At 39.8% G+C, this 111440-nt stretch overlaps 2 protein-coding genes across 27 annotated transcripts; both read left to right on the top strand.

Moving 5' to 3' along the window:
* Window positions 1-3375: 3375 nt before the first annotated feature.
* Window positions 3376-42573, top strand: LOC117498622. 23 transcript variants are annotated; one of them, XM_034150818.1, is made up of 24 exons: window positions 10441-10623; window positions 11388-11659; window positions 11762-11817; window positions 12902-12931; window positions 13019-13219; window positions 17126-17397; window positions 17500-17554; window positions 32127-32177; window positions 32921-32953; window positions 33118-33318; window positions 33610-33824; window positions 35697-35786; window positions 35888-35942; window positions 37025-37057; window positions 37222-37422; window positions 37712-38016; window positions 38119-38173; window positions 39256-39288; window positions 39453-39653; window positions 39944-40248; window positions 40351-40405; window positions 41489-41521; window positions 41686-41886; window positions 42187-42572. In XM_034150818.1, the coding sequence occupies exons 2-24, from the start codon at window positions 11586-11588 to the stop codon at window positions 42465-42467; spliced, it is 3036 nt and encodes a 1011-aa protein (XP_034006709.1). In that variant the 5' UTR covers window positions 10441-10623; window positions 11388-11585; the 3' UTR covers window positions 42468-42572. The 23 variants fall into 23 exon arrangements, with proteins under 23 accessions (XP_034006724.1, XP_034006723.1, XP_034006720.1 ...); XM_034150822.1 differs by having other exon boundaries at window positions 12899-12931; window positions 32924-32953; XM_034150827.1 differs by having other exon boundaries at window positions 12899-12931; window positions 37028-37057; window positions 37721-38016.
* A 6209-nt stretch (window positions 42574-48782) lies between these two features.
* LOC117498433 (A-kinase anchor protein 7) lies at window positions 48783-99770 on the top strand. Of its 4 annotated transcripts, none has more exons than XM_034150531.1 (11): window positions 48783-49375; window positions 49504-49624; window positions 50937-51104; window positions 51185-51339; window positions 52247-52383; window positions 54918-55078; window positions 58458-58570; window positions 59655-59701; window positions 60633-60733; window positions 89505-89534; window positions 97044-99770. In XM_034150531.1, exons 1-11 carry the CDS (start codon window positions 49196-49198, stop codon window positions 97256-97258), a joined length of 1428 nt encoding a protein of 475 aa, XP_034006422.1. In that variant the 5' UTR covers window positions 48783-49195; the 3' UTR covers window positions 97259-99770. The 4 variants fall into 4 exon arrangements, with proteins under 4 accessions (XP_034006422.1, XP_034006421.1, XP_034006420.1 ...); XM_034150530.1 differs by having other exon boundaries at window positions 49483-49624; window positions 50940-51104; XM_034150529.1 differs by having other exon boundaries at window positions 49483-49624.
* Window positions 99771-111440: the final 11670 nt, after the last annotated feature.

Raw genomic sequence — 111440 nt, 5'->3', positions numbered from 1 at the left:
TCCAAAGCGACTTACTATTTAATAAATGATAAATGATTATTCATAACAAATATGAGTGATGTGTGATTATTATTCATGCTATATACTGATATAGGGCTAAGTAAGCAATCAATCCTGCAAATTAACCCTTAGTTGTTCAATATATTTATTCAGACAATGTGAGTAGAAATACAGAAATTCTGCTCCCACCTAAGGCCAACGTTGCAATATTACAACATTTCCCTAAAACTTACCAAAACGTAAACATTTTTAAAACTCTTTCATTTCTGCTCCAGAGGGCCAGGGGTTAAATTGGATTTGATATGTGGGGGGGCTCTGTTAGAAGGTGCGACGGGGGATGGGGGAGAGAGTTAGACGCTCGTGAATTGTCAACGCGGGGGGGGGGGTGTTGTCGGCCGTCAGCGAACCGGGCCGTTGGCGTCCGGCCGTTCTGTGATTCTCCAGAACTCACAGCTGGCCAGGGATAAGTCCCGACTCTCCCGACGGCCAATCCGTGCCTCCCCTGACTGCACGTTGCTGACACATGCCGCTGCAAACTCTCTGCACGGAGGAGCCGCGGAGGAAGAGACACACGTTCACTAAGCCGAAAAAACTATATCCGGTCACAGTGATCTGCTATTTTAAAGTAAATTCAACACATATCGACCCTAAATATAGCATATATTAAGAACGAGAAAGTGTTATACATCGTTTTTTTGTAAACATATGACAAATGTGCGAGGGTGATGACATCAGAGCATCGTCCTAATGGGCTTAGCCCCGGACAGGTACAACAGGTATTCACTCAGAGGGGGGTAGGTACTAAATGCCACCCATTTCCATGTAGGCAAACAAAGTCAAAAATCAACATACAGTAGTGGGGGTGGGGGATGGTGAACGGTATGGTCAATGTTTGTAACACAATCCCCAGGATGTGTCCTTATCAAACCAAAATAGAAAATGCAGATATTACACTCAGACATTGGAAAAGTCTATGTTAAAAAGCCTCAGTCACCTTAAGTCATGTAATAAAACATCTCAGGTCAGTAACACTGAAAGCTAAATGTGCAATACCATGTTCAGCTATGTTCTATTTATATGTTATTGTTGTTACAACAGAAGATGTTTTTCTTTATATTGAAGTTAAATGCATCAATCTGGTGCACTTTGAGGTCAAATTAAGAGATTTATGGATACCGCTGGAAAAAGCTGCATATGCCGAGCCGGTACGTAGCGCTGTAACTTCCTCCACAAAAAGCAGCCTTCTGTTTATTCAACGTGGTGGGGGCCGAGGGAACCGGGCAGAGTTTTCGCCGGTCAACGTGTGTGAAAGTTTAAATCTTCCTTATTGAGCTTTAAAACAAATTAATAACGACTATATATAATAATAAAATAAACCACCGGCTGTTGTTATGCCTGCTGTAACGTTAAATACTACTCCGTTCTCCGCTTAAGTAATTATGCCGTTACAAGCTTCATAGTTGTATTTATCATCTAAATTTGCCGAAACAAGTTTAATATTCTGAAAGCCAAGACTTTGTTTATTTGAAATCAGATGAAAACAAACTGTAACGGACCCTGCCGTGTTATCTATGATTACTATGCCTTACTGTACATTCATAATTTCAGCCGGAGGGAGGTGGGCGGCGCTGCGGAGGAGCAGATTGCGAGTGAGGTGCCTGTCATCTTCCCTTTGCAAGCTTCACAAATGTATTTATCGTGTGATTTTGGAAATAAAAGTTTCATATTCTGAAAGCCAAGACTTTGTTTATATATTATACGTGGGTAGCTATGACGTCAGAAGGAGTTACCGTAAATGAGAGCTGCCGTAAAAGTGTTTCTAGGATTTCTAAACGAACTATTACAGCTGTTATAAAGCATTAAATAAAAAGTCATGAAAGAGATAAGGAGGAGAAAAGGTTTAAGGAAGTAAGCAAGGAATACAGAATGTTGAAATCCTCTGTTTCACGCGATGTCGAACATTGAAGACAGAGGACGGCGGTCCCCCAATCTACACAGCGGGAGAATCACGATCTTTCCCACATTAGTGCAATTCACCTATACTTAACCCCAAATAAAAGAACCCAATAAAAACAGTTGTTAAATAATAGTGAAGTCACGTTGTAATAATAACTCATCTCTCGGTTTGAGTGTTCTTTTTCTGCTTTTCTGACTATTTCTCATTGTGGGGAAAAATAACACCCAGGGTCCTGATCGTTTTAATGAAGTTGAATACAGAATATTCATATTTGTCAGTGATTTCATGTCAATTCGGCGAACATAAACATAAATGATCGTGGTGAAGATGATGATTAAATTAGGATTAAAAATCGGGAGAGCCGGCTGCATTTCCTCTCGTTCGTTTTTTTTCGACTAAACAACATTATTTTGTTAAATAACAACATGGTGATGTTTTGTAAATGATTACATGTCTTATTTAGCACAGACTATGATCCTATCCGTGACATATGGATCTTAACAAAGATCCGCTATACATTAGTACCAGACATACTGTACATCCAGTTTACTGTATCGAAGTTGATTTCACATGAGCTCCAGTGTGGAACCCCACTGCACCCCCTGGTGGATCAATGATCCATTGCAGCTGGCTTCACAATAATTAAATTTATTTATCACGGGGGCGGTATCAAGTCAGACTGGGGGCCGGCTCTTCATCACGAACCGATCACGGACCAATCACGACCCAATCACGACCCTCGCGTTTCAAACTGTCTGAAATAAGATGCTCCATCTGTAGTCCGGTTATCAAAATATTGATGTATTTATTAAGGAATATGCAGTATATTGATATTTATGATTAACCCTTAGATGCACGAGTGACTGGACCCTACACTCTTCCATAAGTGGGTCAAAAAGGACCCGTATTAGAATAATATGTGTTTTATGCCATTTTTGTCATTTTGGTTAAGAAAAATCCCTTGTATAATATTTTGGTTCACACTAGTTTATATTTATTTTTTCACTATTTATAATTTTAGACATTCTTTTTACATTTTGAAAAAAAACGAAACTCCATAGAAAATGCATGCGGGTCATTTTTGACCCACTTATGGAAGCTTGGGGTAGTAATACAAAAACTACAATTTCTTAAAATGTATCAAATTTAAATTTAAAATTTGAATGGCATGATATCCAAAACATGTTTTTTGAGGAATAGCTGGAATATGAAATGATAAAAAATGTATTTACAAAGATACTCTAAGAAAACCACCTCACCGGGTCAAAAAAGACCCAATTATGCATCTACAGTAAGGGTTAAACAAATAAGCTACATGTTTTGATTATAATTTATAATTTCTTAGGATTGCTTTCCACACCAAACCTTACATTAGAGCTTTAATCTCTAATCTCTAACTCCCTAATTATGTCATTTATCCTCCTCTTTTTGTGTCCTCAGGCAATAAACCTGTCATTCTGGTTTTGATGCACCACGCATATGAGGCCAAGTTCATTCCAAATGTGCAACAAGGAGCTAACGTTCAGCTGCAAGTCAACGTTTTCTTCCACGAGACGAAACATGGACTGCTCCACTGTGGAGAAAATGGAGCTGTTGTTTGCGAGATAACAAAATTTTTAAAAGAGATCCCCATTCCAAATGCCCAGATTGTGGCTGCTGCAGTGGCGGAGCTGGGGGGTGGCTGGGAGTGGCCATCCTGGCCACCCCGTTGGCCACACCAAACACCCTCACCACCACCCTCAAATCAGGTGAGCTTTCAAACTAAAATGTGAGATTTAATAGAGGCTACATAGAAACTAGGCCTTAATTAAGTCATTCAATATTTCTGTAATATAACATTTTTGTTTCAGAAGCCCGTTAAACAGCCCCCCCCCCACAGGGGTGAATAACGGCATCCCTTCCAAGGGTATGTACAACCTTTTAACATCCCTTTCACTTTCACATTTGGCACATACTTGCTATTTTGGTACGGTGAAAAGCCCTGGAAATGCTTGTCACTGAACTTTGAGTTTAGAGTATGTCATCCCAGACTTTGTCCTACTGGGTAAAGGGTAAACATCTGTCCACCTTAGCAAACATATGTGCTCAGTTAATCAAATCTATGTGGTTTATTTTTTTGCCAGTCATTTAATTATGCTATTTCCTTGACATTGTCTTTGACACACGGAAATACCCTATCCATGGTTGGTCTAATGTATAAGTAGAACACTTTGAGCTTATAACCCAAAATGAATGTCCCTTTTGGAGTTGATTTTGAAATGTTTCTTCTTCAAGAATTTTCTCATGTCAATGTTTGTTCATGTTTACAACAGCAGAGTTTTTTCAAATTCTACATGACTGGTAGAAAGTTTGGAATCATTTGTTTTATTGAAAAATCCCCAAAATTATAATTCAGACACAAATGTATTATTCATATTGAAATAGCAAAAGAAAAACAATTAAATGAGTACATCTTCTACAAAGCTGATGGTCTCAGAGTTTGCCTGACAAGGGAGATAACTGTTTGTTACCACATTTCCCTCCAAAGACCCTTCGATTTGAAATTGTTTATCAGTTCAGAAGAGCGTATGTGACAGTCAAGTCATTTTTAGCCACAACCTGATGTTTGGGGAAATTGTTCCTCTTTGGGTCTACTGTGGTCAAATGAAATAGGGATAAACTGTGATTTGTTTGTCCATAGCATTTTCAGTTCATGTTCACTGATGATGTTATACTGAGAGCTAACCTGTAAGACTAAGCATATATTTCTGTTGTGAGAAACAGTGTTAGTTCTTCATGGAAAACATGACTTTTTTGGAAACACTTAATGAAAAAAAAGGATCTGTGTGTAAAGCATACTCTCTCCAACCTTAGAGTAAAGTAATATAAAGTAGTCCTCTCAGCCATTTCACTGTGTCCAATCAAGCTTTAATGGAAGGAGATCACAAACTTTTGAATGATATTGTGAATGAACCTGACTAATTGATGTTGCTGTTTTTTCTCATCAGAAGAGCCCTCCAAGGTTGTGAATAAACGGAAAGGTGAGTCATAGTTGGATAGTTAGAAACTCAGATGTTCACATTTGTTTTTGCGATTGTTTTGGAACTGCATAGCAAAACACATCATTTCATTCTAGTGTAGGTTCTCTCAAGTTATGTTTGTGTATTAATCTCTTTGATATTTACATCCATTTTCCTCCCTACAGGCAAATTGGTGTACCAGATGGTTGTTACCGGGACAACCTTTGGTGCACATGATCAGCTGACGGAGAAAGTGAAGAATGAAGTAAAGGATCAGTTTGATCTTGTTCAAAGCAACAGCAACGACTACGACGTCACTATTGTCTTCTGCCCCATCGTTTCTCGCATGGGGCCAGATGTTGAGTCAGCCCTGAGAGACGTTAAAGGTAAGGGAACATTTGTTTCAGCCGGTTCATACTGAATGGAAATGGCTTATACATTTGTATTCACATAAAGGTTCTTTCTTACTTATTTAAGCATAGTCAGGTTATCAAAATATTGATGTATTTATTAAGGAATATGCAGTATATTGATATTTATGATTAACCCTTAGATGCACGAGTGACTGGACCCTACACTCTTCCATAAGTGGGTCAAAAAGGACCCGTATTAGAATAATATGTGTTTTATGCCATTTTTGTCATTTTGGTTAAGAAAAATCCCTTGTATAATATTTTGGTTCACACTAGTTTATATTTATTTTTTCACTATTTATAATTTTAGACATTCTTTTTACATTTTGAAAAAAAACGAAATTCCATAGAAAATGCATGCGGGTCATTTTTGACCCACTTATGGAAGCTTGGGGTAGTAATACAAAAACTACAATTTCTTAAAATGTATCAAATTTAAAATTTGAATGGCATGATATCCAAAACATGTTTTTTGAGGAATAGCTGGAATATGAAATGATAAAAAATGTATTTACAAAGATACTCTAAGAAAATCACCTCACCGGGTCAAAAAAGACCCAATTATATATCTACAGTAAGGGTTAAACAAATAAGCTACATGTTTTGATTATAATTTATAATTTATTAGGATTGCTTTCCACACCAAACCTTACATTAGAGCTTTAATCTCTAATCTCTAACTCCCTAATTATGTCATTTATCCTCCTCTTTTTGTGTCCTCAGGCAATAAACCTGTCATTCTGGTTTTGATGCACCACGCATATGAGGCCAAGTTCATTCCAAATGTGCAACAAGGAGCTAACGTTCAGCTGCAAGTCAACGTTTTCTTCCACGAGATGAAACATGGACTGCTCCACTGTGGAGAAAATGGAGCTGTTGTTTGCGAGATAACAACATTTTTAAAAGAGATCCCCATTCCAAATGCCCAGGTTCTGGCTGCTGCAGTGGCGGAGCTGCCGGGTGGCTGGGAGTGGCCATCCTGGACACCCCGTTGGCCACACCAAACACCCTCACCACCACCCTCAAATCAGGTGAGCTTTCAAACTAAAATGTGAGATTTAATAGAGGCTACATAGAAACTAGGCCTTAATTAAGTCATTCAATATTTCTGTAATATAACATTTTTGTTTCAGAAGCCCGTTAAACAGCCCCCCCCCACAGGGGTGAATAACGGCATCCCTTCCAAGGGTATGTACAACCTTTTAACATCCCTTTCACTTTCACATTTGGCACATACTTGCTATTTTGGTACGGTGAAAAGCCCTGGAAATGCTTGTCACTGAACTTTGAGTTTAGAGTATGTCATCCCAGACTTTGTCCTACTGGGTAAAGGGTAAACATCTGTCCACCTTAGCAAACATATGTGCTCAGTTAATCAAATCTATGTGGTTTATTTTTTTGCCAGTCATTTAATTATGCTATTTCCTTGACATTGTCTTTGACACACGGAAATACCCTATCCATGGTTGGTCTAATGTATAAGTAGAACACTTTGAGCTTATAACCCAAAATGAATGTCCCTTTTGGAGTTGATTTTGAAATGTTTCTTCTTCAAGAATTTTCTCATGTCAATGTTTGTTCATGTTTACAACAGCAGAGTTTTTTCAAATTCTACATGACTGGTAGAAAGTTTGGAATCATTTGTTTTATTGAAAAATCCCCAAAATTATAATTCAGACACAAATGTATTATTCATATTGAAATAGCAAAAGAAAAACAATTAAATGAGTACATCTTCTACAAAGCTGATGGTCTCAGAGTTTGCCTGACAAGGGAGATAACTGTTTGTTACCACATTTCCCTCCAAAGACCCTTCGATTTTAAATTGTTTATCAGTTCAGAAGAGCGTATGTGACAGTCAAGTCATTTTTAGCCACAACCGGATGTTTGGGGAAATTGTTCCTCTTTGGGTCTACTGTGGTCAAATGAAATAGGGATAAACTGTGATTTGTTTGTCCATAGCATTTTCAGTTCATGTTCACTGATGATGTTATACTGAGTGCTAACCTGTAAGACTAAGCATCTATTTCTGTTGTGAGAAACAGTGTTAGGTCTTCATGGAAAACATGACTTTTTTGGAAACACTTAATAAAAAAAAGGATCTGTGTGTAAAGCATACTCTCTCCAACCTTAGAGTAAAGTAATATAAAGTAGTTCTCTCAGCCATTTCACTGTGTCCAATCAAGCTTTAATGGAAGGAGATCACAAACTTTTGAATGATATTGTGAATGAACCTGACTAATTGATGTTGCTGTTTTTTCTCATCAGAAGAGCCCTCCAAGGTTGTGAATAAACGGAAAGGTGAGTCATAGTTGGATAGTTAGAAACTCAGATGTTCACATTTGTTTTTGCGATTGTTTTGGAACTGCATAGCAAAACACATCATTTCATTCTAGTGTAGGTTCTCTCAAGTTATGTTTGTGTATTAATCTCTTTGATATTTACATCCATTTTCCTCCCTACAGGCAAATTGGTGTACCAGATGGTTGTTACCGGGACAACCTTTGGTGCACATGATCAGCTGACGGAGAAAGTGAAGAATGAAGTAAAGGATCAGTTTGATCTTGTTCAAAGCAACAGCAACGACTACGACGTCACTATTGTCTTCTGCCCCATCGTTTCTCGCATGGGGCCAGATGTTGAGTCAGCCCTGAGAGACGTTAAAGGTAAGGGAACATTTGTTTCAGCCGGTTCATACTGAATGGAAATGGCTTATACATTTGTATTCACATAAAGGTTCTTTCTTACTTATTTAAGCATAGTCAGGTTATCAAAATATTGATGTATTTATTAAGGAATATGCAGTATATTGATATTTATGATTAACCCTTAGATGCACGAGTGACTGGACCCTACACTCTTCCATAAGTGGGTCAAAAAGGACCCGTATTAGAATAATATGTGTTTTTATGCCATTTTTGTCATTTTGGTTAAGAAAAATCCCTTGTATAATATTTTGTATTATATTTTGGTTCACACTAGTTTATATTTATTTTTTCACTATTTATAATTTTAGACATTCTTTTTACATTTTGAAAAAAAAACGAAATTCCATAGAAAATGCATGCGGGTCATTTTTGACCCACTTATGGAAGCTTGGGGTAGTAATACAAAAACTACTATTTCTTAAAATGTAAATTTAAAATTTGAATGGCATGATATCCAAAACATGTTTTTTGAGGAATAGCTGGAATATGAAATGATAAAAAATGTATTTACAAAGATACTCTAAGAAAACCACCTCACCGGGTCAAAAAAGACCCAATTATGCATCTAAGGGTTAAACAAATAAGCTACATGTTTTGATTATAATTTATAATTTCTTAGGATTGCTTTCCACACCAAACCTTACATTAGAGCTTTAATCTCTAATCTCTAACTCCCTAATTATGTCATTTATCCTCCTCTTTTTGTGTCCTCAGGCAATAAACCTGTCATTCTGGTTTTGATGCACCACGCATATGAGGCCAAGTTCATTCCAAATGTGCAACAAGGAGCTAACGTTCAGCTGCAAGTCAACGTTTTCTTCCACGAGACGAAACATGGACTGCTCCACTGTGGAGAAAATGGAGCTGTTGTTTGCGAGATAACAAAATATTTAAAAGAGATCCCCATTCCAAATGCCCAGGTTGTGGCCACATCCTGGCCACACCCTTGGCCACACCAAACACCCTCACCACCACCCTCAAATCAGGTGAGCTTTCAAACTAAAATGTGAGATTTAATAGAGGCTACATAGAAACTAGGCCTTAATTAAGTCATTCAATATTTCTGTAATATAACATTTTTGTTTCAGAAGCCCGTTAAACAGCCCCCCCCCACAGGGGTGAATAACGGCATCCCTTCCAAGGGTATGTACAACCTTTTAACATCCCTTTCACTTTCACATTTGGCACATACTTGCTATTTTGGTACGGTGAAAAGCCCTGGAAATGCTTGTCACTGAACTTTGAGTTTAGAGTATGTCATCCCAGACTTTGTCCTACTGGGTAAAGGGTAAACATCTGTCCACCTTAGCAAACATATGTGCTCAGTTAATCAAATCTATGTGGTTTATTTTGATGTCAGTAATTTAATTATGCTATTTCCATGACATTGTCTTTGACACACGGAAATACCCTATCCATGGTTGGTCTAATGTATAAGTAGAACACTTTGAGCTTATAACCCAAAATGAATGTCCCTTTTGGAGTTGATTTTGAAATGTTTCTTCTTCAAGAATTTTCTCATGTCAATGTTTGTTCATGTTTACAACAGCAGAGTTTTTTCAAATTCTACATGAATGGTAGAAAGTTTGGAATCATTTGTTTTAATGAAAAATCCCCAAAATTATAATTCAGACACAAATGTATTATTTATATTGAAATAGCAAAAGAAAAACAATTAAATGAGTACATCTTCTACAAAGCTGATGGTCTCAGAGTTTGCCTGACAAGGGAGATAACTGTTTGTTACCACATTTCCCTCCAAAGACCCTTTGATTTTAAATTGTTTATCAGTTCAGAAGAGCGTATGTGACAGTCAAGTCATTTTTAGCCACAACCGGATGTTTGGGGAAATTGTTCCTCTTTGGGTCTACTGTGGTCAAATGAAATAGGGATAAACTGTCATTTGTTTGTCCATAGCATTTTCAGTTCATGTTCACTGATGATGTTATACTGAGTGCTAACCTGTAAGACTAAGCATCTATTTCTGTTGTGAGAAACAGTGTTAGTTCTTCATGGAAAACATGACTTTTTTGGAAACACTTAATAAAAAAAAGGATCTGTGTGTAAAGCATACTCTCTCCAACCTTAGAGTAAAGTAATATAAAGTAGTCCTCTCAGCCATTTCACTGTGTCCAATCAAGCTTTCATGGAAGGAGATCACAAACTTTTGAATGATATTGTGAATGAACCTGACTAATATTGATGTTGCTGTTTTTTCTCATCAGAAGAGCCCTCCAAGGTTGTGAATAAACGGAAAGGTGAGTCATAGTTGGATAGTTAGAAACTCGGATGTTCAAATTTGTTTTTACGATTGTTTTGGAACTGCATAGTTTTCCTCCCTACAGGCAAATTGGTGTACCAGATGGTTGTTACCGGGACAACCTTTGGTGCACATGATCAGCTGACGGAGAAAGTGAAGAATGAAGTAAAGGATCAGTTTGATCTTGTTCAAAGCAACAGCAACGACTACGACGTCACTATTGTCTTCTGCCCCATCGTTTCTCGCATGGGGCCAGATGTTGAGTCAGCCCTGAGAGACGTTAAAGGTAAGGGAACATTTGTTTCAGCCGGTTCATACTGAATGGAAATGGCTTATACATTTGTATTCACATAAAGGTTCTTTCTTACTTATTTAAGCATAGTCAGGTTATCAAAATATTGATGTATTTATTAAGGAATATGCAGTATATTGATATTTATGATTAACCCTTAGATGCACGAGTGACTGGACCCTACACTCTTCCATAAGTGGGTCAAAAAGGACCCGTATTAGAATAATATGTGTTTTTATGCCATTTTTGTCATTTTGGTTAAGAAAAATCCCTTGTATAATATTTTGTATTATATTTTGGTTCACACTAGTTTATATTTATTTTTTCACTATTTATAATTTTAGACATTCTTTTTACATTTTGAAAAAAAACGAAATTCCATAGAAAATGCATGCGGGTCATTTTTGACCCACTTATGGAAGCTTGGGGTAGTAATACAAAAACTACTATTTCTTAAAATGTATAAAATGTAAATTTAAAATTTGAATGGCATGATATCCAAAACATGTTTTTTGAGGAATAGCTGGAATATGAAATGATAAAAAATGTATTTACAAAGATACTCTAAGAAAACCACCTCACCGGGTCAAAAAAGACCCAATTATGCATCTAAGGGTTAAACAAATAAGCTACATGTTTTGATTATAATTTATAATTTCTTAGGATTGCTTTCCACACCAAACCTTACATTAGAGCTTTAATCTCTAATCTCTAACTCCCTAATTATGTCATTTATCCTCCTCTTTTTGTGTCCTCAGGCAATAAACCTGTCATTCTGGTTTTGATGCACCACGCATATGAGGCCAAGTTCATTCCAAATGTGCAACAAGGAGCTAACGTTCAGCTGCAAGTCAACGTTTTCTTCCACGAGACGAAACATGGACTGCTCCACTGTGGAGAAAATGGAGCTGTTGTTTGCGAGATAACAAAATATTTAAAAGAGATCCCCATTCCAAATGCCCAGGTTGTGGCCACATCCTGGCCACACCCTTGGCCACACCAAACACCCTCACCACCACCCTCAAATCAGGTGAGCTTTCAAACTAAAATGTGAGATTTAATAGAGGCTACATAGAAACTAGGCCTTAATTAAGTCATTCAATATTTCTGTAATATAACATTTTTGTTTCAGAAGCCCGTTAAACAGCCCCCCCCCCACAGGGGTGAATAACGGCATCCCTTCCAAGGGTATGTACAACCTTTTAACATCCCTTTCACTTTCACATTTGGCACATACTTGCTATTTTGGTACGGTGAAAAGCCCTGGAAATGCTTGTCACTGAACTTTGAGTTTAGAGTATGTCATCCCAGACTTTGTCCTACTGGGTAAAGGGTAAACATCTGTCCACCTTAGCAAACATATGTGCTCAGTTAATCAAATCTATGTGGTTTATTTTGATGTCAGTAATTTAATTATGCTATTTCCATGACATTGTCTTTGACACACGGAAATACCCTATCCATGGTTGGTCTAATGTATAAGTAGAACACTTTGAGCTTATAACCCAAAATGAATGTCCCTTTTGGAGTTGATTTTGAAATGTTTCTTCTTCAAGAATTTTCTCATGTCAATGTTTGTTCATGTTTACAACAGCAGAGTTTTTTCAAATTCTACATGAATGGTAGAAAGTTTGGAATCATTTGTTTTAATGAAAAATCCCCAAAATTATAATTCAGACACAAATGTATTATTTATATTGAAATAGCAAAAGAAAAACAATTAAATGAGTACATCTTCTACAAAGCTGATGGTCTCAGAGTTTGCCTGACAAGGCAATAACTGTTTGTTACCACATTTCCCTCCAAAGACCCTTTGATTTTAAATTGTTTATCAGTTCAGAAGAGCGTATGTGACAGTCAAGTCATTTTTAGCCACAACCGGATGTTTGGGGAAATTGTTCCTCTTTGGGTCTACTGTGGTCAAATGAAATAGGGATAAACTGTCATTTGTTTGTCCATAGCATTTTCAGTTCATGTTCACTGATGATGTTATACTGAGTGCTAACCTGTAAGACTAAGCATCTATTTCTGTTGTGAGAAACAGTGTTAGTTCTTCATGGAAAACATGACTTTTTTGGAAACACTTAATAAAAAAAAGGATCTGTGTGTAAAGCATACTCTCTCCAACCTTAGAGTAAAGTAATATAAAGTAGTCCTCTCAGCCATTTCACTGTGTCCAATCAAGCTTTCATGGAAGGAGATCACAAACTTTTGAATGATATTGTGAATGAACCTGACTAATATTGATGTTGCTGTTTTTTCTCATCAGAAGAGCCCTCCAAGGTTGTGAATAAACGGAAAGGTGAGTCATAGTTGGATAGTTAGAAACTCGGATGTTCAAATTTGTTTTTACGATTGTTTTGGAACTGCATAGTTTTCCTCCCTACAGGCAAATTGGTGTACCAGATGGTTGTTACCGGGACAACCTTTGGTGCACATGATCAGCTGACGGAGAAAGTGAAGAATGAAGTAAAGGATCAGTTTGATCTTGTTCAAAGCAACAGCAACGACTACGACGTCACTATTGTCTTCTGCCCCATCGTTTCTCGCATGGGGCCAGATGTTGAGTCAGCCCTGAGAGACGTTAAAGGTAAGGGAACATTTGTTTCAGCCGGTTCATACTGAATGGAAATGGCTTATACATTTGTATTCACATAAAGGTTCTTTCTTACTTATTTAAACATACAGATGGAGCATCTTATTTCAGACTCCAGCTTACTGCTTCCTGCCTACTACCTGCCAGTTACCTGCCTAAGACCTGCCAAAGACCAATATCTGGGAATGTTAAGCCCTCCCACTATTTTCCAAGAGGGCGTTGCCAGATTTTCAATTTCAGGATTTAACCAGGAGATGGCGCTTCCTTCACAGAAACAGGAAGACAGCTTTTCATGGACTTTCAGTTTTGTTTAGAAGAGCATTTGAACACATCAATATTTTAGATCAAATAAAGTATATCTAATCTTGTAATTCAATAATATATAGTCTTTATATATTAAATAACTATGGCCAAACTAAAACTTATTTTTTCACAAGAGAAAATGCAGATATTATATAAAAAACTAAAGTTAAAATCTTGTTTTTAATGCCCCAAGAGCAATAAAAACACTTGGTAAAAAAATCCTGAGAGAGGCTTTCATAAATTGCATTTAGCTGACGCTTTTATCCAAAGCGACTTACTATTTAATAAATGATAAATGATTATTCATAACAAATATGAGTGATGTGTGATTATTATTCATGTTATATACTGATATTGGGCTAAGTAAGCATGCAATCCTGCAAATTAACCCTTAGTTGTTCAATATATTTATTCAGACAATGTGAGTAGAAATACAGAAATTCTGCTCCCACCTAAGGCCAACGTTGCAATATTACAACATTTCCCTAAAAACTTACCAAAACGTAAACATTTTTAAAACTCTTTCATTTCTGCTCCAGAGGCCAGGGGTTAAATTGGGATTTGATATGTGGGGGGGCTCTGTTAGAAGGTGCGACGGGGGAGGGGGGAGAGAGTTAGACGTTGGCGTCCGGCCGTTCTGTGATTCTCCAGAACTCACAGCTGGCCAGGGATAAGTCCCGACTCTCCCGACGGCCAATCCGTGCCTCCCCTGACTGCACGTTGCTGACACACGCCGCTGCAAACTCTCTGCACGGAGGAGCCGCGGAGGAAGAGACACACGTTCACTAAGCCGAAAAAACTATATCCGGTCACAGTGATCTGCTATTTTAAAGTAAATTCAACACATATCGACCCTAAATATAGCATATATTAAGAACGAGAAAGTGTTAACATCGTTTTTTGTAAACATATGACAAATGTGCGAGGGTGATGACATCAGAGCATCGTCCTATGGGCTTAGCCCCGGACAGGTACAACAGGTATTCACTCAGAGGGGGGTAGGTACTAAATGCCACCCATTTCCATGTAGGCAAACAAAGTCAAAAATCAACATACAGTAGGGGGGTGGGGGATGGTGAACGGTATGGTCAATGTTTGTAAACACAATCCCCAGGATGTGTCCTTATCAAACCAAAATAGAAAATGCAGATATTACACTCAGACATTGGAAAAGTCTATGTTAAAAAGCCTCAGTCACCTTAAGTCATGTAATAAAAACATCTCAGGTCAGTAACACTGAAAGCTAAATGTGCAATACCATGTTCAGCTATGTTACTATTTATAATGTTATTGTTGTTACAACAGAAGATGTTTTTCTTTATATTGAAGTTAAATGCATCAATCTGGTGCACTTTGAGGTCAAAATTAAGAGATTTATGGATACCGCTGGAAAAAGCTGCATATGCCGAGCCTGTACGTAGCGCTGTAACTTCCTCCACAAAAGCAGCCTTCTGTTTATTCAACGTGGTGGGGGCCGAGGGAACCGGGCAGAGTTTTTCGCCGGTCAACGTGTGTGAAAGTTTAAATCTTCCTTATTGAGCTTTAAAACAAATTAATAACGACTATATATAATAATAAAATAAACACCGGCTGTTGTTATGCCTGCTGTAACGTTAAATTACTCCGTTCTCCGCTTAAGTAATTATGCCGTTACAAGCTTCATAGTTGTATTTATCATCTAAATTTGCCAAAACAAGTTTAATATTCTGAAAGCCAAGACTTTGTTTATTTGAAATCAGATGAAAACAAACTGTAACGGACCCTGCCGTGTTATCTATGATTACTATGCCTTACTGTACATTCATAATTTCAGCCGGAGGGAGGTGGGCGGCGCTGCGGAGGAGCAGATTGCGAGTGAGGTGCCTGTCATCTTCCCTTTACAAGCTTCACAAATGTATTTATCGTGTGATTTTGGAAATAAAAGTTTCATATTCTGAAAGCCAAGACTTTGTTTATATATTATACGTGGGTAGCTATGACATCAGAAGGAGTTACCGTAAATGAGAGCTGCCGTAAAAGTGTTTCTAGGATTTCTAAACGAACTATTACAGCTGTTATAAAGCATTAAATAAAAAGTCATGAAAGAGATAAGGAGGAGAAAAGGTTTAAGGAAGTAAGCAAGGAATACAGAATGTTGAAATCCTCTGTTTCACGCGATGTCGAACATTGAAGACAGAGGACGGCGGTCCCCCAATCTACACAGCGGGAGAATCACGATCTTTCCCACATTAGTGCAATTCACCTATACTTAACCCCAAATAAAAGAACCCAATAAAAACAGTTGTTAAATAATAGTGAAGTCACGTTGTAATAATAACTCATCTCTCGGTTTGAGTGTTCTTTTTCTGCTTTTCTGACTATTTCTCATTGTGGGGAAAAATAACACCCAGGGTCCTGATCGTTTTAATGAAGTTGAATACAGAATATTCATATTTGTCAGTGATTTCATGTCAATTCGGCGAACATAAACATAAATGATCGTGGTGAAGATGATGATTAAATTAGGATTACAAATCGGGAGAGCCGGCTGCATTTCCTCTCGTTCGTTTTTTTCGACTAAACAACATTATTTTGTTAAATAACAACATGGTAATGTTTTGTAAATGATTACATGTCTTATTTAGCACAGACTATGATCCTATCCGTGACATATGGATCTTAACAAAGATCCGCTATACATTAGTACCAGACATACTGTACATCCAGTTTACTGTATCGAAGTTGATTTCACATGAGCTCCAGTGTGGAACCCCACTGCACCCCCTGGTGGATCAATGATCCATTGCAGCTGGCTTCACAATAATTACATTTATTTATCACGGGGGCGGTATCAAGTCAGACTGGGGGCCGGCTCTTCATCACAAACCGATCACGGGCCGATCACGGACCAATCACGACCCAATCACGACCCTCGCGTTTCAAACTGTCTGAAATAAGATGCTCCATCTGTAGTCAGGTTATCAAAAATATTGATGTATTTATTAAGGAATATGCAGTATATTGATATTTATGATTAACCCTTAGATGCACGAGTGACTGGACCCTACACTCTTCCATAAGTGGGTCAAAAAGGACCCGTATTAGAATAATATGTGTTTTATGCCATTTTTGTCATTTTGGTTAAGAAAAATCCCTTGTATAATATTTTGGTTCACACTAGTTTATATTTATTTTTTCACTATTTATAATTTTAGACATTCTTTTTACATTTTGAAAAAAAACGAAATTCCATAGAAAATGCATGCGGGTCATTTTTGACCTACTTATGGAAGCTTGGGGTAGTAATACAAAAACTACAATTTCTTAAAATGTATCAAATTTAAAATTTGAATGATATCCAAAACATGTTTTTTGAGGAATAGCTGGAATATGAAATGATAAAAAATGTATTTACAAAGATACTCTAAGAAAACCACCTCACCGGGTCAAAAAATACCCAATTATGCATCTAAGGGTTAAACAAATAAGCTACATGTTTTGATTATAATTTATAATTTATTAGGATTGCTTTCCACACCAAACCTTACATTAGAGCTTTAATCTCTAATCTCTAACTCCCTAATTATGTCATTTATCCTCCTCTTTTTGTGTCCTCAGGCAATAAACCTGTCATTCTGGTTTTGATGCACCACGCATATGAGGCCAAGTTCATTCCAAATGTGCAACAAGGAGCTAACGTTCAGCTGCAAGTCAACGTTTTCTTCCACGAGACGAAACATGGACTGCTCCACTGTGGAGAAAATGGAGCTGTTGTTTGTGAGATAACAAAATATTTAAAAGAGATCCCCATTCCAAATGCCCAGGTTGTGGCCACATCCTGGCCACACCGTTGGCCACACCAAACACCCTCACCACCACCCTCAAATCAGGTGAGCTTTCAAACTAAAATGTGAGATTTAATAGAGGCTACATAGAAACTAGGCCTTAATTAAGTCATTCAATATTTCTGTAATATAACATTTTTGTTTCAGAAGCCCGTTAAACAGCCCCCCCCCACAGGGGTGAATAACGGCATCCCTTCCAAGGGTATGTACAGCCTTTTAACATCCCTTTCACTTTCATATTTGGCACATACTTGCTATTTTGGTACGGTGAAAAGCCCTGGAAATGCTTGTCACTGAACTTTGAGTTTAGAGTATGTCATCCCAGACTTTGTCCTACTGGGTAAAGGGTAAACATCTGTCCACCTTAGCAAACATACGTGCTCAGTTAATCAAATCTATGTGGTTTATTTTGAGGTCACTAATTTAATTACGCTATTTCCATGACATTGTCTTTGACACACGGAAATACCCTATCCATGGTTGGTCTAATGTATAAGTAGAACACTTTGAGCTTATAACCCAAAATGAATGTCCCTTTTGGAGTTGATTTTGAAATGTTTCTTCTTCAAGAATTTTCTCATGTCAATGTTTGTTCATGTTTACAACAGCAGAGTTTTTTCAAATTCTACATGACTGGTAGAAAGTTTGGAATCATTTGTTTTATTGAAAAATCCCCAAAATTATAATTCAGCCACAAATGTATTATTTATATTGAAATAGCAAAAGAAAAACAATTAAATTAGTACATCTTCTACAAAGCTGATGGTCTCAGAGTTTGCCTGACAAGGGAGATAACTGTTTGTTACCACATTTCCCTCCAAAGACCCTTTGATTTTAAATTGTTTATCAGTTCAGAAGAGCGTATGTGACAGTCAAGTTATTTTTAGCCACAACCGGATGTTTGGGGAAATTGTTCCTCTTTGGGTCTACTGTGGTCAAATGAAATAGGGATAAACTGTGATTTGTTTGTCCATAGCATTTTCAGTTCATGTTCACTGATGATGTTATACTGAGTGCTAACCTGTAAGACTAAGCATCTATTTCTGTTGTGAGAAACAGTGTTAGTTCTTCATGGAAAACATGACTTTTTTTGCAAACATTTCATAATAAAAAGAAGATCTGTGTGTAAAGCATACTCTCTCCAACCTTAGAGTAAAGTCATATAAAGTAGTCCTCTCAGCCATTTCACTGTGTCCAATCAAGCTTTAATGGAAGGAGATCACAAACTTTTGAATGATATTGTGAATGAACCTGACTAATTGATGTTGCTGTTTTTTCTCATCAGAAGAGCCCTCCAAGGTTGTGAATAAATGGAAAGGTGAGTCATAGTTGGATAGTTAGAAACTCAGATGTTCAAATTTGTTATAACAATTTTGTTGGAACTGCATAGCAAAACACATCATTTTATTCTAGTGTAGGTTCTCTCAAGTTATGTTTGTGTATTAATCTCTTTGATATTTACATCCATTTTCCTCCCAACAGGCAAATTGATGTACCAGATGGTTGTTACCGGGACAACCTTTGATGCCCATGTTCAACTGATGGAGAAAGTGAAGAAGGATGTTAAGGATCAGTTTGATCTTGTTCAAAGCAACAGCAACGACGTCACTATTGTCTTCTGCCCCATCGTTTCTCGCATGGGGCCAGATGTTGAGTCAGCCATGAGCGACGTTAAAGGTAAGGGAACATTTGTTTCAGCCTGTTCATACTGAATGGAAATGGCTTCTACATTTGTATTCACATAAAGGTTCTTTCTTACCTGTGTAAGCATAGTCAGGTTATCAAAAATATTGATGTTTTTATTAAGGAATATACCTATATTGGTATTTATAATTAAACAAATAAGCTACATGTTTTGATTATCATTTATCATTTCTTAGGATTGCTTTCCACACCAAACCTTACATTTAGAGCTTTAATATACCATTTTCCTCCCTAATGATCTCATTTGTCCTCCTCTCTTTTTGTGTCCTCAGGCGATAAACCTGTCATTCTGGTTTTGATGCACCACGCATATGAGGCCAAGTTCATTCCAAATGTGCAACAAGGAGCTAACGTTCAGCTGCAAGTCAATGTTTTCTTCCACGAGACGAAACATGGACTGCTCCACTGTGGAGAAAATGGAGCTGCTGCTTGCGAGATAATAAAACATTTACAAGAGATCCCCATTCCAAATGCCCAGGTTGTGGCTGCTGGACATTCTGGAAAATGGAAAATGTTCGGACATTCAATTGGCTAAAGCTTTGTTGTTTATTTTATATCAGACAATGATACTACAGATTGTTCAATTATCAATTAAATGTTTCGTTTTGTTATTGCATTCATTTGTATAGTACTGTATCATGTCTGTATCACCTTTTGTTTCATTTGTATTTTCTTTAGTTTTACACGCTCGGAAAAAAAAAATAAACTAAACTAAAATCTGACAATATCCTGAAGGGGGTATGGGGGCGTTGTACCTCCAAAGATAAATTTACTTAACTTTAGATTTGGCAGTGTTGGTGCGAGCAACGATGATATGTTTTCCTCTCAAGTAAAAGTGTAATGGATCACTAACAACACAAGTCAAGCAGTCAAAATGTGATTTATCAGACAGTTTTGATTTGACTCTTCTACCATAATCTGAAAACTTAATTGTATTCTCCTTTTTCAGAAGAGAGGTTGGCTACTAATTTGTAGTCCAATTATTTATATCTCTGTAATATTTCTCCAGTTGCTACTGTGGTTTCTCTACTGTATTGTGACATGAATGTAAAGGAAGTGATTAAAGAGTGCAACAAAGCTTAGTCATTTGCCAAAAGATTCCCTTTCGAATACATACATCCGCCAGAAATGTAATTATTGCTGCAAATATTAGAATAAAATGAGCAGCACATTATATTTGGTTTTCATGCATGAATGTTAATTTTTGCTGCAATTAATTCTAAAGATTTGTTTCCCAGAGTTTATGTTATGTGTGATGACGATATACTTAATACTTTCTATAAACTGTCGTTACAGCAGGTGCAATCACTTTGTCTGAAGTCCTTTTTAGATATTTATATGACATAACATCCTGAAGCTGGAACATGTATCTTTTTGATGTAAATAGTTCAAGAATAGTGTTGACCCAAATGAATAATACACTGATAATTAAAAAAAACCTATAGGAATCTAACAAACGTTATGATACGGTTTTTGGATTAATTAACATTCTTTGTATCTTAAATGTAACCTCATTGTTGGCAGGGAAAATTCAATCGCTATCAGTTTTAGAGGTAAGTTTTATTTAAACTATCGAAGCTCTAATTGATTCTGGATGGTAGGCACTAGACACTGAATGGGAAACACCCAATGACTGCAAGGTTTGTCTAAAAATCTTGGAAAGGAAGTTAGTTCCCTGATCAGTCTGCACAACCTTCGGCAACCCAAAGGTGGTGAAAAACTTGGTCAGTGCTTTAATGATGGCGGGTGCAGTGATTTTACGCAAAGGGATTGCCTCAGGGAAACGGGTCGATACACACATCACAGTCAGCAAAAACTGATTACCTGCCTTGGTCTTCGGCAACGGACCGACACAGTCAGCAATGATATGGTCGAAAGGCGCACCCATAGCCGGAACAGGACACAACGGCGCTGGGGGAACTACCTGATTTGGTTTACCCACCACCTGGCATGTGCTACAAGTTCTACAGAAACACACTACGTCATCTTTCAATCCTGGCCAAAAGAAATGTTGAAGGATCCGGTCATAAGTCTTAGTCACACCTAAGTGGCCAGACCACAAGTGCTCATGTGCTAACGCCAGAACCTGCTGCTGACAACTCACAGGAACCACTAACTGATAAATGCTGTTCCAATCAACACCTGAACCAACTTCTGCATCACTTGATTGGTCAGCCCACCGGCGCATCAGCACCCCATCATCCACAAAAAACAACTGTTTCTTATTGCATTCATTAGGGTTCTCAGCAGCGTTGAAACACTTGATCAAGGTAGGATCATCTCTCTGTGCCGTGATGAGCGCCTCACGGGTCAAAGGCATAGCCACCTCTGGAGCAATAGCGATAGGTTCCATTTCACCATCACACACTGTTGGAGGACCCTCCACTAATCCATCAACAGAGGTCAACCTGTCATTAGATAGGGCAGAAACAAGCCAAGAATCAGACAAATCCACATCCTGAGCCTGCTTACGGGCCTGAGCTCTGGTCAAAACACTAACTGCAAATACCTCCGGATGAGTCAGCAATAGGTTATCATCTACAGCACCAGGAACTGGAATGTCAACAACCTCTGGAGTAGGATACACTTTACCTCCGGCTATATCGTTTCCCATTATGAAATCCACACCGTCGATTGGAAACCTGGGGAGTACGGCAACTGTGAAGAAACCAGTAGCCAGTTTGGACTGGATATGGACATTGTGGAGAGGTGCGGGCACAAAACCCATTTCGATACCTCTTACCACGGCACTTGCATCACAGGCGGACTCAGTACTCAAGGGCAGAGCACTGGCAAGAATGAATGACTGTGAACCACCACTGTCTCGTAACACCGTAACCTGCCGCTGGTCCTGCACCTTCCCTGATAGAGAGACAAAAGCAGTGGAGATGAACGGCTTAAAACACTCATCATGCCCCGTTTTAACAGTGGTCTGACCACTAGGACACACTGTTTTAATCAAGCCCACCCCTTTTGGTTGCTTGCCACCTGCTGCCCGCACTCGCTTCAAAGCAGCACAGTCTGCTATCACATGACCTGGGTCATGACAAAAAAAACAAGCTCTGTTTAGCCTGGGATCCAACACTGGAACAGGGAACGTAATTGTCAGGAGCTCTACGATAAGTGTCTCGCTGAAAAAAACCGCTCTTGTGTATCAGTGCAAACTCGTCTGCCAGAGTGGCAGCCTGCTGAAGTGTAGTTACTTTCTGCTCGTTCAGGTAGACTACCGTACGCTCAGGTACACCGTTTTTAAACTCCTCTAACATCATCAGCTCATACACTGAAGTAATGTCATCAGCTTTACAAGCTCTACACCACCTGTCAAAGAGGACTTTCTTCTCCCTCGCGAAGTCCACGTAAGTTTGGCCAGAAGTTTTCTTCAGGCCGCGAATACGCTGCCTGTAGGCCTCAGGCACAAGCTCATATGCCCTGAGAATTGCACCTTTAACATTCTCATACACTAAACTATCCTCGACAGAAAGAGAAGAGCAAGCCTCTTGAGCCTTGCCGACTAGCTTACACTGTAAAAGAATAGCCCACACGTCTTCTGGCCAGCGCAGAGCAGCAGCAATGCGCTCAAATGCACCAAAATAGATCTCCACCTCTGATTCACGAAACACAGGGACCAAAGAAATATGCCTACTCACGTCGAAGGAGGCAGCAGGACCAGAAGATGTAACGGCAGAATCACCCCCCCCAGAGCTCTAACTGACGCATCAGGACAGCAGTGTCTGCCTCCAACTTCCTGATCTCCAGCTCCCTCCTGAGCTGAAAATCCCTATCACGCTCCTCCTTCTCCCACGAGCCATACGCACTTTTACCCTGGCATCTAATTTAGACCCCGTAGGTGAGGACCCTGCCGAAAACGAGTCAAACTGAGGCATGTTGAAAAGTTTTGCCTGTTCCGTAGCACTCTGAACACCAGGAGTAACACCAACGCGGCCTCCACCATGAGATACTGCTGCTACAGCCCCGGCCACCGTTCCAGGAGATTCCACTAAAGTAGGCAGACTCAAAAACCCCCTGTTCAACTAGTCCAGTTAGCAAAGTAGCCTTGAGTTCACTTTTAACAAGAGCAGAGGAGACAGAAACGTGAAAATGGTCAGCAACTAACCGCAAATCAACCTTCCTACACCAGTCTAGCTGACCCACAGTAGGACTGGCCACAAACTGCTCCAAAACAAAAGCCATCCTTATCAACAGCTACTTACAATTTTTAAAAAAAAATTTTTTTAACAAACTTCCCCAGATCCTGCCTACCAAACTTACCTAATTATCTTCTGGAGCGTGCCGGGCTCGAGGGACTTTAAAGGCAAACATCCCCACCCAGGATTACCCCGAAAATAAAAAAGGCAAAATAAAAAATGAGTGCCTGAAGGAAAGACTGATTCAGCCCAGCTAGACACTCCCCTATCTAAACTGAGGAAGCTTTTAAACAGCAAGATACTTCACAGCCAATGCTACCAAACACAATATCAACGCTAAACCACAAACAGATACTCACTCTTTGTCTCAAAGATCGGACGAGCCCCCATTTGTTACGTTCCCTCCAAAATCTAGGGGTACGAAGGGGAGTAACAAAACACAGAACGACCAGCACGAGAAAAAAGAGAGGAAACTGATCTCTTTTTTCACAACATGAGATTTAATCCAACAATAATAGTAGTGATGACGAGATGAAGCCGAGGCTTCGGAGCGTGTGTCGAGTAATCGCCGAAGCTTTCTGTGAAGCCTGTGTCGAGGCTTGTATCATTTGGGGGCCAGTGACGTCATCGATGACAAACGAAGCCTCGTTTGTCGATACCACGTGACTGCTTCAGGAAGCGATTCAGATCTTGGCGCGAGCTTCTGACAGATAAAAAGCCATGGGATTCGATTCAAGATGTGTGATCCTTGTGAGAGGAAAACACTTGTCGTTTTGCCAGTTTTGGTTGTACGATATTTTTGCTACTTGCAAAGTTAGAATGGAGCCAGCTAAGAAGAGAAAGACTTCCCCTATGTGGGAATACTTTGATCAGATTTCACACAATAAGGTAAGGTTTGCATACATGGTTTATTACAACAATGTATTATGTTAGATTTTGTATGGTTCATTTTTTTACTTTTTCTATTTCATTCAAAGGTGAAGTGTTTATTGTGCTCCAGGGAACTGGGGTACAGTAACAATACTTCATCCATGCTAAGGCATTATCGTGCCATGCATGAGATGAAGGAGGGACATGCAGGTGATGCAGGTGGACCTGCTCAAGGTTTGTCATTTAATATTTTGGAATAATATACTATAATATACTATAATTTAACCATGTTAACTTCACTTTATCATGCAAATAAAAGAAAGTTACAAGATACTCATTCTTAACACAGCTTACCCCCCCCCCCCCCCAGGTACCAGGCCTACCAGAAAACAGGATCTGGATGAGGCCTTGGTCAACCTGATTGTGAAGGATACACAGCCATTCAGTGTTGTGGAGGATGTGGGATTCAGGGCATTTGTGGCCTTATTGGATCCAAACTATGTCATCCCCAAGCGACAGGTGTGTAAGACTTCATGTATAGAGCAAAATTGTTTATTTTTTCATGGCATTTGACAATTAACCAGTGAATTAACCATCCCCTCTTTTAGGCTGTTAAGGCTATGGTGGAGGCCAAGTATGCTCTAGAAAGGAGCAAGGCCATAGCTGACATGCAGAAGGTGGTTGCAGTGAGCTTGACCTCTGACATGTGGACCTCCATCAATATGGATGCCTATCTGGCTGTAACCTGCCACTTTGTTGACGACAACACACGTCTTAATTCTGTGTTGTTAGGGGTCCAACAATTTCCCCAAACACACACTGCTGAAAACCTGGCCAGAGTGAAAACCTCCCTCATGGAGGAATGGGGAATCACAGACAAGGTCACTTGCCTTGTGACGGATGGTGCAGCCAATATGATCTCCTGTGGCAAACACTTAAAGCTACGTCATGCAATATGCATTGCACATACACTGAATTTGATTGTCAAAAAATCTCTTGACATGACCCCTGTGCTGAGTGATATCCGGGCCAAGTCAAGAAAACTGGTGGGATTTTTCAGGAGCAGCACCCTTGCTAAGGTATGTGCTTTGACCTTTCTTAAATTGGTTAATAATTAATAATAATCATAATGCTATGTTTGTTACTGCTACTTTGACAATTAAATAAATCTTTAATTGTGTGTTAAAGGAGAAGCTTGTATCGGTGCAAAGGCAAATGGGAAGGCCCACACTGAAGCTCCTGCAAGAGGTGGAGACCCGCTGGAACAGCACATATCACATGCTGCAACGTCTGGTGGACCTCAGAGAGCCAGTTGGTGCGGCATTAGCCAGCTTGAACACTGACATCACCACACTGACCTCTGCCGAGTTCACCACCATAAGTGGGTGCCTCTCTCTGCTGTCCGGATTCAATGATGCCACCATTGAGCTGTCTGAGGAGAAAAATGTATCCGGGTCCAAGGTTGTGCCCCTCCTCAAAATGCTGGAGCAAATGCTTCAAGAGGAGATGGCAAAAACTGCAGAAGCAGTGGCAAAAGAAATGGGAGAACACCTATTAAGGCAGCTAAGAGAGAGGCTCCACACACTCCAATCAATGAGCATAATGTCATTGGCAACACTACTGGACCCTAGGTTCAAATTGATCGGGTTTTTTAGCCCTTCAAAAGCTGCAGAAGCCACAAAAAGGCTTGTGGCTGAATGTGGTGCACTGATCCGAACACCTGAAGATGTGCAGCCAGAAGAAAATCCATCCACATCTCAACCTGAACAAGAAATCCCAGGTAATTTTATTAATTTTAAATCAATTTGAAGTAATTACTACAACATCCACTGACACTCTCTGTGTATACTTTTCAGGAAACAAACTCTGGCAAAAATTGGATCGGACTGTAAAGCTGTCCAGAAAGACCAAGAATCCAACAGCTGACGCAACTGTTGAAGTCCAGCGGTACCTGGCTGAACCAAATATCGGACGCTTGGAGGACCCTCTGAACTACTGGCAGACACAAAGACATGTGTATCCAAACTTATATACACTTGCTGTCACTTTCTTGTGCACACCTGCTTCCTCAGTCCCGTGTGAAAGGGTATTTTCAAAGGCAGGAGAAGTTGTGTCCAAGAAAAGAAATCGCCTAAGCCCGAAAAGTGTGGAAAAAATATTGTTTTTAAACAAAAACCAATAAAATTGTTCCATGTATCACAAGCATTTTCACTGGCCTCTGCAAAGTCACACAAGCACATTCACTGGCCTCTGCAAGTTACACAAGCATATTCACTGCCCTCTGGCAAGTTACACAAGCATATTCACTGCCCTCTGGCAAGTTAAACCCTTGTTCTTTTCCAGTTTTCGAACATATATTGCTTCTTTTGTCTTTATAGAAGGCAGCAGACATTTACATTTATTTATGTATAGATGTAACAACAAGATACTATATTGACACATTGTTTTTATTATTATATACAGTCATTTTAAAACACTTACTGGTGTAAAATTCTGTTCATACAGGATGACAAATACATTTGACATCTTTTACCTTTTTGTATCATTATTTCCAGTATTTTTAGTATGTCAAAGATTACAAATAATATGTGGCTGTTTTACACCTGTTCACCAACAGGGGGTCTTGTGAGCACATGAAGCCCATGATGAAGCTTCATGAGATGAACCTTTTAGCGAACCGATTTGCTGGAAAGCTTCAAAGCTTCATGAGGCTTCATCTCGTCATCACTAAATAATAGACAAACAGGTCCCACACAGAGACCCAAGACGCCGTGCTGCACCCGTGCAGCCAGAGGAGAAAGAGAGAGGCCACTGCAGCCTTCCTCAGGTCCTTTAAGGAAGGCCCTGATTGGGGATTGGGAGCACCTGGGAGAGAGGCTGCACCTGGAGACAATCAGGCTGCACCTGGAGAATCAGAGGGAGAGAGAGAAAGACACACACACACACTACGGCACGTAACACCGATACTAACATCTTAGAGTTAAACACATAACTACTGATATTTTGTGAGTAGTATAAGGAAGACTCCAATGAAATCCCAGCTTCTTTAACTTGCAGTTGTTAGGCCATCAACTAATAAAAAAACGTTTTTGTTATTCAAGTATATCTATATACAAGTCAACCAGGAGGAATACATTTGGGGTTTATTGAGCTAAATCAACGCAAAGTGATAACACCTTTATTGTCTTAAAAAAAAGAAAGCTTATTCAATTGTGGTTTTAATATTTACCTTTCAAAGAATCTGATCTATTTTAAGTTTTACAGTAGATACAGAGACCATCAACTGCTTTTATTTCCACTTTTACAATGTTGCTTGTCTCAAACAAAAACCTTTCCATTACCACACCATTGTTTTAGCCTCAAACAAACGTGTTAAAGATGGTGAACTATGCCTGTGCAGTCTTCTTCTGAAGAGGATAATGTAAAGCTAAACTTACCTTAACATGTTGTTTGTGTCTCTACCTCTGAGTTTAGCTGTACCAACCTGCAGGTGAACAGATTAGGCTACTGTAAAACATTGAGTTGAACGAGATATCGACAGCTCAGCAAACAATGTGAACACAAATCACCACAGACTCAAAACTATTATGTTATTATTAGCGGTGGCGGTTCTAGACCAATTTTACAGGGGGAGGGGTGGTAGTTATTCTTTTGAGAGGGGCACAATAAACGCGGGTTAAAAAAGACAAAGACAGTTTAAAGTAATTGTGTAAAATAAATATGAAATTGGTATTTGTTCTGTACAGGTATTTATTACAGTAACTTTAAGTTACAGTTCTTTGTTTCAGTAGTACTTTTTTATATTTACAGTACTTGTTTAAGTTACTAAGTTACAATTAAATGAAATGACATAAACAGTATTTGCTGCAACACTGAATATACTGTAAGGCACTGAATAGTTGAATCTCTACTGTACATCCGGGTCTCTGCATCCCAGGCTGAGGGTTTCTCTTCTTTCAGATTACAGCAACAATATCCTGTGGTTTTGGGATTTTTAGTCTCTCAACGTCTAGGCTTGAATGTTACTTGAATTAAAAAGGGAACAGCCGCTGGTCGGAGATGACAAGTGTTGTTATTTTTCCTGCATGCACTGGCCCCTGTTGCCCCCCAGCAAAACAGCATTTGTAAACTATGCTATTCGTAATCCCATAGCCTAAATTATAGGAGGACACCTTTTTGATACTACATTTCTTGGTTTCTTATTTTTTAAGGTCACACACTATGCTAAATGAAAACACATCTTACCGATATTTCTTTTATCTTGTATTTATTTGTATTACATTTGAATTTGAAGTTATCCAAAAGTAACATAAAGTAATCAGGTTACATTACTTTTATACTGTGATACTCAGATTTCTTTATATATTACTTTTACTATGACTTTTTTTTTTTTTACAGTTAACTAGTAATTGTAACGCATTACATTTTTAAAGTTATCCTTCCAACCCTAGCCACCACATAGCAAACAAAATGATCTCCTCTCTCTGTAGATATAGATGCCAGAACATTATAATACACTGAGGGCCGCATACAGAAAAACGTAGGAAGGGCTGGGCCCCTCAGGTGAGGTATATTGCCTAATAAGTTAAGTTATAAATGTAGGTCAATTATGCTTGATACATGAATATGCTTTAAGAAAACAAACAGCATTCACAGATTTCCATAGGGTTTCATTTAATGTTGTTATAAAAATGGTTGGCAACTCATTTCTTAAAGTTCAACATAAGTCAAGCACAAGTTGGGGCCATATTTCATTATACTTTTAGAATTTGCTGATGACCATTTCAAAATGGACAATGGGCCGCAGTTGGCCCATTGGCCCCATAGTTTGGACAACTCTGCCATAGAGAGTAATGCGTAATAAATGTCAACAATGGGTTTCAGAGGGCGGGACTTCAGATGTGTCAATCACGCTGCTCCAGCGACCAATCACAGTTTGAGGCTCCTTATAAGTAAACATCGTTTAACTTTAACTTTAACTTTCGGCTCAGCGCTGACGGAGGGTATTGTATGCGAACTACGAAGGTAGAGTGGAAATACTTTCTAGAATATTCTATTGTTTTAGTTGATTGATTGACGGATAACGTTATCTACATCTTTTAATAATTTACCAAATAATTGAAATCAAGCACATATCGTGTGCTTCGATCACATCAGAGATTACTTTCGTTTTCCTCTCACAATCTTCGTCTTTCGAATTGAGCTTGTCAGCACTTCAGGTAGGTTTGTATCCAAATATTTCACAAGAAAAATAAGATATGACTTCAGTATTTACATTGGAATCCATGTGTTGAATCTGCCTGTCTGTTTTGTTTCCCTGCAGGTGAAGTCATGTCAGATTCACTGGAGAAAATAAAGGAGGAACACCGGGATGTTGCTAAAGTTCTGCAAGGTAAGTGGCCATTTTATAGAGGGTGACTATTGAAAATAAACCATTAGCATAGTTATAGTACTATGTTTCAGTTTTAAAAGCATAGATAAAACAAACCGTGTTGTTTCAGACGCAGGTTTACGCAGCGACTCTGACATCCGGTCACTGACTGGAGCAGAACTGCATCAGCTGTTTCCTGAAAAAAAGGACATCAAACTGAGGAGGACCATCTTTGATATAATACACAAACAGGTGAGCTGAACATTTAAATTGTTACATTTTATTAAAGATGACAGATTAAAACGAATCACTAAATCATTCTTTATTTTGAATAATATATTTTCTTATGTTTTAGAAGTCTGTTGTTCAGCTTCTAAGAGAAATGAAAGACATCTCAGGTGATTTCAAACAATACTTTCACTTTCACATTGGCACACACTTGCCATTTTGTTTTGTGTACAATGATAGGAAATATAAGTAACTGTTAATATTGCAATCCAAATCCTTACAAGCACAACCCGATTCCTTCTCAGATGCTCTAACAGACAACGGGGTCTTGGTTGATAACCTCCCTATCCTGAAGGAGATGCAGACCCACATGAAGGATGTGCAGAGTTTCCTTGATGGTCGCATTTGTTCTCTGGCAAACATCCAGAGTCAGCCAAACCAGGAATCAGTCACGAATGTGACGAAGCCCCGCAATGATTACTGTCCTGAAGGAGCAGACGGTGAATCTCACACTCTTCCACTTGATATCTTCGTACATGTTTCTATGAATCTTTATCAATAAAGACCAAACCACTTTCCAAAGGAGAGTTACACCCTTTCAAAACCACTGTCACTGTCATGGAATCCATGTGTTGAATCTGCCTGTCTGTTTTGTTTCCCTGCAGGTGAAGTCATGTCAGATTTACTGGAGAAAATAAAGGAGGAACACCAGGATGTTGCTAAAGTTCTGCAAGGTAAGTGGCCATTTTATAGAGGGTGACTATTGACAATAAACCATTAGCATAGTTATAGTACTATTTTTCAGTTTTAAAGGTCCCATGACATGGCCATTTCTACTGATCATAATTTCATTGTTGAGGTCTACTAGAATAGATTTATATTGTGCAATTTTCCAAAATCACATTGGTTTCTCAAACAGCATCTCTGTTGAGCATGTGTATTCACTCTCTGTCCTAAACGCCTTGTTGGAGCTCCTGCCCCCCTCCCCATGAGCCCATTGTGCTCTGATTAGTCAGCTCGCCCATTCTGTTCTGATGAGTCCACCACCGTAACAGCGGAACATCAGTGATTATGTGTTACAATGGCGTTTGTTAGCAACCAGAAAATGACACCAGTAATGACAAACAGATGAGAATGCTGCGTGGGGTCTGGGTGCTGTGTTGGCGGGACGTTGCGAGGAGCGGACAGTGTGAGCTGGGTTCATTTCCTGCTTGCTGTGTGGGATCTGCGAGACATAGCGAATGGACACGGGAAGGGGGGGTTGCTGAGGGGGCTGCAGCACCCCCATCTGCGAGGCTCCACTAGCACCCGCACCCGCACCCCTGTGGGGGGGGGCTGTTTAACGGGCCCCCCCGCACCCCCAAAAGCAGCGTACCTACAGTGTAAGCACGCCACAGTTTCACCGCTGCGAGGCTCCACTAGCACACACCCCCCCAGCGCGTCACAGTTTCGCCGCTGAGAGAGTGTGTGTGTGTGACAAGCTCCACGGATGGGTCCATTTCGGTATGGGCACGTCACTGTACCCAGGAAGAAAAAGAGAAATCTCCAACGAGGCGTTCTGAGGCAGCATAGACAGGTCTTTTCAGAGTTATAGTTTTACTCGCTACAGGGTGTACTTTGAGGGTTTGTGACTCTGCAGACCGTTTACATGCATAAAAACCTTCATAACACACAAGGGGACGGGTAATAACTAGAAAAGCATGACATGGGACCTTTAAAAGCAGGGATACAATAAACCATGTTGTTTCAGAGGCAGATTTATGCAGCGACTCAGACATCTGGTCACTGACTCAAGAAGAACTGAATCAGCTGTTTCCTGGACCAAAGAACTTAAAACTGAGAAGGAGGATCTTTGAAATGATACAAAATCAGGTGAGCTTTCAAACTAAAATGTGAGATTTAATAGAGGCTACATAGAAACTAGGCCTTAATTAAGTAATTCAATATTTCTGTAATATAACATTTTTGTTTCAGAAGCCCGTTTTGTTTCAGAAGCCCGTTCAGAAGCCCGTTGCCGTTATTCACCCCACAGGGGCAACCGTTCCAGGGGTATGTACAGCCTTTTAACATCCCTTTCACTTTCACATTTGGCACATACTTGCTATTTTGGTACGGTGAAAAGCCCTGGAAATGCTTGTCACTGAACTTTGAGTTTAGAGTATGTCATCCCAGACTTTGGCCTACTGAGTAAAGGGTAAACATCTGTCCACCTTAGCAAACATATGTGCTCAGTTAATCAAGTCTATATGGTTTATTTTGTTGTCAGTAATTGAATTATGCTATTTCCTTGACATTGTCTTTGACACACGGAAATACCCTATCCATGGTTGGTCTAATGTATAAGTAGAACACTTTGAGCTTATAACCCAAAATGAATGTCCTTTTTGGAGTTGATGTTGAAATCAAACGCTATAAGATATGTAGTCAGTAAGTACATTTATGCTTTCCAAAAACAGGTTCCTCCGATGATAGGAAGGACACTTCTGATCAACAACCACCACCGAAAAGTAAATCTATTTATTTTTCTTCTTCAAGAATTTTCTCATGTCAATGTTTGTTCATGTTTACAACAGCAGAGTTTTTTCAAATTCTACATGACTGGTAGAAAGTTTGGAATCATGTGTTTTATTGAAAAATCCCCAAAATTATAATTCAGACACAAATGTATTATTTATATTGAAATAGCAAAAGAAAAACAATTAAATTAGTACATCTTCTACAAAGCTGATGGTCTCAGAGTTCGCCTGACAAGGGAGATAACTGTTTGTTACCACATTTCCCTCCAAAGACCCTTCGATTTTAAATTGTTTATCAGTTCAGAAGAGCGTATGTGACAGTCAAGTTATTTTTAGCCACAACCGGATGTTTGGGAAAATTGTTCCTCTTTGGGTCTACTGTGGTCAAATGAAATAGGGATAAACTGTGATTTGTTTGTCCATAGCATTTTCAGTTCATGTTCACTGATGATGTTATACTGAGTGCTAACCTGTAAGACTAAGCATCTATTTCTGTTGTGAGAAACAGTGTTCGTTCTTCATGGAAAACATGACTTTTTTTGCAAACATTTCATAATAAAAAGAAGATCTGTGTGTAAAGCATACTCTCTCCAACCTTAGAGTAAAGTAATATAAAGTAGTCCTCTCAGCCATTTCACTGTGTCCAATCAAGCTTTAATGGAAGGAGATCACAAACTTTTGAATGATATTGTGAATGAACCTGACTAATTGATGTTGCTGTTTTTTCTCATCAGAAGAGCCCTCCAAGGTTGTGAATAAATGGAAAGGTGAGTCATAGTTGGATAGTTAGAAACTCAGATGTTCAAATTTGTTTTAACGATTGTTTTGGAACTGCATAGCAAAACACATCATTTTATTCTAGTGTAGGTTCTCTCAAGTTATGTTTGTGTATTAATCTCTTTGATATTTACATCCATTTTCCTCCCAACAGCCAAATTGGTGTACCAGATGGTTGTTACCGGGACAACCTTTGATGCCCATGTTCAACTGATGGAGAAAGTGAAGAAGGACGTAAAGGATCAGTTTAATCTTGTTCAAAGCAACAGCGACGACTACGACGTCACTATTGTCTTCTGCCCCATCGTTTCTCACATGGGGCCAGATGTTGAGTCAGCCATGAGAGACGTTAAAGGTAAGGGAACATTTGTTTCAGCCTGTTCATACTGAATGGAAATGGCTTCTACATTTGTATTCACATAAAGGTTCTTTCTTACCTGTGTAAGCATAGTCAGGTTACCAAAAATATTGATCTTTTTATTAAGGAATATACAGTATATTGGTATTTATAATTAAACATATAAGCTACATGTTTTGATTATCATTTATCATTTCTTAGGATTGCTTTCCACACCAAACTTTACATTTAGAGCTTTAATCTACCATTTTCCTCCCTAATGATCTCATTTGTCCTCCTCTCTTTTTGTGTCCTCAGGTGATAAACCTGTCATTCTGGTTTTGATGCACCACGCATATGAGACCAAGTTCATTCCAAATGTGCAACAAGGAGCTAACGTTCAGCTGCAAGTCAACGTTTTCTTCCACGAGACGAAACATGGACTGCTCCACTGTAGAGAAAATGGAGCTGCTGTTTGCGAGATAACAAAATATTTAAAAGAGATCCCCATTCCAAATGCCCAGGTTGTGGCTGCTGGACATTCTGGAATATCGGACCAAATCAAGGCGTGGGCATTTGGGCCTTTTACCTCCAAAGATTAATTTACTTGACTTTAGATTTGGCAGTGTTGGTGCGAGCAACGATGATATGTTTTCCTCTCAAGTAAAACAACAAAGTGTAATGGATCACTAACAACACAAGTCAAGCAGTCAAAATGTGATTTATCAGACAGTTTTGATTTTACTCTTCTACCATAATCTGAAAACTTAATTGTATTCTCCTTTTTGAGAAGAGAGGTTGGCTACTAATTTGTAGTGCAATTATTTATATCTCTGTGTAATATTTCTCCAGTTGCTACTGTGGTTTCTCTATAACTGTATTATGACATGAATGTAAAGTAAGTGATTAAAGAGTGCAACAAAGCTTAGTCATTTGCCAAAAGATTACCTTTCGAATACATACATACGCCAGAAATGTAATTATTGCTGCAAATATTAGAATAAAATGAGCAGCACAGTATATTTGGTTTTAATGCATGAATGTTAATTCTTGGTGCATATTAATAGCAGCAATAGCAATTAATTCTAAAGATTTGTTTCCCAGAGTATATGTTATGTGTGATGACGATATACTTAATACTTTCTATAAACTGCCGTTACAGCAGGTGCAATCACTTTGTCTGAAGTCCTTTTTTAGATATAGTTTATATGACATAACATCCTGAAGCTGGAACATGTATCTTATTGACATAAATAGTTCAAGAATAGTGTTGACCCAAATGAATAATACACTGATAATTAAAAAAAACCTATAGGAATCTAACAAACGTTATGATACGGTTTTTGGATTAATTAACATTCTTTGTATCTTAAATGTAACCTCATTGTTGTGGCAGGGAAATTGAATCGCAATCAGTTTTAGAGGTAAGTTTTATTTAAACTATCGAAGCTTATTTAAGCTTTGATATATTTTATATGGATATTCACGTGGTTGGTGGTAAAATGCAGCCATCAAAACTGAGCATCCAATAATGTAAGTCACATGCAGAGGAGCAGTCATGAAATAAAAATGTCAAATAAATTCTTGGATTCTAAGGCTTTTGTTCATGAAATGAGAATTGTTTCATTTCTGTTGATGTAGCCTAATACATGCTCACAACTGAACATCCGATACTATCATCTTAGAGTTAAACACATACTGATATGTTGTGAGTAGTGTAAGGAAGACTCCAATGAAATCCCAGCTTCTTTAACTTGCAGTTGTTAGACCATCAACTAATAAAAAAACGTTTTTGTTATTCAAGTATATTTATATACAAGTCAACCAGGAGGAATACATTAGGGGTTTATTGAGCTAAATCAACGCAAAGTGATAACACCTTTATTGTCTTAAAAAAAAAAAGCTTATTCAATTGTGGTTTTAATATTTACCTTTCAAAGAATCTGATCTATTTTAAGTTTTAGATACAGAGACCATCAACTGCTTTTATTTCCACTTTTACAATGTTGCTTGTCTCAAACAAAAACCTTTCCATTACCACACCATTGTTTTAGCCTCAAACAAACGTGTTAAAGATGGTGAACTATGCCTGTGCAGTCTTCTTCTGAAGAGGATAATGTAAAGCTTTAATCTACCATTTTCCTCCCTAATTTGATTCTCATTTGTCTCCTCTCTTTTTGTGTTCCTCAGGCAATAAACCTGTCATTCTGGTTTTGATGCACCACGCATATGAGGCCAAGTTCATTCCAAATGTGCAACAAGGAGCTAACGTTCAGCTGCAAGTCAACGTTTTCTTCCACGAGACAAAACATGGACTTCTCCACTGTGGAGAAAATGGAGCTGTTGTTTGCGAGATAATAAAACATTTAAAAGAGATCCCCATTACAAATGCCCAGGTTGTGGCTGCTGCAGTGGCGGAGCTGCCGGGTGGCTGGGAGTCGGCATGCTGTCCACCCCGTTGGCCACACCAAACACCCTCAAATCAGGTGAGCTTTCAAACTAAAATGTGAGATTTAATAGAGGCTACATAGAAACTAGGCCTTAATTAAGTCATTCAATATTTCTGTAATATAACATTTTGTTTCAGAAGCCCGTTAAACAGCCCCCCCCCACAGGGGTGAATAACGGCATCCCTTCCAAGGGTATGTACAGCCTTTTAACATCCCTTTCACTTTCACATTTGGCACATACTTGCTATTTTGGTACGGTGAAAAGCCCTGGAAATGCTTGTCACTGAACTTTGAGTTTAGAGTATGTCATCCCAGACTTTGTCCTACTGGGTAAAGGGTAAACATCTGTCCACCTTAGCAGACATATGTGCTCAGTTAATCAAATCTATATGGTTTATTTTTTTGTCAGTAATTTAATTATGCTATTTCCTTGACATTGTCTTTGACACACGGAAATACCCTATCCATGGTTGGTCTAATGTATAAGTAGAACACTTTGAGCTTATAACCCAAAATGAATGTCCCTTTTGGAGTTGATTTTGAAATGTTTCTTCTTCAAGAATTTTCTCATGTCAATGTTTGTTCATGTTTACAACAGCAGAGTTTTTTCAAATTCTACATGACTGGTAGAAAGTTTGGAATCATTTGTTTTATTGAAAAATCCCCAAAATTATAATTCAGACACAAATGTATTATTTATATTGAAATAGCAAAAGAAAAACAATTCAATGAGTACATCTTCTACAAAGCTGATGGTCTCAGAGTTTGCCTGACAAGGGAGATAACTGTTTGTTACCACATTTCCCTCCAAAGACCCTTCGATTTTAAATTGTTTATCAGTTCAGAAGAGCGTATGTGACAGTCAAGTCATTTTTAGCCACAACCGGATGTTTGGGGAAATTGTTCCTCTTTGGGTCTACTGTGGTCAAATGAAATAGGGATACACTGTGATTTGTTTGTCCATAGCATTTTCAGTTCATGTTCACTGATGATGTTATACTGAGTGCTAACCTGTAAGACTAAGCATCTATTTCTGTTGTGAGAAACAGTGTTAGTTCTTCATGGAAAACATGACTTTTTTTGCAAACATTTCATAATAAAAAGAAGATCTGTGTGTAAAGCATACTCTCTCCAACCTTAGAGTAAAGTCATATAAAGTAGTCCTCTCAGCCATTTCACTGTGTCCAATCAAGCTTTAATGGAAGGAGATCACAAACTTTTGAATGATATTGTGAATGAACCTGACTAATTGATGTTGCTGGTTTTCTCATCAGAAGAGCCCTCCAAGGTTGTGAATAAATGGAAAGGTGAGTCATAGTTGGATAGTTAGAAACTCAGATGTTCAAATTTGTTTTAACAATTTTGTTGGAACTGCATAGCAAAACACATCATTTCATTCTAGTGTAGGTTCTCTCAAGTTATGTTTGTGTATTAATCTCTTTGATATTTACATCCATTTTCCTCCCAACAGCCAAATTGATGTACCAGATGGTTGTTACCGGGACAACCTTTGATGCCCATGTTCAACTGATGGAGAAAGTGAAGAAGGACGTAAAGGATCAGTTTGATCTTGTTCAAAGCTACAGCAACGACTACGACGTCACTATTGTCTTCTGCCCCATCGTTTCTCGCATGGGGCCAGATGTTGAGTCAGCCATGAGAGACGTTCAAGGTAAGGGAACATTTGTTTCAGCCTGTTCATACTGAATGGAAATGGCTTCTACATTTGTATTCACATAAAGGTTCTTTCTTACCTGTGTAAGCATAGTCAGGTTACCAAAATATTGATGTTTTTATTAAGGAATATACCTATATTGGTATTTATAATTAAACATGTAAGCTACATGTTTTGATTATCATTTATCATTTCTTAGGATTGCTTTCCACACCAAACCTTACATTTAGAGCTTTAATCTACCATTTTCCTCCCTAATGATCTCATTTGTCCTCCTCTCTTTTTGTGTCCTCAGGCAATAAACCTGTCATTCTGGTTTTGATGCACCACGCATATGAGGCCAAGTTCATTCCAAATGTGCAACAAGGAGCTAACGTTCAGCTGCAAGTCAACGTTTTCTTCCACGAGACAAAACATGGACTTCTCCACTGTGGAGAAAATGGAGCTGTTGTTTGCGAGATAATAAAACATTTAAAAGAGATCCCCATTACAAATGCCCAGGTTGTGGCTGCTGCAGTGGCGGAGCTGCCGGGTGGCTGGGAGTCGGCATGCTGTCCACCCCGTTGGCCACACCAAACACCCTCAAATCAGGTGAGCTTTCAAACTAAAATGTGAGATTTAATAGAGGCTACATAGAAACTAGGCCTTAATTAAGTCATTCAATATTTCTGTAATATAACATTTTTGTTTCAGAAGCCCGTTAAACAGCCCCCCCCCACAGGGGTGAATAACGGCATCCCTTCCAAGGGTATGTACAGCCTTTTAACATCCCTTTCACTTTCACATTTGGCACATACTTGCTATTTTGGTACGGTGAAAAGCCCTGGAAATGCTTGTCACTGAACTTTGAGTTTAGAGTATGTCATCCCAGACTTTGGCCTACTGGGTAAAGGGTAAACATCTGTCCACCTTAGCAGACATATGTGCTCAGTTAATCAAATCTATATGGTTTATTTTTTTGTCAGTAATTTAATTATGCTATTTCCTTGACATTGTCTTTGACACACGGAAATACCCTATCCATGGTTGGTCTAATGTATAAGTAGAACACTTTGAGCTTATAACCCAAAATGAATGTCCCTTTTGGAGTTGATTTTGAAATGTTTCTTCTTCAAGAATTTTCTCATGTCAATGTTTGTTCATGTTTACAACAGCAGAGTTTTTTCAAATTCTACATGACTGGTAGAAAGTTTGGAATCATTTGTTTTATTGAAAAATCCCCAAAATTATAATTCAGACACAAATGTATTATTTATATTGAAATAGCAAAAGAAAAACAATTCAATGAGTACATCTTCTACAAAGCTGATGGTCTCAGAGTTTGCCTGACAAGGGAGATAACTGTTTGTTACCACATTTCCCTCCAAAGACCCTTCGATTTTAAATTGTTTATCAGTTCAGAAGAGCGTATGTGACAGTCAAGTCATTTTTAGCCACAACCGGATGTTTGGGGAAATTGTTCCTCTTTGGGTCTACTGTGGTCAAATGAAATAGGGATACACTGTGATTTGTTTGTCCATAGCATTTTCAGTTCATGTTCACTGATGATGTTATACTGAGTGCTAACCTGTAAGACTAAGCATCTATTTCTGTTGTGAGAAACAGTGTTAGTTCTTCATGGAAAACATGACTTTTTTTGCAAACATTTCATAATAAAAAGAAGATCTGTGTGTAAAGCATACTCTCTCCAACCTTAGAGTAAAGTCATATAAAGTAGTCCTCTCAGCCATTTCACTGTGTCCAATCAAGCTTTAATGGAAGGAGATCACAAACTTTTGAATGATATTGTGAATGAACCTGACTAATTGATGTTGCTGGTTTTCTCATCAGAAGAGCCCTCCAAGGTTGTGAATAAATGGAAAGGTGAGTCATAGTTGGATAGTTAGAAACTCAGATGTTCAAATTTGTTTTAACAATTTTGTTGGAACTGCATAGCAAAACACATCATTTCATTCTAGTGTAGGTTCTCTCAAGTTATGTTTGTGTATTAATCTCTTTGATATTTACATCCATTTTCCTCCCAACAGCCAAATTGATGTACCAGATGGTTGTTACCGGGACAACCTTTGATGCCCATGTTCAACTGATGGAGAAAGTGAAGAAGGACGTAAAGGATCAGTTTGATCTTGTTCAAAGCTACAGCAACGACTACGACGTCACTATTGTCTTCTGCCCCATCGTTTCTCGCATGGGGCCAGATGTTGAGTCAGCCATGAGAGACGTTCAAGGTAAGGGAACATTTGTTTCAGCCTGTTCATACTGAATGGAAATGGCTTCTACATTTGTATTCACATAAAGGTTCTTTCTTACCTGTGTAAGCATAGTCAGGTTACCAAAATATTGATGTTTTTATTAAGGAATATACCTATATTGGTATTTATAATTAAACATGTAAGCTACATGTTTTGATTATCATTTATCATTTCTTAGGATTGCTTTCCACACCAAACCTTACATTTAGAGCTTTAATCTACCATTTTCCTCCCTAATGATCTCATTTGTCCTTCCTCTCTTTTTGTGTCCTCAGGCAATAAACCTGTCATTCTGGTTTTGATGCACCACGCATATGAGGCCAAGTTCATTCCAAATGTGCAACAAGGAGCTAACGTTCAGCTGCAAGTCAACGTTTTCTTCCACGAGACAAAACATGGACTTCTCCACTGTGGAGAAAATGGAGCTGTTGTTTGCGAGATAATAAAACATTTAAAAGAGATCCCCATTACAAATGCCCAGGTTGTGGCTGCTGCAGTGGCGGAGCTGCCGGGTGGCTGGGAGTCGGCATGCTGTCCACCCCGTTGGCCACACCAAACACCCTCAAATCAGGTGAGCTTTCAAACTAAAATGTGAGATTTAATAGAGGCTACATAGAAACTAGGCCTTAATTAAGTCATTCAATATTTCTGTAATATAACATTTTTGTTTCAGAAGCCCGTTAAACAGCCCCCCCCCACAGGGGTGAATAACGGCATCCCTTCCAAGGGTATGTACAGCCTTTTAACATCCCTTTCACTTTCACATTTGGCACATACTTGCTATTTTGGTACGGTGAAAAGCCCTGGAAATGCTTGTCACTGAACTTTGAGTTTAGAGTATGTCATCCCAGACTTTGGCCTACTGGGTAAAGGGTAAACATCTGTCCACCTTAGCAGACATATGTGCTCAGTTAATCAAATCTATATGGTTTATTTTTTTGTCAGTAATTTAATTATGCTATTTCCTTGACATTGTCTTTGACACACGGAAATACCCTATCCATGGTTGGTCTAATGTATAAGTAGAACACTTTGAGCTTATAACCCAAAATGAATGTCCCTTTTGGAGTTGATTTTGAAATGTTTCTTCTTCAAGAATTTTCTCATGTCAATGTTTGTTCATGTTTACAACAGCAGAGTTTTTTCAAATTCTACATGACTGGTAGAAAGTTTGGAATCATTTGTTTTATTGAAAAATCCCCAAAATTATAATTCAGACACAAATGTATTATTTATATTGAAATAGCAAAAGAAAAACAATTCAATGAGTACATCTTCTACAAAGCTGATGGTCTCAGAGTTTGCCTGACAAGGGAGATAACTGTTTGTTACCACATTTCCCTCCAAAGACCCTTCGATTTTAAATTGTTTATCAGTTCAGAAGAGCGTATGTGACAGTCAAGTCATTTTTAGCCACAACCGGATGTTTGGGGAAATTGTTCCTCTTTGGGTCTACTGTGGTCAAATGAAATAGGGATAAACTGTGATTTGTTTGTCCATAGCATTTTCAGTTCATGTTCACTGATGATGTTATACTGAGTGCTAACCTGTAAGACTAAGCATCTATTTCTGTTGTGAGAAACAGTGTTAGTTCTTCATGGAAAACATGACTTTTTTTGCAAACATTTCATAATAAAAAGAAGATCTGTGTGTAAAGCATACTCTCTCCAACCTTAGAGTAAAGTAATATAAAGTAGTCCTCTCAGCCATTTCACTGTGTCCAATCAAGCTTTAATGGAAGGAGATCACAAACTTTTGAATGATATTGTGAATGAACCTGACTAATTGATGTTGCTGTTTTTTCTCATCAGAAGAGCCCTCCAAGGTTGTGAATAAATGGAAAGATGAGTCATAGTTGGATAGTTAGAAACTCAGATGTTCAAATTTGTTTTAACGATTGTTTTGGAACTGCATAGCAAAACACATCATTTTATTCTAGTGTAGGTTCTCTCAAGTTATGTTTGTGTATTAATCTCTTTGATATTTACATCCATTTTCCTCCCAACAGCCAAATTGGTGTACCAGATGGTTGTTACCGGGACAACCTTTGATGCCCATGTTCAACTGATGGAGAAAGTGAAGAAGGACGTTAAGGATCAGTTTGATCTTGTTCAAAGCAACAGCGACGACTACGACGTCACTATTGTCTTCTGCCCCATCGTTTATCGCATGGGGCCAGATGTTGAGTCAGCCATGAGAGATGTTAAAGGTAAGGGAACATTTGTTTCAGCCTGTTCATACTGAATGGAAATGGCTTCTACATTTGTATTCACATAAAGGTTCTTTCTTACCTGTGTAAGCATAGTCAGGTTATCAAAAATATTGATGTTTTTATTAAGGAATATACAGTATATTGATATTTATAATTAAACATATAAGCTACATGTTTTGATTATCATTTATAATTTCTTAGGATTGCTTTCCACACCAAACTTTACATTTAGAGCTTTAATCTACCATTTTCCTCCCTAATGATCTCATTTGTCCTCCTCTCTTTTTGTGTCCTCAGGCGATAAACCTGTCATTCTGGTTTTGATGCACCACGCATATGAGGCCAAGTTCATTCCAAATGTGCAACAAGGAGCTAACGTTCAGCTGCAAGTCAACGTTTTCTTCCACGAGACGAAACATGGATTACTCAACTGTGGAGAAAATGGAGCTGTTGTTTGCGAGATAACAAAATATTTAAAAGAGATCCCCATTACAAATGCCCAGGTTGTGGCTGCTGCAGTGGCGGAGCTGCCGGGTAGCTGGGAGTGGGCATCCTGGACACCCCGTTGGCTACACTAAACACCCTCACCACGGGGGCCCAAACCATTTTAGAACATTAAGAAAAAAATGTTTAAGTAACCTTTCATCATTCATCAATAATTAACATTAATATAACGTTATATTGATAATGTACTCACTAAACTTAAAATTCATTTAACTTATTTTCTTCCAAAAGTTAATTATCCAAAGCCTCTGTACACCCCCTTCTATTTACATGCAGGGATGCAAACTCATCAGGTATGAAAAAGGTGACAAGGATCCGAGCCCCCCGACCCCACGGAATATCGGCTTTAAAATGAGGAATAACAGAGGATTTTAGCAGTCAGAACAACTAAAGCAGTTAATAATAACAGAAACGCCAAAGAGTCACATCTAATAGAAATATATAAAAGCATTTATTTTAATTGTGTAACAGTCAGTTTATAATTTTGGCAGCACTGTTGAGCATTTTGAAAATGTATTTTCATGCCTCTGTTCAAGGCTTAGTCTTTATATCTTTATAGCCAGTGGTGTAAAGTAACTAATGGCGCATTTCCATTGCAGCGCGTAGCTCGCTTTAAGCGTGCCGTGTCGTGCCGTCCCCTTTTTTGGTTGTGCTTCCACTAGGCCTCGTTCCGGCGCGGCACGGCGCGGGGCCACTTTTTCCCCTCTTTTCTGGCCCTAGAAAATTGTGGTTCTATCGGGGCCAACAAACAGGGCTGAGTCGGGCTGAGTATGCTAAACTAGAGAGAGGAGCGCTGGCAAGAGGGCTAGAACTACAACAAGATGTACATATTTGACCGTGATTTAATTGTAATACACGTTTCAAAATGATGCCGAAGTAACAACATACTGATACCGGTTAGTAAAAACCATGAATTAATGCTTTGTCAAGTCTGCAGACAGACGGCAGGCGAAAAACCTTTTAAAATTCGTGTTTTTCTAGATGGAGATTGGCTAAGCTAACGCAGTATATGCCCCGACCGTCCACACTCACAACAACGGCCTATACAGACATAAATAAAGCAGCGACTGTATTCACCATGACACAGGCAGTCTGTGGTGTGTACTTGTTTAACTTTTGTCGAGTTTCTGAACATATATAAGGAGCTGTGAGCTCTGAGTGCTCACAGCTAACGGCTGTGTTGTGTTTCTGGATTTCTCATTGAAGATGACGTCACGGCTCCGCCTACACTGCGTTACTATAGTAACTACCCCAGTTCCTAAACTGTAATGGAAGCGCAGCATGAAGTGAGTCGGCCCTGTTAAGGCCCAACGCGGCCAAGCCGTACCGAGCCGTACCGAGTGTGGCCGAGGCCGACCGTGTAGTGGAAATGCGCCATAAGTTCATACACTCAAGTACTATACTTGGGTACAATTTTGAGATACTTGTACTTTATTTAAGTATTTCAATGTTTTGCTACTTTGTTCTTCTTCTCCTCTACAGTTCAGAGGTAAATGGTATTTAATCCCTTTAGTTACTTTACAGATCTGGATGAATGATGTGAAATATAATCAAGTGTTAAATCAGACTTTAGTTCCACCTGGAGTAAATTCACAAGCTACCCTGCAGTATACAAAGTCATTCAAACTAGCTGCACCTTTACCAGCTTTGAGAACACTTTCATGATCAATCATTATAAAACACATCATATATATTATTCTGAAATGGACCAATCTGCACAATGACTACTTTTACTGTCGCTACTTTAACTATATTTTGATGATACTTTTGTACTTTTATTTGAGGAACATTTTGATTGCAGGATTGTTCCTACATTCTGGTACTTCTACTTTTACTCAAGTACAAGACCTGAGTACTTCTACTTTTACTCTAGTACAAGATCTGAGTACTTCTACTTTTACTCAAGTACAAGATCTATACTTATACCACCTCCGTTTATAGCCTATGAAAAAAACTATTAGAAAACGAAAGCTAACGTTAGCAGATAGTGACAATGTATGTTAGTTAGCTAGCTCAACGATAATATTGCGAGAGAAAAACTTTTCAGTGCACATCACGCCCTGCCGCTCCGACAGGGAGCTCTGCTCTGAACACCTGAACGGCCCGTTCTAACAGCTGTTCACCAGCGGTCCAGTCTGTGCCACAGTAACTCCGGACCACACAGTTAATATTAATGAACGCACCGTAGGTAATGTAGCTGCTGAAGCTAGACTATCATCGCGGAGCAGCAGAGCCTTATTATACATCCATGAGCAGAGCCGACAGGCAGGAAGACTCGAGCACACAGCTCGCGCTTCATTATAATATATAAAAAAAGAACACCATGCGTGTCATGATGGCACATAACAGCTCGCGGCCACAGATTACTCCGGGTCCCAGACCCCCCCCCCCATACCCCAAAATATTTTTATTGCAGATCTACATGAATCACACAAACGACCTATTTTGGATTCAAAATGGCGAATTTCGCCGAAAGGTGACAAGTTTGCATCCCTGTACATGTAATGGTTTGGTCCCGCCTCCGCCTCCAAACGGCACTTTAAAGTTTCTAGCAGAGAGGAGAGCATGTTAGGTGCAGGGATGCTAGTACTTACGTGTGTACGATGTCTCAACGACTCACAAAGTCAGGCTTTCGAAAAGAAAAGAAAGGAGAGAAAGATTAGAGAGAGGGACTAAAGGGCGACAGTATGTCACCCAGTTTTTCAAGAGAAAAGGTGGGTGTGGTCAATGAGTGGTGGAAATTAGTCTGTTAGCTAAGCGTAGTCCATTTTAAATAATAATTTACTTTCTTTTACTTAAACATTTACTACCCAATAGCATTGTGAGGCTGAACAAAAGGACCTTTTTTTTTTACTATGTAAATGTAGTCTTTTAAAAAAACAAAAACATTTACTGACTTTTTTGGATAGCTTGTAAATGTTGTAAAATTACAACCGGGGGCCTTACAGGGTTAAGGGCTATTGTTTATTGTTATTTACTTTAAGATGTTTATTCTTAACCAATAATTGAATTAAAAAAACTCTTATTTAAATTATGTGTGTGTATTCCTGAGAGAATGAGCTCATAGTGCTGCTGATCACCATAAGCTAAACAGTCTATATATTGCACTACATTTGTATAATGTAAGCTTCTTTGTTACTTTGCCTGTGGGAATAAGAAAAAGATAGTTGGATATACTGAATATTATTTGATCTATTCCACCACTAGCTTAATCCCAAATAATGTAGAGGTGTGTTGTAGGTGCCTTAAATAACCCCTTATTTATAGTGAGATGTATTTTTATGTTCATATAATAGTGATTTCAATGCCACCCCAAAATGATCACTGGTTCCATGCTGGCCACCCCACTGAAAATGTCCTGGCTCCGCCACTGGGCTGCTGGACATTCTGGAAAATCTGACAAAATCAAGACGGGCGGGGGCTTCTTCGCCCAATTTCCATTTAATTTGAGTTCATGACCTTATTTAGCAGCTACCACACATGCTAATGTATCCAACTGCTGGTGAAGACTTCAGCTGATTGCCTATAGATGGGCCTTTTTCCTGTAAACTAAATGAATAACACGTGTATTATAGATTATCTTAACAACTTAACTTTAGATTTGGCAGTGTTGGTGCGAGCAACAATGATATGTCTTCCTCTCAAGTAAAACAACAAAGTGTAATGGATCACTAACAACACAAGTCAAGCAGTCAAAATGTGATTTATCAGACAGTTTTGATTTTACTCTTCTACCATAATCTGAAAACTTAATTGTATTCTCCTTTTTGAGAAGAGAGGTTGGCTACTAATTTGTAGTCCAATTATTTATCTCTGTGTAAGATTTCTCCAGTTGCTACTGTGGTTTCTCTATAACTGTATTATGACATGAATGTAAAGTAAGTGATTAAAGAGTGCAACAAAGCTTAGTCATTTGCCAAAAGATTACCTTTCGAATACATACATACGCCAGAAATGTAATTATTTTTGAAAATATTAGAATAAAATGAGCAGCACAGTATATTTGGTTTTCATGCATGAATGTTAATTCTTGCTGCAATTACTTCTAAAGATTTGTTTCCCAGAGTTTATGTGTGAAGACGATATACTTAATACTTTCTATAAACTCGTTACAGCAGGTGCAATCACTTTGTCTGAAGTCCTTTTTAGATATTGTTTATATGACATAACATCATGAAGCTGGAACATGTATATTTTTGACGTAAATAGTTCAAGAATAGTGTTGACCCAAATGAATAATACACTCTGATAATTTAAAAAAACTATAGGAATCCAACAAACGTTATAAGGTTTTTGGATTAATTTACATTAATTGTACTGTATCTTAAATGTAACCTCATTGTTATGGCAGGAAAATTGAATCGCAATCAGTTTTAGAAGTAAGTTTTATTTGAACCTCTACTGTATATTGAAGCTTATTAAAGCCTTGATATATTTTATATGGATATTCACGTGGTTGGTGGACACTAAGTCAAATGCAGCCATCAAAACTGAGCATCAAATACTGTAAGTCACATACGGAGGAGCAGTCATGAAATAAAAATGTCAAATAAATGATTGGATTCTAAGGCTTTTGTTCATGAAATGAGAATTGTTTTATTTCTGTTGATGTAGCCTAATACATGCTGAACATCCGATACTATCATCTTAGAGTTAAACACATACTGATATGTTGTGAGTAGTATAAGGAAGACTCCAATGAAATGCCAGCTTCTTTAACTTGCAGTTGTTAGGCCATCAACTAATAAAAAAACGTTTTTGTTATTCAAGAATATCTATATAAAAGTCAATCAGGAGGAATACATTAGGGCATGGGGCCAGATGTTGAGTCAGCCCTGAGAGATGTTGAAGGTAAGGGAACTTTTGTTTCAGCCGGTTCATACTGAATGGAAATGGATTATACATTTGAATGAACATATAGGTTAACTCTTACTTGTGTAAGCAAAGTTAGGTTACCAAAATATTTATGTATTTATTAAGGAATATACCTATATTGGTATTTATAATTAAACAAAAAAGCTACATGTTTTGATGATCATGTATCGTCTGCGTCTCTTAGAATTGCTTTTCACACCAAATCTTACATTAGAGCTTCCTCCTTGATTATCTAATTTGTCCTCCTCTCTTTTTGTGTCCTCAGGTGATAAACCTGTCATTCTGGTTTTGATGCACATGCATATGCCTCATTCACATGCATATGAGGCCAAGTTCATTCCAAAGGTGCAACCAGGGCTAACGTTCAGCTGCAAGTCAACGTTTTCTTCCACGAGACGAAACATGGATTCTGTGAAGAAAATACAGCTGCTGTTTGCAATATAAAAAACAAAATACAGGAGTGCACCATTTCAAATGCCCTGGTTGTGGCTGCTGGAAATACTGGATCACTGGCAACAATAACACGAATGGTGGGAGCAGTCGTCTATTATTTATATGATTGGGTTAAGTAAAGCAACAAAGTGTAATGAAGCACAACCAGCACAAGTCAAACAGTAAAAATTTGAACAAGACATGTTGGATTTGACTTTCCTACCGATTGTGTAAAAATTATTTTATCCTCATTTGTAAAAAATGTAGCTACTGATTTGTGTTCTAATGATGTCCGTAATCATTTAAATCATTACATTGCATACATTCTTCATCTAACTTGTGTTTTGGCAGTTTACATTTTTGTTTTATTGTGAGCTGCCACTGACATCAGACTTATCTTTTCAGAAAATGCTTTTCTCGTAATCAAATATCAAATATCCAGTGTCCAGTTTATATTGTTGTTTCTGTTTATAATTAGATGTGAACTTACATTTGATTAAAGAGTGCCACAAAGTTCCTTAGGGGGGCAAAATGATGACCTTTGAATATCTATCTAGGCCAAATACTACAATTACTGCAAACATTAAAATAAAATTGATATATTATGGCTAAATACATTATTGTGCATTTTTGCTGTACCTGATTCTAAAAATACTTATTACTTCAGATACAAATGCATTACGAGTGTAATCATATTGTCTGTAGTCTTTTTTTGATATAATAAATATTTCTCTAGCTGTCGTGAACTTGGAACATGTATTTTTACATGTTTTAACATTTAAGATTATTATTGATCAAAATGCACTGCAATTGAATAATAAACTCTGCTGATTATAAAAAAGAAAAATGTTAAACAAGAAACAGTTCCGTCATTACATATAATGATTAGTATATTATATGTCCAGACTAGCAGGTTACAGTTGTTATAACAAATTATCTCAACTATATTACATTATTTAAGTTAATCTTTAATTAAAGGAAAATATTTTAACATGTCGAATTCCCCATGCTTTTATTCTGGAAAGAGAGAATCTATTTTGTTCTGAAAAGCCAGGCCGGAAGTGGAACATTGTTTACAAATAGAAGCTGCTTTCTGTTAGCGCGTGCTGTGAAGATAAATGTTTTTTTCCCGTTACATTTTTTGACTTTTCTTCTGACAAAAACGGCCACCAACGAGTTTTCTGCAGCATCAACACTATGGCAATTTATCAAGAAGTTATATTAGTTTAAACAATTACCAGCACAACAGTTAGCTTACAGTTAGCTCAAAGGTGTTCTGCAGCATGGCAGCTTGATTAATTTCAGCAGGTGTTAGCTACAGGGAGGACAAGTCTGTCTCTACAGGCTACACGTCCTTCACTTTTCCGAGGACAGTTTAAGGTTAATATTCTCTGTTTTAGCAGCTAGGTTAGCTATTAGTTAGCTTTGACGTGTCTTCAAATACCCAGCTGTAAACGCCAGTAACATAAGCAGAAGTTTGTCTCGCGTGTGTGTCATGCTCCTCGGTCGCTTTCTGTTGAGCCCCTGCAGATCCACGTGTTCAAAAATAGTTTGTTTACATAGAGGTTTTACTGTCAATAAACCATCATCATCTCACAGACTGCATACCATCTCTAACAGCCACTATCGTACCGTCAACCCACTGAAGCCATCCATACACCGGTTTGGACTAAAGGTAATGAAATGGAAGTCATTAAGAGAAAAATAACTCATAAAGTCCTCATTTCAAATGCATTAAAGCTAAATATGATGATCTACTTATTTGATTCCTCTCTGTTTTAGGCTCATACCTGCCTTTATCAGTTAACAGTGTGTAATATGCAGCCAGCCAGTATATCCTATGGCAAAGACACCACTGTTATTGCCCCAGATGATGATGATGATGTGGAGGAAGAGCTTTGCCCGGGAACCTCCACAGTGTCAGGTGAGAATACCTGACGTGCTGACTGGGTTTGACTAAATGTAAGCAAGTAAGCACCTGTTGAACTTGATAAACTCAAAAAGACTCAACTTCACATTGTATCAAACGGATGAAGCCTTATGATTATTTGGTTTTCTTTCAGTTAATGGTGAAAACAGATTTGACAGTACAGTGACATCTGGTGGCTTGCAAAACTTAAAACATCCATTTAAGCTTGGGGCTGATTTTAATACTTCCAATCTCATATTTGAGTTTTAAAAATCCTAAAAGCCTGCATGGTACTTCTCGTCTAGGTGTGATGCATTAAATGTTGGTGTTATTGTGCAATATGTACAGTCAAATAATTAATGCATTCATTGTCCAGGTTCACATATTGTTGATGTGATTACAATTAACGTACTTTATTGCCGTAGTTAAGGCCAAGTGACCACTCTTAAGGCTTTATATGAGTGGACATGTGACAAAATGCTATGATCAATAGTTAATTCTTACTTTTATGACTTATACATTTGTATAATTAAAAAATGCTGCCATACTTAAGATGTGTTTTTTAGTGTTAAATAGTTTAATTGCAAAACTTTCCAAACTTTATAACTCGTTGAAGCACCTTGTGTCATCTGTCACATGGTGTATTTCACTTGACAAGCTTTGACATCATGTATTAAAACTCTACAAAATAGGCTTCTTTATCATGTCAAGTCAATTGTATTTACACAGCCAGATATCACAAATCACACTTTTGTATTATGGGGCTCTTCAATTTGATAGACACATCTGTTTCATGGCTGCTCATGGGTGAAATTAAAGTAAAAAAATATCTTTTAGTGTTCTATGCAGCATCTCAAGCTGGCCAGATGTGAAATATTGCAGTTGTTTATGTTGCTCTTTTTAGAATTGATCTATTATACCTTAATACAACTCATCCTCACAAAGGAATCTGCTACACTATCTTACTCTGTTTGAATATCAGCATGCCGGCTTCACTTCATTTAAGTGGCTTTTTCCACTTTGTCACTGGGCAACATTTGAAACGCTTGCATGACCAAATGAATATGTAGCTACAAAAAATATAAAACATTATATTCACAACAATGTATTGCTTTGCTTGTTTCTGATTTAAAAATATATTTGTTCCTCTAGCGGTCATGACATGTTATTTTCATGTTTTAGCCAATTAAAGTTATAATATATTGCTTTTTCTTATAGTCAAGCATTTTACAAAAGTTTCAGAAAAGCACTCTGTATAGTTGTTGTTTTTTGGTGAGCCTAATTAATATGAACTGTTGTTGTATTGTGATTTATTTCTTTGCTATAGCAGCTCCAGATCCAGTAGGATCAAATGAGAAGAAGATGAAAAGGAAGAAGAGGAGGGAGAAGAGGAAATTAATAAACAGACACCTCAAGTCAGCTGAAACCTCGGACAATTATATGTCAGAGCTTCCGTTTTCTCTGACCAGCCCCACCACATGGAAAGAGCTTGGATGTGTGTATATTCTTGATGTGATGTTTATACTTATACAACTTAGAGTTTTTTTTAATAGTACGCTTGCCCTTTCTCTCTAGTCTCCGGCCCAGCTTCAACTCAGAAGAAGAGAAAGAGGAAGAGAGGAGACATTGGAGGGCGAGTTGACAGCGAAGAGGACGCAGATAAGAAGAAAAAAAAGAAAGAGTGCGTGCGGCCCAACTACTTTATCTCCATCCCCATCACTAACACACAGGTGAGGTATAGAGGTTCTATTCACTTGCTTGTGTACTTTAAGGATCATACTTACGTTTGTGTGCATTGTATCCAATTATTTTTTTAAATTACAGGTTTTATTTATTAAAAATGTTTGCCAGCTTACTGATCAACTTATTGATTATCCACTTTTTGTTTTATCATCCTTTTCCCAACATTCATGTTTGTTTGCAATTCACCCAACTGATCAGAAGACCTTCCAAAAACGATGTACTCTTCCATCAACATAACATATTTTTCACAAAAGATATACAACCTATAATATTATTCAATGTGATGGACTATCAGTAACTTAAGCACTTTAAAGTTAGTAAATTATTTTTGAACTACTTAAGTAATTGCAAATGTGTTGCTAAATAAATGTATTAAGCATTCAAAACTATTGTATGCTTTGGACAGTAGGCAGCAAATGAGAAAAAATAAGTGTAGTAAATTGGAAATGTAAAACAAACATAAGCAACTGGGATATTTAAGGAAAGTTCTCCTTTTGTAGAGAAGTCTTTAATCTCTTATCCTAAAATACTGTTGATTAATTTAGTGTTTGACACTTGGTCATGGTCAGTGTAGCCAAATCGGTAACTGCAGAAAATCTGTTACGGAAAAAACGTTCAAGATTAATTACCTGACAGATGATGACACTGAAATCTTAATGCTTATTGACAAAAAAAAATCTCTGAATGAACTTAGACTTACCTCATGGTTATCTTTTATTGACGCCTCATCTGTGGTGTTGAACTGCAGAAGTTGCCTCTCTTTCAGTCTTCCTCCATACATCCAGAGGAGTGGAGGTAAAGAACATATAGGACTAGAATAGGTAACAAACAGACCCTGAATGTGACAGCATATGCCGGCTGCTGCTGATTGAACTTAAATCTATCCAATGACAGATCAGCTCAGCCGTGACCCAGGTCCAAGAGGCGGTACTTCAGCAGGAGCCCCGATTGGCCAGAGCCATGATCCCTGTCCCAACTCTCCACATCACGCTATTAGTCACTCATCTCGCCAGTCAGGAGCAAGTAGACCTGTGAGTGGATGCACACACAGACACACTAACACTCTGTAACGCACATAATGGCTTCATAATATTTATACACACTTACAAACCACTAAAGCTTTAGTCTAACTAAACATTTTGGGAAACGTTTAACATTTTTGTTGTAAAAAGCTATCAAACAGTCAATAAATTCCAACCATTACACTTTTTCAAAGCAGAAATGTAGCACAGGTTTTAGAAATGACAGTAATCATGTGTATGGAGGGTTTAAAGGACAGAAATGAAATATGTGTACAAATATAAATATATAATAACAAATATATAATGTTTAATTCAATGCTCTAATAATTCTGTAATTTATTGCTTAATTTCCACCATTTATAAATAAATCCCATATGAAATAACACATCATATATGTCACATATGTTTTAAATAAATACATTAGAATAAGTGTGTAATTATTTAATACTTGTATTGATATGTATATATATATATTTATAGTTTTTTTACACAGTATACACTAGACCAGTGCTTCTCAAAGTGTGGTCCGCGGACCACTGGTGGTCCGTGATCGCCCCCTAGTGGTCCGTGAGTATATTGGTAAAATTTCACATTTGAAATAAATAAATACATTTAAGTTTTCCGCACTCTCGCGGGAATATCTCCGCAATGGAACGAGCTTAAGTTTCACTTTCAATTGCATGATATAGCCCAGCGCAACACCTTTGTCACACATGTTGCCACTTGTTTTTACCATTTTCACGCGATTTATAATCTGTTCTAGAAAAACTATGTGTTTTTTCTTTTTCGATTTCATGAAGCGTATTATCCATGCTGAAAGTAGATTTAGATGTTTTAGGAGTTAGATAGAGATTATTATCTAATATATGCATCCAATGAAGCATTGCATGAAGTCTGTTGATGAACAGAGGCTGTTGTTGGGGCTGCAAAAACGTTTTTTTATTTTTGTTTTGTAGGCAGACCATGCAGGCCAGCCCGATGGTCACCAAGGTTCATGTTTTATTAGCATTTTTACAAAAAAAAGCCCACGCGAGCCTAACATGTGAAAAATGGCTTAGACCTCAGAGAGTTAAACTTGGGCCTGCGACCATAGTTTTACTGTATTTTGTTTTGAAAATCCACAGCGGAGGTTTGTGTCATAGCGGTGTATTTTGCATATCTTTCAGTAGCCTACCATCTGTGAGTCTGTTGGACATAAACTCCGTAATAAATGTAGTCTACATTTCATAAGAGGTGTAAAACCTGAGCATTTTAAATCGCATTTGAACGAAATGCTTATATAATCTGTAGTTGTATTTGTATTGTTGATTTAATGTGTGAACGAGGCGATACAGAGAAGGTTAAGCTGTCATAATTAGGCTGTAATTTGTTATATACTGTTGGAGTGGTAAGCAGGCCTATTGTTTTGGGATATTTGGTGAGTTAGGTGGTCCGCGAGTGTTTTTTTATTGGTTAAGTGGTCCTTTGCATGAAAAAGTTTGAGAAACACTGCACTAGACTGTTGTGTAAGATACAACATATTACCTCTGACAATATATCCAGTAATTTGCACAACATTTTTTTTTTTGAAAGCAGGGATCATGAGCTCTCAGTTGAATTGATCAGCTTTATGACGTGCACATACATCCTGCGCAGATTTAATTTTTCTTCATTGACTGATTGTTGAATAAAAATCCCTCTTTTGTCCTGGATTCTGCCTTTTCCTATTGCCCTGCCATGATATAACCAATAATACAGCTTTGAATACTTCTTCAATCGGACAGAGTACCACTCAAATCAGTTTAATGCTTGCAACCATATATTATCATTCAGTCTGTGATGCTGTGCATTGTTACCACATCAGAGAGACAAACAAGGCCTCGTAGTTGTTGTGGTCGGATGGAGAGTCCTGCAGTGAATAATAACCAGCATGTATCGCTGCTTTTGTCTTTATCTCTCCCTCTCAGCACTTCCAGGGAAACTGCTTGATCGTGCTTTAAATGTTTAAGGGTTAGATTACGATAATGAGAAAAGCACTGCTGAAGGAGGACGGTCCCTGAGGCCAGAAAGTAATCTGAGGCTTTTATTCCAGTTAATAACCAGAGTAAAATGTCTCTCTTAAACCTCCTCAATATGATGTATATTTCATCCTATTCCATAAATGTGTCATGTAAATGGTCAAACAATAACACAGGAGACATTGCTAACCATCTAGTGTCGTCAATGAGGAAGAATACTACCAATTTGTATTATATTTTAAGTACACTTTTAGAAATATGTAAAATCATTTCCAACATTCAACACAAAAAAGTGCATTTTATATTCTTGATTTCTCATTCATTTGATATGTTCATGTTTTCAGCTCAATGCAGCTTGTGTGATGATACTGATGCTTAATCTTAAGTAGAAGATTGTGTCATTAGTAATCACTGGATTCTCTCGTTATGTAATATGAGCGGGAGGGAGAGAGGGGATTAAGTTGTGAACCGGTGTGTGTCAGCGTGTGTGTGTATTAGTGTTTGTGTGCGTGCGGTGTTCATTCATGTGTTTATATTTTCTTACAGGGCCACAACCGTCCTGGCTGAGGCCGAGCCGTCATTGGCCGAGCTGCTGGGTGGGCGGGATCTGGTGCTGCCCTTCTCGGGGATCGGTCATTTCAGGAAGGAGGTGGTGTTTGTTGGGCTGGCCCCCGGACAACACAGACACACACTGGACAGTCTGGCAGGTTGGTGACAAACATTTGACTTTTCGCTCTTTTAAATGCGTCTGTCTGTCTGTTGAATCCCATTTTTGTGTCTCTTTGTGCTGTATTAATGTAAACATTTCTTTAGAAGATGTTAATGTGATACCGTACTTTGTCTTTACGGTCAACTGAGGAGCTCTGAAGATTTGTTGTCTTTCCTAATGACACTCAAATGGGGCGGATGCTTTCTGCTGTGGTCACAGATGAGACATCTTTAGGACATCATATGGTGTAATCTATAAAGGCTAACCCTCACACTCTCGCATTCAATATATTGTGGATTGACCTGAGGCACAGGAGAATTCTTTGACCTGCATTTATGCCCTGCACTACTCTTAATGTGTTAAAATATCGTTTAGGTTCATTAAAATAAAAACACAGCAAGAACATATTGGAAAAAAAAATCCTGGAAGAGATATGCAGATTCTTTACTTAAGTAAAAGTATAAATAATATTGTCTTAAAGTACTACTAAAGTATCAAAAGTAAAGGTACAAACTCTTATTAAAGTGTTATATTGTGATTATCGTACAATATTATTTAATTCTGCTAATATCACTCACCTTTACACGCAAGGGTATTTAATTATTGTAGTTCATAATTGTGGAGCCAGTTATAGACACTTAATATAATACTTGGTAGATAAGTATTATAGTAGTGCATCATATCATATAAGCATGTTTATGGTTAATGTAACTAAAGCTGTCAAAGTAGTGGAGTCAAAAGTACAATATTTAAAATACCAGTATGTCAAAATAGTAAATAACATTCCACCACTGCTTAAAATGGTATAAGTGGATTTGGTCAAATAATATGTTTTTTGGGTCATTTTCTGTGTGTGTGTATCTGGATAATGTTTTGACACAAGTGTGTACAGCTGTGCGTGTGATACGTCTTCATCTATCTTCTCACATTCGTCATTTTGCATCTGTACCAGTGTGGGGGTGTGTGTGTGGAAGCACTTGCATGTGTGTTTTTGTGTTGTGCCTTTGGCAACAACATTAAGCCAACATTTCTAAGAGGATTCTCACTCTATTGCTCATGCGACACCGACACACACACACACACGAATACACACACATTTATTTTAATATTAACTGCTCAGATCAGAGCAAATATTACATTTGGCATATTAGTGACGATCAAGCGAGTCAAATCCCTAAAGGCATTTCATCGCAGGGCTTGATATGAATCGGAAAAGCAGTAGATTCATCTTTTAAAGAGATCGGAGAGATGGTTGAACGCAATTAACCCGGCTATCAGGGTTCAATTCATCTTGAAAAGTCACCTGATTTTATGAAACATTTGTGTCTGCTTGACGAGGAAGTAGTGATGAGCTTTTAATGCCAAGTGACCAGAGAAAGGTAGGTGTGTTTCTTTTTGCTTGGAGGTAAACATGCAGCGTCAAAATGTCTAACTCGTGATCTACTCCATCAAACCTCTTAGCTGACATGAATACAGGCAGACCCTCCCTAATTAACCCAATCAAACTCCACCAAGCGTAACCCTCGAGTGATTGATCGCCTGCTGCAGCTCATGTGAAGTGTGTTGAAAATTATTAATAGGAAGAGTTTTGCTCGATTGGTCGTTTCATGTTGACATTTGGGTGCTGGCGTTTACAGCCTCAAATGAATTATGGCAGTAGTTGAGCTTTAAAAAGGAGCACAAACACCTGTGTATTCAATCAACAACTGTGTTAGCTATCAGACATTTGTTCCATGATAGAATGAACAAAATAAAAGATTGCAAAAGAAATGTGGAATTTATTATATAATATACGAAGTAAAAGGAGCAATTAAAGATAAGATAAACAAACATAAGAATGAAAGTAAAACGTCAAATCAAAGATACAAAGTCAAGTGCTGGGATATTTAGTGCATGATGCTCGGAGGGAGGGGTAAACAGTCTGATAGCCACAGGCCTACACTCTTTATCAAACATAAAAGCGTTGAAAAGGAATGCTGCAAAGTAGTTCAAGATTTGTATTAATTCGTTGTTTTCCAAAGCTTTTATTTATTTATTCTTTTTATCATGAGTTCAAAACTTTACACCTTTTATACAAACAAAAGTAAGTCAAACATGTTACCAAAACAAAGAGGGGGATACAGTTTACAGCTAGTAATGCAGTTTCTATTGGCTTATCACTTTTATACTATAATAATATTATGTCAATCGCTTGATATGGGGCCGATGTCTTTATGTCAGAATCAGAATAGGAATACCTTTATTCGGCCCATAGAGGGGAAATGTACATTGTATTAAGTAAAGAGCCAAGATAGCTTAATATCAATCACTAAACATGCAGACAAATATTGAAGGTAAAACTAGAAATTACACAATTTACAAAATACACATGTCAAAACCTTATACATTTTTCCCGTTTTCTGTTTTTCACTCTTACAGAATAAGTCATTTTAGTTTTCTTTTTTTAGCCACCGTTTTTTTTCCCAGGTATAAATTGAAACATTTCTTCAAGATTATACATCCTAATAAGGCTCTATTATTTGCGACTCTCCAGTATATATTTGCTTTATTCACCTCGGTATTTCCTCAACCGTGTTTGTTGACATTTGTTGTTTGCTTTTTATATAAGGAGTAATAAAGTAAAAAACTATTTCAATTTAGGTGAATTTGTTGAATCAAGTGCTCCACTATGATGCCCTTCTCTTTAGGTTTGACATCAAATATAGTTCCAGACTTCCAGTTCATGAAGCTATGATGAAGTGTAGAAATAAGCCATGCTGTTGTTTGATGAAACACATTGACTTCTTCCACAGGAGTATTTCCCTCCGATTCCTCCCTTTTTAGTTTTTATTTATATTTCTGACGTGAAAAATGACACTGCAACTCCAGAAAATGACATCAGCGAGTCCATATGTTTGTATTGGAAAACTAAATAAGGATAAGGCAGGAAGTCAGACTGCAGTCTGCTCCCTCCACCCCATCATCGATTATATACTAACCTTTCTCTCCCTGTGGAGCTCCTCTTCTAAAAATACCCCCCTGGTTTCCCTGTAAACCTCATCAGTCGGTGTCATTGTGTGTGTCTGTCCTTGCAGGTTATTTACTGCTAGTTTGTGTCCTTGTTTTGTATCTGTTTGGTCAAAGGATATGAAAGTAAAACGCTTCTTTGCCCATCTTCTGACTCTGCCATCTGTTTCTGTGCCCTCCAATTCTGGCTTTTACAAAAATCCATGAAGGGGATTTGAGAGGAATCGAGGTGGATGACGTACATCTTGCTCATGATCGGGCTCCGATCCATCTCATGACCTCTGTTGCGTCTCTGCCGTTTATTGCTACATATTGAATTATGTCAACTGAAAGCCTCCTGCTTATAACACGTTTGGTGTCATGTGTTGCAGAGTTGTTGCAAAGCCGTTTTGAAGAGCAGGGTCTTCTGCAAGAAGGCAATCGCGGGTTTTCCCCCCACCTCACCATGATGAAGCTGTCCCGAGCATCGAAACTACGATCCCAGGTACACACACATTTATATAGTGTGGAGAGATGCTCAATATCTTAGCATACTATACAAGGCTATATTGACATGATTATGAGTCCAACATGCCTTTTACTGCTAATAATGGACTCCCCATCAACTTTCTCTTGAACATGATATCTCAGGAATACATTGAGTGAGTTTCTCATGTGTCTCATATTTGGTACAACTGTCCACTTGGACTAAAAAAGGAACTGATAAAATGTTGTGGTCAAAGGTGGAGGTCACTGTGACCTCATAAACATGGCCATAACTCTTTTAAAATAATGTATATGCTAATTTAGATCATTAAAAAAAAGGAATAAAATGCACAAATATATATATATATATATATATATATATTTTGTAACTGTTATATTTACTTAATAAGTACTCAGACCTCACCTTTTAGTGTAAGGGAAGCTCCACATTGTGATGTCAAAAGCATCACTAAACTGGTGATTATGTCACAACACAAATTAAATATTTTTTTCCATAACAATGTCTGTATTTACATAACAAATAGTATACATATATCCAAACTAATTTGCAGTGTCACAGCATGGTTTTTGTTTTAATGGATAATAACAACATGCAGTATATTCGCATCGAATGATTTACTCCAGTCATGCTTTTATACGCAGTCCAAAGTAACGAGCTCTCTTGACTGATTCAGAACAGTAGCTCAGTGGCTGGGAAATGTCCAGCCAAGCAACTGAATTCCTAGCTGTTGTAATACAAATCTACTAAATAATTCAATAGTTTATGAACCATTATATTAGGGTGTATTAGTGGAAGAAAACTCAGGAGTTAAAGAACAGTTTAATGTGATGGAGCTATTGAGGAAATGGAGTAGGATATAAATAAAGCTGAGGTGGAAGAGGACAGAAAGATGAGTACTGGTCAGGGGGAGAGACAGGAAGGACAGCATCCATCCTTCCTTTGACACCTGATGACATCATATCCTGACTGGCGTCTGCTGGGCGGCATCCTTGTCTTCCCCTGTCAGTGTGTGAGTGTCTACATCTGTGTGTGTGTGTGAGAATATCCTAAAAGTGTGATAACTTTTCTTTCCGTCTCTCAGGGTATGAAACGTGTGGACCCAGCCCTCTACTCAAACTATACAAACAAGTACGTGCTGTTTTATTCAGATAACTGTTTCTTATTTCCAGCACTGTTTTATTCCATTGCTCCAGTCTGGATTCCCAATGATAACAGATCATTGGTTTAATTAATCATTTTTAAATAGCACATTTCAACACAAGGCAATTCAAAATGCTTTACAAAAAACTTAAAAAGCATTAAAGCATAGTGCAACAGTAACACATTATACAATTACAATAAATACATACAAAATATTTCATTACAAAACCAAGAGAAAACAAATAAAAACAAAGGTAATATGACAGGTATAAAATAATAAAAAGTGATATAATATACAGGAGAAAACTTCTGCATCGATTTCATTAATCCACTTCTAACTCATTTCAATCAACTTTTTGACACAGAATCACAAACATTTATTTCTCTCTGGTGAAATTGGGTTGCTTCATTTGAGAGTAAAAAAAAAAGATTAATAAAAAAACAGAACAAATTATTTATAAAAAACAATTTTAAGTAAGTGCAATAAAAACATTTCAAAAACAATCAAATAAAGATATTTTTTGTGTTTTTAAGAAGTTAAGGTAAACATGTGCATTGTACTACAATAGATAACGTATGTATATTGCAATATATAGAGTGGGACATTTACTGACTCCCTGATGTTTAAAAATGGTTTATGACCCTTTCATTCTCTTTTAACTTTTTAATTGACCAGCAGCACATTATGCTGTATGTTGTCTGCTGTTTTGTCTCCAATTCTGTAGTTTTTAGAGGAAAAAATGTAAAACAATCCAAATGTATAAAGTCATGGAGCTTCATTTAGTTGTTTCCTTTCATTTGAGTGATCATTGCTGACAAGTGGCTGCACTGACTGACGTCGGTCTTTGCTTTCTGCTGGAGGCATCAACAGTCTTCTGCCTCTCACTTTCTCACTGTCACTTTGTCCGTCTCGCTGCAGGTTTTTCGGGGACCAGACAGTCGAACGGGTGGATCTTTGTTCCATGTTGAAAAAGAAGCAACAAGATGGATATTACCACACTGAGACTTCACTACAACTTGGTGAGTGTGCACATGTACCCACAGACAGAGCCTTGTTGTGTTTGTGTTTACCATTTAGTTGGCTGTCATGTACAACATTAAGCCACCAGAGGGCGACCTCTGCTTACGTACAGGACAATAAGTTATCAAAAGCATTCGAAGGTTTTATTTATCATATGGGCTATAGCTATAGCATCCTTTTGGCAATAAAGTCTTCAATCTCAGGCTCTTTCAACATATATTCAACATAAAAAGAGACATAAATAGTGCGAATGACATAAAGCTGCAAGTAAGTTGCAGGAATGAGAAAAATGCACATCATGTACAGTAGAATAAATACTGTACACTGTAAACATATTGGAATATGTGGATATGTTCTATCATTGGATGGTTTCCATAGGTGTGGCAGTTACAATATTTCCATATTTAGGGGAAATCATTTGCTGTAAATCATTATTAGATGTGCTAATTGGCAAATAACTTGTTCTGAAAGTTGTCCAAGAGTCAGTGTTTAGCATGTAAATAAGTAACATCATCAAACTTCAGTGTATGTGCTAAGCAGCAGCTAAAAGAGGGGCAAACTGCCCTTATCAAACAGCATGGGAATACTGGAGAGCTCATTTCCATTTAGGCCTTCCTGCTAGTTCTCTCAGGCGTTGGCAGTGAAAAGCTGCTCTATAATGGCTGCTGATCGGGGACGTGCACAGACATTTTGGGGGGCGGGAACTCAAGTGAGAAAAAGGGCACATCCCATAATCATTTATAAAAAAAAAATTAAAACAAAAAGTTAAATATAGTTGCACATCTTTGACTTACTGACCAATTTATTTTAATACCCTCACACTCACACAATTGTTTAATACTCAGCAGAATTCTACAAAATCAGTTAACACAGAGACAATGGCCTTCTTTAGCATTCACTACGCACAAGAGCAGACAACAAACTAGTACAATTAATAGTTATTCTATAGCCAACAATCAAAAGTTACTGTTTAAGGACATTACAGGCAAAAAGATAGTTTTTCATGTACTTGTACATTTTGTTATTTTGGTCTATTTTGCTTCCATGTTTTCTTTCACTCTAATGGAAAGAAAACTTCCAAAAAACACATATAAATGGTGTATACCATGTCTGAATTAATCTATAGATTTAAAGCTAAAATGCATATTTAAACATAACATTTCAGGGGAAAATACTGACTTGACGTAGGTAACTATCTGGGGAAGTTGTGAGGTGATATGTTTTTATGTTTGTTTTTTGTTTTATCCTTTTCACCTGCAATGCCTTGGTAACTGCATGCAAATTAGCGCATTTTAATTAGGCCTAGTTAACGCCTAATTTGCATATCAATGTGACGATTGTGATGACGTTATTAGATACACATTTTACTGTATTCACCTTTAGTGTCTCCCCTTAAGTACAGTACATTAGCCTGTATGCCCATGATAAATTGCCATAGCTAAACCTTGAGCTAACTTATCCATTAGCTAGTAGCCTATCTTAGTTAACTATATTTGTTTTTGTCTTCTGGCTAATTAGCTGTAAACTTGAGGCACTGGCAGTTTAGTCATTTGATCATCACCACTCACCTTCAAACAAGCCAAGAAAAGCCGGCATAACATGGGACTGTAAGGTGGGACCAAGCCCCCAGGAAGTGCGCCGGACTCTGAGGAAAATATTCTTTCTGTCCAAGCGGCGGTACTGCAACTTCCGTATCAGTCCGTGATGTCCCTGGGCCCAAAAATACTTTTTCCCATTGACTAACATTGGGAAAGAGTGGTCTGTAAATCGTTGGATAATTTTTTTTTAACCAAATAAACTACCCAGTATGAACATTTGTATAGCCCTTATTAAAAACCAATGAGCAGCTCTCATAGGAAAGAACGAGACCGACGCTGTATCCAGTTCTTATTATACATCCATGGGTGGGAGGTGCTGCTACCTGTCGGTCGGTGACGGTCTGAAGTGACTGCCGATGTCCGCACCGCTGTGCGCGAGACGTGGAGGGAGGGAGGTTAGAGAGAGCATCGGAACTTCACAGTCTAATCTCCCGACCTGATATTTTTATTTTGTATTCAATCAATATATTTTTGGAAAGGGAAACTGTGCGCAAACAGCAGTAGATATATCTTCATTTATTTAAAAAAGAAAGGGCACTTTCTCTGGAGGAAGAAAAAGGGCAGTGGCTCAAGCCCACTTTGATGTCTATGTGTGCACGTGCCTGCTGCTGATGAATGCAAAGCCTGAAGATGGTGCAGTAATTGGTTATAAAATGAATGTGCATGTATATGATCTGGTTAATGTTTCCCTAATGTGTCATTGGAGGAAATTGGGTTGCAATCTTTGAATTGCCCCAGTGGATATTGTTGCTGTGTATCCCCACATGAGCTCCACATGGCACTAATGATCACATTTGGAGTTGGGTTGAAGCCAGACGGACAGTGTTGATGTGTCTATCAAATGCTGGAGGCTTCTGATAGCATACTAGGAGCAACAACATAGGATTTATTTTATGAATTTATCCATTTTGCAAGTCCACAGCTGAATCAATTTGTCAGGATAGGATTTTAAGCAGCCACTAACTGCAAAATCCCCCTCAGGCATGTGGGGTGCAACAAGTGCTGGCGCTTTGTGGCCAATGTAAGCCAAGATCGATTGGCAGCGCTAAAGGCAGAGGCGATATCTGCTGTTTCTCTAAGGAGAAGTGTCTGGAAGAGATTCAGAAACCATTGTTTGTGATAGCATTTCATTGTTAAACCCCTTTGTTATGATTCAAAGAGGCACAAAAGACAGAGGTAACATTTTGTAGATAAAATGATACATTATTGATCTCTGTGGCTTTATTCAAACCTAATGAGTCTCTGCTTTCTTTGAAATAAAGCATATTACTCCATAAATAGCTGACCATGATGTAACACAGTGCACTTAGTTCAGAGGCTAAAGTAGTGGCTTATTAGGGTTTATTATGCTGGAACTTTTTGGTAAAAATCACAGGCATATAAGCCGACGGACAAACAAATACGATTTGTTGTTACATTAAGAAAAAAAAAGGCTTATTGTTGAGCCTTTAGGATTTTAAAATCCTTTTGTCACATTTATTTTTGAGCAACTCTTGTCAAATGTGGCATTTTTAAATAGTATTTAGGATAACAGGTTGATATGCATTTGTCTTTCAGCATTACCATTATCCACAATAGGAATTAACACATTAAAGGTAGGGTAGGTAAGTTTGGAGAAACCAGCTCGAGATCGCTAGAATTTGAAAACACACAACCGGAGAAAATCTGCCACTTCCTTACAGAGCCCCTCCTCCAACACACACGAACGCGCACATGACCAATGAGGGCACGAGATAAGTTTGTGCACAGATGGAAGGCTGACAGGCAGGTAGGCCATCCAGTTATTTTAGCCGGGCCGGCTAAAATGATTGGTTGTACTTTTTACAGTACTACGGCTTCCACAGATGACATTTTTATGGATTTTTTGTCAAAGCACTTAAGATATTCATTGCTATCGGGATGTTAAGAGCATTCCATGGAATATAACAAAAAGTGTATCTCGAGCCGGTTTCTCAAACTTACCAACCCTACCTTTAATAAATTGTCACTGTTATCGTGGGTTGCCATGCAGTTATCATAATTAGTGTTTATGCCTTGAAGTTCACATAAGCTACTTGACAGGGACTCCCTGAATCCCTGCCTGTGTGTTGGTGGGTGTGTGTGTGTGTGTGTGTGTGTGTCTCTGCTTGAGAGGAACTAGGCTGTCACAATGTTTTGTGGATCACTGGGCTGTCTGTGTGAGACAAAGAGTGTGTGTGTGTGTGTGTGTGTGTGTGTGTGTGTGTGTGTGTGTGTGTGTGTGTGTGTGTGTGTGTGTGTGTGTGTGTGTGTGTGTGTGTGTGTGTGTGTGTGTGTGTGTGTGTGTGTGTGTGTGTGTGTGTGTGTGTGTGTGTGTGTGTGTGTGTGTGTGTGTGTGTGTGTGTGTGTGTGTGTGTGTGTGTGTGTGTGTGTGTGTGTGTGTGTGTGTGTGTGTGTGTGTGTGTGTGTGTGTGTGTGTGTGTGTGTGTGTGTAAGTGTGTGTGTGTGTGGTTTCTATCAAGTGTTTTTCACAACAATACACACATTATTATGAATGCGCGAAGTAAGATCAAACTGAACACTGCATCCTGTGATGTCATAGTGCTCTGTCCACGGCACAGCGTTGTGGGTTTAAGTTGTAATACTAGTTGTCTCTGAATGAAGTGGTGGGAATTAAGTGTCTCCCCCCCAAAGCTAGCTTACATAAGCTTTTTAAAGCAAGACTGTGTACACTTTAAAGTAAGTATTAACCATATCTTCCTCTTATAAGATCTTAAACCGTTTTGGCATTACAACCTCTTCAGTCTGGTGTGACGAGTAACTTTTGATAGCTAGTGTTTCCATGAGAGATTTATATATTACTCAATCACTTTGATAACATTGACTCCTCTCTACTTGTGAATTTTAAGGTTGCATGCGGTCCCATCTCAATCACGCTCATCCATGTCCCGTAATGATGTCGTTTTTAAAGCACATGACTCAAGAGATCCTTGCAAAACTAAAGGAAATTCATTGTGTATGACTTGACATGGGTGCCTCATTCTCGAAGCACAGAAACAAGACATTGTTGAAGACATTTTGCAACCGCATAAATTATATTTTGCAAGGAAATTATTACGAAAAAGTAATTTTTATAGACCAAACCTAAAACTATTCTGTGCTCATGTTTGCTTATGTTGATTTTAATGTGCAATAACAATCCTTCTCACTTCTTTCTCTCATATGTCCTCTTTTTGCACACTAAAGGCACAGCTTGAAATTGTAACATAAAACCAACCAATCAGAGAATGGAAGATATCAAATTCCGATTGGCTTTTTGTGTATCCAATAAGACGGCCTGATCTAAAGCATCCAGGAAGCATTATGAAAAAATATGTAACTGACTAAAGTGGAATTGCTACGCTTTGACATATTGTCGCTGTTTTCACCTTTTGATTCTTTCATGTCCGGTGGCTCTCTTTTTTCTTCGAATGAAACCATCATTATAGGGCCTATGAGTTTAACTGAGTGTGATTGGTTGTGTGTATAATTTACAGAGCACAGAATAGATTTGTTTGCTCACAATGAGTCACAATGTTCACACCAGGATGTTGAATTCAATAAGGAAAAGTAACTGTTTACAGCCTTTGGTAGAAACGTGTAATGGTCACCAGATTTACATACGGGAAATAGTCTAATTTGCTCCTGCCATTCATTCACATGTAGCGTTTCACTAAATCAGGGGTAGCCAACACGGTGCCCGCGGGCACTTAGTCGCCCGCAGGGGGAACGTGAGTCGCCCGCGGGGCATGTTCTAAAAATAGCTCGCCAAGCAAATCCAAAATGTATAAAATACACAAAACAAAAAAGGAAATGTAATTAAAAGAATCTACCCTATGCATAAACGAAACCTAAATCATAGCGAACTCTATCTACTTACTACAACTCTATATCTATCTAAAACCCCTCCTCCCCCCACCCCCACAATGAATATCGACCAATCACGTTCTTGCTTGATTTGCGGGACCAGCGTTGCAGTCGGGAAGAAAAGCAATGTGGAGCGGCAGCTCACCGCTTCATAAGGAGTTTGACCGTGATTTTCCTTCTGGCAGAATCTACACAACACATCAGCCCCATTGAACAGCCTATCATGCAGCCTATACAACACATGAGGGGCAGAGTTTTACTCTGTGTGTTGCAACTTGCATATATATTTATTGCACTTGACGCACACACACGCATGGCGTAATTTCCACCTGGGACAGGGGGGAAATGTCCCCCGCTCTTTTCGAAATATATCTATTTAATATAGATAAAGTAAGAAATCATTCCAATGTGTATAGGACAGTAAAAAAAACAAAAAACAGTTTGAAAGGGGAGTGATTAGTAAAATAAGCATAAATAAAAAGAAAGAATGCTAACTAGGTAACATAAGATAAGAATAAACAAGTTTAAATGATTTGTTATTGGTTGTGATCATATTCTAAAGATGTTTGGATTATTGAAAAGGATACAGCTCCCTTTGATCTGAGTGTTGAGAGCTGTATCCATACATTCATGTTGTGCTCAAAGTGCTCCAGATTGATGCATTTCACTTCAACAATTAAAAATAATCTTCCCGGGGGTGCATGCCCCCGGACCCCCCTAGAGGAGGTGAGGACCCCCCTAGAGGAGGTGAGGACCCCCCTAGAGGAGGTGAGACCCGTCCACCCCCAAATAAAGCAGGTTAAAAATAATTAGATTGCATACATGTTCTTTGAGTAAACACTGCAAACGGGTCCCACAGACCCAAACAGCACACAAAGGTTAAAGGTCAGCATGTAATAATGTTAAAATGTGCTAAATATATACACTGCAAAAAACAAAACAAAGAGCAGTAAAAGTAGCCCCCGACTTGTTTTATTTTTTGAAAGTAGCCCTCACCCTAAAAAAGGTTGGTGACCCCTGCACTAAATCAATGCAGGAGGAAGTCCTTAAGGTGTTTCATGGGACACACAAACACACACAGGTGCAGCGGCCGCAATGTCAGAGTGCTGACCAGAGAAATACATCTCTATGAAGAGCCGATGCAAGGTGAACATACAAACATCACAATACACTTTCACATTCATATCTCATAGAACTAAATGTATTTTTAGAATGTTAGTTATCTGACCTCAGCATCAAAACACTGGTATGTAAAACATGTAGTACTGGTTTACCCAGAAGTACTGCATAAGTTACCCTGCGTAGATGTTTTGATTATGTCGAACTAGCGCCAGAATACAGCAGTTTTCGTTTGATAAAGAATGGAAAACAGAGGCTGCATGGAAGGTAGGAAACCTTAAATCTATGGTTTAAGAATGATAAAGCTTTAAATGTCTGTATTATAAAGCCATGATGAGCAACTTTTAACTGCACTGTCAGACTCAAAATAGGTATTAATGCAGCAGGGACAAAAGATGTATCAACTTGAAACCTTTATTGCTCTGTTTTCAGCCTACTGTTCCTCACTCTGAGGTTTAGTGTTTTTTTCCTGGTGGTACACAGTGGTCAGTGTCTGATTATGTATTATGTATGTTAATCCCATAATCCGCAGTACAACATAATCCACAACAGCCTGAGATACACAACCCAATAGGGTGTGAATGTGTGCTGTTGGGACGGAGGGACAGGCCAGAATACTGTTAGGGGCTCTGAGAGAAGAAACTATACAAAATAATAGGGGACTTTTTGTTAGATTCATGTGAACTTTTCATTAAATGTACTGTCTTTACAGTTTCAATTGTAGTGGATTTGGCGACACCTCTGGCTAAAACGGTAACAGCAAGTGCGGTTTAGGTCCCAGATTTCTGCAGAATAAAAAAGAAATGCTGATTATAAATGCTAGCATGTCTTTTTGTCTTTATTTATTCTCTTCGCTTGTATATACTCAAGAGCGAAATGGCATGAAACACGGTGTTGCCACTTCTGTTTAGACAGACAGAGATGGATGCTAGTTTACCATTTTGAACAAAAACATGCTTACGTCTCAATAAAAAAAGAATTCCACACATTATTCTGTTCGATATTAAGGTTTGAAAAAGGATAGTTGTTAATAAAGTAATTAAGTGTGTGTTTGTGAGAAAATAATCCTTCCGTGTTATGGTCTGATAAGGTTTCTTATCACTCGTTATGTCACTTTTTTGGGAAAAAGTGAGTAATTTAAATGTTAGTGTAGACATATTTCTTCTAGTACATTTTCAGCTAGTGGGTAGTTAAAAGACCATCTTCAAATGTCATTGCTTTTTTTTCCTTTTTCTCATCCCTACATACATAAACAAATGATCAGTGTGACCTTTCCAGTTTATCTGCAAAGTGGAGATCATACTCTTTCAGTAGGCCGGTAGGTGTAGCTCCTCTCATGGCCATTTTACATCCATAAATGCAATCGCACACCAACACAAGCACTCAGAAAGCATGCACACATGATGATAATGGTTTGTTGCTCTGTGACCTTTTGGTATTTGATAGAGATAAGGTCACTCACTTGTGTACAGACTGTGCTACTTGACTCTTTCCCAAGGAACAAGTCTTTGGCAGTGCTCAATTAGGTCCCCAGCCATGAGTGCCGGATGGCGTCATTTGCTGATTTGCATCTGAGTGGGCAAATGTATTTTTGGAGAAATATTAAAACAGGAAACTGCAGCATTTGAAATACACATTTTACAAAGGGCCAGTGTGTAGTATCTGGAGAAATGGGATTTTCATTGTTATGTTTTTATTAGTGTATATTCACTGTTATTGTTACCTCAGAATGAGCCTAGAGGCCACCAAGTCCTTCACACTGTCCTTTTTAGAGTTTATAATATGTTTTAACAGTATTTAGGGATGATTGAGGCATGTAATGTCAAATGTAGTGTACACATTCATAGCAAAGTGTTAGTAAAGAGTAAATATGCAGAGCAGTGTATTCAGTTATATTAAATAAAAGCACCTTGCCTCCTTAGTTGAATCATGAACATGAACCATTTTCCTCTATGGATGGTTTTGTAGTGTGGTAGTACAGAAGCCACTTGGATTTACTCTGTTGGTCCGATAATAATACAAAAAACTATAATAGCAGGAACAATGGAATTTAATAATAGCCTTTCTAGTGCCACCATTGCATTCTAACTGTTAATTATTTTCTGAGACTAAGCTGCTCATTTGAAATTGCTCTTCCTTTTTCCTGCCATGGCAATATGCAGACCTACCCTAAACAGCAGTGATCAGTCTCTTTCAGCTGAAATTATATACATTTTTGGTCAATTGTTATATACTGTGTTGTCACTTTAAGGCATCCTCTGTGAAAAGCTCTCCAAATCACTACCGGTTCTGATTATAATAATTGTATAGAAAAGACTCCCTCCTCGCTCTTCCTTTTCCACCATCTAATTCATTACAGTGAGAGGACATGTGAATCTGAGGACATGTGAATATATAATGCAGCTGCATCTGCATCTGCATCTGCAGCTGCATCTTTGTTGTAGATTTCATAACTCTGATTCCACAGAGGTGTTGCTCGGGTTTGTTTGGTGACAGCTGCGTATAAAGCATTTTAACATGTTGAGCCTTAGTTAAATTCATAACTTCTAAAACTCAGCAGGTCATCATTTCCCTATTTAAGTAAGAACTCTTTGAGGGGAGGAATTGTTAATCCAACAGGCGGAGGGCTATTCTTAGAAAGAAATGATAAAGGGTTGATTAAATGTGCAGTGCAATAATAAGAACTATCCCCAGTGGCACTGGTTGACCCAATGTAAGGTGTTCTCATATCGCCTTCACCTTATATTGCTTAAAAGGAAATTAAATACCTAAGAGAGGAAATAAATGTACTTTAGGTTGTAATTCAGAGTCAGAAATACTTAAAACTTTGTAAAACGTTTCAATTAATCTTTGGAAGATAGCTGCAAAGCCTATTCATGTTCATCTGCTGCAGTAACACTAACTAATCTTACATAAATGTTTGGGTTTTTTCTGATTCAATATCTTTAAAAAGGCTTGGAGTAGGGGTTACAATAAGTAAACGGTACCAAATCGTAAAAAAAAAGAAGAAGGTTTTCCTGTCTTTCCCATAATAATGACATTATCTAAATGCTACAACAAAATCCAACTTTTCAGTCTCAGTCCGATTACAAGATATGAGCACGGTAAACCTGACGTGTGACATTTGCTTGTTTTATCCCGTCCCATCTGAGATGCAAAGAGTAAAATGTCATGTGATCTGATCCAGGCATTATACATCGCACACGAGAACTTGCTACAGTACACGACGCAGCTGCCAACAACATCTGAAGGGTCTTAAAATCTTCTCGAGAGCAAAAACCTGCTGGTGTATACAGTATAACAGCCTGCGTATGGACTTTGGGACTGAGGGAGTAACAGATTACATGTTACAGGGTTATGTAATCAGGATACAAAAAAAGGGGAACTGTATTCCCTTACCGTTACTTTTTGTAAAGTGGGGATTTTAATACTTTTATATATATTTTTCCATGTAGTAGGTGGACAACTGATTTATTAAACAAATATACTCTGTTTGCTTTTAATTAACGTTTTAAACATAACCGCACTTGTCATCTATATTCTGTAGGCCTATCCTTTAATTTAGGATGATACCATTTTTTTACTAAACATCTTGGTTTCTTATTTTCTAAGGTAACATTGTTCTGTTGTCTTGCGTTACATTACACAAACGTCTTTTTAGATAATAATTTGTTCTTGTATTTATTTGCATTGCACTTCATATTGAGGTAATTCAATAGTAACGGAAAGTATTCAGTTTAAAGGGGACCTATCATGCAAAATGCACTTTTGTGCGTCTTTTATACATGAATATGTGTCCCCGGTGTTCCAGGGAACTCACCAAGTGTCAGAAAACACAACCCTCTCTATTTTCCTCCATACCCAAATCTCTAAAAAAAGGGGCTGCAACGGATCTGATAAAAACTGATCCAGATTTGAACACTGTCCTGACGACAGGACGGTGGCGCTACGGCTATTGGGCCAACTCCACCAATCAGGAGGAGACAGCCACGGCCATTGCCGTTCGAAAGCGCTGGAGACGCTGTAGTACATATGCCAGGCCTGTAGATGGTGCTGTTCTCACTGAATCTGCCCTTATGAAAACAGAGCTAAAAAATGTCAAATTGAACAAAATGAGGCATGGCTAAAATGCATGATCTGTTTGGTATTTTGAAAAACAAAAAAAGTATAAATATGCCTTATATAGGTATGGTCCTACACTATATTATTCAAATATAGCATGATAGGTCCACTTTAAATTACTTTTATGTTTTGATACTCAGATTGGGTTTCTGATCACATTCTTTTACATGTAATTTGTAATTGTAACGGATTTCCTTTTTTAAGGCTGCAGCCACATGGAGACGAAAACGAACCGAATTCGATATCAAAAAAGTCTTCCGTCCACAAGGAATCGGCTCAAGAAACGTGTCCGTCCACACGAGACCGCTCGACCCGCTGGAGACGCTGTAGCCTGTATGCCGGGCCTGTAAGTGGCGCTGTACTTCCACCACAAAATACACAAAAAGCAGCGAATAAGACCCCCCGAGCATGGTTGCCATGGTTGTCTGGTTGCCCTTCTGGTTATTCTCCGCGGTGGATTTAGCAACATGTAGTTCATGTAGTTCTCCATGTCCACTTGTTGCTGATGGTTGTGGTAGAGGAGCTGTAGATTTTCTACTAACATCTGTATCATGGTCAGTAGCGTCTGGAGCACGAAAGCAACCCTGTGATCCGCCATTGTTGTTGTTGTTGTTGGCGAAACACATCAGCAATGACGCGGGGGTGAGCAGCAGAGGTGGGGAGAGGCGGGGCTATGGCGCGATCGTTATCAGGAAATGATCGTATAGGGCGTACACACGGAGCCGTTTGACCCCCGAGAGCGTTGCGTCCGCAGATCTACCCACCTTGGGACCCGTTATCGTTATCCGCGTTTCCCTGTCGGCCTCGTGTGGACGAACCTGTGTGGCTGCAGCCTAAGTTGTCCTCCCAACAATGGCTAGGCTATTGTCTTATCTCATGTTGGTATCTAAATCTACATCGGGTGGAGCAAACAATAATCACCTGACAACTTAGTGCAGGCCGTAGTGAACTTTAAGAGGATAGAAGAAGGGCTGCAGTGAGATAAAGCAGATATGAGAATAAGGAACAGAAGGGAAAAGGCTCGACACGAGGGAAGAAATAGAGCAACTGTGATTTAGCAGATTGGAGGATGAATGGACAAGAGAGTGGGAATTGAAGAGGATAGAGAAAGAAGATTAAACAAGAAGGATAAATGAGCGAGGGGAGAGGAAGTAGAGCCTGAGGAGAGTAGCAGAAGCAATAGAATTAAATAGATGGTGAAGATGAGACAAGCAGATAGGCTGGCCAGACAAACGGCGAGAGCAAATTGAGAGTCTGAGTAAAGGTGACATGAAACAGAAGAGCAGTTCACGGTTCATATTCAAACGAGGCACGTGAGGCCGACGTGGGTCAAGACAAGCAGAGGAGGATTGGATAAAGATTTAGAACAATTAAAATCATCCCTCTGGTTTTCTCGCGGAGATGTTAAACCATTACCACTCAAATATTTTCCTCCAGCTGTTTCTCTGTCTTTGTCTAAACATTTTATTCTAGTGTTGATCATTTCGAAGATTTATTCGGATCGGCTCTGTCAAACATTTCAAAAGAAACAAATTACCCGGGACATTAGCTTGTTTTGCTGCAAGGCATGAAAACCATAACTTAGAACAGCAACCAGCTTAGTATTAAACGTCATATTGGTTTCTTTGAAAAAACTGAGGAGACAACCAATTGATTCGAATCCAATTGGAGGGTATGTAAATAATGTAAGCAACCTCAATATGTCATAGATACACAAACCCACAGCAGTAAACATAACAGTGAAATCCCACAGCCGTAAACCCTATGATTGATTCAGAGAACATTTAACAACCTTGAAGCCTGGGATGTTCCAATAAAAAAGACCACAGAATAGATGATATCGAGCACAACAACTGCCTGGATGGTTAGTTTGTTTGCTGTAATGTGAGTGAACGCTGGTGGAGCATGAAAACATGTTCCTCAAATCCATCTCATCGGTTTTGAGGGAGATGGAGTCAGTTTATTAAGAGAAACAAACACGCTTTTAAATAACTATTTCCCCACTTAAAGCTACAGCTATATCTCAAATATGAATGGTTGTCTTGGTATTAATAAGTAAGAAAAGATGGCCATTTCGTAATTACATTGAATAAAACTCACTCCTTGAGATACCAACAGTCGATGCTAGAGATGTCCCGATCCGATCACGTGATCGGGGATCGGAGCCGATCACGTGATTTTCAAAAGATCGGAATCGGGAGAAAAAAATCGGGGATCGGAATTTTTTTTTTTTTTTCTTTTTTTTTTTTTTTTTAATAAAATATTTTTCTTATTTTATTTAATGTTACAAAACAAAAATGACCATGTTCACGTCTTAAAGTCATCCTGAGGCCTTAGTTTTGGTTTAAAATTACACAACATCATGTATGTGTTGCTTCTTTTGGGCTTGTTTTCATAGACCTGGTTGCTTATTTCTCTCAAATCTGGCAACAGAGTGGGCAGGGCGCAGTGTCTAATAGTAGCAGTAAGCTAACGAGAGGCTACGTTCAGCTGGTGCAACACGACCATTCTAATACGCCACCTGAGAAACAAACACCAACACCAACAACAACACAACGAGTACACAGCGGCCATTCAGGTAACGGCACTGAAACAACCAACACTTTCAGAGACTTTTAAAAGGAAAGAGAAACTGCCCCAGAACAGTGAAAAGGCCAAAAAAAATAACAGCCAAGATAGCTGAATTCATCGCGTTGGATGACCAGCCGTTATCTGTGGTGGAGAACGTGAGGTTTAAGGGACAACTTGAATGCTTTTCTCCTTTTTTTTCTCTTAATGCATTGCATAAAGATCGGATCGGGAAAAATCGGTATCGGCAGATTGTCAAAATCAAATGATCGGAATCGGATCGGGGGCAAAAAAAGGTGATCGGGACATCCCTAGTCGATGCTTCACATTGTGTGCAACTGTGGTCGTTTACAAAGCTCATTTGGTTGTGTGTTGAATCGTGCTGAAATGTTAAATGTGTGTAAATAATATTTTTCTGTGTCACTTGGATTTAGTGTCCTATCATGTCTGTGGTGAAAAATCCTTCAAGATGATGAGATTCCTACTGTTTAAGGAGGATTTGCACCGATGTGACAATTGCTCAAAGCTTTTAAACCAGAAAAAGATGAAAAAGGAGAGTCAAGCAGTTGGAATTACATTCAGAGTTTATTGAAGCTGAATTAAACGTTTATCATAAGAGTGGGAATGATTCAGTGTATAAGTCCAAGGGATAGATATATGTTGTTGTGATTTGTTGTGTTGACACAAGTACTAAATAAATGTCAAATGTAGCAAGAGTAGACAGTTATGGATATAGCAGATTGGCAGGGCATGTCACACACAGTCCTAACATTGTTAATAACTCACACACATGGTGTTTGCACATCATGGTGTTTGCCTCCCTTGTTTATTTTGTGTGTATGATGAACATTTAGCCACATCACTGTAGCAGACTGAAGCTCCTGTTATCTGCAGCATGCAGTTGTTATTCTTTCTTCTTGTGTGCATAACCTGTCTTGTGACTTAAGTACCGAGGCGCCATGAGTCGTCCTTCAGCGAAACAAAGTCAACAATGTTGCAGCTTTTTCTTCTGCCTTTTCTCCCTCCCTCTCCCTCTCTCTGCATTATGAAGCCTTTTATCAAGGTGTGCTGAATGTGGCTTATAAACACGTACTCACAAACTGCACTTTGCAGCATGAAGTAAACACTACTGTGTGGAATAGTCCCCGAGCTGCATGATATTTCCTTTTGTTAATAATCTTTTCAGAATCTCTTATAGACCTGCAGGGAATAAATATTCAGATATTCACATATACATATTGAAAAAGCACAAATCAATTAGATGTTGTGTTCGCAGGTGTGATGTGTTCATGCACTCATGTGGGAATAGTATAAGTGACGCTCAAAGCCTCGTCAATGACAACACCTAAGCCCCACACATAGCAGTCATCACAGCTGTGTGTGTGTAAAAATTAGCAGCTGTTGCTGAATGCTGCTGTTGGAGAAAGGCCTTCGCTGTCTCCTCACACAGCTGAGGTCAGTGCATAACGCATTACAATGTGTGCGATGTGCTTCTGCGTGTGTGTATTTGCTTTTGTATCTGCTTCACTCTTCACACTCACAACCCCTTAATCCACCATTAGTAATACTCCATTTACCCTGGAGAGTAGTGTTTTACGTAAAAACAGGCTTCTTCTTGAGTGTTGTGCACATGCAGCTAGCTACAGAAAGAGTCTCCTTGGTGGACATTCATTGTTTCAATCAAGGGCTCATCAGCAGAGCTGCTGAAGGTACATGTGGAGAGGGCTTGCACTAAGGCCCTTTTAGCTAAAAATAATTGTCTCTTATCCCCTTTTTACTGGCATCCTCATCATTTCAAAGTGCTAAAGCGCTAAAGTGCAATGTCATGCCCTCTATCGCCCCCTTTTGACTCTGCGTGCCCAATAAAGCCACTCTCTGGCCCCAAAAATATCTTTACACAAAAATCGGATTTGGTGTTTTAGTCTTTGGCCCCTGCAGTCTACATTAGTGTCTCAGGGCAAAGTACTTAACCTGAAATGTCTTATTGTTCATCGCTGCCGATGAGCATGTGGAACCTTGTTGGGTAGTCTCCAGCACCATCGTATGAGCGTGTGTGTTATTGGCTGAATGCTGGCTTTTGTTGTAAAGCGCTGAGACTAAAAGAGCGCTATAATAAAGCAGTCCATTTATAGGTTAGGACAGTGTGCGCCTTGGCTACAATGTGAATATGGAGCTGGGTAGTAACAAGTTGCTTTTTCACAGTTACATGTGTTTGAGTAATAAGGTTGGGCAATATGTTCCGATTCTCCACCGTGCGCCAACAACCGCAGATTGCAGATCAATGTGTGGGGTGGCAAAAAAAAAAATGGTGACGTACTTGTTATAACCCCATTCACCAATAGTAGAATGATGGATGAGGCTCAGCACTTTTTTACCCTTACTTCTGTCAGAAAATAGTTTCAATCAGCGCTAGCAACTCATGCTGTCAGACTAAACCGAGCTCCCACTGAGTTTGAGGCCGTTTCAACAGAGTGCAGCGCTGACGCCGAGCTGAGAGAAAGCAGAAAAAAGTGTTTTTTTAGGCACCAAAACATATAATACACCACAATTTCTCAGCTACTTTAATTATGCAAGGAACCAGGCGATACAGCCCATGTTGTGCAGCGGGATTACGCATCGACTGAGGCATAATGATACATATAAACAAAAAAACCTGCTCATGACTCGTCAATTAAGGGGTTACGCAGTGTCGCTGCAGCGAAACACTGAATTATTCGCTGTTTAATCAGAACACTGTGCTGTTAATGGAAGTGTGACGAAGCAAGAATAGATTAAGCTATCAAAACATAATAGGCACATTTATCAATTTATTACTGATAGATTACTGTATTACTTTTGAAAATACACTTGAAAAAATAGGGTAGTGACTGATGAAAGGCTTTGGTCTGTGAAAGTTTAAACCCCCCCCAGATACATAATGTAATTTACAATAATACAAAAACAAAATACAGTAGCGATTTATCACCTTTTTAAAAGTCCAAGAAATTAAGCAAATTATTTGGTATTTCAGTTCGAGAGATGACTTAAATAAAAAAAAATGTTTACTGCTAAAAAATAACCTCAGATATAGACAACGATATATCAAAATTGCATCTTTTATAGGAATTATCATTATCATTGACTTCTTACCAAACTAAGAAGTCAAAAAACACAGTCACATGTTAACAGACTGATGTTTTATTATGCAAATGAATAAAAAGTGGAATTAAAGTCTGACCTCATCACGTCATTTCAGCTAGGCTCAGGATGTACATTGGAATATCTATTATTCATTACATTGGCAGCATTTCTTTGAATGACTTCAGCCTTCAAGATCTCATGAAAAACACTGAATGCGATCATAAAACGGCTCACAATATGTCCCCATATTCTCTTGACCTGCCCATAGGGATATCCAGATTCTATCCAGAACATCATTTTAACAGTAATCCATGCTTGGCCTCGAAATTGACCTATTTAATTATGAAATGTTAGTTAGTCTGTTTCTATTCTTTGGGGATATTTGGCACAAAATACCACAGGTCTCATAAATAACACAGATGCAGCAGCTGCCGGCCATTCTGCGACCATTATTCAAGCTACGATGAAGAGGGGAGGTGGAGCCTGGTACCCCCCTACCCTCCATACACACACACACACACACACACACACACACACACACACACACACACACACACACACACACACACACACACACACACACACACACACACACACACACACAGTAGTGTCTGCTGTCTCCTCATATACACCGCTCCCTATTCCTCTTCCACACTCTTAAGCATGCTCCCTGTCTGCCTTGAATATACAGAAGCTTACAGAAGCTCGCTCACACAACACCCCCCCCCCCCTTCAGCACATAAATGCACACACACACATGCCAATTTTCTATCTCATACATACCCCTCCTCCGCTTTCTCTACTTCAAACACGTGAACAAATTACACTCTTTTTGTCTTTGTGTCTCCTACACACACACACACGCTTTAGCCCTCCCATTCCCTCTCTCTTTATCCCTCCCTCCCTCTCTCTCTCTCTCTCGGATACACACACCCCTCCTCCCTGTGTCAGTGCAAAGTAGAGCGAGAGCAAGGAGCAACTCGTTTCATTTTTTTCCTCGTCTGCTGACTAGCTCCTGCAGGGCTGCACGGAGAGGTTTCTTTTTTTGTCGCCTCCATCCTCACCGGGGTCCGTTTGTCATTTGAGGTGGGGGCCAAAGAGGGGACACGAGGACATAAAAGTGTTGGGGAGACAGCGGGGAAGAAGCTATACATCGAACTGCTTTAGAGCAAGGGGGAAGAGGAGAAAGAGGGGTAACAGCGGGGACAGGAGGAGAGGGGAAGGAGGCGCCATGGGTCAACTGTGCTGCTTCCCGTTCTCCCAAGCGGAGGAGAAAATCAGTAAGTGTCTCCTGCATCAATGCGTGGGTGTGCATTGTTGGACAAACCAATTGGATTGATGTACTCAGTGGAGAGGGGCTGTATGCATGCAGTGGGGGGGATATACCGCACACTGGGTGTCTGTGTGTGTGTGTGTGTCTTTGTGTGCCCAGGGCTGCATCCATGACTGTGTGTGACCTACAGATGGACAAGGAGTGCTCGTGTGAGAGAGTGTGACCTTGCACTTCCCTTTGTGTGCAGTCTAGTGTTGCATACAGATGTGTGTATGCAGAGTAATGGTGATATTCCAGCTGTGCAATTCATTGCGAAATGGCTCTGTCTGGCTTTTCATTCATGAGCTTCTGCAACAAGAGGAAATAGTTTCTTGGTTTAAAGTTACTGCAAATATCATCTGTCAGTACTGAACTTAAAATATGTTCTTAAACATTAGCCTCCACGCTAGAACACTTAATGGTGCTATTCTGTGTTTTCTTAAAAAGCAACAAATATTATCAAACCATTCTCATTAAAAAAAGATCCTGGAGGTATGACTAATGCTGTTAAATGCATGACTCAATAAACAAGGTGATTTCCCTACTATTTGTAGACAATTTATTTAGAGCTGCAAAGATGAATCAATGTATTGATAAAGTGTCAACTCTTAAATTAATGGCCAGCTCTTTTTATAATTGAAATAACTTTTATTTAATTAATTTTTTTTGAAGTAAAGAAAGTTCTCTAATTCCAGCCGCTAATAACAATGTAAATATGTTGTGGTTTCCTTACTCATCTTAGACAGTACACTGAATATTGTTGCGTTATAGACGAGATAAGCCGTATATGGACACCCACTGAAGTGAAGTGACAGTCAATCATTTTCCAGACGAGAGTCCTTCAACAAAACAGGGTGAAGCTGGTTTCAGGTTGCGTTCCCGCTTACACGCGATCTTTGTAAACGATGCAGACAAGACAGCGGTTCATTCATAAAATCATCCCTCTGTAGCGCTACTAGTGGTCAAGAGCTTGCCGTAAGTAACGTTCAGTTTTTTCGCTGATACACTGTAACTAGCTTAAGTCTAATTAACAGTAGGGCTTGATGATACGGCTTAACAAAAATATATGTATATGTTCACACAACACCCGATCATTGATTTGAATCAAGCGTTTCATTAAAAACAAACAAAAATAATAATAATTTAAATCCATTTAATTACACTGAACAGCCTTAAGGTTTTAAGACAAACAATGTTTCAATAATAATGATTTAGCCACTGCTACCACTGCTTTTTCTGGATGACTGTTGTTTGACCACTGATGTCATCCAATGCTTGTTGTTGCACAACATCAGCGCCCACTTAAAGGAACATTTAAGTGGAAGAATAAAAGGTCAGAGTAAAGGCAGAGTTAATTTACCACAAGATGACAGCGAAAGCATCAACTGGCTGCTTTGCTTTTCCTCATACGCAAGGAAATGAGTTTTAAAGCATAGTTAAGAAGCTCTCTCAATTGTTCTGTAGCAGCTGAAGTGTGGTTTAATTTTAGTTTTGGTTGAAAGTAGGAGTAAAACGAGTTATTATGAAACTCAATCTCTTTACAGACGATAGACAATTTAACATTTTAATAATCATCATCACAAGTACCCTATTATTACAGTATCAAACTGACATGTTGACTGCTGTTTGTTTTTTCAAATGTTGTATAGATTAGTTTTGGTGACAGAGAAGGCATTGGCCCATTGAGCTAGAATTCAGTTCCCCCTGTAATGGAGTCAATTGGATTATCCGTGCCCCAGTTTTTTTTGTAGTGTAAGAAACTGATCTTATTAACATACTTCAACCATAACAAAAATGCTCTGCCAATACTACTACAACTACACACTCAATACACTTGTAGTTTGTACATGATGTTCCTGTTCATTTAAAGAGTATACATACAGATTCTTGATATTATCACTGCTGCTAGCTTGTTGGTTGGATTAATGATTAAACTGTGGCTCTGAGTAATAAAACGATCCAATGATTTGTGGCCTGCACAGGGTGTGTTTGCGTGCTGTCAATAAGATTCCCATTAAGCTGATGCCGTCATAAAGGCAGACTTTGACACCGGCTGTAATGGTGATTCTGAAAATAGTTGGTGTGTGTGTGTGGGCGCATGTTTCCTCTTTCGTAGCAAGGTATTGGTGAAGACAGAAATATCGAACTGGGCTACACATTTCTGTGTGTGCTCTCTCCTCCTGCTGCTTCTCTCTGTATCTCTTCCTCTCTCCTGTGTTCTCCCCATGTGTCCCTCTCTCCCCCTTTCTCTCCCATCTCTCTCACCGCTCGCAGCTGTATTGCTATAAACAGTCGAGCCACTGTGCCCTACTTCTGAGCGGAGAGACATGGGGGGAAAGAGCGATGCGGCGAATAATGAGGGCTAATGAGGGCAAAGGGAGGCAATGTGCTTTAAGAGAAATGGTAATATTGAAACAAAGGCAGAGTGGAGGGAGACAGATGATATTGTGTGTGTGTGTGGCTGGAGGTCAGCTGCTACCCGTGTGATATGGTGACAGTCCCCCTCGTGAGCACAGCCTGACATGTGTGTGTGTATCTATTTATGTTTGTGTATGAATTCAACCATTATTGACAAGGTGTCACACAGCGGTGTCAGCAGGCGAAAAGCAGACACACACACACTACCTGTCACTACCAAGTACTTGACATGTACACACACACAAACATAAGTACCTATAGAATAGGAGTGATTGCTAAAGTAAGAGATACACACGCAATAATAGCATGTATTGTCCAGTGTGAGAGACATTATTGTGTTATTAAAATATGACATTATGATTTTTATTCTATCCATTTGTACGTTTTATCTCCGTAGAAAAGATTATTAAAAGAATCTGTACACTCTGGGGGAAATGTTGAGCGCAGTCAATTACTTTTGGATTACATTTTTGTAATAAAGTATCCAAATAAAGCTAAAAGACTCTATCTCAGGCTCTGTAATGCCATAGGGAATTCTTTAGATATGTCTTCTTGTCCAAACAACAATCCAAAAATGTAAATATATGCCATGTAAAATCATATAAAACACATAAAAGCAAGACATCTTCCATTTGAGGAACTCACACCAGGGAATATTTGCCCATGCTGCTTGAACTAATAGGCTGTATGATTCGTCTGTCTTTGAAAACATAGCCGACGATTGATTTTCTGTTGGTTGACTTATCAATTAAAATGGTAATTGTTTAAGCTCATTTTCTCTTTACAGTTGAGGAGTACTTCATACATTAAATATTACATGGGGGATTAGAACTGCAACAACATCTTATTAGTTGCACCAGATTTAATTAAAATATGTTGAGAAATGTTTGAGATCAGACAAATTGAAGTGGCAAACGGGAATTGATACATTATAATTATAATCATGAAGCTAATACGAATTGTGTCTTTTCGCTCCCTCGCTGCTGATTTCTGAGAGGTCTTAACACTTCTTTCTTGACAGAATAGATTTTAAACACGTGCTTTGAGGCAGTATTATTATAAATTCTCCTGAAGCACATAGTGTGTTTCGTTTATAATCCTTTACAACCAAACAGCACGGCTCCTTTCACACCATTGGTTAAGGTTATACTGAACCTTTCCTCACACTCTTATCACCCTGTATTTTGCCCTTCTAATTTCAGTGAGATAAAGGTGGCTTTACCCCTCAGAGTGACACAGCTTAGTATGAATAAGCAAAAGAAGCTTGGCTCAGCCTCTGGTTGGACAGAACACGAGCTGTCCTGCATTGACAGTATGTAGCAACATAAAAGAGACAACCTTGAAGAGACAGGAATCTGTTTTTTCTTCTTTCTGGCTGTCGAGGTTTGTGCATCACAAAGTAAAAAAATGTAAGAAATCCGGCCACAGAAGAGAGAGGGATGGGGAAAAAAAGCTGGTGAAGGCAGCTGAGACCACATGTGAGGAAGAGGGGGAGAAAGATGAGAATAGAAATGGGAGGAGGAAGGAGCAGAGCGAGGGGAAGAGAAGCATGCAGCTTTGCTTAATCCATCTCCCATTCAGTCCTCTCTGTCGATGTATCTTATTTTTATTATGGCACCTGTAGTGGACATTCTTGATATGAACTTGTCAAAGAGATGTCTTTCTGGTCCTTTCATCTTTTGCAAAAGAGGCAAACGACATGAAGAGCAATGTCTCCACAGCCGAGTGCAACTACTCAAACTGAAGAGAGCTTTTATACAGTTACAATGAATACATGCTTAGTTATGAGATAACTGACCCCTGACCCTATCAGAGTGCAATAGACCCCTGACCCTATTAGAGTGCAATAGACCCCTGACCCTATTAGAGTGCAATTGACCCCTGACCCTATTAGAGTGCAATAGACCCATGATCAGGTCACTGGTCCCCCACTGTGTGGTCACATGGCACCTGAGAGCTGAGACCTACTATCCTCGACATGTAAGGCTTACAGAATAGTATTATTTATATGTTAAATATAACATCGTAGCATTCAATTCTCTGATAATCACAATTTCCATTACACACCGTAATGTGTTAATTATTTCTCGTTCCATTACCATTGTCTCCTTTTCCTAAGAGATGTAAAAACGCTGAGATATTCCAGAGGTCTGACAGCCTACTGGAGCTCAGTGAGTCGGGTCACTGAGCAGAAAAATCCCGAACTGACAGCTGGGTTTAAATCACTGCACTCATACCTTGGAGCAAGGCCCTAGGGAATAAGGCACTAAGGTCTTGTTGTGTGAAGACAAATGGAAACAGATCCATGCCTGCTTTTAAAGAGTCCGATCAATAAGAGAACTCCTCAATGATTTGCTACCCACGGTTTGATTGTGCCAAGGTCTGACTGGATCACAGCCAGGGTCTCTGTTTGCCCCGACACTCTTCATGTTTCAGAATGAGGCCAAACACAGCCAGCGCTCTTTATACAAATATTTGTCTCAAAAGCAAGCTGCAGTAGGTAGGATTTATGAAGTGGAGTGATACCAATAACCCAGTTTGGTGTCAAAGTGCGAGAGGCATGTGATTCCTTGTGTTTCTCTGATATTCTGAACTGATTAGGAGATGGAAACCCACTGAGCCTCCTGTAGAAGCCACACTATAACCCCTTCAGTCACCGTGGGGCTGTGGTGCGAGCCAAGTCATGCCTTGCTTTGTGCTGTGACACCAGGCCAGAGGAGCAAACGATGTCAAATCAAAGCAAAGCGTGTGGGGTTTTTTTTTTTTGCCTGTTGTTCATGCTAACAAGAAACAACAGGCGGCTTGTTTGATCTACGGTCGAGCCGCATTCACAGGCAGCACACCTGCAGCTGCAAACCTTTAATGTTCGAGTCCACTTTCACCCTCCTGAGTCAATTGCCCAGATATACTGTGCCATGCCTTTTTTTTCGTTGTTGTTGAAACGAGCATTTGCTATTTTTTTTGCTAATGTAGCTGCATTGCATGTTGGATGATAGGTCCACCGATTTGGTCATGAAATCCAGAGATATTTTGCCATAGAATTCTGGACATACATTCATGTTCCCCAGAAGATGTTCCACTGGTCCCCTGCCTTCTCCTTTATTGCCATCTTTAGTTGTTCTTTTTGTGAAATATCTAGGCAACCATAGATCAATTATTCTGAAGTTATCGACAGACATTCGTGGTCCCCTGGGGATGCATCCTTGGTGATTCCCTGACTTCCCCTGTAGGACCTACTGTACATCAGGTTGATTTTTATGGTACAGACATTTGATTATTTGCGAGGATATTTGTTATACACTCTCAAATTGTCAAATCATTTGGCTTTTACTAGATTCTTGCAAAACATCCCTATCAACCTTAGGCTGGTGCCCCACGAGGACGAAAACGGGTTGTATCCGCATATTTCTCTTGCGTATAGCCCTTTTTGCCACACGAGGCCGTAACTAAACGATAGAAACGGACCCCGCAAACGATAACGGGTCCAAAGGTGGATAGATCTGCAAACGGAGCGCTCTGGGGGGTCATACGGCTCCGTGTGATCGCCCCTATACGATCATTTTGTGATAATGATGACGCAATAGCCCTGCCTCCCCCCACCTCTGCTGCTCAAAGTAAACTGCACACTGAATTCAGATTATTTATCTTTCTCTCGATATGGACATAAACGCGAGTGAAGTCTAATCTGACAGGACGGAGACACGCAGCTGCATCACAGCGGGAGGAGCAAAACACACACTTCAAGTCAGATCATCACCCTTAGCTATTTTAATTACCTCTCAAACTACCTAAACTAGTTATAAATATGTTTATTTTTACTGTCGGGTCACTCATTACTGGATCAGCTGCTGCATGAGACAGACACTGATGCTGTCAAGAGAGGGAGGAAAAAGAGAGGCTCCGTGTATTTTATTATTATATATATAGTTGTTATTCATTTGTTTTAAAGCTCAATAAATAACAAAGAAGATCTTTGACCAGCACTTTTATAATTTTGTCCGGAAGATTTAAACTTTTACACACGTTGACCCGCGAGAAACTCTGCCCGGTTACAGCGCCACGTACAGGCTCGGCATATGTACTGCAGCTTTTTCCAGCGGTTGGAGCTAAACGGAGCTGTCTCGTGTGAACAGACACTATCCGGTGTATATTGCGTGTGGACGGAAGCTTTTTTGCGATTGCGTTAATCCTATGCGTTTTGCCGTATGCGTTCCCGTGGGGCAAGCACCTTAAGCTATACTTTGTGTTTTGCCCTGATTAGCAACTGTTTACATGCAAACCCGATACACTAGGAGAGTGAATATGGTAAATATCCTACTTCACATTATTTCTGACTGAACATCACTATGTTATCATTGTCACTGTTAGCAGGATAGAATGCTAACAGGATAGCCTCATGTAGTTGCTAGCAGGCCACATGTTTAGATCAGAAAGACAAAGCGAATTGTTGCAACCAGCAATATTTATTTATTCAAAGATCCTTTTACTCCTTTTTACTTAATTTTCATCATTATTATATGAAGGCACACTTTCACCCTCTTAGGCCTTAAAAGTGATACGAGGAGGATGAAAATAGAGCTTCCCCGTATCAATCGAGGAATGTATGGGCCGTGACATTGTCGATCAGGGAGCAAGTGGAGAGGAACAATGTGTGCACCGTCACCCTGTATCCCATTGTTCTGGCACAGAGTAGCAATAGTCAGACGTGTTATCATTGTCCTCAAAGATGTAGGCTCATTAGGAAACTTTTTGGGGGAATGTTGTAAAAAGTCGAGTTTTACTCCTTGGCTTCTATCAGCCGCTCTCCAGTGGAAGGATCACAGCCCGGGGTTATTGATCCGTCCAACTCTAGCTGAACGTTTAATTAATTGGATTATTATCTCTATTACTTCAAAGCACATCAATATTCTGATGTTGTCTAGCATTAAATCGCGTCTACATTTCTGAGATACATATACCTGCTGTTCAGTGATGGTAATGTTTGGTCCTCCATTAGGTTTGGTAATGCTATGTGTATTCATAATGATCCAAAGACAAACAATACACTGTGAATATGAATAAGTTGAACTCAGCTTTATTCCCTATCTCGTGTCTGAGAGGTCCTGGCATTTCCTCAGGAAACCCCTCCAGCGCCACAGCCTCTACCCCCCCCCCCACTGTCCTCGCCTTTTGTCCAACATCTGCTCTTCCTCATTCCTCCCTCTCTGTCCTCAAATGCTCCAACCTCCAATGAAGAAGTATTCATGTTGCACAAATATTTCCTTCCCCTCTTCCTTCTATGACATTCTGTACTGTATTCCTTCTCCTCCTTGTTGCCCCCCTTTTCTACGACTCTCCTCCTCTTCGCATGCCCATTTCTTTCTTATTCCTTATCCTCGTCCTCTTTCCAGATATGCTGAATGTATTTTCTTTCTAAACCGCTGCTTTAGCTCTCAGGAAATCAGTTCACTCAACGTACGAGGACATTTGTCACAGTGGCTTGATGTAAACATAATCATTTAGGCTGCTGTTTCCAGTGAATTTGATTTAGGGATTATTATGACTCCTTTCAATACTGGATGTAAATGTGAAGTGCTTGCGTACGGGGAGCATCGACAGAGAGCTACCTCAGCTTGAACTGAGCATAACAAAGTGCTCCCTCCATCATGGAAAGTATTGAAAGTGGCTGGCAGACTTCAGCAGAATGTCAGCTCTGATCCAACCAGGAAGTGGACTCTATTAGTTATCTGGAGGAGGAACAAGATAAATAAGAGCGTCGGGGACTTTGAAGAAGTAATATTGTTAAAAGGTTCTTACAAAGCGAAACATAAATCAAAGCAGAGCAGTGCCAAGGAGAAGAGAGCCAAGTAAAGCAGAGCAGGGCGGTGACACAGGGATTGAAATGAAAACAAAGCAGACGCACAGTAGTTGTCACTTAACGTTGTACAGACTCGCAGCTCGATGACAGACAGTAATCCCATGGCATCTGAACACCGACAAACGTTCATCTGAGTGATTTTCAAACCAAGACAACAAGACAGAGGCGACTTAAGCGGAACAAAGTGGTTTAAAGCCATGCTAGCAGCTCTGATGACTTGAGCTAAATGTCAGCATGCTAACCTGCTAACAATAATAATGCTAACAATGGATGATTGGAGATAGTCCATTTTAAATGTGATACCTTACGATAATGGCAATCCGCCTGACCCGTCTTGAAACACAGAACCCTTCTCATTGACTATAATTTGACACATGATTCAAAGCAGGAAATAAGATAAATGAAAAAATGGCTTGCAAGATAATGAAGAATCGACATGGCTTACAGAGGAGAGAGAGATCTTTGCTGATAATCAGAAATCTTTGTCCCACAGTGGGGACAATTACATTGTTACAACAAATAGACAATGCAGATAAAAGCCACAAATTAGACCAACATATTAAATAAAGAGGAAGCACACGTAAAATATAAAATTAAAATAAGTACACATCTAGGTTATCATAAGCATTTAGGAGGTGAACATATAAAAGTGTTGAGTTGCAGCCAGTACATCACTAAATGGTATGGTGATGGATTGAAGTGAGAACAGTGGCAGTAGGTTAGATTTTTGTATCTATACAACCATCGTGTTTATGACTAAATTGTTTGTAGAGCACAACATTATCAACCAGGAATTGTTAACAAGAGCACAAAGTTCAAAACTCAAAGTCAACCCACTATTGTATTGGATAATCCTGTGGGAAAACTCTATTGGATAAATCAATTTATAATGCATGTGTTTACAATACTTATGAAAAGAGTCCACAGCCATGCTATCAGCTCTTTAGGCTGTACTTAGGGAGTTTGAGCTGTTGTCAGCTAAATATATTCTCTATAGTCCTAAAAGATCAATAATGTAGAGGAAATAGTTGTTGGATTGAGGGAAATGACCATTGGTTGCAGCTTTAGTTGAGATATTTTAGTCTGGAACAAAGTGTTAGACCAATCTACAGACTTAGAGCCATGATGCTAGTATGGTTAAACACTTAAGAGATTAAGGAAAAACCCAACCTAGCATGCTATTACTTTTGGTAAAAAAGCAGTTGTATCCTACTCTAATCTTATCTCTACAATAGGTTTATCTAGAATCTACTAATTGGCTTGGGTTGCAGCATATGGGCTAAGAGGTTTAGTCTGTCATTGAAAGAGGTCAAGACTTAATGAATGTAATGGATACTGAAAATGTGCCTTTTGTTATCTCAGAACATAATTTGAAATGTGGAAAAGATGAGTTTGAAAGAAAGAGGCAGAGCGGGGTGACAAAGAAAGAGACACCAAGGGTTAGTGTCGAATAAAAAGTCAAAAACATGCGAGAAGAGCACAGTGTCACCTGCCCAAAGTAAGTCAGGACAACCGCATGTGTTTTTATCCTGTCACCATGACAACAGTGCCAGACAAATAAGGTGAAAAGAGGGTTTTAAGTAAAGAGGCAGAGAAGAGATTGGTGCTGCAGCCATAGAAGTGGAAGGAGGAAGATAGATGAAGTGTGAGAGCGAGGACAAAGGCTTTGACAAATTGTGTGAAAAACATATCCTTGTGCCTGTTGGCCTTGGTGCTGTGGTGTGTGTGTGTGTGATGTGTGTTGGTGTGTGTGTGTGTGTGTGTGTGTGGTGTGTGTGTGTGTGTGTGTGTGTGTGTGTGTGTGTGTGTGTGTGTGTGTGTGTGTGGGTGTGTGTGTGTGTGTGTGTGTGTGTGTGTGTGTGTGTGTGTGTGTGTGTGTGTGTGTGTGTGTGTGTGTGTGTGTGTGTGTGTGTGTGTGTGTGTGTGTGTGTGTGTGTGTGTGTGTGTGTGTGTGTGTGTGTGGTGTGTGTGTGTGTGTGTGTGTGTGTGTGGTGTGTGTGTGTGTGTGTGTGTGTGTGTGTGTGTGTGTGTGTGTGTGTGTGTGTGTGTGTGTGTGTGTGTGTGTGTCAGGTACAGAGGGCAGCTTTACAGCCGTCATAAAGTCCTTCATTTCGTCAAGCTAAGATTGTTCATGCAGATAGACAAACACACACCCCTTTTAACCGATACAGACACAAACCTGTGATAAAGCACAGGGAATGCTGGTTATGTAAGGCCAAATTATCTTTTTCTCAGTATTCATAACGACAGCATGATATAATTAGGAGAGACACGACAAAATGTCATTATTTCGCCAACTCAAAATGTGTTTTGTAAAGCGCTGCCTCATCTGAAACATATTCAGATGTTTTGTTTGTGTTTGCATTTATTCCACCTTTGGGAAAAAAGTTATAGCACCTTATAGTTCACAAAGTTTACGAACATATTTTTCAATATAAAGTGTAATAAATTATTCTCACTTATCTCCTGATCTTGCCTCGCACCGAGCCCTAAAAAAGTGCACTCTTGCAGCCTATATATACACTGCAGAGTCTTGCCGCTTTTGGCAGTAATTGTTAGTAACACTAACAATATGTCTTCTGAAAAGTGTGCATTTATTTTGGTCCTCGTGAAGCCCAGGGGTCCAAACCTAATCTTAAAAAAACCACTGCTGTCTAATTCTAAGAAGTGTCCCCCTTGTGTTAACAGACAAAGAGGTTTTTGTGGTTATACATCTCCCTGAGTGTATGAACATCCACGAGACAGCTACATATCTTTATTTCTTATGTTTTTTTGATGTTTCTGTGTTGCAGATTTGAACCCACTCCAAGCCAAGCGCTCAAGTATGTGTCCTTCCTCGTAGCATGTGTCTAAGTCGAAGCATGTAATTGCTCAGATCATCAAACAATCAAATGATGTGATCACTTCCAGCAACCATGATTGTATGAATTGCAAAGATATGAATTGAAATGATCAGCGTATGTAATCACAGGAAAATGATTTACCAACCCAAATCCTATCACATGGTCTCAACAGCATCTTATATTTCAGCATTCATGTTTTTCACTTCTAATCATTTAAACTCCCTCATTTTAAATTCAGTTAATGAACCAATCAAAATCAGTCTTTTCAATTTGTTTAAGGCTGGACGGTAAGTGATTAAGGCCTGATTATCTCTGCTGCCTGCGTTTAGCCTCTTTGAACCAGGACGTCTCTAAGGGGACACGTGTAAGGCTCTTCTTACAGAGATCAATACAGTATCGCATTATCCCTACTCTAATAAGACATGATATCCAAAAGCTTCTGACAACAGCCCTAAACATTTTTAATGCAACAGCGTTACAAATATTTGATTACAGACATTTCTTTGCTTATGCAACCACTAGTTATGTGTAAATAGAGTATACATCTTAAGCCATTACTACCTTTATATGCTTAATTCACCATGTACACATATGGCTGTGCTTTCATCCTTATGGTAGTTTCCATTCGTTCGTTTGGACAAATCAACCTCACTAGAAAATCTTTGTTACATGTCAAAAGGTTAAAACCACAGATCGTTCTGTGGAACTGTTTGAAAGAAAACCCTGCATTCAGTACAGTGAGCTTGTTTTTCACTGTAGGTAACATGCTGTATCACAATAGCTCTCACACAAAAAGAACAAACCGACTCAACACACCACAGCTTTTTCCTGCAGTGGATCTTCAAATTACCAGCCACTGGCTAGCAGTTAAAGAAACATCAAAATCGACTTCCTTACATGAAAGAAAATCGTCTCTGTGTGATCACCAGACGATTAGAACTGTTGGTTACATCTACCGGGAGGCAATCATAAATAATAAGCTGCACATTTCTTTTAAATGCCGACCTTAATGGGAGAGGTGTGCGTGCAAAACCATGAAGATGCATGCAATCTATTTCTGGATACCTTATCTTGATAACGAAAAGCACATGTCAATTCAGGTGTACTTGCACGCACACATCTGGAGGCAGTCAAGCTGGCATTGTGATCAAATCTCAGCCAAATAGATACAATCTGCAAAGTGACAACATTCCTGAGACATAAATCTGCCCACAATATCGAAAGGTAACCTCTTCTTTATGCCAGCTAAAGCATGGATGTATAAAGAGAACTGGATGCAGAGTCGGAGGCGGGGCCTCAATCATTCCTACGAGGGTTGCTCAAAATATACCAGTTATAGATTCAGAATTTACCCGTACCCGATCTCCCACTCTCGGCTCAGTCTAATAAATGGAGGTAAAATAACTCTGGATTCGGCTTTCAGCCCAATACTCAACTTTGAGACCCTAATGTATAAAAAAGGGCTCTAAAAGTGTTCGTACTTGCTAGTTATTAAGCTAAGATAAATATATATAAATGCTGACGTCTATTTCCCAATGTAAGTCAATGGGAACATTTCTTTTTGGGCCCAAATGATGTCAAGGACTAGAACGTTAGTGTAGTACCACTGTTTGGCCTAAATGTGCAGTCGCTAGCAAGTCTTCCCTCGCGAAAAGAGGATTTATAGGTTCCGTTTTATTAATTATGGAGACGCCATGTTTGTTTAGCAAATTCACAATCCTCTGAAATAATGTTGACATCCAATTCCAGAATAAATATAACAAATATACTTATTAATACTAGGTGTATATAAAGGAGGCAGCTCATTGGATGTCATTATTCATATAATGTATCCAGATATATGTTAACACCAGGTAACCAATCATTTAGAATATCTCTGAAATAATCTATTGGTGCCTGAAGCCCGGGTTTTAGTTGACTCAAATTGAATAAAAATGGCAGGCAAATGTAATGGCAAAGGCAGATTCAAAATCAAATCATTCTGCTTCCGTTCCTGAGGGCAACAGTCCCTCATCGAACAGCAGTCAAAGGTGTGAGTCACTCAAACTGACGGGCAGGCCGCAGGCAAACAAATAAAGTGCTTCAGTACAACAGCAGCAGGGCTTCTCAGAACAGCTCAATAAACCATGAGAGAGATGTTCTTTATGACAGCAGAACGCTATGATAGCTTCTAATCCATTCAACAGAAAGATAAGTAATGAAGCACATGGTGACCATATCTGGAGGAAGAAAGAGTACATGTCCCAGCTTCAGTGACCAATCCTGTTTCTTTGTTTCTTTTTCACGCTGTTAGCAGTTTCACCAAAAGAAGAGCAATGCTGCTGATGCAACAACTGAAGTGTTTTACAGTTTCTTGAATAGTACAGTACATACTGTATAAAGCCTAGAATAAAAGCACTGAATGAGGGTTGTGCTGTGCTACCGGCATGTCTCGGTACATATTATACTCTACAGAAACAAGAACAAATCTCTGTTTTGTACAGAGCCATGCAAGAAATCACACTGTTATGAAATCAATATAACTTTTGATGAAAATTAGACCAATTATGCAACATCTGGAATCACAACGTAATTGCAATAACTGTCAAAAATAATTACAGATTAGCTAGAAGGAACAATACATTCACCAACATGTATACAGAGATTAGGGGTGTAACGGTATACCAAAATATTGGGTATGGGCCCTTCGGTTCGGTACATGTGAGCCCAGATATCCTCATGTTGCCATGTTAGCAAAGCGCTACCTGGCTGTATCTGCTACCTCTGTCCCTAGCGAGAGGGTGTTCTCCACAGCAGGAGACATTGTTAGTGCCAGCAGATCTGCCCTTTCTGCAAGCAAGTTAATTTTTCTGAAAATGTCAAGCTGCTTATGTGAATAGTACAGTACAGTTCAAGTACAGTTCATTTTCGAAATGCTGCACCTTAATGTTTAGTTCATTATATTTTGTATTTATTTGAGAGAATATTCACCGTTTAATAATTATTAAAAACCCCCAAAAATATTTTATGTTTTGTGATCATTTTTCTGCTGTACCGAAAACGTACCGAACCGTGATCTAAAAACCGAGGTAAGTACCGAACCGAAATGTTTGTGAACCGTTACACCCCTAATAGAGATGGATATCACCAAGGCTAAGCTGCACTTTATTTATATACGTTGAGCCAAAAGATTGATGATACAGTAGCTTGTGTTTTAAAGCACCTTAGGACTCGTGTTGTTAAACTCTACACTGGGTCGGTAAGAAAACGACTAGAGAATACTTTATGGAAATGATTCTGACCTCTACAAACCCTTATCCTCCTCATTCACTATCTCACTGAATATTATAGCACCGCACTGCTTTGAAATGTAAACAAGCCCGTGGGCCCAGTGGGATACTTTGGTATAAAAGGTAATCTTGAGGATTTTGCTCTGTAATCAAAATGTTGAGAAGGTCATATTATTATTTTTCAACCGTGCGTCGTGGTAGACAGTATGGCTGAGTGATTCTTCATTATTATTCTGACTGGCTCAGTGCAGGCTGTCCATCTTGCCTTAACTGTCTTCCTACATGAACTATTGACTTTCTGCTCATCTTTTTTCCTATGTCTTTTTCCTACTGGCTGAGATGGACTCCATCTATCTCACTGTCTTTTTTCTGCTATTGTGTCTGTGGCGAAAACAAAACCAACTGTGTGTTAAATAGCTTTCAATAACTCCAAGAGGTTCATTACATTTCAAATGCATGAATACAAGAGCTGGGAGATTGTTGTTTACCTCAACTGTTATTATCAACTCTAGCTGTGACATCTTGTGTCAGATTCAATCTATTGTTGCTGGGATCAGTGAGAATAAACTCATTTATCATTGTCAGATTAATAGCTTTCTACTGTTTGTTTAAAACATACTGGAATAAGAATGAAACCAGCCCTGGTATCAAATGAAATAACACTTAAACACCACGGGAGGCTCACAGTTACATTCAACTCTGTGGAGTTTTATTACTTTATAACTAACCCTTTTTAACATCTCATTCCTGTCACATGAGTGAAACTAGCCTCCAGCTATTGGCATAAACGCAGCAGGAAATCTACGTTAATATTATTTTTTGTATGGATTACTGTGCTATTGAGGAGGCACTCAAAATCCCTTTTTCAGCAAGTAGCACATGATGCTCAAGGCTGGTTTAAACGTGCTTTGACTTCAATATTTGCAGTGTCTTCTAACACGGTAGTACTACAAAGATGTATTTTTGGTTCAACTTCTTAATTCAATATGGCTCTTAACCCAAAAAACCTGTAAAAATGTATTAAAGGTCCCCTATTATACTGTTTTTCATCAATATATTATTAGGTCTCAGTTTTATACAAAACATGTCTCAGAAGTGTTTGGCTCCAAATACCAAACAGATCATTGCAGCATCCCATAAACCCCTCTGTTTCAGCCCTGTTTCAAAAGTGCTGATTCTCTGTCTTTTACTTTTGATGAAAATAAGGAGCCACTCCTCACGCCCCTTTGCAAGATATTTGGTTAAAAAAGAACACAATAGAGAACCGCAGTGACGCGTCCTAAAACCCGGAAGTAAACTCCTTCCGGTTCCTTCGTCAAAAACACAATGCTATTTCTCCATAGGATTTTGGAAAATAGCTCGAAATAAGGTCTGTGGTTGACACACATTTAAGAGACGGATCACGTTTTGTTCAGCCGGATAATATCCACATGTCTACTCTACTTTTATAATTTTCGAATCATAAATCTAGTCGCCAGAAGCAAAATGCTAACGTTATGCTATAAACGAACTACAGCAGGGTCGCTGCTTCAACGTCACGCCAACTTAAGATCCATATTCAAACATACAGATTCTAAATGGTACAAGTTGAAGCGTTTGTTTGAACAGTTTGCAGGAGGCAGGTACTTGCTTTCAAGCAGAACAGAGCAAACAAACTTAGCGGGAGTGTTTTACGTGTTCGGTGTGCCCTGTCGCCCAAACTCAATTTGGTGTGTCCCGAACCGTCGGCCGTGACACGCCTTATTTGGCCTTTCATGGCCGACGCATGGCCGATTCAACATGTTGAATCGGCCATGCGTCGGCAACAGGCAGTCGGACCAAGAACCCACTCTGATCAGCTGTTCAGCTAGCAAATGAGAAGCGAAACGGAAGTGAGGGACGTAAACAAACGATTTAAGAAGGCACAGGACAGCAGCTAAACCCCAGCAGGTGATACTTAAAGACATCAAACATAGCCCTTAAATGTCCTCTCTTACCTCCCACACATAGCAGGGACATCTCTGATATCGGCGGGAGCGTCCCCGGCTGTCCTCTGCTGAGAGCTCCGTGATTTGTTTGGTCAAGTCCGGTTTTTCATCTCATCGGTTTATTTGTCAGTATAAAGTTGCAGGATTAGTCTCAAGTACCTCAACATTGTCCTTAAGTACAGTGTCTAAGTAAATGAGATACTGTCTACTGCTGTTCATTTACCTATTGTGAGTCGCCTCGGATAAAAGCATCACATGGAAATGGAAATTTAGCAAGAAGTGGCCATTATTACATTACATACATTACTACATTGCTGACTCAATAAACTACACACCCGCCAGAACACTGCGATCATCAGATGCAGGTCTATTGACTGTGATTTTATAGTATGTCTGCACTTTATGTGCTCATTTCATCATTCATGTATGTTATATTCTACTAAAACTGAATCAAACCATAAACAAGGTGGCCTGTTGGGATATATATATATAATATATCTGCATTATTTTATCCCACTTTATGCTTTGCTCTTGCTGCTTGTTTTACACTGATTTGATGTCTTATTTCTTACTGATGTAAAGCACTTTGAACTGCAATCCCCTGTATGAAAGGTGTTATACAAATAAAGTTATTATTATTATTCAGATGGATGTTTCTGCCCCTCTGTTAATTCTCCCATTATCCTCCTCAATCTGCCTAGAAGTATTGTAATGTTGTAGCTGTTACTATAACCAACACTAATGCTAGGGCTGCAACTGACAGTTATGTAGGCACATTGTTATTGTTTCTTATCGCTGTGTGATTAAAAGAATAAACACAAATAGCAGGATAGGCAATGCAAAACTTTATTTCGTACCTTCATACACACATAACACAACATTAGAATGAGCTTTTATCAACGCCTACATGATGATAGCCTGTCAACATGACAGGAAAATCCACATGACATTAATACAGAGCGGGCAGAACCCAAATCTGCATTCAAAGAATACACTTTACCAAAGCTTGAGGAAAATATCTGAAATCTGGCATTTCATTTAACTCCAGCTCTCGACACAGGTTCGGGAAAGCCCCATGAGCTTATCGCTGTAGTATCCATGATTTCACCCATTTAGTGCGGTTTCTCCTAATTCTTCGCTTCCGCCTCTTGAGCATAGACTGTATATATAAGCTCTTGAGGGACTGTTGCTTGAGAATGTCTTCCACAAGCAACACTCCAATGGCTGATAGCTCCAGTACCGCACGAAACATGTTTTCGATGGACGAGAGTGAAAATGGAACGCACACGCTATTTGTTGTTTGTTTATATCACGCGGTCTGTTCTTCTTCTCTGTCTTCCGGTTGTTGCCTATTTTGAATAACGAATACACACTACCGCCGCCTGCTGGTAAGGCTGAAGTCTTTGCGGTGTGTTCCAGTGTGACACATGGCCAAGACGCAGGAGAACACGGCGACGCAACAGTCGGCGTCGGCGAGTTCTCTGGTGACTGCCTGGTGTGTCAGGGCCTTAATGACGTAAAACGGCCTGGACAACTTCTGTAGTCCTATTCAGCCACATGTTAACAACCATCGTTTTTCAGACACGTAAACAATTCAAAAATCACCAGCGGGGTCACTGCTGATGTATTTAATGTTGTAGAACAAAACGTGATCTGTCTCTTCAATTTGTGTCAAACACAGACCTTATTTCGAGCTATTTTCCAAAATCCTATAGAGAAATTGCATTGCTTTTTGTCGAAGGAACCGGACGTGGTAAAAATGCTAACTTACTTCCGGGTTTTAGGACGCGTCACTGCGGTTCTCTATAGTGCTCTAGGAGCAGATTCAGGTGATAAGGGGGGGGGGGGGTTACCTTGGTTGGTGATTGGCTAATGGTTACAAAAGCCAAAAAATCGTTATGACATCACAAAGTGGCCAAAATCTGATCAGCTCATTTTCAGACAGGTTGTTATATAAATGGATCGGGACAAAAAGTGAGCGAATCTTTTTTCCTGAAACTTTCAGAATCTCTTTACACAGAGGGGACACATGTTGATGTATAAAAGACATGAAAAAGTGGATTTTGCATAATAGGTGACCTTTAATCAAATAGAGCTTCGTTCAGAACTTAGGTAGACAAATGTATCAACCATATCCCAGAGTACTTCTCCAGGGGCAAACCCTATCAGTTGGCCAGAAACACGACTCGATTTGATTATATGCTTTTGTGAATGTTGTGTTAATATTGTTATTCTGTGCCTGTTTATCTCAGGTGGGCGTCGCCGGTCTGAGCCAGATGAGGCAGAGCTACTGAGGGTGAGCCGGCGATTGGTCGAGGATGCTGTCAATCGCGCCTTGCTACAGTACAAACAAGAAACACTTCAAAATGGGGGAGGGCCGAATGCCACGGCACCGCAGCCCCCTGGAAACACTGACGAAACAAAGACGGACACTACAGCTAACTCCACCACTGACTACAGGAAGTGACATCATTGGACTGAGGTACAGAGACTGAGTAACTGCCCGGACAACATCAGCCAGGCCCGGGCTCAACAGGAGAAGAGTCAGTGAGCCCTGGGCACAAAGCCTGAACACACCAACTAGCTGACGAGCTACCCCAGCTAGCCCACCACAACGGCTAGCCAGGCATGCTAGCTACCCGCCCAACTGACCTGGCTGGTTAAATAGATAATGTAGCTTGTGTTCAGTGCTAAGTGACCGTCCAAACAGGCGTTATTAACTCACTACATCAAACAGCAGGGGCCTCGACCCACGATCCTCACTACGCTTTGGGTCTGCGTTTGAACGTCACAAAAGCACTCCTGTAGAGACTCACATGCAAGGTTCACTTTGAACCTGCCACTCACAAAACTGCCCGTTCAGAATAATCATGTTTTGTAAACACCTGCACTTAAAATGGTACTCAATATCCATAATTTTCCAATGAAAAAAAACATATTTCTCCTCCATTTTGCTTTTTATGCTGTCTTCATTGTCAAAAGGTTACTTGTTCATCTTTGTGGCTCGAGGGGAAATGTCAAAAAAAGAGTTGGTTTGACTTCGCTGTGACAGGATTCTTCAAACTTTGAGATGTTGGACCAAGTTTTTGTTGTATTTTGTAGCGATTCTCGGTTAAAAGCACTTTCAACTGCTGAAAAATGTAAACTTCCAGCATTTACTTTATACACAACATGTCTGTCTGCGCATGCCACACTGCATTGTTGTCTTCTAAGTTGTTTAGAGAAATGTATCTGGCCCCCGGCTACGCTTTAAGTATTATATATTATTGTTATAGTGTTTCCTGCCAGGGTAGCACTGAGACAATCATCAACTAAAGATCAGTCATAAGCTCTGAATTCAGATTTCCTAAACAAAGTGATACGCTCTTTTTAAAACGCCACCGCTGTGGGAGCAGACAGACTGGTATACCTTCATCACATTTATTTACCTTCACTAATATAACTTACTTTACAGCAGGCTGATGGAGATGCGTATAGTGGACGAAGAAGAGAAAATAACACTCCAACAAGACACTACAAGAAAGCATTTATCCTCCATTAATGACCTGCTTCTTTAATGAAAAGAATGCTACAAGCTAACACACGCTACCTGCCTGACCATATATACATGTCATTCTTTTTTGTTCACACACAATGTTGATTTCTTTGTGATAAATCAATTATTTAATCCTTTCTAAAAGCGTCTGAAGCCTGGCTGTTGAAGGCTCAGGCTTTATTGGACATTTGTATTCTAATCCGAGGAGCTTTTACTCGACTGAACACATTTACAACCGATTAAGATTGTGATGCTGATGTCGGGGAGGTTAACTCAGACAATCTGCTGTCAGCTGAAAACCCTCCGGCTCTTCTTTTCACTTTCTTCCATCCTTTTATTTTTGCTTCAACTTGAAAATTAAATTGGCCTTTTCTGCTCACTCCATCTGACCCCATAGCTCATGAAATCCATTGAGAAATGTTAAGGAGGGATTTTCAGATTTTTATTTAAACTGGGTTTCCTTGTGATACTGTTAGAAAAATGATTTGTTAACTCTCTTACATTAAATATGTTGTTTTATGCTTTCTAACTATTATTTATAATGCTATGCTGTCACCGTTAGAGAAATATTACTATGTGAAAAGATGTATGATTTTGAAATGAGAAATGGAGCATTCAGTTTGCATTCAAAGGTGTAAAAAGCACAAAATTATGCTTTTAATTGTCTTTTTGTTTCGCTTTTTAATGAACAGTTAAATATATATACATGCTGTTCAATCAAATCACTGATGTTTAAAGAGGGCCTCAAGTCCCATTTTTCTGCAAGTGCTTAAGGTGACGACCCATAGCTAGCATTTTAAGGTAACGGTCGTTCTTTTTGTTGTGAGATTTGCCAAAGTCGATGTTAGACTGTGGCTAAAGAGTTGGATTATTGAGTTAATTGGAAGAAATCGTCCACCGTGAAGCGCAATTCCTGTCATTTCCACTCTCAGAAAAATCGATATCCGAGACACAGGGAGTTTGCCAGCTCAGATGTTCAGCCACAAGAGGTTTATTTCCCTGGAGTGCAAACAGGTGGAGCTGTAAAATGTGCTCATCTACTCGTCATCCTGCTGTGGGCTCATTGAAACGTCAATTCTAAAGGTGGATTTTAAACGTTTTTGTTTTTATCTTGTTTCTGTCACCGGATCCTTAATCTCCTTAAAATCCCCTTTAACACACAAGTAATCCTGTTGGTCTGTATGACAAGTCTGTTCATCTGTTTGTATGTGTGTCTCTGGGTGAGTGTGTGTGTGTGTGAGCGAGTTCACTGATCAGTGGTTCCCCAGAGAAATGTCTCTATCAATCATGGCGACTCAGCTGTGTGCGTGTGAACGTCTCCTCTGTTTGTCCTCCCATTTGTCCGTGTGTACGTCTGATGGTGTGGGCGTGTTGGTTGAACTGTGTCGTACATCTTGTCCTGCCATATTTGAACAATAAAACAGGATATGAGATTCAAAACCAATATCCCTCTCTCTGTCTCCTCATTTCAGTCTGTATGTAGTTATTGTGTATGTGTGTAGTGAAGCCAAGGCTGAGATGATTTAGGGTTGCATTGCCCCAATAGGTCTTAGGTTTGGAAGAATTGTCATGATGTATTTTTATGGAAGCGTTGTTTTTTGGAATATAGCAGTGGATATATGAACCAGGCAGTATTACAGAAAAACAAATGGTTCTCTAAAAATGTAGCTTATGTAATGAGCACATTTTTTAAATGTAGAGTTATTTATATGTCAGGGTCAGTTATCTTGTGGGGGGGGTTTACTGTCCTAATACTCTGTCTTCTGTACTGTACTTTGAAGTTTTTTCTGATGGTGTTTGGACATGACTTCTATTCCTAACTATGACCTTTTATCTGACATTTTTAACATGCTTTACTAAGATGTTTTTTTTTTTATTTGGACATTTTCTCATATTGCGAAACATTATATTTGGTTGTTTTATATTTCAACAAACTATGATATGACTTTTTTTACACATACTTTGCAATGTCTTGTTTTCTGATTTTTTCTACAAACTATACTATGTATTTTTTTAAATAACTTTGACATACATTTTGACATACATTCTTTTTTTAGATACTATGACATGCAGTACTGTACTATATCCTTTTTAACCGATATTTGTGACATACTATACCATGTAGTTTTTATGATATTTTCAACATACTATACTAACTATGCCCTTTTTTCTTAAATGTTCGACAGTCGTTTTTTTCCGAAAATGTTGACATTTGATTGAATGATATTTTTATCACAAAACATAGGCAAGACGAGGCATTTAATATAGCACATTAAAGCAAAAACGCTATTCGAAGCACTTTACAAAAATCAGCACATTTCAATGTTTTCATTTAATATAAAACAGCAGCAATTGTAATCGTAATATTGTGACATACTATTCTCGTTACAGACACACATCTTTATGACATTTCAACAATATTTCTATGGCATACTATACGATGACCTTTTTACAACATTTGTATGACATGTTTATGTGTCTATAGGCGATGTCATGGCCCTTAATGGCGAGCTGGACACAGATAAGTGGACAGTGAGTGATGAATTATATATCTTTTCTGTTTCTTATCCATGACCTGTTTCACATTTAACAACCAAAACCATAACATACAAAAGTCAAGTAGACAGAAATTATGCAGAGTTTCAGTGAAGCAGATGCTGAGACATTTGGCAAACAATAATGACCCTGTTTTCCATCTGGTGACATTTAGCAGGTCTAAAGCAGAAGTGTTGAAGGTGGCATCAAAGTACCTGTTGCAAACATACAGCACCTCTTTGGTTTACAGCACGTATTGATTTTTTTAGCTTTTTTTCCTGTGTCAAGAGTTTAATTAAATGCAGTGTGAAAAAAGGGTCATAAGGGTGTTGCCAACATGACACCATGCCAGATCTTTTTCTTCACAGCTTCCCTCCTAATGTGAGAATCTGTTGAATCACGTAGAGTAATGCTGCATTTAGTCATCACCCGTATGAGAAATGGGTGCAGATCAGAGTGATTCATGCTATGCAGAACTAACAGCTTGCCAAAGGTGACTGTCAAACGAATCGTGATGTAGCTGGAGCCTGGGCTGATGTTTGAGATCACCTGTCTGATATGATCGGAGCAATCTGAGCATAGATAGCATCGTCTTGATCCTTTTCCTCTTTGGAATTTGAGTCACATCTCTCAGTAATGTGGAGGTTTGTTCTGCTGAGTTTGTGTCACATTTTGGAGTTGGCAGATAGATTTCAACCACAAACATTTCGTCAGATTAAATATGTACTGTAAGATAAAACCTCTCTTGGGAATTCATCTTCTGGAATGACCTCCCTGCTTGTGAGAGTCGAATAAAGATTGAGCACTTTTTTGAACAGGATTTGAGAAACTTTAGGATTTTAGGATTTTAGCCTTTGCAGACCATTTACATGCACAAAAGTCTATATAACACACTACAGGAAACCCCAAAAAGTATAATAGGGCCTCTTTAATCAGTGTGCATTGTTTCTTCTAAATAGCATATTTAAAAAATAGTTGCATTGCATCAACGGGTGACTAAGGAGTCTGGGTCTGGGGGACTAATGTAACTTTTGCTGAATAATCATAAGAGCATTATATAACCACACATGTTTGTTGTTTTTTGTTCTTATTATAAGAGCTTGCTCTGTTTCAAACTACAGTATGACCGTTGGCAGGCAGAGAATGTCACCAAAAACTTAAAACGTCACAGTGATTAGTTTGAAAAAACGATAGAAATATGAGGTACAGGTTAGAGTAGGATTACAGTAGCACTTCTTTGATTTACACGTAAAGGTCAGTTTACTAGTAAAACAACCTGTCAAAACTTCTGTGTAATGCCATCTGGAGGGTCTTATTTAAATTCCTAAAAATAAAAAATAATAATAAAATAACCTTCAGAATGGCCATCAGTGTTCATTTACCAAGCAGGAAGACCCTTTTGAGTTCCAGTGTGGGTAGTGTACGGGGGTGTAACATATACTACATTTAAGTCGTTTTTTTTTAGGAGACACGTTGATTCCAGTTGTGGCTTTGGCTGCGTCTCAGGTCGGTTAAATGGAATCCTTGCGTCCCTCACTTGCGTCGTTTCCCTGCGTTTAGTCCCTCCCACAAGGGAAGCATGGAGAGACGCAAGGAAACCACGAGAAGCAGGGAAATGAGTTTTAAGAGCAATGGGACGTCCTTTCCTCCGGAGCGTCACGTGAAGCGACGTCTGTTTTTGATGACACCGCACAGCTGATTTCTGACAGCAGCTCATGTCCCCGTTGTTTTCACAAACACCCCCGCCTCCGTTAGTACACGTTTACATATACATTTGTATCATCTGTTGTAGACCCAAATAAATAAAATAAAATAAGAACTCATTCTCAAAAAAGATAAACGCCATTCTTAAAATGTATAAACGAAAAAAGCGATCATGAAAATGTTTCCAATAAATGAATAAAATAATTTTTGACCACTTTTTTGTTCAGATATATCACATATTTGTAACTAAATGATACATTAATTGAAACAAAACACAGTATAAACTGAGGAGTGACTCTTGTGAGTTTCATGTATTTTCCTCACTCAGCTGGGAAACTGCTCTCATGTCAAGAAGCATCAGATCAGTGCATGCACTGCATCGTCCAATCAGTGAGCGATACACAGTAAGGGGGCGGAGCGAGTGGCTGAGGATTTCACCGGAGGATGGTCTGGTGGTTCCTCGGTTATCGCTCCTCCATTATCGCTCCTCGATCCTCGATCCTCGGTCCTCCGGCAGAAATAAGCGCCATGGGACGCTACTCAAGATGGCGCAGACAAATCAACTTCCGGTGATACCGAGGACCGACGAGCGAGGAAATGAAAATAACCGACCTGAGACGCAGCCATATATGTCAAAATTCAGACCAACTAATGTGACTTTGTGGTGCCGAGAGACGGGAGTCGGAGGCGGTGTATCGAATGAACAAGCTAGACCTTTATTTTGCATCTGAACTTCATGTCACAACAACATGCACGAGGAGAAGAATACCGGCGGAAACCCTAAGTCCGCCTCACTCAAATGTCCGTGTGAAACAATACAGTACAGTAGATCTGTGGGTGGATAATGTCAATCACCACACAAGCCCCCCCAGAATTCACCCATAGTCAAAATCCTCGTGCCTGGGGGGAAGTACCACCCGACCCCGGCGCGTACGGACCACAGGGGCCGAGGAGGGCGGGGCCGCAGGCGAGGGCAGGGGCGCCAACGAGGGCGAGGGCATCCCCACAGGGGGCGGGGGGCGGGCCACGGGAGGGCGGCCCCGACGTGGGGGCAAAGCCAACTCCAACGGCCTGGAAACGTCCACGTGAGCAGGCTTAACCCGATCCACAGACACAGTCTCAGGCCTGCCACCAATGTCCACCACCAGGCTCTTGTCCCCGTGACGTATGACCCTGAACGGACCGTCGTACGGGGGGCGCAGGGGGCCGCGGTGGGCGTCGTGGCGAATAAAAACGAAATCCGCCGACCGTAATCCGGGGGACACCCGGAAAGCTGGGCTGCTGTGCTGCGACGTTGGGACGGGCGCGAATGTCCCGGCGGCCTCCAGCAGGGAGGAGCGCTGCCCGGCCGCAGACCAGGGCACAGTGGCGGTGGGAATGAATTCCCCGGGGGCCCGTAGCGTCTGGCCGTAAACGAGCTCCGCCGACGAGGACTGCAGGTCCTCTTTGGGGGCACACCTGAGGCCGAGCATAACCCATGGGAGCTTATCCACCCAGTTGCCGTCTGTCAAGCCGGCACGCAGCGACGCCTTCATGGACCGGTGAAACCGCTCACACAACCCGTTAGCCTGGGGGTGATAAGCGGTGGTGCGGTGCAGCTTGACCCCCAAACCCACAGCAACAGCGTTCCACAGCTCCGAGGTGAACTGAGGACCGCGGTCAGAGGAGAGGTCAGACGGGGTCCCGAACCGCGCCACCCACGTGCCGATGAAGGCGCGGGCGACGTCGGAAGCTGACGTCGAGGTGAGGGGAACGGCCTCGGGCCAGCGGGTCGTCCTGTCCACCATCGTAAACAGGTATGTGAAACCGTGAGAGGGGGGAAGCGGACCTACGAGGTCGACATTGACATGGTCAAACCTCCTCTCAGGAACCGCAAAAAGTTCAAAAGGGGCCCTAGTATGGCGGTGGACTTTGGCCCGCTGACAGGCCACGCATGAGTCGACCCAGGACCTCACGTCCTTCTTAAGCCCCTGCCACACGAACTTCTGCGACAACAACCTCACGGACGGCTTCCTACCGGGGTGGGAAAGATTGTGAACCGCCTCAAAAACGGGTCGGCGCCAGTCCGCAGGGACCAGCGGCCGAGGCTGGCCCGTGGAGACGTCACACCACAGCTTCGCGCCCGAGTCACCGACCGTGACCTCCTCCAGGCGTAATCCCGTGACCGAGGCCTTGAGGGTTTGGACCCCGTGGTCAGAGGCCTGGTCAGCACCCATGCGGAGGTAATCGAGGCCCAGCTGCACAGCTCCGACCACCGCTCTGGAGAGGCAGTCCGCGACCACGTTAGCCTTGCCAGCGATGTGTCGAATGTCCGTGGTGTACTCGGAGATGTACGAAAGCTGGCGTTGCTGTCGGGCGGACCACGGCTCGGCCACCTTGGACATGCAGAAGGTAAGCGGCTTGTGATCCACGAACGCCGCAAACTCCCGGCCTTCCAGCAGGAAACGGAAGTGACGAACCGCCAAATAGAGACCAAGGAGTTCCCTGTCGAAAGCGCTGTACTTGCGCTCCCTGGGAGTCAACTGGCGGCTGAAAAAGGCGAGCGGTTGCCAAGCGCCGTCAACCCATTGTTCATGCACCGCGCCCACCGCGTAGTCAGACGCGTCGGTGGTGATAGCGATGGGGGCCCCGTGCGACGGGTGAGCCAACATGGCGGCTTCGCTCAGGGCGGCCTTGGTGGCGTCGAAAGCAACCTCCCTCTCAGCCGTCCAGTCTATGGCCTGGTCGGGGGACTTGTCCTTGAGGGCCTCGTACAGCGGGCGCATCGTGTGGGCCGCCCGGCGGATGAACCGGTGATAAAACGTCACCATCCCGAGGAACTCCCGGAGCGCCCGAGCTGTAGGCGGTCGTGGAAAGGCGGACACGGCCTCCACTTTCGACGGGAGGGGGGCGGCCCCACCCTTGTTGATGAGGTGCCCGAGGAACTGGATGGAGGACAACCCGAACTGACACTTCGCCGGGTTGATAATCAGGCCGTGTTGGTCGAGCCTTGCGAAAAGGACCCGGAGATGTGCCTGGTGCTCTTCGGAGGAGGAGCTGGCGACCAGGATGTCGTCTAAATAGACGAAAATGAATGGCATGTCTCTGAGCGCTGAATCCATCAGCCGCTGAAAGGACTGAGCAGCGTTCTTAAGTCCAAAAGGCATACGCAGGAACTCGAAAAGCCCGAACGGCGTAATCACAGCAGTTTTGGGGACGTCCGAGGGGTGCACCGGAACCTGGTGGTAGCCCCGCACCAGATCCACCTTGGAGAAAACCAGCTTGCCCGCCAGGTGAGCAGAGAAATCCTGGATGTGAGGGACCGGGTAGCGGTCTGGCGTAGTGGCGTCGTTAAGGCGGCGGTAGTCGCCACACGGTCGCCAGCCACCGGCTGCTTTAGGGACCATGTGAAGCGGCGAAGCCCAAGGGCTGCCTGAGCGGCGGATGATGCCCAGACGCTCCATGTTGACGAACTCCGACTTGGCGACTGCCAGCATGTCAGGGTTGAGCCGCCGGGCCCTAGCGTATACTGGAGGGCCCACAGTGTCAATGTGGTGCTCTACCCCGTGCTTGGCGGTGGCAGCGGAAAAGGTGGGCTGCGTCAAGTCGGGAAACTCACTGAGAAGGTGCTGAAACTTGTCACCCTGCGAGAGTGAGCTGGAGAGCCCGCAGAATGACGCCTCGCCGCGGGTACATGTGAACGAGGCAAATGTCATTGCGTCCACCAGGCGGTTGTTCTTGACGTCCACCAGCAGCCCGTGAGCGCACAGGAAGTCTGCGCCGAGGAGGGCGAAGGAGATGTCAGCCGTGACGAAATCCCACCTAAACTGCTGACCCTCGAAGCACAGGTCCACTGTCTTTGTGCCATAGGTGCGAATAGGGGTGTCGTTAGCGGATGTCAAAGGCGGGCCGTGACCCCCACCGGCGGCGTCCTCCACGGTAGCCGGCAGGACGCTTCGCTGGGCTCCTGTGTCACAAAGGAGTCTGCGACCAGAGAGGGTGTCCCTGATGAACAGGAGCCGGTTGGACGTACCCACGCTCGCGGCCACTACCGAGCGCAGGCCTTGGCGTTTCCCGCTACCTTGTAGGTGCAGGGGGGACGGCACATCTTCGCTTTCGCCCCGTAGCGTGCATGGTAATAGCACAGGCCAGGGCTGGAGTCGCTGACGTCGGCCCTGGAGCCCCTGCTAGGCGGCATGCCTGTACCCGGGAAGGCGCCGCTGTGTGTCGGGGCCAGCACCTCAGGGGTAAAACGCTGGGTCGCCAGGAAGAACCGGTCAGCCTCCTCGGCCAAAGCGCGGGGCTCGGTAATAGCTGTATTAGCGAGCGCTGTCTGCACATGCGGCGGCATGTGCCGAAGAAACAGTTCGATAAACAAAAAATTAGGTTCCTCCGTACCCAGCAGGCTGAGCATCATCTCCATATGGTCGGAAGGCTTGTTGTCCCCCAGGCCATGAATAGCAAGTAGGCGTCGGGCCCGCTCCGACCGTGACAGCTCGAACGTCTTTAGCAGGAAAGCCTTGAACGCTGCATATTTATCCTGGGCAGGGGGAGATGTGATAAAACCCACCGTCCGGGTCGCAGTGGAGCTCCCCAGCGCCGAAACGACGTGAAAATAGCGTGCTGCGTCATCAGCAACTCCGCGGAGGGCGAACTGAGCCTCCGCCTGAGCGAACCATGCAGCCGCAGATGTCTCCCAAAACTCCGGCAGTTTGAAAAAAACGGCGTTATTTGCCATGTTCTGAACAGTCTCGGATCCTTCAACGAGACTTTCGTCGGGGTCACCAATGTGGTGCCGAGAGACGGGAGTCGGAGGCGGTGTATCGAATGAACAAGCTAGACCTTTATTTTGCATCTGAACTTCATGTCACAACAACATGCACGAGGAGAAGAATACCGGCGGAAACCCTAAGTCCGCCTCACTCAAATGTCCGTGTGAAACAATACAGTACAGTAGATCTGTGGGTGGATAATGTCAATCACCACAACTTAACCTTTTGGCAACTTAAGAGCAAAAGCAGGAAAAATCAAATCATCATACAACCTCATGATGCCACTGATGTGCTATGCAGTGTTTGTGTGTCTGTGTGTTTGTGTGTTTGTGTGTGTGTTCTTGTGTTTGTGTGTATGTGTGTGCTCGGTGGAGCCCACAGGGTTGTTCTCTGCTTTTTCTCTAAAGGACAAAATACCAGCCGTCTTTTTTTCTTTTTCTTCGGTTACTTTCCTCTTTCCATCTGTCACCATCTGCCTTTTAAACTGTATTCTTGTTTTACTGTCATATAGTATTTCATACCTGTTTTTCATGTATTACTCATATTACTATCTGACATCACATACATCGTAGCATTAAAGTTCACAGTTTATTTATAATTAAAAAATATTAAATACTTTTTTTATTTTATTTCATAAATAATAAAAAACGTGTTTATTGGGGGAGGGCAGGAATGTCAAATGGGAGGGCCTGGGTCTGGTATGTAGGTTTTATATTCTGCATGAGGCTGGACAGTTTATCACACTTATCACATAACGGATCTCACTTTCTTTTAACCTTTCAGTGCTGAGTCTGCACAAAACACATACTGTCATTACAATAAAACATGAGCATCATCTCACTGAGGCTGCTGGCTGAAAGCTGCCAATTACCACAGCAACAATTTTAAGAAATGGAAAGGCTGGATGAGGGAGGCGGAGGGAGAGCCATGCTCTGTGATGAAGAGCTCAAATATGACTGGAATAACAAATAACCCCCCCCCCCCCCCGCTCACCGACATGCAGATACACGGAATCCATTAAGAAGAATGATGCTCTCTTTGTCACTCAGCTCTCCTATTTTCAATTGAACAAATGTCTGTATGACAGGCCTAATACAATAATGCTTGATTTATAAGGACATTTATCTAACTAATGTTTTTTAATGTGGATTTTAACAGAAAATTCAGAAAACATTCAAAAGCTGACTGACTACTTTTTCTGTTTCCCTCCCATAGATTATTTATCGTTGCAATACTCTGGCTAGCCTAGTTACCAGATGTTACTTGAGGGGCGCTTGTGAAGATTATTTGCAGTGTTTATTTTATTTTTGTTAATATACAAATGTATATTATTGTAACTTTACATTTTTACAACAGATGACTGTACATTTGAATTATATACACCTATTACATAGTAGTCGGCTAAGTACTACACATTGAGCTTTAAGACCAAGCATCGCCTAAACAGTTAACATTTTATTTCTAAAACGTTTTCCCAGTACCCCTATTTTTTTTTTTTGTGTGGTTTTAATTTTCTTTAACTCGTACACAAAGAGAAATGTAATTTAAAACAAAATAACAGGGTGCTCGTGTTGCCTCGGACAGAATTAAGCTGATCCCAATTTCCAGTCTAAATGCTAACGCTGCTGGCTCTTTCTTAAGTACATTTAGCTAATCCTCTCCTGCTACAGATAAGGTGTTAAAATGATTAGCCTCACAGCCGGCAGCAGTGATGAACTGTCACCTCACTGCAGCCGGTTTGACAAACTGCAATAACACTCTTCATGTAACCTCATAATCCCTTGTCTGTTCATTTGCTGTGATAAACACGTCTGCTTTTAGCTGGATCTGAAACACACACACTGATTTATGGTTTACAATAAATGCTTTAATAAAAGAATATCACTGGGTATTAATCATAGGTCTGACAATCTGAATTCCCTGACTGCTGATTTTATATATTATTAAACTGTAATGGGATCCTACGAAAAAGAGAGGTGACCGGGGTTTCAATCGCCATCACAATTAAAGAAACCTAAATATAAAGTTGCTTTTAAATTGAATTCACCTTTGCAAAATTCAGGCATGGGGAAATTAGGATTGTCCAATAGAATCAAGTCAATGTATTGTTGTATTGGATGGAGTTATCTGACAGGCTCATTGGGTCGAGTCATCTGATTGGCCTATTGGATCCTAACCCTAAAACTCAACAAGCACTAACAATCTGAAGGATTATGATTGAAAATGCACATTTATTTATGTTATTGTTATTGTTTGCATTTTTAAAAGCAGAAGATGCTTTAATGAACTTGTATAGCTGCTGAAGGTTATATATCAGAGAATAATCAACACTTGACATCGTCATACAATAAATCTCCTTTTTCTAATTAATTTGTTTACTCAGTAAAGTTTGGATAATTAGTTTTGCATGTAAACACAGTGAGAACCAAAAGACTCCATGTTGTTTCTTAATGAGCCGCTATAATAGAACAAAGGGCCATAATGGAGGTTTTGTTTTAGCCCATTAACCACAAATCGAGTATGCTTAACATCATTTAATTAATTCTCTACCTTCAGGGCAGCCTTGGCTCTTTGTTGGCGTGTTCAGGTGCTTATTCTGAATATATCACCAAAGCCACAGCAACAGATCATGATAATGTAACACTCACAAAACATTCAGAAGCATACAAAAATCTGCGCTTTACTTTGGAAAGTAAATTTAAGATTGAGTCATTTATAATTTAGCTAAGACATTACGGCTTTGTTCTGATGAGATACGCCACCAATGTTGCATTTTGATTGAAAACAGGTAGATGTATTAAGAGGAAGCAGAGAATGTATTTATTGCTTTCCTGTCTCTTTGACATTCTATATCTGACAGCCTCAAACTAAGATTTATGTGGACTCTGTAAATAACCTCTGCAATTTACCCTGCAGGAAAAGGTCAGCAGCGATTGCTCTGAACATCGTGTGTGTGTGTGTGTGGCATGTCTGTGGTTGAATGAGCTGTAAAAACAAATACTGGGAAGCCGTAAAATGTATTGTTTGATCCTGTTAAGAGCTCAAAGTCTGATGTTTCTGATAATGAAACTTTTAAAGCCACACTACATTAACTTCCCTTTATGATGCAAGCATGAAAGACTGGATTTAAAATAATAATCCTTCCCTTCAAAGCAACCAGAAGATTTTGTCTCTACTAATGAGACACACACTTGCAGAAGTACCCAAACCTTCCCACCCACGCAGCACAGGCACATAAAGTATCAGCAAATATCAAATGGTGGAGAAACTACCAGAGCCACAAATGGGCAGAGTTCATCCACAAAGAAGTGTTTACCAGAGTCTGAACTGCTTCACACACACTGAGGCTCCAACAGACCCTAACCTCTTCTTAGCAGACTAACAGGCTGTGCAATATGTTGCAGTTGAACATGCAAAACGGAATTAAACATGGCACGAAATTCATGGTCAAATGTTTGTAATACTAGATCATGGGCTTGGAAAAAATGGCTAAACAGCACCTCCTAGAATGCTGGCTCTGGTTTGTCCTTCATGTGTTGTGGTAGGTATATGTTAAGTGGAGGAAAGATCTGAAAAACGTATGACCTTACTGGCCTGTCGATGTCATCAGGCCGGCCCCCTCATCAAACAAGAGACCCGTTTATCGCTTCTTGCAGCTATCATTTCCTCCTTCTTTCTATTTGTCCTTGGGCAGCATTCATCGTAAACATTCACCTAGCAACAGATGACTAAAGAGGAGGATGTTAATTGTTTACAGACCATATGGCCACAGATATGCAGACTCAAAACACACATGCACGTGTTTGGATCACTTTATAGGACATTGTATTGACTTACATTCATTTCATGGTGACTGAGTCTAACTCTACCTGCCTGACAGCTCTACCTTAAACGAGTGTTCACCCTAATGAAGGAGTGATCTATTAGGACATTTTGGTCCTAAAATGTGACGGCAAACAGCTTGTGTGTCGAGCCTGCCTGCCCGCCCACACACACACACACATGCTACTAAGCAGGTGGTACTCCTTCAAAGTGAATTGTTAATGGTTTACAGTCACAGAAATTAATCACCAGCACTTGAGTGAGCCCTGACTAATAACTGCAAGGAAAACACTTTGAATCCA

The sequence above is a fragment of the Trematomus bernacchii genome, unplaced genomic scaffold, assembly GCF_902827165.1.
Source record: "Trematomus bernacchii unplaced genomic scaffold, fTreBer1.1, whole genome shotgun sequence".
In the NCBI taxonomy this organism is placed as follows: Eukaryota; Metazoa; Chordata; class Actinopteri; order Perciformes; family Nototheniidae; genus Trematomus; species Trematomus bernacchii.
The sequence above is the reverse complement of the archived record's forward strand: the minus strand, read 5'-3'. Positions and strand labels throughout refer to the sequence as shown.

Bases quoted from the DNA above. Each gene is read 5' to 3' on its own strand.
- LOC117498622 (XM_034150817.1), top strand. From the start codon at position 11,586: ATGCCCAGGTTGTGGCCACATCCTGGCCACACCCTTGGCCACACCAAA. The intron at 13,220-17,125 runs GTAAGGGAACAT...TTGTGTCCTCAG, and splicing joins AGCCCTGAGAGACGTTAAAG to GCAATAAACCTGTCATTCTG. The intron at 32,178-32,920 runs GTAAATCTATTT...TTTTCTCATCAG, and splicing joins TCAACAACCACCACCGAAAA to AAGAGCCCTCCAAGGTTGTG.
- LOC117498433 (XM_034150529.1), top strand. From the start codon at position 49,196: ATGCTCCTCGGTCGCTTTCTGTTGAGCCCCTGCAGATCCACGTGTTCA. The intron at 51,340-52,246 runs GTGAGGTATAGA...ATCCAATGACAG, and splicing joins TCCCCATCACTAACACACAG to ATCAGCTCAGCCGTGACCCA. The intron at 55,079-58,457 runs GTTGGTGACAAA...CATGTGTTGCAG, and splicing joins CACACTGGACAGTCTGGCAG to AGTTGTTGCAAAGCCGTTTT.